At 42.0% G+C, this 144179-nt stretch overlaps 3 protein-coding genes across 7 annotated transcripts in view; 1 reads left to right on the top strand and 2 right to left on the bottom strand.

The window, feature by feature from the left end:
* dnajb6 (DnaJ heat shock protein family (Hsp40) member B6) overlaps positions 1-35614 on the bottom strand; it is a 49490-nt gene extending 13876 nt beyond the window's left edge. For 2 of the 3 annotated variants that reach the window (XM_012964424.3, XM_012964423.1), the window contains exons 1-8: positions 35375-35614; positions 18615-18702; positions 18085-18194; positions 16846-16902; positions 16373-16483; positions 16116-16247; positions 15329-15476; positions 15132-15202 (exon numbers count right to left, since the gene is read on the bottom strand). In XM_012964424.3, the coding sequence (XP_012819878.1) occupies positions 15132-15202; positions 15329-15476; positions 16116-16247; positions 16373-16483; positions 16846-16902; positions 18085-18194; positions 18615-18679 (694 nt within the window). In that variant the 5' untranslated portion in view covers positions 18680-18702; positions 35375-35614. 3 annotated transcript variants of the gene reach the window in all.
* Positions 35615-44585: 8971 nt separating this feature from the next.
* Positions 44586-47753, top strand: LOC105947595. Its single transcript, XM_012965123.3, has 5 exons — positions 44586-44875; positions 45013-45390; positions 45571-45766; positions 46916-47002; positions 47556-47753. Exons 1-5 carry the CDS (start codon positions 44800-44802, stop codon positions 47662-47664), a joined length of 846 nt encoding a protein of 281 aa, XP_012820577.1. The 5' UTR covers positions 44586-44799; the 3' UTR covers positions 47665-47753.
* An 11404-nt stretch (positions 47754-59157) lies between these two features.
* ube3c (ubiquitin protein ligase E3C) lies at positions 59158-126727 on the bottom strand. Of its 3 annotated transcripts, none has more exons than XR_004223102.1 (25): positions 126602-126727; positions 120501-120606; positions 119260-119313; positions 118280-118354; positions 116928-117068; positions 115990-116105; positions 113603-113760; positions 112503-112656; positions 111410-111630; positions 109476-109630; positions 108352-108539; positions 93269-93355; positions 90870-91027; positions 89336-89568; positions 85704-85808; positions 85128-85215; positions 80928-81025; positions 80194-80326; positions 79855-80102; positions 70145-70357; positions 67940-68128; positions 66904-66970; positions 66618-66748; positions 60527-61209; positions 59158-60478 (listed from the first exon to the last, which is right to left on the bottom strand). XR_004223102.1 is itself a non-coding variant. In NM_001079050.1 (24 exon segments), coding segments are annotated over 23 exon segments (3249 nt in total). In that variant the 5' UTR covers positions 120567-120606; positions 126602-126655; the 3' UTR covers positions 60935-61038.
* Positions 126728-144179: the final 17452 nt, after the last annotated feature.

Raw genomic sequence — 144179 nt, 5'->3', positions numbered from 1 at the left:
AGAGGCGGGGCAATTACTTTTACTTTCCATTCAGCACTCACTTTCCCCCTCCCTCCTCACCATCTATTTGTGTAGCCAGTGTATAGGCATGGGCATCAGGCCCCCCCATTTCAGCACATAAACCAGATTTTGGCATGATGCAAAGCTTTCCTTAATAACAAAATGGCGCCTGCCTGCTTGCTGTAGTTGTATAATTCCAAGACTGAAGGAAACAAGATTTAAATCATTTACATAGTGTAAGTGAGGTTTCTTATGCTTGACTAAGAAATCTGAATTATTTCTCAGGGTGACAGGTCCCCTTTAAGGCTTCGCGGCATGTGATGTATAATGAATTATCATAAGCAAACAATCTGAAAGTAAATCAGTACAGAAGTAAATTTTTCCCCCATTACCGACCCTCTATTTAATAGTTTCTCATTATAATGTCAGCATGACCTGCTCTCTGTGGATTACACAGTGTTTCCATAACCGAATCTCATCCGCAACACTGCAGGGCTTTGTCAGGTTCTACATTGTATTTCTATAGCCTCTAATATCATATATCCCTATGCCTGAGGCCTGATATTTACTGGTTTACCAGGTTTCCCCTTGATAACAAGGCCATACCAATCCCAAACGTTCATCTCTATTAGGCAGAAAATCAGCAGAAAGGAGCCCCCACAGGCTCAATACAAGAGGCTATGAGAACAAATCTGAACAAGGAAAACAATTTTTCAGTCAAGATGAAATTAGTTTTTCTAGCCAGCGTGGAATTCTTGAAGATAGGCTTGCTTAAAGGGGAACCTAAGCTTTCAAGCAACTTTTCAATATACTTTGATTAAAAAATCTGCAGCCTTTTCATGATTTTAATGTAATAATATGGTTTGGAACAGTTCCCTAAGCCCCGCCCCCTGTTCCCCTGCTGATCTGGCTGGCTACTTTGTGACTCAAATAAAATGTAAGAGTAGTCGCCTGTCCTCAGCCTGCCTTCAGCCTGCATCCTCCCAATCCCACAATTCCCTGCACACGTGATGTCAATAAGGAAAGGAACATCATAGTGCAATGCATTGTGGGTTATGTAGTTCCTGCATGCTGTCTGTAAGCTGTGGAGAAGTTGTTACAATTTGTAACATCAGTGTTTTAGTCCCTCCTCCCCTGCCAGGGTTTCAAATGATACAGAAAGAGAAGAACTGTTTTGCAGCTGGATTTCAGCATATAAAAATGGTATTTGTTCATACTTTTTGATGGAACAGATTACAGTGATAGGTATATTAGGGGTTTCTGAATTGTGTGGGGCTATTTAACTGGTCCCACTCTTGGGTGGGGAATGGGCTTCTGTGGTTGGTTTTGTGGGGGGGACTGAGCTCGCCATTAACCTGATTAACCCAGCTGCTGGTGGCTGCAGTAGGTATAGGGGCCCAGTAGAGCACTGACTGATAAACAGTTAAATGACCTCAGAGGGACCTCAAGATGATCTTGCTGTCCAGTATCTTCTAGTTACACCCCTGAGGTCACTGTATGAGCCGATACAGAGTGCTCTAGCCGTGCACTGAATGTCCCAGAATGTCCTTTTTTCCAGTCTGCACAAAGGCTTTGAAATAAACCACCTTACACAGTAAAAATAAATATAGAAAATACAATGCTGAGGAAACAAAAGTCTGACCCACTCGTCTGACCTCTGCGCCTTTTCCATTTGTTAGCAGAACACTGTCCTGACCCTACATTAGTGCAAGTGCAAGGTGCACAAGGCCTTTGTGCACCTAAAATGGCTCTGGATGTTCTGACCTGAGTTGCAAATCTGAGAAATTTTAGGTTTTACAGAAAGTAAGAGTGAGGGTTATGATGTTAGAACGGATGTGTTGAAAAGACCAGTTTCCCTGACACTTAAATGAGAAGGAAAGGCCATAAGCACTAACAGAAATGAGTCCTCTTATCAAAAGAAACACAGGATTTCTCATCTCCTTTTTTGGTAACATTTTCTTTGGTATCAGACTTCCTCTCTTTTAGGGCAGTAAAGGCCTCATATTTCCATAGTGGAATCTGTTGAAATTGTTGACTTGCCAAGCAAATATGTTGGCAATGGTGTATGCTCATTGGAAAGATGAATGGATTACTGTACCAGCTGCTTGATCCAAACAGGTTGCTCAACTTTCCAGTGGCCAGAGGAGAACCTGCACTGGTCAAACAGGTACATAGCCAGATAACCAAAGTGCATTCAGCACTAATACTGTGGAGTCTTCCGTTGTCCACTCTGATAGACTCTCCAATACAAAAAACTTGTTTAGAAAAGTGCCATATACTAAGGTCCTATCAGAAAAGTTAGAGCAAGTGCAAGTGAGGGAATACAGGGTTATGGGCGACAGCACTTAGTTGATCCAGGGACTAGTCCGACTGCCAATTAAGGGTACTGCACCATAGTATCAGTTTTGTGCTTCCCTACAGAGATTTATTTACATAGCCAGATATGCCACTGGCCTGTGTGTCTCACTATTGGGTGGAAGCTTTGGCAGTCAATATATAAGTGAATTAGCCCCAACTACTAAACACTATCATTTATTTCCTATATCTTGGCAGAAGAAATACATATACAGATATAGTTTATTGTATCATCTTACAGACTATCAGCATCCCTGGATGCACCAAATCCAGGATTCAGTTCGGGATTTGGCCAAGATTCTCCCTTTGCCAGCAGGATTTGGATTTGGCGGAATCAACGTTCCTGGCCGAATTGAATCCAAATTCTCAACATCACTTGACTTTTTGTTGCATAAACATGGAAGTTAAACGTTTTTTGCCCTGTGCTGTGTGCACAGTTCTTTTTAACCCTTCAGATTCGATTCAGTATTCAGCCGAATCTTTCACGAAGGATTCGGGGTTCGGCCGAATCCGAAAATAGTGGATTTGGTGCATCCCTACAACATACTAGCTATGTCCATATAATACCATTGCTAGCCATGCCGCCTATCCTACTGGCTTCTTATCCATGTGACACAAAAAGGTAATATAGTCCATACTAAAGGTGGCCATACACTGGCCTGGAATTGGGCAGGTTAAAAAATTTAGTCGGATCGGGAACCACATCGGCTCGTTGATGCAGTCCCTGAACCGACTGTGCCTATTACTATCGTTCTAATTTGATTGTTTGGCCCCAGGGCCAAGTGACCGAATTAGCCTGAATTTGCCCGATATCGCCCACCTGTAGGTGGGGATATCGGGAGAAGATCCGCTCGCTTGCCGTCCTCGTCAAGCGAGTGGATCTTAACATGTATGGCCACCTTAAGCCCACAGGGCTGGTACGTAAGGGATAGAGCTGAAACCATTAGATAACAACATCCCACACAAGCCCTTAAGCTCCAAAGCAGACTCTCCAGTTCCTTATATCACATTTCCTAGACTTGAAACAGCCCTATATATCTATATATAAAAGCATATTTATGAGTGTATATATAACAGTCAGTTGTTGCTTAGCAGAGAGCTAAACATGAAGTTATATGTTGGAAACCCTGCTCTGTGTTTAGGCAGAGACGCCTCACAGGATTCCTGCTAAGTGTGCAACACATACCCCGTGTTTTAACCCCTCTAACTTTTTAAAGCCTCGTAAAAATAGATAAGAAAAATATTTTTTCAATATGCCAATATTCCCCTTAGCATTAAGCTCTCCATGCTTAGCACTCAATTCTTCGAGCAGCCATGAAAAATCTGTGGCCAGGTAAGGATATATTATATATATATATATATATATATATATATATATATATATATATATATATATATATATATATATATATATATATATATATATATATATATATATATATATATATATATATATATATATGCTCTAGAATGGGTTGGGCAGGACTCAGCTAGGCTATTCATTGATCTACATTAGCAGTATGTAAACATATGAAATTCCACACTCTAGTAAAACATGTAGAGGCAGAAGACCCAGCAATATTTGAAGTAAGGATTGTGGGTTGTTTAAGGAAACAGACATCTTTTCGTGTAAGATTTGTGTGTGGATAAGGAGATGCGGTATGTAGAAAAAGCAGTTGTGTTAGAACATGCATTACATTCTAATCAAGAAATCAAGGTCACTACAAGTAAAACCCACCCTGCCTTTATAGCGCACTGTTTTGTAATATATAAAGGCTAATATAAAGGGGTTGTTTACCTTAGAATTAACTTTTAGTATGATGTAGAGAGTGTTATTCTGAGACAGTTTGCAATTGGTCTTCATTTATTATTATTTGTGGTTTTGAAATGATTTCGCTTTTTGTTCAGCAGCTCTCCAGTTTGGAATTTCAGCAACTATCTGGTTGGTAGGGTCCAAATTTCCTTAGCAACCGGGGAGCGGTTTAAATGAGAGACTGATATATGAATAGGAGAGAACCAGAACAGAAAAATAAGTAGTAAAAAGTAACAATAACAATAAAAGTGTAACCTCACAGAGCAATTAGTTTTCTTGCTGCCAGGGGACCCCCCCCCCCCCATTTGAAAGCTGCAAATAGAAGGCGGTGGCAAATAACAAAATAAATAATGAAGACCAACTGAAAAGGTGGTTAGAATTGGTCATTCTATAACATAGTAAAAGTTAACCAAAAGGTGAATTTAAGAGAAACTGTACAGAATAAGCAGTGGCCTACTGACATGACCAAAATTATACTTAATTGGATTCAATTCCATACTTGAGTCATTGATAATGTGCTGAAAGCTGGCCACACATGCCCAGATCTGGTTGGACAGTCTGGTCAGTTTCACCCATACTGTCCAACCATTTGGACATTGTACATAAGACATGTTACCTGTTATGTTAACTGAAGGTAATATTACTATACAATCATATTCCAGTAATCAGCTTTTCTCATTTCATCTTAATAACAGATTCTCTCATCTATCTAGTTGGAATTCTGATCCTCTCCTGAAGCCCCTATCCCCCCCCCCTCTCCCTTTGTCCCAGTACAATAGAATGGCCCAAGGGTTATGGACTAGGAAATAAAGGTTACAACCTAGAGGTCGGTACATAGTCCCTTGCTAAGTAAGCTCATAGCATATACTGAATAAAAACACAATAAAAGGGCAGAAGGAGGCATCTTTGGTATTACAAAACTTATTTCCAATAACCCAGAACAGTTCCCCTAATGTGGAAAACCACAAGTCTATGCCTAATCTATTTACATGGGGTGTATTTTTATGGAAAGGGAAAGTAAAAGTAACATAAACACAACTGAAAAATACTATGGCTTTGTGTTTTCCCATGTCAGTAAATTTACCCCTTCCTGTGATACACAGACAGGGAATGAGAGGAATGCAGGTAAGTTACTGCTCCAGTTCTACAGAACAATGCAAGTGTCAAATGGCAGAGACGCGCTTGTCAATCAAATGGCTTTCCAATGGGCAAACCCAAGCGTAACATAGGGGGAGTTTGAGAGGAAATCCAATTGATCATTAGCATTAATAAATCCCTGTAGCTCTGGGCAGAATGGAGATGAATAGGAAGACACAGACACCCCTGAACATAAGAGTAAAGGCCCCCATAAAAGGGGCGATTCTAGCTGTCGATATCAGTCCCTTAGACCGGTTCAGCAGCTAATTGGCCCGTGTATGGGCACTCCCGACCGATATCTGGTCTGAAATCGGCCAGATATCGATCGGGCAGGTTAAAAAATCTAGTCGGATCGGGGACCGAATCGGCTCCTTGATGCAGTCCCCAGACCGACTTTACAGGCTTATACCCGTCCCCTGGGGCCAAACGATCGAATTAGCCTGGATGCGCTCGCTTGGCGACATCACCAAGCGAGCGGATCTGAAGGTGTATGGCCACCTTAACCTAAGCATTGCATTTCAGCACTTTCAGTTTTACTAAACACCTCATCAGCATGTTCTTTGCCCCGAGTCCCTTTATGTACTTTTCCCGCTTTAACTCTTTCAGCTGGTACAGGTTTAGTCGACTAACCCGACTTGCAAGATAACTTCTTTTTTTTTTTTTTACCCTGATTGGCCATGGTGAGTTCAACCATGCAAACAAGCCTTCCAGCAAAAACCGCTCATAGGAAAGGAACTTGCCGACGGCTTAAAGCACAAAAATGTAAGAGACAGGGATATCTGAGAATAGATGGGCTGTGTATCGGTTTATGCTGGTTGCTTCCCTTAACAATAATGGGCTATTTCACAGAGTACTAAGTTTCCACTTAGTAAAAAAGGCCCTATAGAAATATAGCAATTGATTTATAATATACAGTTTGGTCAATTCCCTATGGGAGCAAAATGTTAATTAAATCCTTAAAAATGGTGCTTAGTGATTTCATAAGTTATAATCGGAGCTTAGTGATGTAATTTTTGTCACATGACTCACTAAAACTTGTATATTATTATAAATAAAGTACCCCCTGTTGTATAATATGAAGATATTAGAAGTCACTGCTATATAGCCATGAAACTCCTCTGTGACTTATAATATCCCAATATTTTACAATAGGGGTATTTATTCACTATATAACGAATGTCTCTTTTATCCAAACAGATCAGAATTACAAGATGAATAAAGAGCACTAATTTTGGCCCGGAGCAGTAACCAATCAGCAGGTAGTATTTACTGGTCATCTGTTTAAAAGCAAGCAACTTATTGGTTGCTATGTGTTACTAAGTGAATTTCCATGACCATAACCTAGGTAACAACATCTAACCTGCAGTCGCTGTATATTGTCATGTAAATCCTCTTTAACTTCCTATATACTAATATTGAACTCTGGGGACACATGATTATCTATATAAATATATAAACATTTAAGGCAGTGGTAGTTGCTAATGAAAGTGGATGGCATTGCTACCCGTAGCTTCTTATTCAGTGGCAAATAACTGGGAATAAGCTGGAACATAATTAGTAACTTACCTCCATATGTAATAAAAGGTACTAAGTTTGCTCAGGATTAGTGTCCCATAGCAACCAATAAGATGCTTGCTTATAAACAGGTGACCAGTAAAAACTTAGTACCTTTTATTCTACCATTTAAAATGTTATTCTTGAACAAACAAATGTATTTTTTTCTAGTTGTAATATAGGTGTGTAGGCGCCATCTCAGTGCATTGTGCCTGAGTCTGAGCTTTCAGCCAGCGCTACACATTAGAACTGCTTTCAGCTAACCTATTGTTTCTCCTACTCCCATGTAACTGGGGGAGTTCCAAGCCGGACTTGGATTTCTTACTATTGAGTGCTATTCTGATACCTACTGGAAGCTGCTATCTTGCTACCTTCCCATTGTTCTGCTGATTGGCTGCTGAGATGGGAAGGGGGGGATATCACTCCAACTTGCAGCGTAGCAGTAAAGTGTGCCTGAGTCTGAGCTTTCAGAAGGAGCCAGCGCTACACTTTAGAACTGCTTTCAGCTAACCTATTGTTTCTCCTACTCCCATGTAACTGGAGGAGTCCCAAGCCGGACTTGGATTTTTTACTAATGAGTGCTATTCTGATACCTACTGGGAGCTGCTATTTTGCTCCCTTCCAATTGTTCTGCCGATTGGCTGCTGGGATGGGGGGTGGGTATCAGTCCAACTTGCAGTGCAGCAGTAAAGTGTGACTGAAGTTTATCAGAGCACAGGTCACATGGCTGTGGCACCCTGGGAAATGAAGCATATGGCTAGACCCATGTGATATTTCAAAACTAAATATAAAAAAAATCTGTGTTTTTGAAAAAGGGATTTCACTGCAGATTCTGCTGGAGAAGCTCTATTAACTGATGGGTTTTGGAAAAAAACATTTTCCCATGACAGTGTTCCTTTAAGATGTTTCAGTGTTTGCAAGCATTGTGCTTTCAGTATAACAAGCCTGCTTCTTGAGGATCATGAGGCATAAGCAGTTGCATAAAGTTGTGCTGGTCTTTTTAACTAACAGAGATCTCTATGAGATTTAGCAACAGCTGAAAACACCCACGTTGCTGCCCTTAGAAGGCCGTACTGAAAGAACAGGGAAATAAGTGAAAGCAAAGATATCACAAAGTGCCCCCGCCTACGGCTCACTGAAAGGGACAGAGCATAAAGATATCTCACTGCAATATGGAGGGCGGGGAAGGAAGTTAACGCACGCATTTTCAAGATTTTTTCTTTTCAAAGCCAGGCACAGAGGTGGGTGTCAAATGAGCCGCAGAGAACAGGCCAATGGGAGTAATTTAGCATACAGTCACAAGCGAGAAGGCTGTGATTAGAAAAGGTGGCAATGGGATTAATAACAAATGCGACAGCAATGAATCTGTGAGCAAGCAATAGATTGGCAGTGCTGAGAGAGTATGTGGGAGAGCGGAACGATGGGAGGCAGAGAGCAACAGCCTTATTGCAGGGGTCACACATTTAAACTGCTTAATTTTTCTTCTTGGAAATATTAAAGCAATACGGTCATGGGAAAACATGTACTTTTCAAAACACATCAGTTAAGCGAGCTTCTCCAGCAGAATCCTGCATTGGAATCTGTCTTTCAAAAACACAGATTTGTTTATATTTAATTTTGAAATTTTACATGGGGCTAGCCATATTCTTCATTTCCCAGGGTGCCGCAGCCATGTGACCTGTGCTCTGATAAACTTCAGGCACACTTTACTGCTGCGCTGCAAGTTTGTTGTGATATCCCCTCCCCCTCCCAGCAGAACAATGGGAAGGGAGCAAGATAGCAGCTCCCAGTAGGTATCAGAATAGCACTCAATAGTAAGAAATCCAAGTCCGGCTTGGGACTCCTCCAGTTACATGGGAGTAGGAGAAACAATAGGTTAGCTGAAAGCAGTTCTAATGTGTAGCGCTGGCTGAAAGCTCAGACTCAGGCACAATGCACTGAGATGGCGCCAAACACCAATATTACAGCTACAAATACATTTGTTGCTCCAAGAATAAAAGTTTAAATGGCAGAGTGAATTATTTGCTATGTCATTTAGAAATAAAAAGTACCCCCAAATCATGACAGAATCCCATTAAACGTTTATCATCTTTTTTGCCTTTTTTACACATGCTTTTATTATGGTGTCCATGGCTCAGACCTTGAGTCAAACTCAAGTTGAGAATGGCACCACTTCTGGCCCATGGTGTCAATAAAGGAATTTGTTTTCACTTTACAGGAGGCAAGTCAGTTGTGTCAGTACAACCTGTAAAGGGAAACCTGGAATGATGGAAAGCTCAAGGCTGGTGTTATTTCCAGGGCTCCTTTTTGTGCAATTGCTCACAATTCAATCAGAGGGAGCTGAATGGGTGCATTGGTGTGTAGCGTGTGTGTATGGGTAGGAAGCATTCCTCTTTCAGTCCTCATCCGCAAGGTTTGTACTTACCAAATAACCTATGCTGTACTATGGGAGGGGCAACCTGCCACTCCAACTTATGCTAAAATGAAAGAGTTAAAGGAACAATAACACCAAAAAGTGTATAAAAGTAATGTACTGTTGCCCTGCATGGATACAACTGGTGTGTTTGTCCTACTATAGTTTATATAAACAAAGCTGCTGTGTAGCCACAGGGGCAGCCATTCAAAGGAGAAAAGGCACAGGTTACTTAGCAGATTACAAACTCCATTGTATCCTACTGAGTTTACCATTTATCTGCTATGTACCCTGTGCCTTTTCTCCTTTCTCCAGCTTGAATGGCTGCCCCTGGGGCTACACAGCTGGGTATTTATATAAACTATAGTAGGGTTTCTGTAGCAAACACCCCAGCTGTACCAGTGCAGGAATGGCTGCCCCCGGGGCTACACAGCTGGGTATTTATATAAACTATAGTAGGGTTTCTGTAGCAAACACCCCAGCTGTACCAGTGCAGGAATGGCTGCCCCCGGGGCTACACAGCGGGGTATTTATATAAACTATAGTAGGGTTTCTGTAGCAAACACCCCAGCTGTGCCAGTGCAGGAATGGCTGCCCTAAAGGCTACACAGCAGGGTATTTATTTAAACTATAGTAGGGTTTCTGTAGCAAACACCCCAGCTGTACCAGTGCAGGAACGGCTGCCCCCGGGGCTACACAGCGGGGTATTTATATAAACTATAGTAGGGTTTCTGTAGCAAACACCCCAGCTGTACCAGTGCAGGAATGGCTGCCCCCGGGGCTACACAGCAGGGTAATTATATAAACTATAGTAGGGTTTCTGTAGCAAACACCCCAGCTGTACCAGTGCAGGAATGGCTGCCCCCGGGGCTACACAGCAGGGTAATTATATAAACTATAGTAGGGTTTCTGTAGCAAACACCCCAGCTGTACCAGTGCAGGAACGGCTGCCCCCGGGGCATTTATATAAACTATAGTAGGGTTTCTGTAGCAAACACCCCAGCTGTACCAGTGCAGGAACGGCTGCCCCCGGGGCTACACAGCGGGGTATTTATATAAACTATAGTAGGGTTTCTGTAGCAAACACCCCAGCTGTACCAGTGCAGGAACGGCTGCCCCCGGGGCTACACAGCGGGGTATTTATATAAACTATAGTAGGGTTTCTGTAGCAAACACCCCAGCTGTACCAGTGCAGGAATGGCTGCCCCCGGGGCTACACAGCGGGGTATTTATATAAACTATAGTAGGGTTTCTGTAGCAAACACCCCAGCTGTGCCAGTGCAGGAATGGCTGCCCTAAAGGCTACACAGCAGGGTATTTATTTAAACTATAGTAGGGTTTCTGTAGCAAACACCCCAGCTGTACCAGTGCAGGAACGGCTGCCCCCGGGGCTACACAGCGGGGTATTTATATAAACTATAGTAGGGTTTCTGTAGCAAACACCCCAGCTGTACCAGTGCAGGAATGGCTGCCCCCGGGGCTACACAGCAGGGTAATTATATAAACTATAGTAGGGTTTCTGTAGCAAACACCCCAGCTGTACCAGTGCAGGAACGGCTGCCCCCGGGGCTACACAGCGGGGTATTTATATAAACTATAGTAGGGTTTCTGTAGCAAACACCCCAGCTGTACCAGTGCAGGAATGGCTGCCCCCGGGGCTACACAGCAGGGTAATTATTTAAACTATAGTAGGGTTTCTGTAGCAAACGCACAACTTTTACCAAAACAGGGTAACGCTAGATTACATTATAATTACCTTACAACAATTTTTGGTGTTACTGTTCCTTTAATGCATAAGAGAGAACTAAAATATGAGGATGGAAGACAAGGGAGATTCTATACCTCCAAATCATAGACTGCAATTGGTAGAAGCCAACCCCCTAACAGTCTTACATTGGTATTTTGCATGTAACTATGTAGTAGCATATCTCGTTCCACGTGGATATTGGGTAATAGTATAAAGACAAGGGAAAGCATCAGAATAGACACCGATAGAGCCCCCTCCATCTACAAAATGGTTTACAAGCAAGATCAACAGGTAGAAATATCAGTAAAGAAATACTACTGCTTTAAAAGGCAAGCAGTCGCTGTCAGTATTCGGCAGTTCTTTAGGAAATGTCAAATTCCCTTGTAACCATTTTTAGAAATTAAAAAAAAGCAACCAGGAAAGAGAAGAGAGACCAGAAAAGTCCATAATTGCAGCCAAGCAATCACTTCTTTCTTAGCGCTATATGTTAGTAAGGAAAGTCAGTGATCAGCCCTTGAAAATTGTAATGAGAACTAAATAAATAAATGTCCCTAGAAAAACTAAAGGAGAAGTAAAGCTTTACAAAGAACTAGGCTAAAATGCTGCTTATCATGTTTGGGGGTTCTGTAACCCAACTGTATAGATCTGAGCCTCTGAAGACACCCCTAGTATCTCCTAGTATCTCCCCATCTTCTGCCGATTCCCGCACATACTCTGGGCTGCTCTGACCTGAGCTTAGGGAACTTTAATCAATATACAATACAAGGCTAATTAGCAAAATAAAGATTTACATTAAGTGGCAACTCAGAAACCAGAGCATTCTGCACCAGAAAATAATAATAATCCCTGTAGCATCAGCTTCTATGATAGAACAACCTAATTTCCTGCTCAGTGATTTCCGCTGACCCCTTTTCAACAGCAGCCTAGAGCACACTGAGCATGTGCAGTGCCACTGACATTCAAAGACGGTCTAACAAGAAGGCTGTGAGTCCTTAGGACAACTTTGTAAGTCTGAATCATTCCTGTTACGGGACTGCTGAATCTCTAAGTAAAGTTTAATATATAAAACAGAGCATTCTTGCCTTATTCATTTTCAGGCTTTAGATGTCCATTAAACATGACCTGCCTTGGGCAAATGATCTGGGCACACCCAAACTTATAATTCCTTTTCCGGTTTTCCATATGCAGCAGTTTTATACTTACATTTTGGCTTGTAGTACAGTGAATGGCTGCAAGACTCAGCCAATAAAATATGAAGGAGCTACGTTTTAAATTAGCCTGAAAAGAACAAGACGAATGCTTTCAAATAGCTGAACACGTTTCCATGGCATGGCAACCCTGGTTACTGAGGTGTTTAGTGTACGGCAAAACAAACAGTGTGTGAAAAAAAAACCAGTGGTGCAGACCATGCGTATATTAGCCCCAATCATGCATATTGGGGTTCCAGTGCGGCAAATTAAAATAAAAACCAACAAGACAACTTGTGAACTACAGTACTTTATTGTTATTTTTTAATGAATTTACTATTAGACCATAAATGTGAAAAGGTTAATGCTTAACCCCATTGGACTGATATGAACATGTTTGTAGAGAATTCATGGGGTTATGCTGTGACAAAATTGAGGGGTTTCATTTTTATTATTCTGCACTAGGCCAGTAAAAGCCAGCTTCTGACTGGTTGCTATGGGTTAATGGACCAGGGCAACAATCTATGGTCTATCTAAGGTTTGTTCTATTCCCAAGTTACACTGCCTACACCCGTGAGAACATGCATGTAGATCATCTACCAATTAAACCTGGATATTTCTATCTTAGTTAAAAGCTCCTCACTAATACTCTTCCTCCATTTCTCCCCACAGCAACTGATCACTGACTGACATGAGCAAATTAAAAACAAAATCATTTCAAAGGGGTAGTTCACTTTTAAATTAACTTTTAGTATGATGTAGACATTGCTATTCTAAGACAATTTGCAATTGTCTTCATTTTTTACAATTTTTCAGATATTTAGCTTTTGGTTTAGCACCTTTCCAGTTGGGTATTTCAACAGTTGTCTGGTTGCTAGGGTTTAATTTACTGTAGCAACAAGCCAGTGGTTTGAACAAGAGACAGGAATATGAATAGGAGAAGGCCTACATAAAAAGACAGTAAAAAGCAACAGTAACTATAAAATTGCAGCCTTACGAAGCAATAGTTTCTGGCTGCCGGGGTGTAGCTTACTCTGTCCCTAGCCCACCATTGGTAAGGCAATAGCACAATAAAAAACATGCAAGACAATATTTTCCTTTCCCTAACCAACTCGGTGCTGTTCAAGAGGATATTGTGCCAGCAGCGGAATCAATAATATAGGGCATTTTGGGTTACTGCCATGCAAGTACATTTGCTGCACAATGCGACACAAGTAGCTTGGAGGGGGGAGCAATAACTATTTAAACTCCATTTGGAGCTCACTTACAATTGTGGGCATAACCCTAGCGTCAGTTCTGATTCGGAAGAATGAAATTGATTGGCTGGTTTGCTAGACTGTCCCGACTGCATTGCAAGGTGCCACTAGCCAAAATCAGACAGACTGGCCAAATAAACCAAATCAGTGTAATGTGAAGACTCACAAATTTCAGTTTTCTTTGAATTTTACTGTGGATATGGCAATTTGTGGCATGCATTTTCCCTAAATGCTTTTAATAAAACTCCACACTTTGGAGAACAAGAGGGAGGTGCTGATTATGTCCCATATAACAGAAAGCCACCAAGTACTAATGAAGCAGATAGCAGGTGAATAGAGTGCGCCCCGGAAATGTGTAACACCATAACACACTTTGTGCAGGTCAAGAACTCAACCGGTGCAGCCCCGTGCAAGCTGGAGAAGCGTTATTTACCCAAATCACACACAGACACAAGAATGCTACAAATGCCATTAAGGAAAGGATGCACTACAAACATCAGCATTTATTTATATCCAACTTTTAGCAAATGACAAAAAAATAAAAATAAAAAAAAACTGTTTTGTCTGATGAATTTACATACTTAAACAACCATCAAAAACTACTTAAAGGTCGGCATTCATGCAAAAATACACGGGAAATCCGTTGCAATGGAAGCCAAAAAATGCTGTAACAATATGAAGGTTTGTTTCTGTGGGACAGAAACTTGGCCAATAAACCATAGAGAAGAGAATGGGGTTACCAAAGAACTGAGAGAAAAAAAAAGGGGGGGCTTCCACCAAAAATGTCTATCATAACATGGCGGCATGAAGCATTTTGCTTTGGCCTTTGATCCCAAACTCCTCAGTTTCCAGTGACTGCTATCCACTGGCCTCTACTGTGTGTGGGCCTGTATAAGCTATAGACTACTAACCACACAATGACACATAAACCATAGAGGTCCTGTGTCTCTGGGTCAGATTCTTACAATGGCTGCATGGAAGCTGCATAACGCAGTCCGCGGAAAGCTAGAAAAGTCTGATCAAACAGTAGCACATTTAATTAGAGCCATATAGGCCCTGATGGGTTTGTGCCGCAGAACACAATGTCGCTCATACACTCAGCAATCTTTACATCAAGAAGATCAAAAAAAAAATTAAGTCTAAGAGCTGAGATTTATAATGGTTTGCTTGGAAAGTTGGATTTCTAGCGGTTTGGCCGACTAACAATTTTGCGCACGTTTTTAACAAAATGGGAAGTCATGCTGTTAGTGAACCCTTTTGTTCAACCACTAATGAAATGTCACTGCTCACCTCTGGGTTTTAATCCTTTCACTGCCAGAGAAGTTTGCAATGCGTTGTGCTACAAGCACCCTCTGGCAAGTCGAGGGTTAATCTTTTTTTTTTTTTTTTTTAAAAGTGCATACAGAAAATTACGATATTTAAAAAAAAAAAAAATGAAAAAAAAATGGTCCTATGAGCATGGTCCCAAAATTGTCTATGACAAATATCAGGAACTCCAACGAGCTTCTTATAAATATGTCAGATAAGTACAGATAAAATCTGAGCAGTTCTTTTGAAATCTTCAAAAATGTTCCTGATACTCCACAAATGGTGCTTGTTTAAGTTAATAACTCTGATACATGCGTGCGTTGAATTTACTTGTTATCCAAGCGAAGCAGCTGCTCCTTACCATTTATTGTTAAGGACTTTAACTGCCCGTCTTCTTCTACTTCAATGCGCTCTTGTCCATTTTCAACAATTCTGTAGGGGCAAAGCAAAGAGTGAGATAGAAGATTTACAATGCTGACATTTTGTCCTGCAGTCTGGAGTTGGCCTTTTTCTGCTGTGAGAGCTGAACACATAACAGAGTTTACTACATTACTGTACCTCTTTGTTGTAACTCTTCTTCCGTTAACTACTTTAGTTGAGGTTGATACAGATCTGAAGTTACCCATTCCTGAACCGCCAAACGATGAAGAGGAAAATGAAGAGAAACCACCATGTCCACCAAAAGAACCAAATGAAGAACTGAAACCTGTATGAATGACAGATAAAAAGGGGAATGTCAGCTAAGAACAATTTTCTAAAATGTCTTCATTATCAGGAAAGCTCTCTGCTCTAGTTCCCAGGGAGGTTTCTGACCATATAATATGGCATAATAATAATATACCTTCAGAGAGCTCTCATAACGTTTATATACTATTAGTAGGAATATATTTTTATATACTATTAGTAGGAATATATTTCCTAAATTAACAGCCTGTCGGCAGTGGTTCCTAAACTGTGGGTCAGGTGACCAAGTGCAATGGATAGAAAGCCTTGTCTGAATAAAAATTTTGGATAAAAACTGGGGGCAAATGCTTATATGCTGCCTTAAGTATCTTGTGACTTGTTTAGAAGGGTCCAAACAAATGCTTGGCCAGATGGGGACATAAATCCAAGGTGGTCTGAAAAGCTCTGCCTTTTAGGGCTATGGTAGCCATGATGCAAATTTTAAAGATAAATAACGGTAATGGGTAATTTTTCGTTCTTGGAACCTTAAAAAAATGGCATCAGTAGCAGGAATGTTAAATCAAGACACACATAAAACATTTGCAGATGTCTGTGCATTCATTTATCCCTTCATTGGACAAAAACTTGAGTGTGCAGATAAAGGAGTATTGCATCTCTGTACCCGAGTCAAATGGAGAGAAGGTAGGACCAAAGGCAGGGAAACCTCCAAACGTAGAGAGAAAGGAACCCCCTGGCCTGCTTCTGTTTGCTCTGTGGCCTCTTCTGCCAAAGAAGTCATCAAATGGATCGTCAGCTGGAAGAGAAACAGGATATAAATTACTCCCTGACACCAGTAATATAATAATACCTGTAACATTACAATCCTTAACCCGGCAGAAACATCTAAGATTAAAGAAAATACAAATATGTGCACTATACCAAATAAATCAAATGAAAATGGGTCTCTTCCCCCAAAGAAATCCCTGAAAACATCGTCTGGGCTTCGGAATGTAAATCCAAACTCATATGGATTATCAAAGTGACTGCCGCCTAAAATAAAAATAAGAAAGAACCTAATTAGCTTGAAAGATAGAAAAACGGCATTAGTTGTTCTTAATATAAAAGGTAATCAAATACAATTAAGGTTGCACATAGTACAGGGATATAGAAGCATGGAATATTGTGGTCTCAAGGAATTTCTGTGGCAATCTGATAGAACTCTTCGCACTGTGTAATTAGGCTTGGACTGCAAGAAAAGGCTGCACACTGTAGCTGGGTCTCAAGTGGCAATTAAATAGAGCACATTAGGGTCTCTAGCCAACTAGACGGCCCTGAAATGGATCTAAGTTGCATGGAAGCATAAATGAGGTATAAATATAGCGTTAAAAGTTTAAAATGAAACTAGCACTTACCTCCACCACCTGTCAATCCTTCTTTTCCATATTTATCATAAATATCCCTCTTTTTAGCTATAAGGGAAAGAAACAAACAAATATAAATAAATAAAATACAAGCCGTTTAGTCTAAGTGGAGTTAGCAAATCATTTCAGGATACAATTTCACACAGTCTCTCTCTGAGGCAGAACATTGTTGTGATGTATTTGTGTGTCTCCCCAGCAGCTGGGGACAGACACGGCTATAAATAAGCAATGCATTCCAACACACGAGGGCCAGGCTCAAAAGTGCCTCGCCGCGTCCCACCAGCCTCAACCAAACAAAACAACAGATCAGTCTAACCTGCTTACTGGACTAAGACAAAGCAGGAAGTGGTGTACTTCTCCTTTAAATAGGCTGCAAAAGCCGCTCTGACACTTTCTCCAAGCAGTATGACGGCTTAGCTACTAACATGACGTTTGTTATCTAAGTTTTATACCAGTGGCCAGCACCTTATTATGAGTGTAATACCCACAACAATATAGAAAACAAATTAACAAAGGATCCTTCAATAATCTACTTTTACCGTAAACCCCTTTTCAGCAGAAAGGGCATAATGACCATTTTTTTTAAAGAAGAAATGTAGGATAAGTGAAATCCCCCCTCAATCTTTTAGGCAATTATGAATAATATATGGTGCTTAATTCTATCTGTGGCCCCTTTATTGGAGCTCCTTATAGATCCTCTCAGGTCCCTGCCGGTGTTTCAAATAAAAGGTGGGTGTGTCCTAATCGTCCCTGGAGGAAGCACAGCCAACCACAGCCCTGCAGTCACACAAGCAAAGGCAGGGTTTAATTCTGGTTCCTATCCTACAATGCAGTGTGCCGAGTGCCGCCGGCCCCCCTGCACAGCCTGGGAAAGGAGGCAGCAGGGAGTGGAACAGATGGGCGGGACTAGTGGGGTTTTTGGAGAAATTTTCAATAAATCCACCTGAAACACAACTTTTTAAAGTACATTCCTTCTGTATTTAGAGGAGCATAATGCACTACCACATTCTTGTTTTTTACACAATATGTCTCCTTTAAATTCATTAGCTCAGTCAGTGATTAGTATGCTTAAGCCAAGCCTAATTATAAATATTGATAGGATCTATCACTCGTGTCAGCTGAATAACGATCATGCCATATATGAAAACAAACTCCTTGGGCAAATCGGGCGCCTAGTAAGGAAACAATTACAAGCCAAGGAAGTTGGAAGAGTCTTGGGAAGATACTTACAATCTGACAGGACCTCATAAGCTTCAGCAACTTCTTTGAACCTCCTCTCGGCTTCATCTTTATTGTCGGGGTTCTTGTCTGGGTGCCACTTTAAGGCTAGCTTGCGGTATCTGGAATACAAGTTGATTGAGAATAGGGTTTAGTAATTGGTATTGAAATGCAACATTAAATGCAACTTTCAAACTGCAAATAAGGTTCCGCCACACAGGGTGTTCCATATCTTTCCTCTAATTAATCCTTTCCCAGCCATGTTCTCTCATGCCTTTTATGTGCCTCCTCATCATCGTCATCATCATCAATCCCTCCTGAGTGGAAACCCCCATCAGCCTGTGTATGGAGCTGTCACACAATGGCCCAGTCATATCCTCAGCGTCAATTTAGAGAAATGGAGGGCACTCCTGGCTAAAATATCCTTGCCAAAAAAAATTTTATATACAAAAAAAACAAAGTATAAAGTATCCAGGTGCTATGGTTTTAATAATCCCCCCATAAGAGTGGATATCCTCAGCGTCAAACCAGGGAATACTTACGCTTTCTTAATATCTTCTGGAGAGGCGTTCCTCTGGACTCCCAGGACATCGTAATACTCCACCATGGCTCAGTAATGTGATGTAAAGCCTGGAAAGAATTCATAATGGCATTGAGATGACAAATTCAAATGCAAGCGGAATATGATAAGAGGTAGGTAAATCAATTAGAGAGTCAGGAACACATTGCAAAGATAAAGGTACTATTAATGCAAGAGTATCACAACATTTCCATTTTTTATTATTCTGTTGAACCCAAGCCTAAGGCCAGTGGCACATGTATCGCTGAAATATGCCAGTCAAAAATGGCCAGATACATCTCTGTGCCACCTGTTATGTAGATGAATGGAAACGGTTTGTCCCCAGCAGTGACAGGTAGTTTCCATTCATCTAAATGGCATGACGTTTCTCCACCAGATAAAATACTTTGGCTAATACTTTCTAAAACTCGCCAAGCAAGCATATCTTCTCCCGATATCCCCACCTATGGGTGGGCAATATTGGGCCAATTTGGTCGTTTGGCCCTGGGGCCAATCGATCAAATTAGAACGGCAGGTATAGGCGCCATCGGATTGGGGACAGCATCAACGAGCTGATGCTGTCCCTGATCCAACGGAAAAATCAAACCTGCCCAAGCGAGATCTGCCCGATTTCAGGGCAGATATCGTTGGGGCAGGCCCATCGTTTGTGTCCACACATGGGCAGATAAGCTGCCGAACTGGTCTAAAGGGCCAATATTAAAGAAAGCAAAAAGTATCTCCACACTCAAAACCAATAAGTAAAAAATGAAATTTATTCAATACGAAAAACACATCATAGCAAGTATAGTCAAACGCATTTCAACCCATCAAGGGTCTTCATCAGGGGTAAAAATTTTAAAAAGATATTGGCAGCTAGAATCGGCCCGTGTATGGCCACCTTAAGTGTCCAAAGCTTACAAATGTTAACCTGAAAATCTGTTAACTGTTACTAGTTATCTTGTTTACCCTTTTAATTTGGCTCCCTAGGAGAGCCTCTCAGTCAAAGCACTGGAATATTACACCAGGTGCTAAATCGCAGGGAGCACAATGGAGGAGCAGTGGGCAGAGGGGCAGCCTGAGACATAATTATGGTGAGATTTAGGCTAATTGCCCATTAATTGTTCTGGACAGCCCAAGACATAGAACTAGTAAGCAAACTTGATTACGCTGTCAATTGTCATGACAATTTACAGAATGGAAATTTGGAAACAAAAATTGAATATATTAAAAATTTAAAAATCCTGTTTTTTTATAAGGTGTTCGGACAGTAGATGTCATAACTGTATGTAAAGCAAAGCAGCTGTAGAAAAGTAGAAACAATGGCTCTCTTAGCAGTGATGGTAAAAGCAAGCCCTCCAGCTGCTGATGAGATATAACTATCTATTCTTGTCCTAACCCATTTCTGAAAAATTTAAAGGGGAACTCCACCCAAGCACAATATAATTTCAAGCAACTTTGCAATATAGATCAATTAAAAATATGCAGTGTTTTCATGATTTGTTATGTAATAATGTTTTTAACAGTTCCCTAAGCCCCGCCTCCTGTTCCCCTGCTGATCTGACTGGCTACTTTGTGACTCAAATAAATGTAACAGTAGTCGCCTGTCCTCAGCCTGCCTTCAGCCTGCATCCTCCCAATCCCACAATTCCCTGCAAACGTGATGTCAATAAGGAACAGCATAGTGCAATGCATTGTGGGTTATGTAGTTCCTGCATGTTTTCTGTAAGCTGTGGCGAAGTTGTTACAATTTGTAACATCAATGTTTTAGTCCCTCCTCCCCTGCCAGGATTTCAAATGATGCAAAAAGAGAAGAACTGTTTTGCAGCCGAATTTCAGCATATAAAAACGGTATTTATTTATACTCTTTGAAGGAACAGATTACAGTGATAGGTATATTAGGGGTTTCTGTGTTGTGTGGGGCTCTTTAAAAGGGTTAAAATAACTTTTAGTATGATGTACAGAGACAGTTTGTAACTGGTCTTTATTTGTAATTATCTGTGGTTTTTGAGTTATTTAGCTTCTTATTCAGTAGCTTTCCAGTTTGCAATTTCAGCAATCCCGTTGCTAGGATCCAAATTACCCAAGGAACCAGGAACTGATCTGAATGAGAGACTGGAATATGAATAGGAGGGGGCCTGAATAGAAAAATGAGTAATAAAAAGTAGCAATAAACAACACATTTGTAGCTTTACAGTGCATTTTTTAGATGGGGTCAGTTATCTGAATGGTGAACCACCCCTTTAACTAATTATGGTCCGGAAGACAGAGTTCCCCTTTAAAAAAAAAAAAAAAAGTGCAGTGCAACCAAATATACCCAGCTATCAGCCTAGAGGCTCAAACTTGCTGCCAACCCCACTAAAACGCCCAGTTTCGCTGCTATTTCTCAGCATGCAACACCCTTAATAAAAAAACTTGTGATGACGGTGTGCATTTAATGTCAGAAAGCTGCAGTTGAACTTTCACTCCCAGTGATTCAGGTACCAAAACAATAGCAGTGTGTGTGTGTCGGTGCCATGAAGCCCGGCCGCTCGGCTTGGGTAGGAAGCCGTGTAACAGTCTGAAGGTCACGCATGCAGAACCCTGCGGCCCCCAGCACACCCACACAGGCTATATTTATAGCTCTTAGTTTGCAGATAATTAAAGCTGCGGCTCTTGTTGTGATAGGTTTCCCTTCATCTCAATTAAAGGGCTATCCCCTGGTGTCAGCGGGCAGCCAGAAATATTTCTGTTTCCAGGGAATTAAATAAACAATTCTGAAGCCCTGGCTTAGCTCTCACATCGGAACACTCAGACAGGAGGCTGTCATCGGGCCCCAACCATGCACAGGGCCGTACAGTAAGGGCGAAGCCATCGACTTTCCCGACATAGGTTAAAATATAAGTCTCTGCAACTAATCGCCTGCGCAGATTAGTCACAGCAAATTAGTCTACTAGTAGCAGCTACTTGTCGTGGCTACTAAAATAGACAATGCTGATCATTTACTGATAATTATCTCTAAATACAGGTATAGGATTCAGAAACCCGTTATTCAGAAAGTTCCGAATTATGGAAAGGCCCTCTCCCATTGACTCCATTTTAAACAAATGGTTCTAATTTTAAGAAATGATTCCTTTTTCTCTGTAATAATAAAACAGTACCTGTACTTGATCCCAAATAAGATATAATTACCCCTTATTGGGGCAGAACAGCCCTATTGGGTTTATTTAATGGTTAAATGATTAACTTTTCTCTGTAATAATAAAACAGTACCTGTACTTGATCCCAACTAAGATATAATTACCCCTTATTGGGGGCAGAACAGCCCTATTGGGTTTATTTAAGGGTTAAATGATTCCCTTTTCTCTGTAATAATAAAAGTACCTGTACTTGATCCCAACTAAGATATAATTACCCCTTATTGGGGGCAGAACAGCCCTATTGGGTTTATTTAATGGTTAAATGATTCCCTTTTCTCTGTAATAATAAAACAGTACCTGTACTTGATCCCAACTAAGATATAATTACCCCTTATTGGGGGCAGAACAGTCCTATTGGGTTTATTTAATGTTCAAATGATTTTTTTTGTAAACTTAAAGCGTAAAGATCCAAAATACAGATCCATTATCTGGAATACCACAGGTCCCAAGCATTCTGGATAACAGATCCCATACCTGTATTGTCTATGTCAGTATTGTCTATGGCAGGGTATTATCTGAAGTTTAGTAGCTGCTACTAAGTAGCTCAGAGTGTCTCCACCCTAAGGGCTCTGGCACACGACAAAACTCCCTGTTCGCGGGCGACTAATCTCCCCGAGTTGCCATCACCTGCCATCCCACCTCTGGCCTGTGCTATACATTAAAGGCAAACTATACCCCCAGAATGAATACTTAACCAACAGATAGTTTATTATATGTTAAGTGACCAATTAAAGAATCTCTTCAAACTGGAATATATATATATATATATATTAGTAAATAGTGCCCTTTTACATCCTTTCCCTTGAGCTGCCATTTAGTGATGGGCTGTGTGCCCCCTCAGAGATCAGCTGACAGGAAGTGATGCAGCTCTAACTGTAACAGGAAGTAGTGTGGGAGCAAAACGCAGAACTCTGCCCATTCATTGGCTGATGGGGCCTAGCATGTATATGTGCCTTGGCTTGTTTGTGTGCACTGTGAATCCTATGATCCCAGGGGGCGGCCCTTAATTCTTAAAATGGCAATTTTCTATTTAGGATTACCCAATAGCACATACTACTAAAAAAGTATATTTATAAAAAACGGTTTAATTACATGAAGCAGGGCTTTACATTATGAGCTGTTTATGCAATATATTTTTATAGAGACCTACACTGTTTGGGGGTATAGTTTTCCTTTAATCAGAGTGTCTGACTGTACCATTATACCTGGGGGTGCAGCTAACTGCTTTGAGCCTGGGGCAGGCTACATGTAATCGCTAATAATGACACTGGCACATGGAGCCAAAAATCACTTTGTATAAAGCGGTTTATTGTTCAGTGACAGTGACACAAGCAGCAGTGACAGGAACCACATTTCTGCCCCAGAGATAAACAAAAGCCACAGACACTCTTATTCTCTATACACTGCCAGAGACAAATAATACTGCATCTTTGCAGAAAGGATAGCCATAAGCTTAGGGGTTTAGAACTTGCAAAAAACAGATAAACAGCATGAATTATATATGAGAGTAAAATGGAGCAAACACCGTATCAGAAGCCACGCGCTCCACTAACCCACTTTCCCCGGAGCAGAACACTGGCTAACTGTGACCGTAACAAAAGGCCTATAGAAAGCAGCTGATCCGGCGCTCTATGTAGTCACATATCTTCTCTAAAAGGGGCACCGCTAAGGCCAGCCACCGCCCCTTTTCTTAACAGGGTATAAACCATGGCATTGTTACGTGGCATGCCTTAATGTATAGTGTGCCGATGTATGGGAGCCAAACTGCTAGATACAGGAGCAAGTATTTGTCTAGTAAAGCAAACAACCAATCCTTTTAACCCCTTCACTGCTGCACAGCAACACGAATACAGAGCCATAATGCCATGCTAAGCACTACAATCTTTATTAATATAACACCAACACAGAGATGGTACCTCACTTCCTGCACCAGTGAAGGTTACAATCTATGCCGCTATCACAATCACCGGCGTCAAGCAATGAACCTGCCTGTATGTTCTATGATTGTGACCGGAGCACCCTAAGAAAACCCATGCAAACACAAGCAGAACATACACACTTGCAGACAGGGCCCTGGCTGGAATCAAACTGAGGACCCCTGTGCCACAAGGCAGCAATGTACTGACCAGCTGCCAACGGGCAGCCCATTCATGGCCCAAACCCAACTTTTTTGGGCTGGTCCGAACATCACTCAAACACAGCATTTCTGAAGCTCTGCCCTGATTTTTTGAGGGTGAAGACACATGGAGCTACTTGTCGTGGCTACTAAAATAGACAATGCTGATCATTTACTGATAATTGTCTCTACGTGTGTTTTAGCAGAGGCAATTCTCAGTATTTTCTATGGCAGGGAATTTTCTGGCATTTAAAGTAGCTGCTTCTAGTAGCTCCGAGTAGCTCTAGAGCCCAAACAGGGAACCCCTGGGGTACCCAATACACTGCAGACAAGCCCCCCCCCCAAAAAAAGTACAAATGCCAGTTGAAATGGAATTGAAAATAGATTACAGCACTCAAGAACTGTATATGAAGGAACGTTTGGCCTGAAAGATATGTGCAAATATGTACTCAGAAACCCTAGCCTCTGTATAGTGTATCCATGGGCAAGAGCTAGAGTTCTCCACGAGTGTCACTGGGATTTATGCCGGCTCAAAGTGCAGCAAGAAGCAAAGGGTACAAAGCAGGGCTGCGGCGACTTTTTATCTGCGCTACAGTTTCACTGTGTATAGATAGAATCACGTTTGGGAAGAGGGTTCTCGTGAGTAACACAGGCCCTGTGCATACAGTGGGACTCATATGCATACAATCTGCAGGCAAAATGTTTGGTTTAAACATCTCTATGGCTGATGGTACACAGGGAACTTTCTCTGCCCCCTGAAACCACCCCTGCCAGCACCCATTCACTTGCATTTCAGCTCTACTCTGCCACCTGAAACCACACCTGCCAGCACCCATTCACTTGCATTTCAGCTCTACTCTGCCACCTGAAACCAACCCTGCCAGCACCCATTCACTTGCATTTCAGCTCTACTCTGCCACCTGAAACCACACCTGCCAGCACCCATTCACTTGCATTTCAGCTCTACTCTGCCACCTGAAACCAACCCTGCCAGCACCCATTCACTTGCATTTCAGCTCTACTCTGCCACCTGAAACCCCCCCTGCCAGCACCCATTCACTTGCATTTCAGCTCTACTCTGCCACCTGAAACCCCCCCCTGCCAGCACCCATTCACTTGCATTTCAGCTCTACTCTGCCACCTGAAACCCCCCCTGCCAGCAACCATTCACTTGCATTTCAGCTCTACTCTGCCACCTGAAACCCCCCCTGCCAGCAACCATTCACTTGCATTTCAGCTCTACTCTGCCACCTGAAACCACCCCTGCCAGCACCCATTTATTTGCATTTCAGCTCTACTCTGCCACCTGAAACCACCCCTGCCAGACCCACACTCACTTGCATTTCAGCTCTACTCTGCCACCTGAAACCACCCCTGCCAGCACCCATTCACTTGCATTTCAGCTCTACTCTGCCACCTGAAACCACCCCTGCCAGCACCCATTCACTTGCATTTTGTAGATTGTAAGCTCTTTTGGGCAGGGCTCTCTTCACTTCTTGTATCGCTTATTGATTGCTTTATATGTTACTCTGTATGTCCAATGTATGAAACCCACATATTGTACGGCGCTGCGGAATATGTTGGCGCTTTATAAATGAATGTTAATAATAATAATTTTGACTCTACTCTGCCAGCTGAAATATAGAGAACTGTTTCCATTTCCCCAAAGTGAAGCCAGCTTGCTGATAAATTGCAATATAATATATGGCTACCATCACTTCTGAGAATCCCATGCGGAACAGGTATTTTTAGCTTTCCAGTTTTTCCATTTTGCCTCCAGTCCTGTCCAGGAACAATAAAAGCACAGCTGTCCCAGTCTAGATCCCCAGGGAATACTCTGCCCCAGGATTTGCACTGAAATTAGCCTTAGTACAATGATAGGAGTCTTCTTTTTGGTTTCTGGAAGGGGCAACTACTAGATGAACAGGAGACAACAATAAGTTGGAAAGCCGATAAACACATGGAATAGCCTTCCAACAGATATTCTGGTGACTAAAGGTAGTCATACATTGGCCTATGAAAGTTGCCAACTTGAAAGCTTATCAGCCCATTTGTGGGAACTTCCTGCCAGATTTATCAGCAAGTTTACAAAATGCCACTGAGGCCTGCATGGGAAGTCCACTCCAGGCAGATCATTATGATCCAATGGTTAAAATATCCTTAATCACCTGCCTCGTTTTACTCGGAAAAGCATAGAACTTGTAGTCTCAGTTTTCAGACTTTAATAAATGCTGCCTGTCACTGAAACAAATGGGGCAAAGAGTATGTATTTGCAGGACAAAATCCGCCAGTTCCCCCAGTGACAGGAGGTTATCATTAAATTGAGGTTATCATTAAATTCACTGGCAGCCTGCTTGAGCGCTATCAGGTATTACTGGCACTGGGTGCAACATCAGCCTTAAACTAGAGATAAAGGAGGGCTGATCGCCCTGAAAATAACACCACGACTTCTGCTTCACAGAAAGACCTTTCCCATTTACAGTATAATAATAAATGGTACTAAACCAAATGAGTCACTCTTGTTTTCCTGGAACTTTAATACATTTACATGAAACCAACTTTTTCTTTTCTGCTGTCAAACTGTATTTTTCCTTGAGTGATTTACTTTTCTGTAATGCTTCCTGGTTGTTAGGGTCAGTGACCCCAGCAAGCAGAATGATTGTGAGGCTAGATCTGTAGTTTGGTTTCTTCCTTATTGCTGTTCAAGCCCTTATGTTCCTATTTAAAACTGGAATGTGTAGTAAGGAAAATGCAGCAAGGAAATGCAAAACTATCTGCTCCATGTGACTGCACGCAGGACAATAGTGCACATCGGCTTCAATCTATTTGAACCTATAAGTCTGTGTTACCTGCAGCAATTCACATAGGGAGCAAATTAAAGTTATTTCCAGCTATTCTGTTGCCTGCAGGGAGCAAGATATCTCATGGGTGACAAACACCCCTTGTGTCATATCCCTAAGGGCTACAGCACGTGGGGTGTGATTGCCGCCGCTATCAGGGAAAACCAGCGGTGCCTAAAACAGCCCTGTCTGCCCGTCACGGCTTCTGATAATATAAAAATTGGCTGTGACTGCCGCATACATAGAGGTGACAGGGGGAGTTCACTGCTCCATATAAGTTACCCCACATACTTTCACTTGATAATTAGGAGAATATAAGCTGCCCTGATTTCTAGGAGATAAAATGCCCTGTGTGCCACAGCCCTACAGGTTAACACTGCTAGTAAAGGGGTTATTAAAACACTCTAATGCCTGTTTTTGAGACAAGAACCTACCATACGCTATATATATATATATATATATATATATATATATATATATATATATATATATATATACACACATACATACATACATACATACACACATATTATGCACTTGTAGATAATGGTACAGTGACTTCCAAGAACAATGACTCCAAACCCTAAATACATTATACAGTGGGAGGCAGAGGCTAATGTCATCACAAATACATTAAATACAGTGAGACCATTAGCTGCTACTACGTTATACAGTCAGGGGCAATGGTTTCAGGCTGGAGAAGGTTTAAATAAACTCAGAAATCCTTTACCTTGCTGAATATGCTCTCTTAGTGGTAGATATAAGAATAAAACTCAATATTAAGGGCCGTGACAGACGGGGAGATTAGTCACCTGCAACAAATCTCCCTTGTCGCGGGCTATCTTCCCGAAACGCCATCCCACCGGCTAGAATGTAAATTGCTGGTGGGATAGCATACGCGGCACAGCGATTTGCCAAAGTTGCTTTGACAGGAAACTTCAACGATTTTGGCGCTGTGTATGCCATCCCACCGGCATCCCATCTAGCTGGTGGGATGGCATATCGGCCCTAAAACAGCCAAGTCTGGCCATGACTCCTCTAGTTACATACAGTAGAAGAAATAGCTTGTCAGAAAGCAGTTTCATTGTGGCTTTTCTTGAAAGCTCAGACTTGGGCATAAGATGGCGCCTACACACCAATATTACAAATCATGACTCCCAAACTAAAACCTGAATTCTATGCTCCCCTACTGGTAAGGCCAGCACACACATGGAGATTTTGGGTTTTCTTGCAGAGGTGGTACCAAATTGCTCCTCTTGCATACTCAGGCCAATAACATCATGCATGAAATGGTTGGGGGCCACGAACATACAAAATACTTGTGTATAGTTAGATAGATTCCTAGCTGGAATGAAACTTAGCACCCCCTATAGTTACATGAATCCTAATGCAGAAGAGAGCAGGCACTTCGTATATTATTATTTACTTTGATGCTGAGCAGTAAGGGTAATAGATCCTATAACCCATGATGGCACAGACAGGAAGCCCATTACGTCCATTGCATTCCTAAGAAAAAGCAAATTTCAGCTGCACAGCCAAATAAGTATTGTCGGCCCCAGCGCCAAGAATGATAACATATCTCACAGCTCATATGTTTGCATATCACATGCCCCAGCTGACTAACGATGGTCTGGCCCAAGTTTGCCTATAGAGGAATATAGTGTATCTATCTAATATATATATCTGACAGTGACATCCAGATACACAGTCCTGCTTTATGGACCCAAGAGACAGCCGTATCCCCTACATTCAGACTCCTATGCTCAATGTGACGTTTGTGGTATAAGCAAACCCTGTACTACTCCTTGCAAGGCGGAACTAAACAGCTGGGAAGAGACAGAGGCTACACACAGTACTATGAAAGTAAAAGAAAGGCTAACGTGAGTGCCGACAGTAACATTCTTGCTGCTGCTGTCAGTAATGAGAGCCATCTGCCTGTCCCCACAACATGGTGTGCCAAACTGAAGGCAGACTGATATGGAACAGCTGACGGGCGCCTCCCGCACAGGGAATAACAGAGCCCATCCACTAAGCCACACGAAAACACTCGGACAACTTAGGGGTATAGCTAAAAGCTCTATCCCACAACATGCTGGGCCCCAAATGTGTTACACAATAAGGGAAACTCCAGCCAAAAACTGCTTTGTAAGCAACTTTCTGACATGTATTCATTGTGCATATTCAAGTTATTTGTATATTTATCCCTTTCTATTCTCTGGTCCTGACCCCTTAAAGAAGAACTAAAGCTTAAAAGAATACTGTCATGGGAAAACATGTTTTTTTTTTTTTTTTTTCCCAAAACACATCAGTTAATAGAGCTTCTCCAGCAGAATCCTGCATTGGAATCTGTTTTTTTTTTTTTTACAAACACCGATTTCTTAATATTTAATTTTGAAATGTCACATGGGGCTAACCATATTCTTCATTTCCCAGGGTGCCACAGCCATATGACCTGTGCTCTGATAAACTTCAGTCACACTTTACTGCTGTGCTGCAAGTTGGAGTGATATCCCCCCCTCCCAGCAGCCGATCATCAGAACAATGGGAAGGGAGCAAGATAGCAGCTCCCAGTAGGTATCAGAATAGCACTCAATAGTAAGAAATCCAAGTCCGGCTTGGGACTCCTCCAGTTACATGGGAGTAGGAGAAAAATAGGTTACCTAAAAGCAGTTCTAATGTGTAGCGCTGGCTCCTTCTGAAAGCTCGGACTCAGGCACACTTTACTGCTGAGCTGCAAGTTGGAGTGATATCCCCCCTCCCAGCAGCCGATCAGCATAACAATGGAAAGGGAGCAAGATAGCAGCTCCCAGTAGGTATCAGAATAGCACTCAATAGTAAGAAATCCAAGTCCGGCTTGGGACCCCTCCAGTTACATGGGAGTAGGAGCTTAGGGACTTACTCACAATATACTTCATATATACAATATAAATGTCATGATATAAGGCTGATTTGTAATTTATTAGATTTACATTACATGACAGCTCTAAAACCACAGCATTAGAATATTAATCAGCCCAGCAGAATCAGTTTATATTACATACCAGCCTAATTTTCTGCTTAATAATTTGCGATGGCCCCTAAGCTTAGCTGCTCAGAGCGCACTGAGCATGTGAGTGTCGCAGACACTTTTCAAGATGGCGAGCTCCTGCGACAACTTTGAAGTCCTAGATCATTACTGTTCTAGACATGCTGAAATTTTCACCTGATGCAGTAAGATCAAAATATAAAATATGGAATTTCTAGCCATAATTATTTTGAGGCTTTAGCTCTCCTTTAAAAAAAGTTTCAGCTGGTGCCTGAGACACTGTTTCCAGCATCAGAACCAGCAGTGCAGAGAAAATAAACACACAGACACTGCTTTCAATTACATTTACAAATACTATTGAATATGGGTAATGAATATAACTGGGAAAGGCCTTTCATTATGGAAAAAATATTTTGGGTGCAGTTCCCCTTTAAACCCCAGAGATCAGGGAACTGGAGGAAGCAGCATACAGACAGCCCTTATAAGCTCTTTTCAGTGTAGTCAGTGATAAGCAACTGTATTGCGACTACTGAGTAAATAATACATATCCGATATACATGTTGTATATACAAGTCGCAGCTGGCTGCACTTTATAAGCCAGTGGGAGAGATTTTGTCTATCGGGTATTAAATGTCAATTTTAGGAGTAATCCTGGGCTTTCTTAACACAATTCCATCTGTTCTGCACAGGAATGAGGAGTGAATCTCCTCGCCCAAAATGCTTCTCTAACGTGTCGTAGCCCAAATGGTCCCTTATGTTTGAGGCTGCGGCAGACTGACGTAGATATGGCAGGGCTAACTCATCTACTGGCAACGCCCAATTCACCAAAGCTAGAAAAATTAAGATGGACATTTTCAGATATTAAAAGTATTGTTATAATTCTATGCTTGAAAATATGTAGTTATGGTGAAGTGAGAAAATTGCAGTGCTGGGGTGCTAAGTTCGATTCCAGCCAGGGTACTACCTGCAAGAATGGTGTATACTCTCCCTGCATCAGCAGGGGTGTCTTCCCTCACTCCAAAACATAAAAGCAGGTAAATTGGCTCCTGATAAAACTATCCCTAATGTGTGTGTGAGAGATAGGGACCTTAGATTGTAAGCTCCACTGGGGCAGGGACTGATAGGAATGTGATAGGGACCGTAGATTTTAAGCTCCACTGGGGCAGGGACTGATGGGAATGTGATAGGGACCTTAGATTGTAAGCTCCACTGGGGCCGGGACTGATGGGAATGTGATAGGGACCTTAGATTGTAAGCTCCACTGGGGCAGGGACTGATGGGAATGTGATAGGGACCTTAGATTGTAAGCTCCACTGAGGTAGGGGCTGATGGGAATGTGATAGGGACCTCGGATTTTAAGCTCCACTGGGGTAGGGGCTGATGGGAATGTGATAGGGACCTTAGATTGTAAGCTCCACTGGGGCAGGGACTGATGGGAATGGGATAGGGACCTTAGATTGTAAGCTCCACTGGGGTAGGGGCTGATGGGAATGTGATAGGGACCTTAGATTGTAAGCTCCACTGGGGTAGGGACTGATGGGAATGTGATAGGGATCTTAGATTGTAAGCTCCACTGGGGCAGGGACTGATGGGAATGTGATAGGGACCTCAGACTGTAAACTCCACTGGGGCAGGGACTGATGTATAATCCATGTAAAGTGCAGTGGAATGTCAGTGCCATATAAATAAAGTGTAATAATAAAGAGCGGTCTCTGTTAAGCTTTATGGCTGGCATTGTAATTGTCTCGGTACCGGAACACTAGTCCCACAAGTCTTGGAATTTCTATTTTAGCATGTCTAAGGCACGCAGGGTGTTTTGATTGGCATGACCAAGTACTGAAAGTCCAAACACTGCGGGCACTTCCCACAGATGGCAAAGGGGAAGAAATCTATGGCAAGCCACTGTGTTTATATTGCTGTGTTACTTGCACTCTGTGGGGCTTATTTATAAAGGTGTGCGACTGTTGGTGTAACAGGATAAAATAATTTGCTTATTTATAAAACTCTGATCATACATCTAACAGCTGACTGGCATTTTATCTATTATCGGGAATGACTGGGACCTGGGGCTGCCCAGATAAGGTTTTTTTTTCCAAAATTTGGATCAGCCTGCTAAAATGATTTAAACATTAAATAAACCCAATAGAATGGTTTTGCACCCAAAAGGGCTTAGTTACCATCAAGTAAAACCTACTGTTTTATTATTAGAGAAAAAAGAAATCATTTGCAAAATAGAATTATTTGCTTAAAAGGGGAGTATCTGGAAGATGCCTGTTATTCTGAGCTTTCTGGAAAACAGGTTTCCTAATAAGGGATCCTATTCCACATTTAAAAAGAAGCAATATTGTGGCTTATATAAGAATGTTTGTCTCCCCTATGGAGAGGAGGGACACCAGGAAACAAGTCAGTACTCGCTCAGTCTCAGCAATGTAAGCAACGCAATGTCCCAGTCATACTTTCAGTTTCAGAGCTCATACCCACAGGAGGGTGCCTTGGGTACGTTAAGGGTAAGAAACCACGGGATGTTTGTCACTAAAAGTGGTGACTAAATGTCAGAAAATATCTTGCTAATATGATAAAATGGCAGGTATTTTTGGATGTTTTGTCATCCGTGCTTAAACTGATTTAGAGTGGGCGACAAAAAGGCCCAGGTACTACCCTAAGGGTGAAGACACACAGAGCTACTAGTAGCAGCTACTTTTTCTCAGCTACTAAACGCCAGAAAATACCCTGCCATAGACAATACTGAGAATTGCCTCTGCTAAAACACACGTAGAGACAATTATCAGTAAATGTCTTTGTCTTTTTTAGTAGCAGCTACTAGTAGCTCTGTGTGTCTTCACCCTAAATGTGTTTCAGGGCACCCCCCTGATTAACCCAAGAGGTCTGCCACCTCTGCTCTTCCGTATGCCACTTGTGCTGGCAATTCCTTAGCAACAGGGTAATCAAAGTACTGCGACTAACCCAGTGATCTTTCAGCCGCAACAGACTATAGAGGGCAATTACAGGAGTTTTGAGTCTGCACTGTGGGAAATTAAGCACCCACAATTGCCCCTTGGGCCACTGCACAAGGGCAGTCAATTTGTCAAAAACGGAAAACTAACCAACTGTGGTAAATGTATGTATATCTTTGTTTATAAAGTGCTACTTATGTACGCAGCGCTGCAAATAGCAAAGAGAGGCTTCAGATTATACTGAGTTTCTGGATACACTACCCATAGTCTAATGGTTGGGAGGAGTAGATTTCCGGGCTAGTACAGCAATGGCTCACCTGCACCTACCCATACACCTTCTAAAAATACACGGGTAAGTGAGTGTTTAGTTGTTGCCGTGGCATAGACAAAGAGGCGTGGAACCCTATTAGCAATATTATACACTGCTATCCAAGATATTGTTTAACTACATCTCCTTTCACCCTACAGGCTGCCAGAGAATGCTGGGAGTTGTAACGCAGAAAAAGCTACACGTTGCACATTGAACAGTATCTATTGTTTGCAACATCTTTCCCTACTATGCACCAAATCACAGTTGCAGCTTCTGTAACAATGTTGCTAATCTACAACTACTAGCAGCTACTTAGACAATGCTGAGAATTGCCTCTGCTAAAACACACCTACAGACAATTATCAGTAAATGATCAGCATTGTCTAATTTGGTAGCCACGACAAGTAGCTGCTACTAGTAGCTCCGTGTGTCTTCACCCCAATGTTTAAGGGGAGATGTAGTTAATATCTAGGTACCTGAGTCTAAGGGCTCTGGCACACGGGGAGATTAGTCGCCCGTGGCAAATCTCCCTGTTCGCGGGCGACTAATCTCCCCGAAATGCCATTCCACTGGCGAAAAATGTAAATCGCGGGTGGGATGGCATATGCGGCGGAGCGATTTCAGTGAAATCGCGGAAGTTGCCTTGAGAAAAAACTTCCGCGATTTCACTGAAATTGCGCCGCCACGTATGCCACCCCACTGGCAATTGACATTTTCACCGGTGGGATGGCATTTTGGGAAGATTAGTCCCCCGCGAACAGGGAGATTTGTCGCGGGCAACTAATCTCCCTGTGTGCCAGAGCCCTAAGAAACAGGGCCTTGGGCAGCCTGACCCCCTCTTCTCTAATTCTTTCATTCTTACCACATATACACTGGATGCCCTATGCCCCTGACCACATCTTGCTTTACTATACACACTATCCAACAGCTCCAGCCTCATTTCCCTCTTGTCATGTTGGGTTACTATGCACTCAGTCCCACAGTTACACCATCATTCTACTGCTGTCATTTTAACTTACTATAGTAGCCACTATTTCATATTTAAAGCCCCACAGCTCCTTCCCCTGACACAATCTTACCTTACTACACACACACAATTTTGCCTTACTACACCGTCTTGCATTACAACACACACACACACCATCTTGCCTTACGACACACACACCATCTTGCCTTACGACACACACACCATCTTGCCTTACGACACACACACACACACACACACCATCTTGCCTTACGACACACACACACACACCATCTTGCCTTACGACACACACACACACACCATCTTGCCTTATGACACACACACACACACACACCATCTTGCCTTACGACACACACACACACCATCTTGCCTTACGACACACACACACACCATCTTGCCTTATGACACACACACACACACACCATCTTGCCTTATGACACACACACACACACCATCTTGCCTTATGACACACACACACACACCATCTTGCCTTATGACACACACACCATCTTGCCTTATGACACGCACACACCATCTTGCCTTACGACACACACACACCATCTTGCCTTACGACACACACACACACACACACACCATCTTGCCTTACGACACACACACACACACACACACACCATCTTGCCTTATGACACACACACACACACACCATCTTGCCTTATGACACGCACACACCATCTTGCCTTACGACACACACACACTATCTTGCCTTACGACACACACACACCATCTCACTGCTGCAGCCCCTTCAGTGAATAGATAAATATGGGGGATCATAGACCATAGAGAGGTTTGTGCACCCCTATATATATATATATATATATACAACTATACTTGCATACACAGCTCTGTACATTATTAATAATACAGTAACAGTGCAAACAATGAGGGCAAACGTTGCAATAATCCCACAGTAGCACAGTAACAATGTATGCCCTATGCTAAATGGAGGCTCCAAATACAAATAGTAGGATAATAAGAGCTGCTTTCCTATAGGTTGAGCCACTGGGCCTTTAGGTGGAAAGACTGGCCCATAAGTCAGTTGTGACGATATCAGGCTGAATCCCAAAGAACAATAGTTCCATGCTGGGACCCCAGGGCACTGTCTCTATGGTAGCACCATTACACTCTGGGCTAAAGGGGAATGTCTCTATGGTACCCGGATCTCCCAGGGACACCCAGCGCGGTGCCTGCCTCCCAGCAGCAGTATGGGGCTTCCTATACAGTATGGGGCTCCGCATACAAAGGCAACCCCTCCGCTAAACCTTCCGTTACACGCCGGCGGGCCCCCACCCTCCCAGGATACCGCCCGGCACTCTCACCTTGTGCGCTCTTCCCTCTCTGGTGCCCGGAGCCCTCTCACTCGGGATCTTTTCCGCAGCCGCAGCAGCCTCAGACGCAGTGGCAGGCAGACGGAGCGGAAGTCAGCGTTACTAACAGCACGTCACTTCCTGCCCTCCTCTGTTGCCCTGGGAGACGGACTGGAAGATTCCAGAATAGACAGGAGGGTTGTCTTGTGAGCTTAGCGGGGGAACAGTATGGCCTGGGGCAGAACAATGGGGATTAGAGGAGCAGAAGGGTCCCTAGAGTGCCCTGGGCTGAGAATATATTATACACACTGCATAGGGCCCAGTTATCATCTCTTTTATACACATATTTACCCCAGCTAGGTTCAGTATTAATATAAGGACAGGCAGGGCTGTCAGCCCCCCCTCAGTTTTGGGGAGTTACTCCTCCATTTTGGCTTCTCTCCCCCTGACTCCCATCATCCAATAGCATTCTCCTGATTTTTTTTAAATGCGCCAAAGTTTGCAAACATTTGCAGCTATACCGCAAAGTGACGCTGTCAACCCCCCATTTCTTTGGGCGTTACTTGAATTTGGTGGCTCTCCCCCATTTTCCCGTCCCCCAGCGGCATTCTCATGATTTTTCCCAACTTGTACAAATTCCAGCAGTGACGTCATTCTTCAGCATCAGCGGCGATTCGCGCATACGTGTGATGTCACTTCCGGAAGTGTGTGTGACGCTTGTGATGTCATGAGCCTGATGTCACTGCTGGAAGAGCGTGCCAGAGTGTGACATCACTTCCTGGTATAGGCGCAAATTTTCAGAGGCACTGTCCCCTGGTCAGTGCCGGACTGGCCCCCCAGAATACCAGGAAAACTCCCGGGGGGCCCAGGTGTCAGTGGGCCCTCCTGCTCCTGACCATTTGGCCTGTTTCATGGTCATTCCCTATTTCTGAATGGGAACAAAGAGGAGAAATAGATGGAAGAATAGATGCGAGCATGTAAATAAAAGAGACTGGGAGAATAAAGAGGAAAGGTGGACCAGGGTCGGACTGGGGGGTGGAGGGCCCACCGGGGCTCCCGCCCCAGGGGCCCTGCAGGTGCCCCAGCCGCGTCCCCTAACCCCCCCAAGGGCCCCCCTAACCCCCCCGAAGGGCCCCCGCCTGACGTCCTCCCCGAGCGCCTATAAATTGAACGCGTCGGGGAGGAACAGTCAGTAGCTGGGAGCGCCGGCAAAGGTCGGACTGGGCCGCTGGGGCCCACTAGGGCCGGGGCCCACCGGGATTTTTCCCGGTGTCCCGGCGGCCCAGTCCGACCCTGAGGTGGACAAATAGTTTGGAGAGTGGGCCTAGGGTCTAAGGTTTTCTGGTGGCCCCTGGGGTCCCAGTCCGACACTGCCCCTGGCCATCAATGCTGAGAAGTTGACAGCTCTAGGATAGGGCCCCTTGAGAGAAAACTGGCTGTGCGACAGGTGTTACATATAGGAATTGTATACATTAGGGATGGGTAACCTGTGGCCTTCAGATGTTTCTGAACTGCAACACTCACTTTGGAGCTAAAGGCTGTTGGGGCTGCAGGTCGGATATAACTGAACTTCATTATTTTTATTCCTTCTCATTGGGTTTATGACCTTCCTGCAATGCCTGGGGGTCCCTCCAGCTTTAAAGGTGGTCATATTGTGTGAAAAACAATATTGTGCCAATGAATTGTACTCATCTAAATGTAGGGACCCATAGGGTTAACATGCCCCTGTGGCTTTAAACCCTACTACAACTTCCTAGTTTATGCTGTTACTGGGCAAAGACCCATGTATTGGTTTAGAGTTATGCACTTATACCTATTGGTTTACAGGTTGACTCCACCCTTTGCACTCCAATATAGTGTTTAGCAAAGGGATGGGTCTTTCTCTTTGGCTGCCTCTGTGTCTCAGGTGACGGTCCACTGAGCCTGGGATCAACAGGGCCCCAGTAAAGCCATAATTTACACTACAGTCATCACCTACTCTAGTGAAGTCAGGGACAGGGATCCCGTGAACGAGGACCAGTTAGATAGTTACTCTTGTGGAGCACTTTCTAGGAAAGTGAGATAGAGAGGGAAGGAAGCAAGAGCAGCTTTTGGCTCCGCCAAGGAAATAGCTGGAAGTATCCTTCCATACAGGCACTGTTGCCTCAGCATAGGGCCATGGTTAAGACATAGGAGACAGGCAGTATCTCAACCCTAAACCCTGATCCACCGTCGTATAGAGGTATTCAACCTGAGGACGAAGTATTCATCCAGACTGCTTCCATAGTGGTGCCAAGCTGACCGGGTGCATTTGCCCTGCCCAGCCTCCCAAAGAGGTAGGATAAACCGGTGTGCATCCTCTTTTGTTGTCCTCAGAGAGTACCACTATCCTATAACATCTGTCTTGTGAGCATTATTACCCTGCATCTTGATTTGATTGTCTCAGTTTTTATTTGTTCAACTGCAAGAACCTTCTGGCGTCCATTATTTGCTATTTTACTCTGCACACAGCTACAGTGAGTTGTAGTTGCACTACACCCCTGGTTACTTCCATATAGTGAAGGCCCATCCTGAAGGATTGAGTCGCATGTACCCCATGCTCTAAACCTATACTAGCCGTCCTTTGACTGTTTTACAGCCAAATAGGGGTAACATAAATATAGAAGAAATGTTCTTTAAAAAGTATTTTGGGATGATTAATTGCAAATTTCTCCAAAAATCCTGCTAGTCCCTGTTCCACTTTTTGCTGCCTCCTTTCCCGGGCTGTGCAGGGGAGCTGGTGGCACTCAGCACACTGCACTGGAGGATAGGAACCAATCAGCAGCTAGGCTGACCTAATAGGGAACTGAAGCCTGTCTTTGCTTGTGTGACTGCAGGGCTGTGATTGGCTATCTGGCAGGGACTGTTAGGACAAGCCCACCTTCATTTAAAACACAGACAGGGACCTGATAGGATCTATAGGGAGCTCCAATAAAGAAACTATTTTTACAGATAGAATTTTTATACCAAATTGAAACCAGCACCGTATATTATTTATAATAGGCTACAAGATTAGAGGTTATTTTTATTTATCCTACAGCCGATGGTGGATCAGGGTTTAGGGTTTAGATACTGCCTGTCTCCTATGTCTTAAACGTGGCCCTATGCTGAGGCAACAGTGCCTGTATGGAAGGGTACTTCCAGCTATATCCTTGGTGGGGCCAAAAGCTGCTCAGTAGCATTGGCCCATGTCTGGCTAGCTGAACTCCAGCTGCCCGTATGATTTAGAATAGACGGCTGCATGATATGCAATGGTTAGTACTGCTGCCTTGCACCACTGGGTCCTGGGTTTGATTCCAGAAAGGGCACTATGTGCAAGGAGCGTCTATGTTCTCCCAGTGTCTGCGTCAGTTTCCCCCAGGTACACCGGTTTTCTCCTGCACTCAAAATGCATACAGGCAGGTTAATTGGCTCCTAAAATGGATCCTATTGTGTGTGAATATGATAGGGCCCTTAGACTGTAAGCGCCACTGGGCCAGTGACTAATGGGAATGATGTATAATCTCTGTAAAGCGCTGCGGAATATGTCAGTGTTATATATATATATATATATGTCAGTTTTTAGGTTTGTAAAAACTAAACAAATTCCATCAAGTCTTGTGGTCATAGCCCCACCCACAATGTTACGGACTCCCCCACCTGAATGTCACTGGCCTGACCCACATAACATCTTCTCCCCATCCTTTTTTGTATCACCAGATTTAGAAAAGATGGCAAACCTGCACTGTGCCAAGGTCCAACTCAGTGCTGGAAACACTTTTCCTACTGCTGGTAGATTAAAGGGACATGGAAATAGTGTGACTGATTCACTTAGGTGCTACATTGCACTAGTGCAGTTACCCATAGCAACCAATGAGAGCTCTGCTTTTATTTCCTAACTCAAGCCATCCTGCCAATAAATATTTGCTAAACCTGGCAACAGAGCTGGGGAGGGGTCGGTACCTGGATTTGTGGTGACCATCACAGGATAACTGGGCCGGCTGCGCATGTGTCAACTGCCAGGAGAAGGAAATGGAATCTGGTTGTCGGGGTCACTGACCCTGCAACCAAAATATAGATTTCCTGTAAAGTTGGCCATACACTGTAAGATTTGCTTGTTTGGCTAGGTTGCCAAATGAGATAATCTTTTCCCTGATATGACCACCTTGGAAAAATCAAGCATGTCTGATTGACATCTGGCTGATTTTTGACCAAATATTGCTAAGCCAAATCAGCTGCCAAATTAGTCTGAAGGAACCAAATCTGCAGCTTAAGTCTGCCCATGTATGGCCACCTTAAAGGAGCAGAACAGTTTAAAAATTAAACTGGGTAAAATAGATTGCACAAAATAAAGATTTTTTCAATATAGATAGTAGGCAAAAATATAATCTATAAAGGCTGGAGTGGGCAGATGTCTAAAATAATAACCTGAACACCACTTCCTCTTTACAGCTCTCTAAGCTGTTAGCAGTCAGTAACCAATCAGTGACTAGAGGGGTGGGGCCATATGGGACATAACTGTTCAGTTGGTTTGCATTTGAATCTGTTATGGGTGCTCACAAACTAACTGAACAGTTATGTCCCATGTGTCCCCCCCCTAATGTCATCGACTGTCTAAGTGGTTAGAGAGCTGTAAAGCAGTAAGTAGTATTCAGGCTATTATGTTAGACATCTGCCCACTCCAGCCTTTATAGATTACATTTTTGTCTAATTAACTATATTACAAATATTTTGCGCAGTCTGTCTATTTTACCCAGTTTAATTTTTACACTGAAATGTTCCTTTTAAGTGTTCTATCTTACTGCTCTTTTTGTAATTGCTTATATACAGTTTTAGGGACCTCTACTGTTCATCTTTGCTTGTAAAAACTACTCCCTGGTTGCTCGGGTAATTAACCCCTAGCTACACCAGTAATAGTATTAATTTGCAAATGAAGAATTACAAATTGCCTTAGATTTCCCTTGTCTATACCATATAATAAGCTTATTTCAAGGTCAACTTCCCCTTTAATGCATTAGTTCTACTGCAGCAGCATAAATGTAAAATTAACCTGAGTCACCATATATCACGCGCAGCCCTATGTGACTCATTTCCCATATCCAAAGGGAAGGAAGGTAATGTCTGGCAGTGTACTAGGTGCAGGGAATTAGGGTGAGCACCCAACGGCTCTGGCACACCAGTTTCTTTTCAGGATTTAATCACTGTTTGTGGGAACCAATCCATCCAATTAACATAGATATTAATAGAGCTTAATTGTTCACCATTGTTCCCTTCATATATCCCTATCTTTCCATTCTTTTAGGGCTGTAATTCTACAGATAGACCCACAGCGACAGCACTGCTGCCTGACGAGACCTGTGATTGTTTAATACCAGAGCCATATGGGCATATACTGTATGTCACCTAACAATCTCCCCCTGTATGCACACATATTTTAAGCCATGCAGCAACAATGTGCAGAAAAGCAAAATACATCTACATTTACACTCCATTCAACTGGCAGACATTTTGGGTGTTGGCTCAGGGATATAGTGATAAGTTCTTAGGACTCTCCATCTAATGTTATATAAGGTCCAAATCTAATACATAAGCCTATGTATGCAGAAGGAAATGGAAGACCAATGGTATGGTTCCTCCTGTTATGCAATACTCACTGCGCCATCTTGTGGTGATAAGCTGATAACACAACCACACAGCATGTAATATCATATCAGACTTAGTAACAAAAATAAATACTTTCCATCTATTACAGTTCCCCATGCCAAATCTCCAACCCCACACCCCGAGCAAGGCCAACTGTATAGTGTGGCTACCACTGCCCTGTAACTTGGCATAAAGCATACTTTAGCCTATAGGCAGGAGCATAACTATAGACAAAGCACACCCTGCAGGCTCTGTATAATGACCAATATTAATGTACAGTATATTGGCGACAGTGGCTACTCTCTGGAGGACCCTAAAATTTATTTGATGTAGAGACTAGTAAAATCTAACCCTTAGGCTCTAGGGTAGTGAGTATAACTGATTACTTATAATCCCTTTTTCTGCAAGCTATAGAGCCCCTTAATGATTTCCATAGCCTGTGGAATAACTCCAATGGATGAATAAATATTTTGGGGACCAGATGTAAGCATAACATGTTCATGGTGACTTTTGCAGTGTGTGTGATTTCCAGGGACACTGCTGTGTCACTTTACACTACACATAAACAGCAAGCAAACTCGGCTTTATGGCCATCCTCTACCCTTATCTGTAATGATTAATGGTCATGGTTAAAGCAATATAATGGGTAATAAGCCTCCCTTTCAATAACTATAGGTTAGCGGTGGACAAGTGTCTCTGTCTGGAAACTATGGACAACCAGAAAAGGTGGCAATGTGGCAAGGTCACCAAGTGCGAGTATCTTTTCCCGATAAGTAAATCTACAGATGGACGATATTGGCCTAATTTGATCGTTTGGCCCTAGGGTCAGATGATTGAATTAAAGTGGCAGGCACAGGCACTGTCAGTTGGGGAACTGCATCAATGAACAGTTGTGGTCCACAATCTGACGGAAAAATCGGTTGGGGAGGCTGGACGTTGGTGCCCATACACAGGCAGATAAGCTGCTGAATTGGTCTAAAGGACTGATATCGGCAGCTAAAATCAGCCCTGCACCTTAACTATACATTTGGGCCAAACATATTCCTAACATATTCCTAGACCAGATTCTCATACGAAAGTAAATGAGCTGTTTTTATTTTTTTGCCAGAGGATGGTGCTGCTGGTGCTTCTTACAAAGCTGCATTCTACCATTTCTAATATATTTTTCTCTTCCCCCCTCTGCCCCCCAATCATGGCAAAGGTATGTATAAGTTGCACACGTGGGGGTGGGGCTGGCAGTAGGTGAGTGGTCAGTTGGTGGGGGTCCCAGAAGAGGTGTGGGGGCCCATGGGGTACACCCCAGTATGACTATGCTCTTAGTTTTACCCCTTGAGAAATATGCTCCTATATTAGCAAGCTGATGGTGTGTGCAGGGAAGGTCTTTATACTGTAATCACTGTAAAGTGCTGTGCAACATAGTATATATATATGCTATATAAATAAAGCATAATGATTAAAAAAATGAATTGTAATTGAAATTAATTCTGTGTTTGTTCTTCAACTTTTCTGTTTCAAATTTCCCTCCCCAGCTTGTTGCTATAGTAACTGACATTATGACATCATTGATGCAGCAGCTGTGATGCAGTGAGTTTGACCAACGAACATTACACACAGCTTGTTTACTGCTGAGGGCACAAACTGGTTGCTATAGTAACTGCCATTGTGACATCATCAACACAGCAGCTGTAATAGGGGAAGTTTCCCTTTCCCAGCTCATTTTGCTTTTAGCAACTTACAATGTTACAACTAGCAATCTTATTTTACCTATTTTCTATTATATTTCAACATATATTCAAAAATAATAAATGTACTATTTGTAAAAATGTGAAAAGCAAGAAAAGAACTGTAAGTATACAAACAATTTTACAATTGAGGGCATTTTTAAGTGGGTAACTCATATACTTAATTATAGTATAGAGCAGGGGAAGGAAATGAAACTCTTTTGATAACGGATATATATATAGATATACAGGTATGGGACCTATTATCTTTTTGGTTTATTGATATTTCCGTAATATGGATCTCCATACCTTAAGTCAGTGCTGTCCAACTTCTACATGGTGGAGGGCTGCTAATGGAACCCAGTTTTGACCACTCCCCTTTTTGAAACCACACCCACTTCAAACCACACCTATTTTATCACAGTGGTGGTAGCGCAGCAAAATCCCAAATGCTTGGTCCTTACTGTGGGGATATCAACCATCATTCATATGTGAAAGAATTATGTCATGTTAAGATATACCCTTAAATTCCATATGTCTCCTCCTCCCCTGTGGATAGCAGAGCAACCCCCAGTACATAATTACACACCTTAGGGACCATTAATGGCTATTTCCAACTGCTAACAAACTCCCACTACAAACCCCTGCCAGGTTCACCTCCCACAAGCAGCAAAGGGCAAGCAGAGTATGGCACACACAGGTAGCACTCTGCCTTCCCTACCCTGCCTGTGTGTGCCATACTCTGCCTGCCCTACCCTGACTGTGTGTGCCATACTCTGCCTGCCCTACCCTTCCTGTGTGTGCCATACCCTCCCTGACCTATGCTGCCTGTGTGTGCCATACTCTACCTGCCCTATGCTGGCTGTATGTGCCATACTCTGCCTACAGTACCTGTCTGAGGTGTGAAGAAGTGAACAATGGGAGTGATTACAGCCTGAGCCTGAGGTGTGAACACTGCAGGGGGTGAACAATGCAGGTATTAAAAGGTGTGAAAAACACAGGGGATTACATGTTTAAACAATACAGAGGGATTACAGCCTGAATCTGAGGTGAGAACCATGCAGGGGGGCCAGTTAATCTCAGTACTGATACCATTTAAAGCTTACTCAAAGGTAAGGCATCAAAGCAGCCAGACAGGTGGGGGGCCACACAGAGGGGGGCCCGCGGGCCGCCAGTTGGACAGCACTGCCTTAAGTCAATTAAAAAAACATTTAAACATTAATTAAACCCAATAGGGCTGTTCTGCCCCCAATAAGGGGTAATTATATCTTAGTTGGGATCAAGTACAGGTTCTGTTTTATTATTACAGAGAAAAGGGAATCATTTAACCATTAAATAAACCCAATAGGGCTGTTCTGCCCCCAATAAGGGGTAATTATATCTTAGTTGGGATCAAGTACAGGTACTGTTTTATTATTACAGAGATAATTCAGAGCTTTCTTGATAATGGATCCCATACCTGTACACATATATAACAGTATTGAAATGAATACATGATATACTATTATGAAGGGCAGCAGATTTTAGTATAACAGGTTTCCAGATAATGGATCCCATACCTGTATATCACAATACTAGATGTGTAGTGTGAGTAAAGGGGCCCGACTTCATTTGTCCCAATGATCATAAAATATAAGACCTATCGATTTTAAAGTAGTGGTTCACCTTCTATATTATAGAATGGCCTATTCTTAGCAACTTTTCAATTGGTCTTCATGTTAAATTTATTTGACTTTCTCTTTTGCCTCTTTTCAGCATTCAAATGGGGGTCACTGACCCCAGCAGTAAAAAAAAAACAAAACTATTGCTCTCTGAGGCTAAAATGTTATTGCTATTGTTACTCCTTATTACTTATCTTCCTATTTAGGCCCTCCTCTATTCATATTGCTGTCTCTCTTTTAAACTAATGACTGGTTGCTAGCTTTAATTGAACCCCAGCAACCAGATAACTTCTGGCCAATTGCAAATTGTTTAGGAATAGCACTGTTTCTAGGTGAATGTCCACTAATTCTTCTTTGTATCTTTGTGCAGCAGAAGAACCAAAAGAGCTTTGAGAGACCTTCCTGTGGATCAGCGATGGGTCCCAAGCGTCTTTTTATATTCTTGATGCTGATGGTTATTGGGCTTCTCCCTTGTTGTGAGACCACATCAGGTAATTATAGGATTCTATTATTTTGCACCGATGTGCCAGTATAAATTATTTCCCCATGTTTTTAATTCTTTATGTCTAATATAACCATATAGACTGTAGGTTAGATTTTTTAATTGTCTTTTTCTTATTTCTTTCAGCTATCAAACATGTCACATTATTCCAGCACAAACTGACATTTACGGCTCATACTCGGAACCTAATCCCATGTATGTTCTACCCTGAACATCCAATTAATCCAGCCGTACTTCGACTAGAATGGGGGAAAGTTCCTGAAGATGGGGGGAAGTACACCCCTTTAATCCATCTTTACAGTGACAGAGTAGAAACCTTTCCCGAGAACAGTGACAAGTACCAGCTGTTTGTATCTCTGGTGCCGAGTGGAAACTGTTCATTGATTATCGATCCCACCGAAACAACAGACAGTGGAACCTATGAATTCTGGATGTCGCTGAATGATAAAGTGTATAAACCCGCTGCCAAAATCAGAATTGAGGTTTTGGAGGAGAAGAAAACTTGTGAGTCTTTGAATCATGACTGTTTTTAGTATTTGGCTTAGAAAATTCTAATTTCTGTTAACAACTTCAGAGTTGTGGGCCCTACTCTTTCATGGGCAATAAAGATAAATGCCACGTTGCTCTTGCTTGTTATATCAGTCATTTTATGCCATTTTCACTCCCATTTTTGTTTTTTTACAGCTCAATCGCGGTCAATTGTGCAAAAGAAAGGCAAAAAAGAAGAAATGACAACTAAAACCGCTCCAACCACTACAACAACTGTAAAAACCAGTACCAAGCCGCCAACTACAAGCAGCAGTGATCCTAGCAAGGCGGCATTTATATCATTGATGGTTATCGGGCCGATTCTTATAATCGGCACAACCTTGTCAGGAGTGTAAGTCAAGCGCACATTTACTTATAACAATGGGAATATACTGTAGTCGGCACTTTTACTTGGTCTTTTTCAAGAGATATCACGATAAATGTCCTCCCCCTCTGTGAGGACTTAAGTTAATGTAGAAACTAAAAGGAAGCGCATATATATAAAAATAATGTACCCCCTGTTGTAAAATATAAGTCAACAAGAAGTTCCCTGACCATATAAAAGCACGGAGTCATGAAACTCCAAGGTGACTTCTAATATTCTTATATTTTACAACTGGGGGTACATTATTTTTTATAACACACAAGAGTCATGTGACAGAAATAACATCACTAAACACTGATTATAACTGATGACATCACTAAGCTGCTTTTATAAGTATATAATGACAAGATATTCATGGCTCTTGTGTATTATATTGTGAATAAAGTATACCTGTTGTAAAATATAGGGATATTATAAGTCACCGAGGAGTTCCATGGCCATATAAAAGCACAAGGCTGAAGGCACCTAGATAATAGAAGTCTCTATCACTGGAAAAGTGTGTCTTAATATCCCAGTATCACATTAATCACAATTAATTGTATCTTAGTTGGGATCAAGCAAAATGTTCTGTTTTATTATTACAGAGAAAAGGGAATCATTTAACCATTAAATAAACCCAATAGGGCTGTTCTGCCCCCAATAAGGGGTAATTATATCTTAGTTGGGATCAAGTACAGGTACTGTTTTATTATTACAGAGAAAAGGGAATCATTTAACCATTAAATAAACCCAATAGGGCTGTTCTGCCCCCAATAAGGGGTAATTATATCTTAGTTGGGATCAAGCAAAATGTTCTGTTTTATTATTACAGAGAAAAAGTTCAGCACTTTGACTATTTGATTACAGTGGAGTCTATGGGAGATGATCTTCCGTAATTCGGAATTACACATTACATTTACATATTACACTGTATTTGCCCATACGGCTTCCTTTCAGTTTCTACACCTTTACCTATAGATTGTTTTTTAAGAATATAGATGAATTACATTTCCACAATGCTCCTGTTTTATGAAACATTACACACTATTTATATGGTATTGATATAAAAATAATAATAATAATTAATAATAGCTCCCCATTAGGAAAGTCTAATTGTAAATTTGTTTATTCCTACAGTTTTCTGTATTGCAAACTGAAGCGCAAAATGGAATCTGGGGATGTAGAAAACCCAAAAGTGAGCACCCCAGCAGCTCAGTCTCAGAGGTAAGTAAGCCTGAAATGTCTTTTAGTCTCCTAAATCCATCCCTTTGTATTCACTTCCATCTAACAGGGATGCAAACAGAGGGTATTTAGTGCAATGGCTTGATCCAAAATGGCCAAAAAAAGCATCTAATGTTCAACATTAAATATAAGTGTTTGACAGCAGATCTTATTTTCATTAATGTGTCTATGACAGGCCCGGCCTGGCAATCTGTGGGTTCTGGCAAATGCCAGAGGGGCTGCTGTAAGACATAGACATAGACAGTTACTATTTATTGGGCTGCTGGGGGGCTGTTTGGGCCTCTGTATATTGAAATGCCAAGGACTATTTTGTGTCCCAGTCCGGGCCTGGTCTATGGAATCATGGAATCCCCTGTTTAACACTGCACTGATAAAGGTGGGAGATATGAATAAAATGTGGATCCTATAAATGATTATTTAGTCAAAGGCAGGGCTACCCTGGATACATTTATTATGCTTTTTTCTTTCATAGACTAATTGTTCACCAGAAAATGAGAGTTGATAATAAAACTATGTTGTGATTTTGCTTATGCAGTACATCTAATCTTCAAATAGAGAATGAAACCTCTACTGAAGAGGAGACTGATGAAGAAGAAAGTGAGGAAGAAGAGAGTGAGGAAGAAGAAAGTGAAATTAGCAAATAATTATGTCCATGTATTAAACCCGGGGACACAAAATGCTTTGTCCCTGAGGAAGAGCACTGTTTGTGCTCGAAACGTTGGCTCTTTTTATAATAAAACTTTTTTCTCTATATTAAGTCCCAGCGTGTGCGGTACTCTGTCTCTAGATTTAGTTTATTTTGACCTACATTTTTAGGGTTGTGCTCCTCTCTGCAACTATATATATGTTTATAGGTATATATATATATATATATAATAAGGAAGATATCTGATCTGGGTGTGCTGATTTGCTATTAGACTGCAGATCTGGGAGCAGGCCATAGCTGAGGGAGGCAGTCCATAAACAGTCAGAAAGTTTGGTTCTGGTCAAGTTATAGTAATTGTAATTAAAATTCAGAGCTGTCAATCATATCCTGCCTGCCCCGCCTCTATGCCTACAGCATAGAAGCGGTTCAGGCAATATATGATTGACAGCTCAGAATTTGAAATACAGTTACTATAACTTTCCATTCAGCACTTCCTAGATATCACCTAGAGGGCGAATGATTAAGATTTTGGGGTGATACAAAGCTTTGCCTTTAATAACAGTGCCCACAAAATGGTGCCGGCCTGCTGGCTGTGACTGTAAATTCCATGACTGAAGGGGAAAAAAATGAAATCATTTATATAGTACAGGTATAGGACCTGTTATCCAGAATGCTCGGGACCAAGGGTTTTCTGGATAAGGGGTCTTTCCGTAATTTGGATCTCCATAACTTAAATCTACTAAAAAATCAATAAAACATTAATTAAATCCAACAGGATTGTTCTGCCCCCAATAAGGGGTAATTATATCTTAGTTGGGATCAAGTACAGGTACTGTTTTATTATTACAGAGAAAAGGGAATCATTTAACCATTAAATAAACCCAATAGGGCTGTTCTGCCCCCAATAAGGGGTAATTATATCTTAGTTGGGATCAAGTACAGGTACTGTTTTATTATTACAGAGAAAAGGGAATCATTTAACCATTAAATAAACCCAATAGGGCTGTTCTGCCCCCAATAAGGGGTAATTATATCTTAGTTGGGATCAAGTACAGGTACTGTTTTATTATTACAGAGAAAAGGGAATCATTTAACCATTAAATAAACCCAATAGGGCTGTTCTGCCCCAATAAGGGGTAATTATATCTTAGTTAGGATCAAGTACAGGTACTGTTTTATTATTACAGAGAAAAGGGAATCATTTAACCATTAAATAAACCCAATAGGGCTGTTCTGCCCCCAATAAGGGGTAATTATATCTTAGTTGGGATCAAGTACAGGTACTGTTTTATTATTACAGAGAAAAGGGAATCATTTAACCATTAAATAAACCCAATAGGGCTGTTCTGCTCCCAATAAGGGGTAATTATATCTTAGTTGGGATCAAGTACAGGTACTGTTTTATTATTACAGAGAAAAAGAAAATCAGTTTTAAAATTCTGAATTATTTGATTAAAATGGAGTCTATGGGAGATGGGCTTTCTGTAATTTGGAGCTTTCTGGATGACGGGTTTCCAGATAAGGGATCCCATACCTGTATAAGGAAAGTTTATTTCGCTCAACTAACATGATAGAAAAGGATTTGGAATTATTTCTTATGCCTTAACCAAATTCCCCCCAGTGTATTTCCTATGTTAGGAGCATGGATCCCATCGATACCCCGGCTGCAAGAATTGTCTTACAATCTGTTTGGAAATAATTTCCTCTGAGCAGAATTAATGCCTGTCCCCGGGTCTCGTCTGTATCTCCCGAGCGGTTATTTGGGAGGAACTGACCTCACAGTGTAGAAATTGCTTCTACCGTAAAAGGGATTCATCTCCCATTTGCTCTCAAATTTCCAGTAATAATTTGCTGTTATGCGCAAAGGCTCGGCGAGAAGATAATGTCCAGTCAAGGTTCACACGTAAAACTCTTCATGGGGATCTTGCCCTTAAACACCTAAACCCAATCTGCATGAAATCTGTCTTGGAAGGGAACGGTAAACGCGCGGTTCTTTCTTGGCTACGGGTCTCATTATTGCGCAGTGATAAAGCAGCAGCACTTATCTGCTCAGCCGCACAATACTAATACTTACAGCAATCGGAAATGTGCAATGGGGGAAGATTTTGCAAATATTGGTGAAGATATCTCACCCATTTTCTTGTGCCAGGGAGAAAAGCTTTAAGGTTTTTTTCTCCTGTGTTTTTCTGCATTTTTTTTACCAGGCTTAACATTCGTGGTTATTAAGAACTTGCTATTACAGTTATGGGACCCATTATCCAGAATGCTTGGGACCTGGGGATTGTTTTGCCCCAAATAAGGGGTAATTATATCTTAGTTGGGATCAAGTACAGGTACTGTTTTATTATTACAGAGAAAAGGGAATCATTTAACCATGAAATAAACCCAATAGGGCTGTTCTGCCCCCAATAAGGGGTAATTATATCTTAGTTGGGATCAAGTACAGGTACTGTTTTATTATTACAGAGAAAAGGGAATCATTTAACCATGAAATAAACCCAATAGGGCTGTTCTGCCCCAATAAGGGGTAATTATATCTTAGTTGGGATCAAGTACAGGTACTGTTTTATTATTACAGAGAAAAGGGAATCATTTAACCATTAAATAAACCCAATAGGGCTGTTCTGCCCCCAATAAGGGGTAATTATATCTTAGTTGGGATCAAGTACAGGTACTGTTTTATTATTACAGAGAAAAGGGAATCATTTAACCATTAAATAAACCCAATAGGGCTGTTCTGCCCCCAATAAGGGGTAATTATATCTTAGTTGGGATCAAGTACAGGTACTGTTTTATTATTACAGAGAAAAGGGAATCATTTAACCATTAAATAAACCCAATAGGGCTGTTCTGCCCCCAATAAGGGGTAATTATATCTTAGTTGGGATCAAGTACAGGTACTGTTTTATTATTACAGAGAAAAGGGAATCATTTAACCATGAAATAAACCCAATAGGGCTGTTCTGCCCCCAATAAGGGGTAATTATATCTTAGTTGGGATCAAGTACAGGTACTGTTTTATTATTACAGAGAAAAGGGAATCATTTAACCATTAAATAAACCCAATAGGGCTGTTCTGCCCCAATAAGGGGTAATTATATCTTAGTTGGGATCAAGTACAGGTACTGTTTTATTATTACAGAGAAAAGGGAATCATTTAACCATTAAATAAACCCAATAGGGCTGTTCTGCCCCCAATAAGGGGTAATTATATCTTAGTTGGGATCAAGTACAGGTACTGTTTTATTATTACAGAGAAAAGGGAATCATTTAACCATTAAATAAACCCAATAGGGCTGTTCTGCCCCCTATAAGGGGTAATTATATCTTAGTTGGGATCAAGTACAGGTACTGTTTTATTATTACAGAGAAAAGGGAATCATTTAACCATTAAATAAACCCAATAGGGCTGTTCTGCCCCCAATAAGGGGTAATTATATCTTAGTTGGGATCAAGTACAGGTACTGATTTATTATTACAGAGAAAAGGGAATCATTTAACCATGAAATAAACCCAATAGGGCTGTTCTGCCCCCAATAAGGGGTAATTATATCTTAGTTGGGATCAAGTACAGGTACTGTTTTATTATTACAGAGAAAAGGGAATCATTTAACCATTAAATAAACCCAATAGGGCTGTTCTGCCCCAATAAGGGGTAATTATATCTTAGTTGGGATCAAGTACAGGTACTGTTTTATTATTACAGGGAAAATAGAATAGAATTAAATAGAATAGAATTATTTGATTAAAATGGAGTCTATGGGAGATGGGCCTTCCGTAATTCGGAGCTTTCTGGATAATGGGTTTCTGGATAAGGGATCCCATACCTGTAACATAGTATGTTAGGTTGAAAAAAGACATACGTCCATCAAGTTCAAACTTGATGGACTGTATTTCAGTATAGAAATACAGTCCCCTGCTTCCAGCCTTCAGATTTAGCTTCTAAAACAAGAAGCATGTAGGTATTAACCCATTGAATACTTAAAAAAAATTAATTTGGTTTTATCCTCCGATCATCCGGTTTCATTAATTTCCCCCCTTCTAGCATAACGGGCTGAAATACCCGCGGATCTAACCCTATTTCATATAAAGGAAAGGTCGCACTTTCGAATGACGGACAGGAAATTAGGTGCGCGGTTTCCATTACCGACGCGACGCATTCGCCAGCAGATTTATCTCGCTCGTTTTACTGCCAAATTTTTTTTTTCTTTGTGATGTTGTTCATTAAAAATTGGAGATGATCCAATATCAGTGTTGTGATAATAAATGAAGATTTGCCCGAATCACACACTATTTCATACATTATTGCTGCCTTTACCATTGGGAGACAATTTTTTCGTCATTTATTTTTTATAGGCCGGTCGGTGTATTCTGCGCCGCGCATAGAGAGCGAGCGTTTAGTCATAACATTCTCTCACTGTGATTTAGTAGAAAAAGGATAAATTATCGTTAAAGTGGAAAAACACATTGGAGTCCTCGCTGCGCGACACCAATCTCTCGTGCTTTGTACAGGTATGGGATCCCTTATCCGGAAAGCCGTTATCCAGAAAGCTCTGAATTACGGAAAGCCTGTCTCACATAGACTCCATTTTAATCAAATAATTCAGAATTTTTAAACTGATTCCCTTTTCTCTGTAATAATAAAACAGTACCTGTACTTGATCCCAACTAAGATATAATGACCCCTTATTGGGGGCAGAACAGCCCTATTGGGTTTATTTAATGGTTAAATGATTCCCTTTTCTCTGTAATAATAAAACAGTACCTGTACTTGATCCCAACTAAGATATAATTACCCCTTATTGGGGGCAGAACAGCCCTATTGGGTTTATTTAATGGTTAAATGATTCCCTTTTCTCTGTAATAATAAAACAGTACCTGTACTTGATCCCAACTAAGATATAATTACCCCTTATTGGGGGCAGAACAGCCCTATTGGGTTTATTTAATGGTTAAATGATTCCCTTTTCTCTGTAATAATAAAACAGTACCTGTACTTGATCCCAACTAAGATATAATTACCCCTTATTGGGGGCAGAACAGCCCTATTGGGTTTATTTAATGGTTAAATGATTCCCTTTTCTCTGTAATAATAAAACAGTACCTGTACTTGATCCCAACTAAGATATAATTACCCCTTATTGGGGGCAGAACAGCCCTATTGGGTTTATTTAATGGTTAAATGATTCCCTTTTCTCTGTAATAATAAAACAGTACCTGTACTTGATCCCAACTAAGATATAATTACCCCTTATTGGGGGCAGAACAGCCCTATTGGGTTTATTTAATGGTTAAATGATTCCCTTTTCTCTGTAATAATAAAACAGTACCTGTACTTGATCCCAACTAAGATATAATTACCCCTTATTGGGGGCAGAACAGCCCTATTGGGTTTATTTAATGGTTAAATGATTCCCTTTTCTCTGTAATAATAAAACAGTACCTGTACTTGATCCCAACTAAGATATAATTACCCCTTATTGGGGGCAGAACAGCCCTATTGGGTTTATTTAATGGTTAAATGATTCCCTTTTCTCTGTAATAATAAAACAGTACCTGTACTTGATCCCAACTAAGATATAATTACCCCTTATTGGGGGCAGAACAATCCCATAGGATTTAATTAATGTTTTATTGATTCTTTAGTAGACTTAAGGTATGGAGATCCTAATTATGGAAAGACCCCTTATTCAGAATATCCTTGGTCCCGAGCATTCTGGATAACGGGTCCTATACCTGTACTATGTATATTCTTCTTAGTAGCAGGGTTGGACTGGGCCCGTGGGACACTGGGAGAAATCCCCCCAGCCCCGTTCCAGACCCCTTTGTATAAGGGATGCACTGAATCCAGGAATCAGTTTGGGATTCGCAAAGATTCGGCCAAAGCCAAGTGCCTGGCAGAAACCGAATCCGAAAATCGTATGAATTTTTCTCACATGAACACGGAAGTTGAACATTTTTAACCCCGTGCAAGGCATGCAGTTCTCTTTAACCCTTCCATAGCCTAATTTTGCTAATCTGTGGGGTGTGTGAAGTCTGTGGCGAGGGCCCATTGGGGGAGCAGGGACCCCTGAGGCAGTAGCCCCGGTAGGCCCCACACCCCCCAGTCCAACCCTGTTTCAAGATATCAGTTTTACACTGCTAATATAATGAATATGATACAACAGCACCACCTTCTGCTCATTTCGGCCAACTGATTAAAGTCAGCTGAAAACTGATTTAGTGAGAAAAGTAACGCCATATGATGTTGCTCTGCTTAGAAAATGAAGTGAATGAGCAGAACAGAGTCATCCTGATGTTTCCCTTGACTTCTCATCCCATTCCCTGACACCTTGTGAGAAAAGTGCTATATAAATCATTTCCTTTCCCTTACTACAAACAATGCCTTCTTCTAGTGGTAGGATACTAGCCGTCTGTATAGTAAACAATTACGGTGAAGACACACAGAGCTACTAGTAGCAGCTAGTTGTCACGGCTATAGAAACAGACAATGCTGATGTGTGTTTTAGCAGAGGCAATTCTCAGTATTGTCTATGGCAGGGGATTTTCTGGTGTCTAGTAGCCGTGACAAGTAGCTGCTACTAAGTAGCTCAGTGTGTCTTCACCCGATTCCGTGGTCTTTAGCAAAATGAAATGATTAACGACTGCTTTAAAGCTTAGAAAGAATAGGAAAAATAGTCATGTGACTATTTTCTCGTCTACTTAATTTCCAGTGTAGACGACCAGTCGCCCCACAGTCTCTCCAAGCAAAATGTCAGATATCCCACAACCAGACACAACGTTACAAAATAAATATACCTGTGAGCCAATTAACAGTCTTTCACTTTAGGACTATTGCCCTCTTCTACTCTATATACTATATTTTTCATTCACTCCGACATAGGCTGAGAGGCCGCTGCCCCCCCAACATGCCGTAGGTAAAGCCGGGTTAGTCGGCCTTCTAGCCTACACTTAGCCAGGCCCAGCACCCCGCTGCCCCCCCAACATGCCGTAGGTAAAGCCGGGTTAGTCGACCTTCTAGCCTACACTTAGCCAGGCCCAGCACCCCGCTGCCCCCCCAACATGCCGTAGCTAAAGCCGGGTTAGTCGCCCTTATAGCCTACACTTAGCCAGGCCCAGCACCCCGCTGCCCCCCCCAACATGCCGTAGCTAAAGCCGGGTTAGTCGCCCTTCTAGCCTACACTTAGCCAGGCCCAGCACCCCGCTGCCCCCCCCAACATGCCGTAGCTAAAGCCGGGTTAGTCGCCCTTCTAGCCTACACTTAGCCAGGCCCAGCACCCCGCTGCCCCCCCAACATGCCGTAGCTAAAGCCGGGTTAGTCGCCCTTCTAGCCTACACTTAGCCAGGCCCAGCACCCCGCTGCCCCCCCAACATGCCGTAGCTAAAGCCGGGTTAGTCGCCCTTCTAGCCTACACTTAGTCGGGCCCAGCACCCCGCTGCCCCCCCCAACATGCCGTAGCTAAAGACGGGTTAGTCGCCCTTCTAGCCTACACTTAGCCAGGCCCAGCACCCCGCTGCCCCCTCCAACATGCCGTAGCTAAAGCCGGGTTAGTCGCCCTTCTAGCCTACACTTAGCCAGGCCCAGCACCCCGCTGCCCCCCAACATGCCGCAGCTAAAGCCGGGTTAGTCGCCCCGCTGCCCCCCCAACATGCCGTAGCTAAAGCCGGGTTAGTCGCCCCCGCTGCCCCCCCAACATGCCGTAGCTAAAGCCGGGTTAGTCGCCCCCGCTGCCCCCCCAACATGCCGTAGCTAAATCCGGGTTAGTCGCCCCCGCTGCCCCCCCAACATGCCGTAGCTAAATCCGGGTTAGTCGCCCCCGCTGCCCCCCCAACATGCCGTAGCTAAAGCCGGGTTAGTCGCCCCCGCTGCCCCCCCAACATGCCGTAGCTAAATCCGGGTTAGTCGCCCTTCTAGCCTACACTTAGCCAGGCCCAGCACCCCGCTGCCCCCCCAACATGCCGCAGCTAAAGCCGGGTTAGTCGCCCCGCTGCCCCCCCAACATGCCGTAGCTAAAGCCGGGTTAATCGCCCCCGCTGCCCCCCCAACATGCCGCAGCTAAAGCCGGGTTAGTCGCCCCGCTGCCCGCGCTTTATTGCGCTTTACTTAAGCTCCCAGGAAATGATCCCTTGATGATGACTTAAGGTGGAAACTTGTTGATAAGTTATAACGCTTTGTGTACGGCAGATCAGCGCAGTCTGTATATTAATGGGAATCTGGGCTTTTCTCTGTTTATGACAGTGTTTAACACTTTGAACCGGTGGATATTTTATCTGCCGTAATGGATGATAATGTACTTCCAACAACGCAGTCGTCCTCTCGGAATACATTACGGCCCTTCCTCGCAATGAATTCACATACTTTAGGTGTCCAGGAACACATTATGGATTTATTGTGCTATGAACTGAATAAGTAAGTACGTGGAGCGGCGAGAGGCTGGCCAATTATTTGTGAAAGCCTTGATGGAGATTAATGGAAATTGAACACTTAAGCCTCGTCAGTGTTAAAGATTCCACTAAACAACTGGAACACTTAGGGGCGCGGAATGACTGGGTGCCGGCGGCACGGTAAGAGCGACGTGGGTTAAACTCTGAGCCGTCAAACACGCAAATTGGCCCCCTGTATTGCCCATTGGATCCATTTAGATTGGGCTGCACCAAAAGGGGTATCACATGACTAGTGACCATTCCAATGGCAGCTCAGATTGGGGGCAGTGGCTGAAATCCCTGCAATGTCAGCTTCTATTTAAGGAGACGTATTTGAATTTTTTTTTATTTTAACTGCAATTCCAGTAATTTCTATCCTGTATATGTATAGGCAACAACAAGAGCCCCTCTGCACTCGCCCAGTATCAGTATATATAGGGCATTGAGCCATTCTGTGCATTAAGCTACCAAGCAATGCCCTCCCCTTTAGGCAAAACCCCCAGTCTGGCCCCTCCTACACTCACTCACCCCCGGTCTGGCCCGTCCTACACTCACTCACCCCCGGTCTGGCCCGTCCTACACTCACTCACCCCCGGTCTGGCCCGTCCTACACTCACTCACCCCCGGTCTGGCCCGTCCTACACTCACTCACCCCCGGTCTGGCCCGTCCTACACTCACTCACCCCCGGTCTGGCCCGTCCTACACTCACTCACCCCCGGTCTGGCCCGTCCTACACTCACTCACCCCCGGTCTGGCCTGTCCTACACTCACTCACCCCCGGTCTGGCCAGTCCTACACTCACTCACCCCCGGTCTGACCTGTCCTACACTCACTCAACCCCAGTCTGGCCTGTCCTACACTCACTCACCCCCGGTCTGGCCAGTCCTACACTCACTCACCCCCGGTCTGGCCCCTCCTACACTCACTCACCCCCGGTCTGGCCCGTCCTACACTCACTCACCCCCGGTCTGGCCTGTCCTACACTCACTCACCCCCGGTCTGGCCAGTCCTACACTCACTCACCCCCGGTCTGGCCCCTCCTACACTCACTCACCCCCGGTCTGGCCCGTCCTACACTCACTCACCCCCGGTCTGACCTGTCCTACACTCACTCACCCCCGGTCTGGCCAGTCCTACACTCACTCACTCCCGGTCTGGCCAGTCCTACACTCACTTACCCCCGGTCTGGCCTGTCCTACACTCACTCACCCCCGGTCTGGCCTGTCCTACACTCACTCACCCCCGGTCTGGCCTGTCCTACACTCACTCACCCCCGGTCTGGCCAGTCCTACACTCACTCACCCCCGGTCTGGCCAGTCCTACACTCACTCACCCCCGGTCTGGCCTGTCCTACACTCACTCACCCCCGGTCTGGCCTGTCCTACACTCACTCACTCCCGGTCTGGCCAGTCCTACACTCACTCACCCCCAGGCTGGCCTGTCCTACACTCACTCACCCCTGGTCTGGCCTGTCATACACTCACTCACCCCCGGTCTGGCCAGTCCTACACTCACCCCCGGGTCTAGCCGGTCCTACACTCACTCCCGGTCTGGCCTGTCCTACACTCACTCACCCCCGGTCTGGCCAGTCCTACACTCACTCCCGGTCTGGCCAGTCCTACACTCACTCCCGGTCTGGCCAGTCCTACACTCACCCCCGGTCTGGCCAGTCCTACACTCACTCACCCCCGGTCTGGCCTGTCCTACACTCACTTTCATCTGATTCAGTAAGAATTCTACTGCTTCTATATACGTTCAACAAAGGGACTGAGTTTTATCTGAAACTTGCTTGCTTAGTTGTAGTTGGCCAACTTGAATATATTGCAATATACGGACAAACAATCCCTGTTTTGATTAAAGGGAGGGCATTGCTTGGCAGATTAATGCACAGAATGTCTTAATGTCCTATATATATTGATAATGGGTGAGTGCAGAGGACCAGTTGTCTCCGTCTGTATGAATTTTGTGGTCACAGTCTCATTGCACCTCCGCCTAATGGCTGGGTACAGAATTGCACCCCATTTAGTATTTTGTGTGCAATTGCACCCTTGGCAGAATGGGCCAGTAACAGCTTTGCCCATGTTATAATTCGAGGCCTATAATATCCTTCTGATATAAAGAGTAAAACAAGAGTAGTGGATGAAATCTAAGGCAATAATAATATTGTATTTCTGATGGTACCACTGATTTTGAAGATTTTGATGGAGGTGACCCCTGGCTTGGCACTACTTACTTACCATTAGTACCTACAAGAAAATGCATGACCTGCCATGTAAAGGGTAACTATTAATAAGTCTTTTTCTTTCCCAGCATTAGTGAACTCAAACCACAGGATACGAGAAAGTCCTATATAACCTGTGCCCATCTATCCTGTTTATTACACAAACATATCAAGGGCATAGCAATAAAGACACTCAAGCTACGTCCCAAAGGCCAAGACCATGTTTCTCCTTGGGCTAGATCCCTATAAAGCTGGCCATAGACTGTGTGTTGATCGCTTTTGACTTGGCTTCTCTAATAGGAGTTGGTAGCTGGGTAAGTAGGTCTTGGCAAGGGGCTAAGATGACAGTCTCCACAATAATTTCTGATCAGGGATTGGTCAGATACCCATTGGACTGGCTTGAAATTCCCATTGGACAAATAATGTGTTGGTCCGTTGATATAGTCCTGATGTTGGGTCTACACAGCTTCATGTGATCTTACTGTCCCCGATGGCTGAATAAGGCACCAATCGAGAGTCGATCTCTCTGGTACGGCCATCTTAGGCTCTTAATCTGTTTATATAGGCTGTCCAACTTTATCAACGGACTTGGCCAAATATCTCGAGGCTCTAACTATATTAAAATGTTGATGTTCTCACACAAAAAATAGTCTATGGACCTTCTCAGCAGGGTGGGGTGCAATAACATTTCCATTTTGAGTGGTGCATCAGCCCGCTGACCCCCTGTGGAAACTGTGTTACAGCCACTGAAGGATCACAGGTCCCAGATCTACAGAAAATATGGCTGCCTGCTGGGTAATATTCACACGGGTAAGTACTGTAGGATGCAGAGAAGCACAAAAGGCCTTGTTTGAAACAATATTTAATCGGTGTTTATGTATAACCATCTCCATAGCATTGACTGTACTACATGACCCCAAAAAAAAAAATTACAAAAAATTTTGTACAGAAATGGAAAGCAAACATTGAGCTTGTTTATATTAACAACTGTTTATATACCAATCATGATGTACATTGTACAGAATCACTTAAAATGTATAATCCCACCTGGCGCTTCTGTTGTTGCTTCAATACAAAGGGCAAATAAAATACTATAAAGGACACATTTCATGGCTACCGTCCTGCGCAGAAGGTAGTGAACGCAATAAACTTTAGTGGAAACAGTTAAAATTCTGTTTTTTTTATATATATATTTATAAATATTTCAGGTGCAGGAGAGAAGAAATCGGTTGGCTGCAGCAAAGCTTTCCCACGATTCCCTCTGTTCTAGTTGGATATTATAGATTCGGAACCCTGTTTCAAGCCGTTGAGGAACCAGGCGCTTTCTGGGTGTGATGTTGTTGTGATGTTCTTCTTTGGTTGGTATCACCGACAGGGCTGGATTTAGGGAACGGCAGAAAGAGTATGGACTGTCATGGTGGTAAAATGTGTATTCTAAATTATGTGATGCTGTCATGATGGGCGTCCAACCTGCAGTCATGATGGGCGTCCAACCTGCAGTCATGATGGGCGTCCAACCTGCAGTCATGATGGGCGTCCAAACTGCAGACATGATGGGCGTCCAACCTGCAGTCATGATGGGCGTCCAACCTGCAGACATGATGGGCGTCCAAACTGCAGACATGATGGGCGTCCAAACTGCAGACATGATGGGCGTCCAACCTGAAGTCATGATGGGCGTCCAACCTGAAGTCATGATGGGCGTCCAACCTGCAGTCATGATGGGCGTCCAAACTGCAGTCATGATGGGCGTCCAAACTGCAGTCATGATGGGCGTCCAAACTGCAGTCATGATGGGCGTCCAAACTGCAGTCATGATGGGCGTCCAAACTGCAGTCATGATGGGCGTCCAAACTGCAGTCATGATGGGCGTCCAAACTGCAGTCATGATGGGCGTCCAAACTGCAGTCATGATGGGCGTCCAAACTGCAGTCATGATGGGCGTCCAAACTGCAGTCATGATGGGCGTCCAAACTGCAGTCATGATGGGCGTCCAACCTGAAGTCATGATGGGCGTCCAACCTGAAGTCATGGTGGGCGTCCAACCTGAAGTCATGGTGGGCGTCCAACCTGAAGTCATGGTGGGCGTCCAACCTGAAGTCATGGTGGGCGTCCAACCTGAAGTCATGGTGGGCGTCCAACCTGAAGTCATGGTGGGCGTCCAACCTGCAGTCATGGTGGGCGTCCAACCTGCAGTTGGGGTGGGCGTCCAACCTGCAGTCATGGTGGGCGTCCAACCTGCAGTCATGGTGGGCGTCCAACCTGCAGTCATGGTGGGCGTCCAACCTGCAGTCACGGTGGGCGTCCAACCTGCAGTCACGATGGGCGTCCAACCTGCAGTCACGATGGGCGTCCAACCTGCAGTCACGATGGGCGTCCAACCTGCAGTCACGATGGGCGTCCAACCTGCAGTCCACTGCCTGTTGCTCAAATAGCCCAACCACAGCCAGTGTGTCCCAGAATGAACATCTAATACTTATGTTTTCTTTTTTGAACAGCCTTCCCATAGCACCTTAGGCTTTCCCAACGCTTATCCCCAGCCATGTTTGCAAACAGATAAACCTAACAAGCGGTATCGGTGAGAGGTTAAACTTATAACAGCCATGAATCAAGGCAGGTTTGTTTTTTTTTTCATACAATGAAGCCTTTCACTTATCCAGAAACAGCTACAACGGACATTGTTATTAAAAGTAGGCACTAGTTTCTAGTCCCTCTTCCGTAGCCACTCAACTCAGCTCAAAGCCGGCGGCACACTCAATCGCGTACAGAAGCTTGCTTTTCATGAGATGCTCATCGTAGAACTCGGGAAGCTTTAGGAGGTTCATACAGGTACTTGCAGTAGGCAGCCGTTCCAGATCCGAGCCTCCGTTGTGGATGCAGAAGGCAGGATACAGCTCCTACGGGGCAGAGGGGAAGGAAAGTGTTAATATTAAAGCATTTATACCCATTGGCTACTGTACAGCATCACCTGACCAGGCAATTACACTTGGAGCTAAGCCGCCTGTTCTCATTACAGCAGGCTGTTACTGTCATACAAAAATACACACTTTAGTGCATGTATAATACATTTCTGTGATTGAATCATGTTTCATGACTTCTCCTCTCAACCAAACACTTGTTTCACGTAACAACTTGCTGTGAGTCCCAGACTGGTATCAGGAGCAACTGAATGTTACATGTAAAAGTAATATACTTTATTTCTCTACAAATATTGAGCAAAATATATAGGGATTTCTTCAATGTATTTATTTCCTGTTATTTATATATAGTGCCATTTCCGTAGCACTTTACAGTCACAGAGGGGCTTACAATCTAAGGACCCTATCGCATTCACACACACTATGGTCAATTAAGTCAAATTTAGCCAATTAACCTGCCTGTATGTTTTTGGAGTGGAGAAAACCCACGCAGACTCAGGGAGAACATACAAACGCTTAGGAGATAGTGCCCTGACTGGGATTGAACTCAGGACCCTAGTGCTAAAGTGCTACTCACTGAGCCACGGTGCTGCCTGCAAAATACAGACCTTATCCTCTTAAATGTTTATTCATCAAAATGTGCAGTAGCGGCCATACTATCTACTGAAGTAAAAGCCAGACTTCAAATTAATTAGAGCCCAACTCATTAAAATCAGTGCAAGGTGATGGTGATCCAATTAGCACAGTGTAGCTGCCAATCTTGCCACACAGGGCAACAACAAGTCAACTAGAAAGAAGCCATGACAGATGACAGAACTCAGACGCACCCATGCTCAGCTCTGAGACATTACTGATGTAACCCACAAAAGGGCAGAAACATTTCCATAGGAAAACATGTTACACCCATTAGTCATCAACGTACCTTGAGCCCATTGAAAGGAAAACTATACCCTCAAACAGTGTAGGTTTCTATAGAAATATATTGTATAAACAGCTCATATGTAAAACCCTGCTTCATCTAAATAAACCATTTTCATAAAAATATACTTTTTTAGTAGTATGTGCCATTGGGTAATCCTAAATAGGAAACTGCCATTTTAACTACTAAGGGCCACCCCCTGGGATCATAGGATTCACAATGCACACCAACAAGCCAAGGCACACATACATGCTAGGCCCCATCAGCCAATGAATGGGCAGAGTTCTGCCTTTTGCTCCCACACTACTTCCTGTTACAGTTAGAGCTGCATTATTTCCTGTCAGCTGATCTATAAAGCTGCCCATACACCTTCAGATCCGCTCGCTTGGCGATGTCGCCAAGCGAGCGGATCTTCTCCCAATATCCCCCATGTACGGGTGGGTAATATCGGGAGAATCCAGGCTAATTCGATCGTTTGGTCCTGGGGCCAAACGATTGAATTATAACGATGGGTATAGGCAAAGTCGGTTTAGGGACCACATCAACAAGCCGATGCTGACCCCGATCAAACTAGATTTTTTAACCTGTCCAATTGAGATCTGGCTGATTTCAGGCCAGATATCGGTCGGACAGGCCCGTCGGTAGTGCCCATATACGGGCTTATTAGCTGCCGAAACGGTCTAAGGGATCAATATCGGCAGCTGGAATCCGCCCGTGTGTGGGGACCTTAAGGTGATACACAGCCCATCACTAAATGGCGGCTCAAGGGAAAGGCTTAAAAGGGCAATATTTACTGATATATATATTCCAGTTTGGCGAGATTCTTTAATAGGTCACTTAACATAATATAAATGATCTGTTGGTTACGTATTCATTCTGGGGGGATAGTTTTGCCCTGTAGCAAGTCTGTAGAAAGCAGAATCCCATGTGGGACAGACATTGAGAGAGAAATAGAAGGTTCCGAGGGAGTTCCTTTCCCGCCATTCCCATAATGAGACTGTAGGCACGACCATCAATAACCTGCTCAGCTTTGTGATAGGGAAAAGGTCCTTCGTCAGGGTCGCAGTGAGAGCGCTTAAGCTACTTTCCAAATGCATTTTACTGCCAAACTGCTGTATTTCAGAGGTATCTCCGCTCGGATTATTGGCTTTCGCTACTTTGGAGTTTTTTTTTGTCGTGTAAAAAATGGAGCTCCAGTCACATCCAGCGGCGCGAGCACTGCATAATGAGGCGCTCTGCAAGTGGGAGATGCACCAGCGCACAAGAGAAATGGATCAATTTATTATTCTGACCTGACTGGAACTTTGCGTTTTTACCCACTTACACAATTTCAATTTTTTTCTCCTCAAACTCTACGGCGGCCTCATTTATTAAAGTTATTAAGCTTTAATTAGTTATAGAAAATGCTACTGCGCAACGTTTAATCTGGCTCCAAATGGGCTCTTAATTTGTTAATGGTGTAACCTTATGATAGGGGAAAGTCTACAAACTGTAAATAATGTCGGAGCGCTCGGAGGAGGGAAGCGCCATAAAGACTCGGAGGCCATTTTCAGCTGCTTTCCTACTGGATTTAATATTCAGAGAAGATTCAGGAGTCGGGAGAGGAAAAAAATACCGAGTGCATTGCTGGGAGGAACATGGCTTTGTGCCCCATAAAGGGAGAAGGAAAGGTTAAAACTAAGTAAGCTTTATCAGAAAGGTCTATGTAAATACAGCCATAAGCACTCAGAGTCCTCTGAAAAAAGATTTCTTGTGTCTGTAATTCCTGTGCCAGAGACACGCAGCTCTCTGCAGTCTCCCCTCTCCCTAAAGAATGCTAAGAACCCCCCCTTTAGGAATGTGGATCTGAGCCAATCAGCAGGAAGCTGACTCATAACTAACTGTCTAACTAACTGAGCATGTTCACTTGGTCTTGGTGTCTGTGCAGGAGTGAGGCATTATGGGAACTTTCTTTACACAGCTCAGCGTTTTTTTCTTCCTGTTTGGCTTCTGATCATCTGAATGGGAGAAATATGGGGAGACTTAAGGGCACTATTGAGAGAACTGAAGGTATGCCTGCAGCTTGAGATTAACTCTTTATTAGCCTTTCCTTCTACTTTAACAGAGCTACTTCCATATTTATCCATAGAATATGCTACATAGGGATTACATCACTACCCAAGGCATCTCTACTTTACCCAACTGAATATCCAATCGTGGCACAAATGGTGGGAATACCCAATCACTGCAGACCTATGGATCAACACGAAGGACCTTTGTCTTCTTCTATCACCGATATGCCCCCATTGGGATCAAGCTGATCCCTATCATTCAGCTCTTGGGCCAATGATTGGACCTTAATTGGAGGTATGCAGGCTGTTGGGACTAAAGGTCCCCATACACCTTCAGATCCACTGGCTTGGCAATATCGCCAAGTGAGCGGATTTTCTCCCGATATCCCCCCCACCTACAGGTGGGCGATATCGGGAGAATCCAGGGTAATTCGATCATTTGGGGCTGGGGCCAAACCATCGAATTATAACAACGGGTATAGGCAAAGTCGTTTCAGGGACCAGCTGCCAACTTCAGAAGAACTGAGCCAGCAGCTTTTATGGGCCAGTGTATGGCTACCTTTACTCTCTACATGGTGGTATTAACAGTCACAGGGTTTACACCAAGTCTAGTGACCCATACCAACCTCTATATCTATCAATCTCAAATAGGCAGAATAAGCCCTACTTCCTTCTGCTTGATCTGGATTCATGTATGGAAGACAAATGGCACTACGATTAGGAGTGTTTGGCCAATCTTTTACTTATAAAGGCTGCCATGCTGCTCGGAATTTGATGGATAATGTTTTGGCATTGGCGGTGCGGGAAGCAAAATAAAGTCGGCATTAATCAGAATTTATTTGAAACTATTTAGACAAATGAATGTTTGATAAGGTATTTAGGCAGAGCAAACAATCCCCCCCCCCCCCCCGGCTATTGAGAGAGAGCATAAGAAAAGGTAAATGGTACCCACACACCTTTCATTGAAAGAAAAAGGTATAATGACTTAGTAATCTAATACTAACAAGTCTGCCCTTTCATGTACAGTCCCAGCACTTCCTATAGACCTCATGTGTTTGCTCTAGGTTTATGCACTTAATTTGTCCTGGGCTAATGTCAAGTACACACCCTGTTTCCACTTCAGTTCAACTCCAAATTGTCTTTTAATGTAAAAGGTCATGATGTATCATTGTCAACATATAGGAACACTGGGTGGCAAGTAGGTGCCGAGAGACAACGTGGTGGCAACAGGTCAAGAGCAAAGCAAATCTGATCACAGCCAGGGCAAAAAGATCAGGTGTTGGAAGTCCTGTGGCACTTTTGTATTTGTGGACCACTGAGATTCCATCCCATAGTGAAAAGTGGAGCAGTTAAGCACAGTTAAGGTGGCCTTATATGAGCAGATTTAAGCTGTTTATGTGCCTGTGTATGGGGAACCCTGTACGGGCCTTCCCAACCCATTTCTGACCTAAAATTCGGCAGATGTTGATTGGGCAGGTTTGATTTTTCTGTCGGATCAGGGACTGCATTGGCTAATTGATGTGGTCCTCACTCTGACAGTTCCAAATTCAGATATAAATGACCCAGAGAGTACACATTTTCTCAGTGGATTTGCGTAATTTTATTGAGACATCACAGCACTGCATGTTTCGGCTAACAGCCTTCCTCAGGTGAATGAAAATGTGTACTCTCCAGGTCATTTATACCTGAATTTGGAAATGTTGTACAGCCAGCATGGGGTCTGTAACCTGTTGAGGAGTACCTAAAGATAACACTGGAGGCTACTGCAGGACTTTTACTTATATTGAGGATACCTCACTCTGACAGGTCCTATTCCAGTCATTGTAATTCGATTGTCTGGCCTGAGAGCCAAGTGTTTGGATTACTCCAATATCGCTCACCTTAGGTGGTCATATCAGTGGATAAGATCTGCTCATTTGGTGATGCCACCAAACGAGTGGCTCTTGTAGTTTGTGGCCACCTTTACTGCACTTCGGCCATGTCCATTTATCACAGCAAATGGCCCAAAGCATTACAGCTTCAATAGGTGGGACGTTTGGGAAACCACCCAAACCCTCTGTGCCACAGTACCCAGACCTTTATTAGAACAATCTATGGGGTATGTGCTAATTACATTCTGTCAGTGTGTATCTTGGGTGTCCTTACACAAGAGAATAGAAACAATGATACACACAGTTTTTCAAGCCCAATATGACCCAGGGGGTGACTATAGCCCAGGGGAAGGGCAGCACACTACATACGTCTCCCATTTTGACCAAACATATCCCGCCCCCAAAGCGGAAGGCCTGATTCAATGGCAGCCCTTTACTACTACTGACCAGTGGGATGCCTGTTCCACACATACACACAAGGCACTACTCAGGTTAATCTGACAGCTACACTCACTCCTGAGTTCACTCACAACAAGAGTTCCTTACTTTGAAGCCTAACAATGGCGGCCGGGAGCAGCTGGTGACAAATTTCAGCAGTTTGCGCTTTTCTTCATCCGTGAAATTTTCCACAACTCTCCAAAAGATTTTAATGACGGCATGGTCAGCAGAGTATCCTCCTAAAGTGTAGCCACAGAAACAGGCTGTTATTTATATAACATTACAACTTAGGGCTTGGGCCCCTTTACACAATTACCTCTAACTGACAAACATATACCTGGCAATATCACCCATATGCACTGATGCTTCCCCCCCAAGCCAGTTTAATACATACCTGAATAATTTGTAAAGGACTTCAGGTCATCCAGGCAGATAGGAACTTGTGCTCCAGAAATCAAGACCTAAAGCAACAACAGAAAGAAATTACAGTGCAATCCAACAGTTTATCTTATATGAAGGTATTGCTGCCATTAGTTTGCCATAGTATTCCCTAACAACTCCCACAGCCCCCCTACTGTGTTATACTTCCCCATTAAAGGGGTTGTTAACCTTGAGACAATCTTAATTTTTATTATTTTATTTTAGAATTATTTAGGTTTTTTTTTTAAGCAACTCTCTCGTTTGGAATTGTAGCATTATCTGGTTGCTAGGCTCTAGATTACCCTAGCAACCAGGCAGTTGAACAGAAGATGGCTGGAATAGAAAGATGCGTAATAAAAAGTAACAATAACAATACAATTTTTGCACTACAGAACAGTCATTTTTTTTTGACTGCCGAGGCCAGTGACCCCCATTTGAAAGCTGGAAGGAGGAGGAAGGCAAATAACTTAAAGACTATACAAAATGAAAAAATTAAGACCAAGTGAAAAGTTGCTAAGAATTGGCCATGCCAGTTAAATGTTAACTGCCAATAAAGGGGTAGTTAAAGTTGCTGGTGTGGGCGGCCTAATGCTGGCGGGCGGGGGCTGTTTACTTATTTATTTTTTTTAATAATTGTTTCCCCCAACCAAAGTATGGGATACATTAGCCCGCACCTCTGGTGGGGGAAGTAGTTCCATGGTAAATAGGTGCCCTTTAAGGGTGCAGCCAGCCAAACAAGCTGTATAAGGAAATCAGAGCAAAGACAATGCCCTTGGGTTTCCATATCCTATATTATACATGCCAGCATAGCTATTGCTCTAGTAAGCACCATTCTGCAGGATAAATCTTTATATACATTGCCATTTCAGTATATTTTCCTGCATACAGTATTTTCTATTATAGAAATAATTGAAGAAAACTGACCAAGAAAAGGTCCTATTTTTCTTTAATAAACCCAATGCAGACTGGCTACTACAGGAATAAGCGAAATAGAATGAGGGCAGTCAGACCTGGAGCTCTTGCTGATCAAACATCCGGAGCCATTCAAGGTTGACCACATTGGCCAGACCCTGTCTGAAGGCGAGGCAGTGCGGCCGGATCTGCTTGTTGAGCCTATAGTCAGCGACCAGGTGGATGTAGGCGATTCTGTTGGCGCTGGTCACTGGAATATCCTTCCCTCCCGCTTTCAGCTCCACCACCTGAAAATTAAGAAAGAGTCAGGCTAAAGCTGGCACAGAAAGATGGAAGAATGAAATAGCGAAGGTGATTTGAGCTACCAGTGCATTAATGAAGGCTACTCTTGGCAGGGTATCTCGCCACAATCATCCATCTTTGTATATATAATATATTAAATGCTCACAATTCCACCTTGGCATTCCGCTCATTAATAAGGAAAAACTGCCTGCAAAATTATATCAACCTCATTGTACCAGGGATGTCCAACGTGAGCCCATAATCTGAATGATATGTTTGGTACATGCCACTAGATGGCGCAGTTGTGCTGCAGTATTTGCAATGTATAGAGCAGGAATTTGCCTAAATGCAGAGTGAAAATACATTGTACAAACAGCAGAAGTGTCCGAGACATGAGAGTTCCCATTTGTGCATAATATATATATACATTTAGCTATGGAATGTCCTGAGCGCATTATAAGGGACGCTCCCTAAAAATGCCAAATTGCCCCACGTTTCTGTCTATGTATGCTGAATACTAGAAGATAACAAACCCCAAAGCAAAAATGTTTTGCTCCCTCACTTGGCTCTTTCCATGGACTCTCCAGGGGCCAGTGTGAGTCGTCTGTGACCCACAGGTATCTCACTGAGGTTGCCACATATGGGTAGGCAGTAAGGTTGCATTCATTTTGCTGGGGTAGGAAGAACCTAGAATCTCTCCTGGTTCTCAAAGAACTCCCTTTGTGCTGTGAGTGCAACAGAATTATGGGAGGAAGAGAAGGATGAGCCACATTCAAATGGAAAAAGTGTTGGGGAGCAACGCAAGCATGGAAGAAGTTCCTGGGAGTGCAAATAAGAGCTATAATTGGTTATTTGGTAGCCCCTATGTGGACTGGAAGCCTATAGAAGGCTCTGTTTGGCATTACACTGGGTTTTATGCAACCAAAATTTGCCTCCAAGCCAAAAATTAAAAAATGGGCACCTACTTTGAGGCCCCTGGGAGCAACATCCATGGGGCTGGAGAGCAACATGTTGCTCACAAACCTCTGGTTGGGGATCACTGTCATAGAGAATAGCCATAACCTACCCTGGGCACAGGATAGCATTCCTCTCAGCGCCTGGGGAAAGTTCTAACTGTCCCTTAATGTCCTTAGCATTTGGCATTATTGCTCCGTAATTACCCAGCTAAATACAAATTAAAAACAGACAGGGGCGATTCTGTGCCAAGAGCAATTGAACGATAATGTCTCATCTTTATTGTCTGTTTTAGAAGTTGCTGGAAGGTTTGGGCTGTCTCAAAAACCTAAGAAAAAGGGAGAGAATTCAGTGTTTGGTATTGGGAGACCCTTATCAGTAGGCGGAGATTCTCTATGAATTATCCATCCACTGTAGAAACCTAATATTACTTCTTTTCTAATACTGGAGCTTAGTGTTTAATGCCCAGGAGTGATTTGGAGTCTTCCCTTTCATTATTCTGTGTATTTTGCTTATGGATAAATGTCTTATTCCCAACCTTTTGGGTGCCCTATATGATCTTGTTGTAGGAGCCCTATTTACGCCTCTGCTTACTCTTCCTCAACCCCAAGTTCCACAACACACAGTGGGGATGATTTATCAACACTGGGCAAATTAAATCACTGATATGCTTTTTTTCAGCCAGCTGCTGGTAGAACAATGAATGCAACAATTTAATTGGCTGCCATGCGTTACTGCCCATGGGCAAATTTGCCTGGTGTTGATAAATGACCACTGGGTGGCAAGAAGACCTATGTGCAGCAAGTAGGCATTTTTTGGTTAATTGTTTAGTAACCTACCACCAATCAGCAGGTAGCATTCACTGGTCACTAGTTGGAAAGCAAATATCTGATTGGTTGCCATGGATTGCTAGACCTGGGCAGACCTTTCTTCTTTTATGACATCACCCCATATAACCGTTAAGGTTTACAGCCAATCATAGGCTCGTAATGTTAGTACCATTCATAAGATGGCACACAGAGGAATTCTTGGTTGGCCATGGTTCAGGCCCAAAATGGCGTGCTCACCTGCGCTTCTCCCAGGTCGTTATTAACCACGGTAAAGTTCAAGCCCAGTTCCTCCACGTCGTCTTCATAGCTCTTTAGGAAAAGCAGATTTCTGTACATTTCAGGATCCAATGACGCCAAGTGGTGAATGTCAACGTCGGCCGAGGTACCCAGCAGCTTGGACAGGAAGAAACTGGCGAAAGGCAGTTCCACCAACATGTTCTCATACAGCGCCTGCATAAGGGAAAGCATGCCCTTTATTCCCCTGTTATAATATATAAATACTACACTCATTAATATAAAGCTTATATGCAGGGGGGAGTGCTTCTTTCGTTGCATCTTCCAGCCCTGAGTTTGATTCTAGCCGGGGCCCTATCTGCAAGGAATTGGTATGATCTCCCCGTGTCCGTCATGGGTTTCCTCTGGGTCCCCTACACACTCCCGTAACATACAGGCAGGGTAATACAATGCATTCAGGAACTTGAAGCTAAAGGGGTGGTTCATAGAATGGCCAGTTCTGAGCAACTTTTCAACTGGTCTTCATATTTATTTTTTTATAGTTTTTCAATTATTTGCCTTTTTCTTCTGACCCTTTCCAGCCTTCAAATGGGGGTCACTGACCCCAGTAGCCAATTTTTATTGCTCTCTGAGACTGCAATTTTAATGTTATTGTAAGTTTATGTTTAGGCCCTCTCCTATAAACATATGAGGGAATACAGGGGTAGGGGAGATAGCTCTCAGTACAAGTGAGGGAATACTGGGGTAGGGGAGATAGCTCTCAGTACAAGTGAGGGAATACAGGGTTATGGGAGATAGCTCTCAGTACAAGTGAGGGAATACAGGGGTAGGGGGGATAGCTCTCAGTACAAGTGAGGGAATACAGGGGTAGGGGAGATAGCTCTCAGTACAAGTGAGGGAATACTGGGGTAGGGGAGATAGCTCTCAGTACAAGTGAGGGAATACTGGGGTAGGGGAGATAGCTCTCAGTACAAGTGAGGGAATACAGGGGTAGGGGGATAGCTCTCAGTACAAGTGAGGGAATACAGGGGTAGGGGGGATAGCTCTCAGTACAAGTGAGGGAATACAGGGGTATGGGAGATAGCTCTCAGTACAAGTGAGGGAATACAGGGGTATGGGAGATAGCTCTCAGTACAAGTGAGGGAATACAGGGGTATGGGAGATAGCTCTCAGTACAAGTGAGGGAATACAGGGGTATGGGAGATAGCTCTCAGTACAAGTGAGGTAATACAGGGGTAGGGGGGATAGCTCTCAGTACAAGTGAGGGAATACAGGGGTAGGGGAGATAGCTCTCGGTACAAGTGAGGGAATACAGGGGTAGGGGAGATAGCTCTCAGTACAAGTGAGGGAATACAGGGGTAGGGGAGATAGCTCTCAGTACAAGTGAGGGAATACAGGGGTAGGGGAGATAGCTCTCGGTACAAGTGAGGGAATACAGGGGTATGGGAGATAGCTCTCAGTACAAGTGAGGGAATACAGGGGTATGGGAGATAGCTCTCAGTACAAGTGAGGGAATACAGGGGTAGGGGAGATAGCTCTCAGTACAAGTGAGGGAATACAGGGGTAGGGGAGATAGCTCTCAGTACAAGTGAGGGAATACTGGGGTAGGGGAGATAGCTCTCAGTACAAGTGAGGGAATACTGGGGTAGGGGAGATAGCTCTCAGTACAAGTGAGGGAATACAGGGGTATGGGGGATAGCTCTCAGTACAAGTGAGGGAATACAGGGGTAGGGGAGATAGCTCTCAGTACAAGTGAGGGAATACAGGGTTATGGGAGATAGCTCTCAGTACAAGTGAGGGAATACAGGGTTATGGGAGATAGCTCTCAGTACAAGTGAGGGAATACAGGGTTATGGGAGATAGCTCTTAGTACAAGTTGATCCAGGGACTGGTCCGATTGCCATCTTGGAGTCAGGAAGGAATTTTTTTTCCCTCTGCGGCAAATTAGAGGCTTCAGATGGGGTTTTTTTTTGCCTTCCTCTGGATCAACTAGCAGTTAGGCAGGTTATATATAGGCATTATGGTTGAACGTGATGGACGTACGTCTTTTTTCAACCTAACTTACTATGTTACTATATCAGTCTCTCATTCAAACCAGTGCCTGGTCCCTATGGGTTCAATATTCCTGGTTCTACTGCAGATAAAAGATAATAGCTGGTCCCTATGGTGGGATAGAAAAGCTTATACCAGTCAATGCTAGTAAATATAATAAGCCTCTAAGCCCCAAGAACACAAGCCTTATAAGCCAAGCTTATCCGGGCATTGTATAGGGCGGCAGGCAGCAGCCAAGTAATGAAGCCCATGTAGGCCCTTGTTTGTGGACAAGCTCTATCTGATCAGATTATCTTGTTAGTGACAGATAAAGTGCTTTCACGCTTCTCCATTGTGGTTTACTTTACACATTCAATCCAAGGTGGGCTCGTGAAGGATCTCGGAGGAAAGCAATTTGAAGACTTTAATGACTCTACTTAACAGCAATGCTGCAATTTGAGCCCCATTCAAAGACCAAGGTCTCCAAACTCCCAATGACCCTGCTGTGTTTGCACACTGGAAGCTTCCCATAGAAAACCGTAAGTTAATAAAGCCAAACACCTGTTAGGAAGTCTTAAACCAATGGAGGCCGAGGGCTGTAAAGCTAAATAGTGGGTAAATAATGACCATACAAGGCCCACTGACTGCCTGTATATTCTGCGCACCTTTCCAAGCATTATTCTTTCTGGAACAACAACTGCTTATCACATGAAACGACCAGGTAATTCACTATTTCACTGTTTGTGTTTCACACCTGTCACAATCCAGATTGTCTCTAAAGGTGGCAACACATTGGCCTGTTCCAAAGTGATCTCATTATTGAGGGACAAATTAAAGTGGCCACACACACAGCACTGATTCCCAAACCATATAATCTGTGTGTGTCTCGCCCCTTACAATGATTAGTTTGGCCAATATATGGTGCCATTGCAATAAAGTTGATCATCGAGAACATAAACCAGGGAGTCAGATGACTTTCATGGACTCACATTCCAAGAGCCTCAGTCAAGTCAACTCTATACTAGTACAACTGGGCCACAATACATTAGCATCTGGCTGACTGGTGTGGCCACCATTAACTTAATAGGGTAAGAGAGCAGAGAGAACATCAACCAAAGAGAAAATAACCTGTGATCAGATATTAGGAAAGTTTTTGGAAGACCATCTTGTTATTCTCAAATAACCATATCAAATTCTGTAGTTATGGTTTGCAGAAGTCCTCTATGGCATAACTATGGGCAGGCTGGTTGTGATTGGCTGCCTTTACTTCTTGAAGGGCTTGTGTTGCCTTCCCTCTAGAACAGAGGTTGTGAGACTTTTTCAGTTAAAGCCTCCCTTGGAGGTCCAACTTTTGGTCAAGGGTCAGCTTAGCTTACACATAGGATAAGGATACAGATATGGGCAAACCACTGCTGGATAATCAGAACAAACAAGAGTTCACCCTAACTGGCTAAGGACAAAAAACAGGCATTTAGCCTAGATTTTAATTGCTTTAGGGTAATCCCCCCTCTGCATGTCCCTCTAGTTGGCCAGCTCCAACATTTCCGAATCATTGCTCATTTCAACAAAGAATTGATAAAGTTCATATTACTACTTAACCCTGATCACCATGTTATCCCGTCTTCTTGTTAGACGTACTGGGACCACATCATGGGGTGATGGAAGAGGGTGACAAATTAATCCATATAAACTTTATTTAGTCCATTTAAAAAAAAAGTGCAGGAGGGCAGTGAGAATGGCTTTTTAAATGGACTAAATAAAGTTTATGGATGAACTTGCCGTCCTCCACCATCACCTCATGATGTGGTCCCAGTACGCCTAAATGGAGCTTGCAGTATTTCTGTTTTTGTGGCCAGAGTGAATATTTTGTATCATTGGGCAGAGAATCTTTTTTCACCCCCCCTATTATGATTGTGCTATTCTGTTTTCTTCCAGTTCTAGTGTGGATGGTACCAGATTATCATTACCGATCTCCCTATTGATCCTCCCTCTAACAGCACTGAAGTACCTGAATGTCTTCTTCTGTTTGGCCATACCCCATAGGAATATACTGGTCATTTAATTTTATGATATAAAAATGCTATTACTTTTTCAGAGTATGGCTTTAACCCTGCTTATTGTGATTGAGCACAACAGACAACTGCCAAACGGTTGTATGCAAAACTTTGCTGTAAGCCTTGAACATGAGATCCAACTCCTGCTGCAGTCATTCAATGCTAACTGGAACATCCAGGCATCAAGAGAATTTCACTCAATGGCTGTTCCCTTCATTTGTAATCAATTGTAAGAAAAACCAACTGATCCATCTGAGACTGAAGTGTGAAAAAGTCAGCTATTATTGGAAGACCACCCTGTTATTCTGCTGCAGCGTCACCTGGCTCATTTACCTTTTCTCCTTTCAATCCGCGGCCCTATAGCACAATGGCATGAAATGCGTAGAAATAATGGTTTCAAAGCAAAGCGTGGCCGGCTATATGACTGCAGCGTTTATCCAAGGTGTGTATCTTCAATGTCCTGTTTGTGCAGTTGGCTCTAATAGCAAACTAGAGGTGTAAATAATTACTTTTCAGCAGGAATCCAATGGAAGGTCACTGTTTGCCCGAACAAAACTCCATTGTTATTCAGCGTTAACATCAAAGCTACCCGATGTGGAACTATAAATTCCTTTTATGACTCATGGTATGGAAATGTAGAATATATCCTCTTTTCGCTTCCCCCCTCCACCTCTTGTACGGCAGGTTTAAACCTTTAAGACGTCCACTATTGAAACGTGTATAAATGATGGTGCTCAGAAACCATGACCACATCAGCTAAATGGATTATAAATTAAATTTCCATAATGTATGCAACTGAAATCAAGGTGGACATAAATCAAGGTATTTTCTAAACACGGGTTAATTGCGCAACTCCGCAAACTGTCTATTTTTTATGCAAAATAATCCACTCAGTGTTTGTCACGTTGGTCCTTGCATCATATGCCCCTTCCCTACTATCAATTACCAGGTCGAGAGAAAAAAAAAACCCCCAGCACTAGGTATATTGAAGAAAGGCGCGGGTTATTTTTCACGTGTCTGTCTCCGACGAGTGTTTATAGGCAGAAATTGTGCCAAAATGATTTGAAATGAAATGAATTAATTATGGTAGAAGCCTTTTAATATAAGTGAGTGAGCTCCAAATGTGATTAATGCAAATTGTGTTGCTATCAGGAGAATAAATGGGAAACAACATTGAGGGCCGCTGCTGTTTGCTGCCAAATAACTTTAGTAATTTACTGCATTAAGAATCAATAAAAAAAATAATGCTTTTCAAATGCAGCGCTATTAATCTCTTTCCGGCACCAAAGAGAACGTTTATATTTTAATCTAAAAACTATACAATGAGAGGCCGGCGGATTTAAAGAGGCCAGACTAGGGGGCGAAGGCCGGGCTCCTCCCTATATAATGATCCATTATGTGCAGGGCTAAAAGTGGGCTGGACCCAGTTATGATCAGTTCAGCATATATATATAACAATACTAATCTAGGCCTTTAACATCTGTGGGAACTCCCTATCTTGAGTATCAGAAAGTATGGAGCACCAAAGATGAGCTGTATATGTAAAAGTCACTTGTATTCAATCATATCAAAACTACAGGTGCATACAAAATAATGGACCATATGCTTTATGCGTTTCATGGCGTCCCGCTACTTCTTCAGAAGCAAACTACAGCCCGCACACCCAAAGCCTGTATATGTAGTCCATAATTCCACCCGATAAAACATGCACCGATAATATCGTACAAAACGAGGTTCGGTGCATGTATGGCGGCTCGATGAGGCAACCATAGTAACATAGTAAGTTGGGTTGAAAAAAGACGTACGTCCATCACGTTCAACCATAATGCCTATATATAACCTGCCTAACTACTAGTTGATCCAGAGGAAGGCAAAAAACCCCATCTGAAGCCTCTCTAATTTGCTGCAGAGGGGAACCACATCGCAAAAGGCTGCGGATATCGGTCGGCTCGTCGATTGGCCAAAAGATTTTGAACAAAATCTACGTTCAGAGCTGAATCGGCAGAGGGAGGTAGAATTCCTATTATTTCTACCTTAATATCTGACGATTCAGCCCTGAACATGCTGAAAAAACATCTTAAGTGAAGTAATGCACTTGGGTTGACACAATCTCAACCCTTTCTGGGATTTGGAACACAAATATCCAACACTAGATAAGTTCAGATCTATCACTGGCAACCACCCTGTCATTTGCAGCTCTAATACTAATAAAACTATATCCTCTTCCTATAAAACGATCCAACAACTGCTGTTGAAAAGCTTCCCAAGTTGAGCAAATCCATCTTATATACGAAGGGATTGTCCAACAGGGATGCCTCTCTAACAGCCGGCTGTATGGGCACTATGAGAGTGCAACCATGTATTACAGGTTATAGATTTGCTATAAAGATCCATGTGTATATACTCAGCTAACACATTTATTTGGGAACATGCATGAAACCTCCATGATACAGTAGACACACGGACCTATCCTATAACCTGTTGTGCCCGTCTAATCTTTGCTGGACACGGACCTATCTGCCATTGGCCCGCACAAAATTCTAAAACCTTCTATTACGGACAGCCTTGTGCTACCATGGTGCTATTTTATCTGCCCCTAACAAAGTGCCTTTGAGGCTTGCTGTTGCCCCCCAAACCTTAGAAATCATATCCACTCTCTGGCCAACCCAACTGCCAAATGGCTGCATCTGTAGACAAGTTGTATACAATGAGGAAAGGCCATATTGGCCATTAAAGACACTGGCCTGCTCTTCTGGCAGCCAGATTACGGGGGACCACAAAGACAGATGCCACCATAACACGCTGCTTTGCTTTTGCCCAAACCGAGGGCTCGGATGGAAATAAAACTGCTGATGTGGCCTTAACCAACAGGCAAGCAGCTTTTGATTGAACTCCCTCGCTCAGGATAACAGCTCGTTCCCATGAGCAGATTTAAAACGGGGCTATTAAATCACACAAAGCAAAGGTTGAAGAAGAATAAATGTATTTAACTTAACAGAAAGACGGCCTCTTCAAGGGATCAAGTTATTACTGAACGCCATACTTTAACTGTTTATTTATTCCCTGTCCAAAAACCTGATTTAAAGGCAATAAAATGCAATCACTACACAGCCCAAAAGCAGGAATCATCGGCTAATGGAACTTTTAACTGAAAAGTGCCCATTGACATGAGGTAATTCTCCTAATGCAGACTCGCGGCGGGGACCTGCTTCTACTTTATCACAGTAAACAATCATGAACATATGCATTAAGGAAAATTTAAATACATTATGACCCCATAAATATCCCTATCAATCAATACGCTATTTAGTGTTAAAAGTCCACACGGAAATCATTTCAGTGGTGGAACAGTCCGACCATTTGTTACGGAACTGATGAGTTTAATCGCGCTGGATGTGATATACTCGGCCACAGAACAGTGAATTTTAATAGTTCTGATACTTTCGCGACAAGGTGGGGTTTAATGTGCTTAAAGGGACGTGCAGCAGCGGGAATTATCCAGAATTCCATTGGCTTGTATTTATAACCGAATCCCATCACATATTCAATGAGTTACTGCCTAATAACTGATCTCTGTTTAACAGGCACATCATGAAATGGTCATGGTTGGATGCAAAAGGCCATTTAAAGGGAAAGTAACATTTATTTCAGGTTAATAATGATGAAGAATTTTCTATAAGTTTACTATATGTTTATGTGACAATCCAGGATATGCCCCATAATTGTCCTGTTACAACCAGATAAACCCCAATCTGCCTGAAGGCCCATGCCGTTTTAGGTAAGATCTGTTCTTTTTTGGGTTCCCCCAACTAAATCAAGACTTAAGAGGTATGCATTTGCACCAGGTGTAGTAACCCATAGCTACCAATCAACATTTTCATAGTTAAATTATTCATGATGATTGGTTGCTATGGGTTACTAGCCCTGGTGCAAATTCTGCTTTGAGTTTAAGCCTAGGTTAAGCATTATTAGCTGGCCACACTGTGCCATGGGAGACAGTTGCTGAACATCTGATTGGCCCAGCACCGGGCTGACCAAACCAAGCAAAGATCTGTCCGTGTAGAGACCTTTTCTGTGTATCTTACAAAGCACATTTCTGTAGAAGTCAAGATTCTGAGTACAAATGTTTCTTTTGTTCCTATCCATAATATTCTATGGCAAAATAAAGATGTTCATTTTGTACTTGGGATTATAATGAAGGCGTAAATTATAATTCCTTCAGATGCGATTCCACCTAATATACCCGCAGTTCCAAGCGATAACCATTAGCGCCGCACTATATCAAAGCTGACTAGATCTGGCTGAGCAGAAATTCATATTTCTGAACTCATTTTAATTATCTTTTGGTTCTACTGTTTGAATCTATTTCCCATAGATATTTGGCACAACGATGCCTTAACTCATATATAATGCCCAGGAGCCCACTTATGGATTAAATGTAGATTCTAAAATCAAATCAATTCAAACACAATTCTTTCGACTATTAAATCTTGCTAAACTATTTATCATTGCGACTGCATTAAAATTATGATCTCATCTGCAGCAGAATTAGATGTTTCTGCCTATGTTCTTTTGGGGACTTTTATAAGTCCAATTGCCTATAAAAGGAACTAATAAAGAACTCGGGCTCAAACCATTGTATAAAAATCAAGCAATTTCTCTCATTCTATATCGATTAAAGGGAAGAGTTTATAGGGCTTCGAAAGTCTGCCAGACACGATAAGAAATGGTCCAATTGTAAGGTTAGTCTTGTTAAGCCCTATATAGTGCTGGGGATCAGGCCTGGACTGGCAATCTGTGGATTTTGACAAATGCCAGAGGGGCTACTGCTATAGGATGATAATAGTGTGATTACTAAAGGTGTGCTGGTTTGGTGAGGTTGCCAAATGAGAAGACCTTTGTCTGATTTGGCCACTCATGGGGCCAAAGATAAAATTACACAGTGGACCTGCAGCCCTACCTGATTTTTAAACCTGGCTAATGTTTGGACATATATCAGTCGTGCAGGGTGTCAGGATACTCCCATACGCTGGTCAATAATCCGCTCGATCAAATCCGCAGCTCTTATTGGCCAATGTATGATAGCCAAACCAAGCGGATCTTTAATAATTTGGCCCTAGGGCAAATTACGACAACAGGTATAGAAGCCGTTGGACTGAGGGCCACATCAATGAGCCAAGGTGGTCCCCGATCTGATGAGAAAATCAACACCTGGCTGATTTTTGGGAAGATATCGATCAGGGAGGCTTAAATCTGCCTGTGTATGGCCACCTTTACTCATACTAAGCAAGACTTCTTGTTTATTGCTGCACTGAGGGGGGTGGGCTGATCTGCCCTAAACAGAGCTTAGTCTGAAATGACTAAACCTTTACAGAGGCAAGGAAGAATGTGAATGCCCTAGGACAGCTGAAGTTCGCACAGGGCTGTGGGCTCTTTGGACCCCTCAACAGCTGTCTCATAATTAATGTACAATAACAATTATTCTATTTCTAGTATATGAAATTAAATGTGGTGCGGTTCATTTATGAGTTGATTACAGGGGCAACTGCACCTGCAAGGCGATTATTATTAGCGCTGTGTAGTTCTATAAAATAAACCACATTTGAATTTATACTGTACTATCCTTACCTTCCCCAGCATTCTCCCCAGGAAGTAGTAGTGTCTCGCAAAGGAGTCACCGACAAGCATCTGAGCAGCGGGATTGGGGTACAGAAGCCCTTCGTTGGTGGTCTTGAAAAAGCCTTGGTTAGGGTTAAACCCAGATTTAAGCAGCTCATTCAAGAACTCCCGAAATATTCCTCCTCCGTCAATCCCAGCCTCATCCAGGCCATGAGTGTTCAGTAAATGAACGCGGATGCGCTTTTTGAGATCAGGCTCTAAAAAGGAACAGAAGATCTTAGGAGATATACAAGTACATACGTACATATGTAGCAGTGTGCTGGAAACACCAGTGAATGTAATGCTGACCATTCTCAGGAGACAGCTTGTCATAAGCATCTTCATAGATGTAATTTCTTCTGATGGTGACATTGATTCCATCTATAAACGGGCCATCCCCCTGGACTTCCTGTTTGTCAGCGTAGATGAGTCTTTGGAAGATCTAGAAAACAGATTGAAACAGTCCTTCTAAATACACAAGGCAGACTGGGGGAGCAAGAGTGCATATTAAAAGGGTGGTTCACCTTTAAGCTAACTTTTAGTATGTTATAGAAAGGTCAATTCTAAGCAACTTTTCGATTTGCCTTCTTCTTCCAACTCTTTGCAGTTTTTAAATGGGGGTTGCTGACCCCAGCAGCCAAAAAAATTATTGTGAAGCTACAATTTTATTGTTATTGTTACTTTTTGCAACTTTCTTTTCTATTTAGGCCTCTCCAATTCATATAGCAGTCTCTCATCCAAACCACCTTGCTATGGTAACTTGGACCCTAGCAACCATATAGCTGCCAAAACTCCATACTAGTGAGCTCCTGAACTGGAAATAAAATAACTAAAAAACTACAAATAATAAAAAATGAAGAAGTTGCAAATTGTCTCAGAATATCCTTCTCTACATCATAATAAAAGTTAACTCAAAGCTGAACAACCCCTTAATACTCATTCAGGCAGCCCTTCTTCCCCCGTCAAGCTGTGATTTGCACCTTGGATTGGATAAAAAAAATTCTGATAGACCATAGCATTAGTCCGTACCGGCTGCCACTTACCTTTACTCTTTCTTCGAAGGGAACCACAAAGGGGAGTTCTGTCAATATTGCCAACTGCCTCTCTTCAGACACAGACAACGGGGCAGGCTCCAGGCCAACTACAATAAAGAAAAGACATCAGTTAATACAGTTCCACTTCTAAGGCGGGCGACTAATCCCCTAGTTTAGCCAAACTTGGTTGGTTTTGAGGGACACCAGCATAGAGAGACCTCAAAGATACACTGCATTTTTCACAGAGTCAAACAAATGCAGAGGAAAAGTGGTTCCAAGCAATCCTGGTTCGGCGGCATCATCTGCCATTGACGGTGCACTTTGCACTCAAATGAACACCTAGTAGCTGCTGACAGATAAAGGAATTTCGACTTTCATCATGGTTTTTCTACCAAGGTCAAAACACTCTATCACCCACCCGTGCTTAATTCTAGGATTATCCCACGGATCCCCAACCTTTCTTACTTGTGAGCCACAGTCAAATGCAAAAAGACTTGGAGAGCAACACAAGCACCATAAAAGTTCATGGAGGTGCCAAATAAGGGCTGCGATTGGCTATTAGGCAGACTCTATGCACCCTATCAGCTTACAGGGGCTTTATTTGGTAGGAAATCTTGTTTTTATTCAACCAAAACTTGCCCCCAAGTCAGGAATTCAAAAATAACTCCCTGGTTTGGGGGCACTGAGAGCAACATCCAAGGGGTTGGTGAGCAGCATGTTGCCCCTGGTTGGGAATCACTGGATTATCCAGAACATGAGCATGTACCTCCGATCCCCATCCTAAGGCTGAGACCCCCATTCACCTTCAGCCACACTTTGGGAATATCTTGCTTAATAACTATGTACCAATTTACAGATGTAATACCATTCAGAGTTATTAATGGGAGCTTGCCAAACCCATCAGATAAATATACGTTTGCGGTGACATCTAATTAGTTCTAAAACTTGCATTAAAAATATGTAAGTATCCTGAATTTAATGTCCTCGGTCCCAGTTTATAATTCTTATCCATGAGATTTTACATCCAAGAGGAAGAATGGAGCCCTGCAGATATATTGGGGTGATAGAAATAACCTGTGAGGAGAGGCACCTCCATGGGAGGCTGACACTGCAGTCTCAGGCGCCATATGCGGACGTATGCATCCCAATGGCTCCAAATAAAGCAAAATAGCAGAAGGCAGCAGTCTGCTTGTCTCAAGGTGACAGGACATAGCGAGTCTCTGCTGACAACTGCACCATCAGCCTCTACATCCCTGTGCCAATCACTATGCCGGCTCCCGTGGGAATACACATAAAGGGGATCGATCTTAAAGAGGCTGTTAAACTTTGAGTTAACATTAAGTATGATGTAGAGAGTAGTATTCTGAGACAATGTCCAATTGGTCTTCATTTTTTATTATCTGTAGTTTCTTAATTATTTCAATTTCTGTTCAGCATCTCTCCAATTTGGAGTTTCAGCAGCTATCCGGTTGCTAGGGTCCACATTACCTTAGCAACCAGAGAGTGGTTTGAAGGAGAATCTGGTATACGAATAGGAGATGACTTGAATAGAAAAACAAGTTATAAAAAGTAACAATAACAATGAAATTGTAGCCTCACAGAGGAAAAGTTTTTTTTGGCTGCCGGGGTCAGTGACCCACGTTTGAAACCTGCAAAGAGTTAGAAGAAGAAAGCAAATAATGTAAAAACTATAAAAAAAAATAAACAATGAAGACCAATTGAAAAGATGCTTAGAACTGTCCATTTTACAACATCTGAAAAGTTAACCTAAAAGTAAACCACCCCTTTTAAGTTAGACTATAGCAAAAGGCATATCCATTAAAAGTGAGGGATTCTCCCCATTCTCCTGATGAGAGAATAATGGGTGTTGTTTTGAATATACCCCGGGGCAGCGAAGTCTGCAGCAATGGGGCATACCAGCTGGGGTAAAAAATCCGCAGTTGTAATCTCTGGGCACAACAAGTGATTTTCCCTATCCATTTATTTCTAAATATAATTGCTGCCTGCCCCCTTCTATTCTCTGCGCCGCTGGTTCTGACTTTTGAAAGAATGTAGAGAAGAAAAGCGCAGGGCTGACAACAGCAGCGCAGAAAGGGCCGGGCACATACTGGAAGGGAAATGCCTGCCTTACATTTTCTTCAATTACAGCTTTATTTATAGGCAATCTTATCTTGTAGACACTTTCCATTACGATGTCAATGTAAGCAGCCTTAATGTAAGGGTTAAAAGCCGGTTAATCGAAAACTGCGTGTACAGCAAAGGTAAAACGCTATTCAAGTACTAAAGCTCAATTATTCTGCCCAATTAGTCACGTTTATCTACGTTTCACTATCAGGATTTCAGTTTGTGGGGAGAATTATGGGCCGAGGATGTCAATACGCGCAGCATTTAGAGCCAGAGCGATGCTATTTCGGGTGAATGAGGGATCCCAAACAAATAAAGGCAGATGCGATGCTTTCCTCCTAATTGGCTCTATCCATCCCAGCTAATCACCGAGGTGGCTGCTGGCTTGCAGAGAAATGATGAGCTTTTGGTTTATTTTAACTACTGACACATATGGAGCTGTTAACAGAAAGTTCTTAAATATTCATTAAAAGTAATGTGGTTTGTACGGCCAATGAATTTAGAAAATGCGGTGTGTGTATTGCAGTGTTAATGCTTCTATTAAAGCTTGGCTAAGGGAAAATATATCTACATAAATATATACATATACATTGTAGCTCCTACCTAAGTCCCCTTTAGTTGTGCAGAGCTCATTGGGTGCAATGAACATTGTGGCTCTGCAGATCTGTGTATATATATACTGTATATATATGTATTATATATACATACATAGGAGCACACAGCTCATGGGGAATCCTATAAAGGAACATTGCTGTCTATTTGTATTCAGTAGGGATGATATTGCATTAAAGTCTAGGGCAGTGGTTCTCAACCTTCGTAAAGCCGCAACCCTTTAATACAGTTCCGCATGTTGTGGTGACCCCCAACCATAGAATTATTCCCAAGACCATTGCAAATATGTGTTTTCCGATGGTCTAAGGCAACCCCTGTGAAAGGGTCGACCCACAGGTTGAGAACCGCTGGTCTAGGGGGAACAGCCTGACAATAAGGCACAAAAAGTGATTATCCATTTATTTCTAAAACAACTCCCATTAACTCTATAGAAACTTGAGAGCTTTCAGATGGCAATTTTTTACATTCGAGTTGAAGGGTTTCTAAAGGGACTCTGTCGTGATTTTTATGGTACTTTATGGTACTTTTTATTTCTAAATGACACTGTTTACATAGCAAATAATTCACTCTACCACTTGAAATTTTATTCTTGAACCAACAAATGTATTTTTAGCTGTAATACTGGTGTGTAGGCGCCATCTCAGTGCATTGTGCCTGAGTCTGAGCTTTCAGAAGGAGCCAGCGCTACACATTAGAACTGCTTTCAGCTAACCTATTGTTTCTCCTACCCCCATGTAACTGGAGGAGTCCCAAGCCGGACTTGGATTTCTTACTATTGAGTGCTATTCTGATACCTACTGGGAGCTGCTATCTTGCTCCCTTCCCATTGTTCTGCTGATCGGCTGCTGGGAGGGGGGGGTATATTACTCCTATTTGCAGCTCAGCAGTAAAGTGTGACTGCAGTTTATCAGAACACAGGTCACATGGCTGTGGCACCCTGGGAAATGAAATATATGGGAAAAACAAAAGATTACAATGCAGGATTCTGCTGGAGAAGCTCTATTAAACATGTTTTCCCATGACAGTATTCCTTTAAGTTTGCACAGATGCGGTGCCATGGACACTCCTAACAAAATCCAAGATGGGGAGCTCCTGTGACAACTTACAATGGATCATTACTTCTATAGAAATGCTAAACCTTTAAGCTGGTGCAGTAACCAGGTATATAACATTTGGCATTTCTAGCAATATTATTTTTTAGGGTTTAGTTCTTCTTTAAAACTAAAATGAAGTTCTCATTTGTTCACTGCTCACACCAAACCTCAAACACTTCATGCTAACTAGCATGTTATGGTATAACACTGGTATGGTTTCAATCATAGAATAGCTGCCAATCAGAATATTTCCTGTGCATAATGCATTCAAGCAATCACTATACAGTAACATTAATCCTTTCTTCCCATACAATAGCGCATATAAAGGAATTATTTGCCAAACAAGTAAAATACACTGTGCAACTGAAGCAAATCTTACCATCTAATGTAGACTGTAACGGCCCTATTCTGCCCATTCTCCTTACTCTCCACACGTGTCTGGCTGACGGAACATAAAGTTGGGTAACCTAGAACAAAAAGACCGTCTTGTAATGTGTTCTGCCTAGGGGTGCATCATAGAACAGCTGTCATAATTCTGGAAACAACACGCTTAAGGGGAACTGCACCCAAATAATGAAGAAAAAGACACATAATGAACAAAAATGTAATTTTAAGCCACTTTCCAGTATACATTAATTAATAATTTTAGTCACTTTTAAAGTAATTTCTAAATGCAACTGCTACTGTGTACAACGTAGCAAAAGCCAGCTTTCTTTCGGCCCCAAGACTGCAGTCCTCACAATACCTTGCTGGTATGTTAATCACACAACATGCAAGATGTTGTGATAATTAAAACCTTGGCTTGAGAAAATGGCTTCTGCTACATTGCCTGCCACTGCACTGCTGGTTCTGGCTCAACAAACACTGCTTCCAAAAGTGTGAACATTTACAAATATCTGTACAATCACTGAAAATACATGTTTATTGCACTAAGGTGTTTGAGCTGAAGACCTACCTTATCAGCTTTAATATTCTCTTGTTCGGACAACCAGTGATTGAAAGGACAGAAGTTTCTCCTTGCGTCCCGTGACTTCAGCATTTTGACCAGATTGGTGATCACCTATAAAAAAAGGTGATAAATGAGGGTCGGCAGGAAGAGAAATATGCTACAATATTAAATTCTACTCCTTCCCCAAACTTGTATCTACACCATCTCCATAAGTTCTGTACGCAACCCTGCGAGTGTAGATAACCCCTAACTAACCCTTACTAACTAATAACATGGCAACCTACACCCAAAAGGTGGGATGCTTTACTGGCAATACAGGCCTATGAAGAAAGGATTTCCAGACATAAAATCTTCTTTTTCCTGTTCAGCCCTACTGGTCAATTTAGGACAAGATAATTTCCAAATCTCTCCTACAAAATGGGGTGGGACAATGAAAACCAAGGAATTTTCCTGTTGACTATATCTATGAAATATAAAAATGAAAGCAGAAATCGTCCATCTTCATCCTCTAATGATGGTAGCCTACTTTACCTTTCAGATTATATCCCTGGTATGCTTCATTTCTGAATCATTACAGTCTATCTAGAAATATAGAATTTACAAGCTGATTAATCTACCTTATGCCTACCAAACAGGATACAGGTAATCTAACCCAACCATCACAGTACAGTACATTTTGAGAGCCATAACTACATCCGTTTGTGCCATTTTTCTTCTTTAGTACTGAGATGTGGTAGGTGTAATGAAGGAAAGACAATCTCGTTGGTTATTATGGAAGGATGACACCAAGTAAAGCAGGTATAAAGTTCTCAAAACTACTTTGTCATGATGGAAGATTGACCACACAACAAGGCCACCATATGCAAGACACTTTTTGTTGAAGATATGGCAAAAGATCACTGTGGAAAACGTAGGGAACTTAATTCCTGAAGACTGTAAGAACTCTAAAGAATTATCAGAACTCTCATTATCAGAATTGCTTCACTACAAGAAGAGCCCACTGTTATTGAAAGAACTCAGGTAACATCCCAGCCAACATTTGACCAATGAAAGCTTGCAGCCCTTGCACCAGTTACTGATTGTAAGAACTCTAAAGAAGGTCTATGGATCTAGACTGAGGTCCCATCATAGTATCTGGTCTTGGACTGGAGGTTGGATTCTCAGAATTGCTTCACTATGAGAAGTAGAGCCCACTGGTATTGAAAGAACTCAGGTTCCTCCCAGCCAATGTTGGACTAATGGAAGCCTGCAGGCCTTGCACGAGTCAAGGTAGAGTAGAGAGGAGAGATGGATACAACAACCTTTCACCCTGAGCAGGAAAAACCAAAACCTGAAGAAGAGGGTAAAGACGTGAGCTCGAAAGTAAATGCAGGAAGGAGAGATTTTCCTGTGAGTTCGTGGAGGAGGAACTGAACCAACTGAAGTCATCTTGCACTGGCTTCTCAAATAATACCGTGCAATTAGATGCGGTACAAACACTGCATCCATTCCCTGGATATCTGGAAGGTACAACATTGCTTGCCTCCGCTGAGGCATTCTCTATAGACATCAATAGACCACTAGGTCAATATCTATGACTACAGAATCAGCAGAGGCAGATTCCACCCCGATATATAAATCCAAATAAACAAAGCAGGGATGGTCAGGGAACACTGTAAATGACCGTATGCCCTTACACCCATCTATGGAAGAATAAATGCAGGGAATCTACTTGATAATGTGACCTTTTTACACGTGACAAAGTTGTTTTGCAACAGTATTATTTCTTTGCCGTGACAAATCTCTGTGCGAGTGAATTAAGAATCCTGCACCCTGCTCCCCTTCTTTTCTCCCTTAAGTAGATGCATTAACAAAGTGATTTGCTACTTTATAAGAATTTTAAATGAAACCCGAGTGAACAGGCAGCCGGAAAGCTCAGCTTATTAGACCACATTAGTGCTGCATTTGCCACTATCAAAACATTATCATTTAGTCTCCCTTCTGCTAATGTTCGTGAAGCCTGGGCTCGTAAGTGAAATGTGTTGTAAAATCAGACAGAATGGGTTGGATAGAGGCTATTGTAGACTTGTAGAATGAATAAGCATTGCTTAATTAGCCCATCAGGTTAAGTGCAGGCATTAATGGGTCCTTCCCAAAGTCTAGCATGACATCTTTCTCCAAACATGGCCAAGAAGAAAGTTCCATTAGCAATATTAATACAAGCTTAGTTGATCATTTTCATTCAATTAACTTCTTTCAATTAAATAGATAGCTTGACAAAAGCAGTGATAAAAGACCCGAAGGGACAGCTGATGACTCGAACTGAACATTACCGAGCGAGAGGTCGCTGGTATTAAACGGACTGTAAATCTAGCATTCAATTTGGAAAATGCATTTCTCCTGCACCTACTTCTTTAATGAGCGATTTTAGCTGACTGGATCTGTTTGCTTGGGGTGGGGGGGACTTAGCAAGTCAAGTGGTTCCCTTCCTGCAACGGATAGGACCTTGGTTCCCTTTGTTATTTCCCAGCTGCCAATGCTGACATTGGGAAAACGAGAAAGAGATTTATTTTTCCTATGTTGTCACCGGCAACTGATTTTGTTTTCTTGCCGGACCATTAATCACGTCATTGAGCAGACCAGGATGTGCTGCTAATTAGGCCTGACGTCAAGCGTGAGGAATGAGCAGACCCCATCAAATAAGGCAAAAAGCACCGCTTGATAGCCTGCCCAGAGGACAAAAAAAAGGGTATACATCGTAACCTTACCCCCACCCCTCGAATCCTATGCAATAGTTGAGGAACATTAGAAAGTTGCAACCATAGTACCATTTTATCATCATCATGATCTCAGCTTTATAAACAGGCTTTGATATCATAGTCATCATTCCCATCAGCCCCGGCCTCTATGGAGCTCACAATCTAACGTTCCTATCACATTTACACACACTAAGGACAATGTAATTAGAAGCCAGGTGACCTGCCTGTATGTATTTGGGAAAGGACCCAAAGGAAACCCACGTAGACACAGGAAGAACAGGATGTACCAAGTACTGGTATATTATTGCAGAGAAAAAGGAACTCATTTTTAAAAATTAGAATTATTAATACGTGTCTATGGAACATGGCCTTCCTGTAAGTCGTAACCTTCTGGATAACAGATCCCGAATCTGTACTAGCTCACAAAGCACTGCTGTCTGGCATAGCACCGGCTCTTTTTGGTTTGCAAAAGCTGAAGGTTGGATACCCTTTATGTATATAATGGAAATATACAGGTACGGGATCTGTTATCCAGAATGCTTCGAACCTGGGGTTTTCCAGATTTGGGGTCTTTCCATAATTTAGATCTCCATACCTTAAGTCTACTAAAAATAATGAAAACATTAATTAAACCCCAAAAAAATAAAAAATTTGAATTATTTGCTTATAATGGAGTCTATGGATGATGGCCTTTCCGTAACTTGGAACTTTCTGGATAACAGGTTTCCAGATAACTGATCCCCTACCTGTATAACAATAATTAAGATTCCTATAGGTAAATACACCTTTTTACACCCAAATGGCCCCTTATGATTCAGTGGCACCCTCTTTATCATTCCCTACCCTAAAACAGTCCCTGTAAGCAGGTATAAAACACTATGATGGATATCAATGGGTTACTTTAAAAAGCTGGATCCATCGCTTCTGCTCAGCCTGTATCTGTTTCTGCATTTCAGCGTTTGTGGTTACTCCGATGCTTCTGAACGCCGCCATGTACTCTTCTCGTACCTCAGGCTTCGTTTCGGGATAAGCTAACTTGATGATTCCCAAGCAGGCATCTCGTAGGCATCGGGATAATACTATTAACTGATCTAATGTGAAAGGCATCATCGATGATGGTCTCTGGCCTGCAACTGGGCAAAAGAGGAAAGGTAAATGTTGGCTTCTAATTACTAATGATAAAAACTACTAAAAAGAGTAAAGCGCTACATTTTAGTTAAAGAAGGTAAAAGACTCATCTATCATCTGTAGAATCTCCTACAACCTGGTTACCCCCAAAATTGTTTAAGTTAATATTGCAGTGTAGAAGAGCACTGGCAATGCATCAATGTCGCGGGCAAAGGGAACTTGTTTTGAAATACTCTGCTCTAGATAAATCAGTTATGAATTTAGCTACAGCTACCAACTAATGACTTAAACAAATTAAACCCTACAAATGAATATGGCTAAAATTATATACTGAACTTAATGCACCTGTCTACAGGTTCAGCATTTCTACAGCAGCAATGATCCAGACCTTCAAAGTTGAATTGTGTTAGGAGTGTCAGTGGCACTGCACATGCTCAGTGGAGCTCTGGGCAGCTGTTGAGAAGCTTAGCTTAGGGGCTGAGTTTGCCTAGTAATATAAATTGATGCTACAGGGTTAGTTGCACTGGCTTCAGAGCTGCCATGTAGTAATTACCTGTATTAATTAGTAATTAGCCTTATCCTGTGACATTCATATTAAATATATTTTTTATTTTAAGTCTGTCCCAGAGCTTGGATGTGCAGTGAATCAGCAGAAGATGGGGGATCTACTGGGGGTATCTATGGAGGAATACATCTTCCCTGCTAAAAGGCTATGGTTGCCTTGGGCTAGTACCAAAGCCCAAAATATAATGTACAACATGTCTGCCCTACTTCTTTAGTTAAGCTTTAGTTCTGCTTTAACCTCAACCCCCACTGGGCAATTCTAACAGAACTGTGTTCTTGGAAGAAGAGCAGGGAATAACATTGCAGAGAGATCCCAATATACCAATAATGATGTTACTTGTTGTTTGTTTAGCGTGCAACTAGGTGCACAGAGTACGTTTACCTACAATAAGGGGTATATTCATCAAAATGTGAGTTTAGCTGACACTACCCACATTCTATTCATTCCTATGGGATTTTAGAAGTGTATTTATCAATGGGTGAAGTCTAAGTTTCACCCATTGATAAATACGCTTCTAAAAATCCCATAGGAATGAATAGAATGTGGGTGAGTTTTTATGTATTAAGCTCCAAATTCACATTTTGATAAATCTGCCCCTAAGAAGCCAGTTCCTCTGATGGAGACAAAACATCACTAGCAGAGTTTCATCTATAGCTATTGAGTGTCACTCCTCACAGCCACTCATAAACATACTCTGTTGTAAGTACATTGTTTAAACAAGCATTTTAATTGGTTGCTTACCTTCTCTGGGATCTCCGAAGAATTCGTTATCATGTACTGAAATAAGGGAATGGCTAAATAAAGAGCTGAAGAGATAAAACAGGGGGATAATCCGGTTGGAATCTTCCAGTGACATTGGGGAACCTCTTGATATAACCTGGAGAAGCGGCACCCTAGACCTGTTCCAGAAATAAAAAAACCTCCATCAAATTAGCACTCAATTAAAGGGGAAGTTCACTTTTAGGGTGAAGACACACTGAGCTACTAGTAGCAGCTACTTTTTCAAGGCTACTAGACTCCAGAAAATCCCCTGCCATAGACAATACTGAGAATTGCCTCTGCTAAAACACACGTAGAGACAGTTATTGGTAAATGATCAGCATTGTCTTTTTTTAGTAGCCACAAGAAGTAGCTGCTACTAGTTGCTCAGTGTGTCTTCACTCTAAAGTTTTAGTATGTTATGGTATGTCCTATTCTTTTAATTACTATTCAAGCCCTCGCCTATTGATCTTACAGTCTCTCATTCAAACCACCGCCTGGTTGCTGGGTTCAATCTGTATGTTCAGTGTATAAACCCATATATTGTACAGAGCTGCGGAATATGTTGGCACTTTATAAATACACGTAAATAAATAATATTGCAATGCATGTGTTGGCCAAGAAATACAATCAGCTTTAAATCAAAACTCAACAATACTGGAAAGTCTTAAATTGTATTCCCTAGTAAAGATGGCAGTACACGGGCCAATAAAAGCTGCCGAGAAGCAGATCAATGTGGCCTTTCTGTCCAATATCTCACAGAAAAATAGATATCACTGGGGCACGTTTAAAAATGTGAAGTTTACAAATCAACTTGCATATGCAGTCCTTGCCCCGACAGCATGCATTCCTATCGTTACAGTGTATGGCCAGCTTAACAACACTAAAATGCTAGCCCAAGCACACAATCCAATAACTAAAGGTAGCCAATAAAGTTACCAATTTGGTCTCTCCGGATTGAGTTGTTAGCTTTTTGTACATGTATGGAGCGTTCTGCCGAGCTTGTCCAGATATCAGTCAGTCAGTGTTAGGACCTCATTGGCTTGTTGATATATGTATGTATATTTTTATTTATATTTATGTACAGAGCACTGTTCAGCAGAACAATACGTTAAAGGAAATGTAACACTACATTTTTTTAAGTAAAAAAGCTATTCTACCCTGCACCAATAACTGCCCTATCCTACAAACCACTTAGTATTTTAAATGCTTTAATAGAAAATACCTGCTAAAACTTGGCTTCCTGTCAATTGAACTACGGCAATAAGGCGAAGGAAGGAGCTGCATCCACTATGCGACGATCAATTGATCAAGCCTAGCCTGACTCCTTACAGAAAGAAGGCTAGGCTCGATCAATTGATCGTTGCATAGTGGATGCAGCTTCTTCCTTCACCATAGTTCAATTGACAGGAAGCCAAGTTTTAGCAGGTATTTTCTATTAAAGCATTTAAAATACTAAGTGGTTTGCAGGATAGGGCAGTTATTGGTGCAGGGTAAAATAGCTTTTTTACTTAAAACATTTTAGTGTTACTTTTCCTTTAATATAGCAAACAGGGGGCAATACAATAATGAATACAAAGTACAGTTATATTACAGATTAAGTTCATAGTGTCAAAGAGACAAGAGGAATATGTCCCTGTCTTACAATCTAAGTGTAGATGCGGTCCTAAAGGTGGCCACACACGGCGATTTTCGATCTTTCATGCGACCATCGGTCGCACAAAAGATCGTTCAAATCCGCCACTAACGTTCATGGCTGAAACGAGGTTTCGTACAATATTATCGGTGCGTGTATGGCCAGCTTTACCCTGCAGCCTGCATTTACCATTGATTCAGCCTTAGGCAAGCCATCACATCAGCCCGATACTGCCCACCTCAAGGAGGACATATATTGGGAAAGATTCACTCATTGGTCAACGTCGCCAAACGAGCAGATCTCTAAGTGTATGATCAGCTTAAGCCCATGTACAATGTTATGTTGCCGCTAGTGTGGGCAAAGGCTATCTGTTAACCTTAATCCTTTCTGACTCCATACTCAATAACGGCACAATGTGTTACCTTGTATTAATAGCAGTAACTTAGTCTCATCCAAGCTGCTAAAAATGCTTTAAACTCCTACCTACTGTATCAGTACAACGATAATCAGAAAAGGTTGTTTTGTTCCCTACAAAAACAGTATCCTTACCCCTGCAATGGATCAAACAAGGTTAGATAGCCATTAAGAGCATTAAACTCCTGACAATGCCAAACCTTACACTTTTATACAAAACAAATTATATAAATATTTAATCATTTTCAACCCCAAGTGATATAAAATGCTTTTTTTAACCACATAGGATGTAGTTATAATTTTATATGTAATAAAAAGGTGCTATACATACCCTGTAATCATTTTTGTTGTCATTGAAGAAATTAAATACCACAGATGTCTTAAAAATCTGGCATTGAAAGCTAGACTGTACAGCAACCTAGAAGAAAGTAGAAATCAAGTCTTAGTAATAAGCATGTAAGGGACCACCGCTCTCACATTTATAGCTTACATTTTACATGGCACAACATCAGAATACATGGTAAATTGATTGCTTTTCACTGTTTAGACTGTGTGCTAGGATTTTTATAGACAGATATATATTAATGTGGCCTGGCACTCTAGTCATTCTTTTGGCAATTACAGGAAAACCTAAGCCCCTGCAAGAAGCCCACACTGAAAAAGGCAAATATTGCCCTGCTCAGACATTCACACAGGTTTTGTGGGTCATAGGAAGGTTCAGGCTCAATTCTCCATTCCGCCCTCCCTGCCCAGCTTCAGCAGCCTCTATTAATAAGAGCGCGCCTGCCCCAGAGATGGGGCGGATTGGGCGCAGGTCTATAAATATAGTTGCTTTGTTGGGTCAGGTGCAGGTTGACTTTCTTCTTGACCCGCACGTCACTACTTACCCTTGTGCTGCCCTAAATAACAAAAAAAACATACAAACTCCTTCCAGACAGATAGGTTTGCAGGGGAACCTAAGTCTCCCCAAACCAACATCAATGAATTTCCCTAATGAATGAGGGAATGTCTGCCATGTGTTCTAGGGTATTATACATGGAATTGGCACTGTATTTATTCTGCCATGTGTTCTGGGGTATTATACATGGAATTGGCACTGTATTTATCCTGCCATGTGTTCTGGGGTATAGTACATTGAATTGGCACTGTATTTATCCTGCCATGTGTTCTGGGGTATTATACATGGAATTGGCACTGTATTTATCCTGCTGTGTGTTCTGGGGTATTATACATGGAATTGGCACTGTATTTATCCTGCTGTGTGTTCTGGGGTATTATACATGGAATTGGCACTGTATTTATCCTGCTGTGTGTTCTGGGGTATTATACATGGAATTGGCACTGTATTTATCCTGCCTTATGCTGTGGGGTATTATACATGGAATTGGCACTGTATTTATCCTGCTGTGTGTTCTGGGGTATTATACATGGAATTGGCACTGTATTTATCCTGCCATGTATTCTGGGGTATAATACATGGAATTGGCACTGTATTTATCCTGCCTTATGCTCTGGGGTATTATACATGGCATTGGCACTGTATTTATCCTGCCATGTGTTCTGGGGTATTATACATGGAATTGGCACTGTATTTATCCTGCTGTGGGTTCTGGGGTATTATACATGGAATTGGCACTGTATTTATCCTGCCTTATGCTCTGGGGTATTATACATGGAATTGGCACTGTATTTATCCTGCTGTGTGTTCTGGGGTATTATACATGGAATTGGCACTGTATTTATCCTGCCATGTGTTCTGGGGTATGCTATGAGTTGTGGGTGCACTCATTGGAAACACCAACTGCTGCATTTCTGAACATCTATAGCTGCTCACATGGGACACCAGTTGACTTGACATTCAAATCAATGACCAGTGGCTATGAAAGCTCTATGTCCACCCAGGTGTCAAACCCCAGTAAAACATTACTTGAGCCTTATTAAGGGAGCAAGGGTGGCTAGCATATGAACAGCCTTAGTGCCCAATGATTCACAGCACGTTGTACAGAGATGGACATGTTTAACAACTATGAACAAAGGCGACGGAGCCCATGTTTGCTAAAGGCTTACGGTGCCTATTTTTGTTTGGCAACCCACAGTGAAGGAGAAGTATAAAGCATACACAAAGAACAAGAGGCTATTTTCACACTGCGTTCAATTACAGACCAGCATTTCAGAGGAAAAAAAAACCCCAAAGAGTAGAATTTTAACAAGCAGCTATTAAATGTGGGAGAAAGTAACTCTGTGCTGCAATTCCCAGAAACAGGTTAAAATCCAAATGTTCAGAGTTACTAGTGTTTAAATAAGCCCACACATTCATTATAATATTGGCATTATCATATGTCTAGAGGTTTAATACCCATTTACATATTTATTACTAGGAAGAAATCATTGGGATAAACATGGTTTACCTGGATGAACAGCCAAGGGAACACATGGCTGGCTTCTGTTTGCTCAAGGATTATAGAGCCTTGTAAAATAAAGTGTGAAATTCCACCATTGCAAGGATTAAATGACCCATTAGGCTGCGTGTAGAAGAAACTGCACTAAAACTTAATTTGTTGTACTTAAGTTTTATTTATCCCCCGCCATAAACAAGGACCGGTCACCCACAGAGATCATTTGCACTAATGAACAGCATACAATGGCCGGGCTCGCACCACTGGATAACTGTAGCCAAAAGATGGCAGTCAGTGTTCCCTAGCTCTGAGAGAGACAAGCCTTTGTATTCTCCCCAGGGGTCACTGCAAACATATCCCTCTCGCATCAGCAGGATAGCATTTCACCAGTAAAAATTAAAATACAATGGTCTCATTTTGGGCAATGAAAGGCAATGAAAGGGCAATTACAAGGACTGAATCCTAAATATGTTTGGGCCTCTGCACATCACAGGGGAAGCCAGGGATGCACTGTTGACTTGGGAAAATTCCAAGGAGGAATGGAAGGCCTTCACATAATATAGTCTGAGCTATGTTCAACATTGCACCCTGGTGTCACTTTTCCCAGACTGTCTCGCATCTTATCTATTAGATTAGCAGGGAATAAAAGGACACTATCTAATATGTGTGAAATGGTCTGACGCAGCAATTAGTGTGGAACATCTGCTGGGCAGGACCTGCAGCCTGCCATATGGAAGTGTAATATTCACATGTAGGGCCTTACATATTGTGCCAGCCTGAAATGTCCCATACGGGTTTTGTTCTTGATAGATGACAATCACACAGGTTGGGCCATGCTCACATCAATTCCCACAGGCCACTGTCTGGGACTCTTAATTACTGCTAATTTAGGGTAATGTATGTGATTTTTTTTAAGGCAAAAAGATGAAAAAAATATCCCTCTATAGACTATCATGGTAAATGTGTTGACCCCTGTGTTAGCAGTTGTGACAGACATGCAAAACAGACATTAGCCTTGTAAAGCTGCCCATACACTAAGATATACTTGGTTGGCAAGGTCAACAAACGAGTAGCAATTTCGTCAATATGCCTACCTTGATTTGGGCAATATCAGGCAGGCCATTGGGGAAGGGCCGCATAAAAAAGCTGATGATGTCCTCACCCCGAGGGGATTTCTAAACCTGCCTGATTAATATCTGGCTGATATTCGGTAAGATATCGGTTGGGCAGGCCTGTTGGAGGGCCCCATACGTGCGCCAATAAGCTACTGGTCTGGAAGGACGAATCAGCAGCTTTTATTAGCCCATGTATGGCCACCTAAACAATAAAGCAGAAGCCAGCTGATCAACAGATGTGTGAAGAAGCATGCAAGGCTGTACACTGTACCAGGAACAGAACAAAACTGCTTTCTAGTGATGCACAGCTCGACAAATCATCAACCATTTCCAACCATGTCCCACCCTCTCCCTGCCCAGCACAATATGCCACAATTATTTATATACCCATCCTCTCCCAACCCCAAATCCAACCTGGCCTGTTGTGCTGCAATTATTTATATACCCATCCTCTCCCAACCCCAAATCCAACCTGGCCTGTTGTGCTGCAATTATTTATATACCCATCCTCTCCCAACCCCAAATCCAACCTGGCCTGTTGTGCTTATTTATATAATAGTACCCAACCTGCCCACCTCTGACTGGAAGGGGGCAGATCGGAGCCCTATTTCTAAGTTTCAATCCCCTTTAACAGAGAAACAAATGGCTTTATTTAACATTCTGAATTAAACCCTTTCTATTTTAACAACATCGTCCCTTTAATTATTGGGAACGTTACAAGTATGCCGAAGAGATATACAGTGGTGTGAAAAACTATTTGCCCCCTTCCTGATTTCTTATTCTTTTTCATGTTTGTCACACAAAATGTTTCTGATCATCAAACACATTTAACTATTAGTCAAAGATAACACAAGTAAACACAAAATGCAGTTTTTAAATGAGGGTTTTTATTATTTAGGGAGAAAAAAAATCCAAACCTACATGGCCCTGTGTGAAAAAGTAATTGCCCCCTGAACCTAATAACTGGTTGGGCCACCCTTAGCAGCAATAACTGCAATCAAGCGTTTGCGATAACTTGCAACGAGTCTTTTACAGCGCTCTGGAGGAATTTTGGCCCACTCATCTTTGCAGAATTGTTGTAATTCAGCTTTATTTGAGGGTTTTCTAGCATGAACCGCCTTTTTAAGGTCATGCCACAACATCTCAATAGGATTCAGGTCAGGACTTTGACTAGGCCACTCCAAAGTCTTCATTTTGTTTTTCTTCAGCCATTCAGAGGTGGATTTGCTGGTGTGTTTTGGGTCATTGTCCTGCTGCAGCACCCAAGATCGCTTCAGCTTGAGTTGACGAACAGATGGCCGGACATTCTCCTTCAGGATTTTTTGGTAGACAGTAGAATTCATGGTTCCATGTATCACAGCAAGCCTTCCAGGACCTGAAGCAGCAAAACAACCCCAGACCATCACACTACCGCCACCATATTTTACTGTTGGTATGATGTTCTTTTTCTGAAATGCTGTGTTACTTTTACGCCAGATGTAACGGGACACGCACCTTCCAAAAAGTTCAACTTTTGTCTCGTCGGTCCACAAGGTATTTTCCCAAAAGTCTTGGCAATCATTGAGATGTTTTTTAGCAAAATTGAGACGAGCCATAATGTTCTTTTTGCTTAAAAGTGGTTTGTGCCTTGGAAATCTGCCATGCAGGCCGTTTTTGCCCAGTCTCTTTCTTATGATGGAGTTGTGAACACTGACCTTAATTGAGGCAAGTGAGGCCTGCAGTTCTTTAGATGTTGTCCTGGGGTCTTTTGTGGCCTCTCGGATGAGTTGTCTCTGCGCTCTTGGGGTCATTTTGGTCGGCCGGCCACTCCTGGGAAGGTTCACCACTGTTCCATGTTTTTGCCATTTGTGGATAATGGCTCTCACTGTGGTTCGCTGGAGTCCCAAAGCTTTAGAAATGGCTTTATAACCTTTACCAGACTGATAGATCTCAATTACTTTTGTTCTCATTTGTTCCTGAATTTCTTTGGATCTTGGCATGATGTCTAGCTTTTGAGGTGCTTTTGGTCTACTTCTCTGTGTCAGGTAGCTCCTATTTAAGTGATTTCTTGATTGAAACAGGTGTGGCAGTAATCAGGCCTGGGGGTGACTACAGAAATTGAACTCAGGTGTGATAAACCACAGTTAAGTTATTTTTTAACAAGGGGGGCAATCACTTTTTCACACAGGGCCATGTAGATTTTGAGGTTTTTTTCTCCCTTAATAACGTAAACCTTCATTTAAAAACTGCATTTTGTGTTCAATTATGTTATCTTTGACTAATAGTTAATGGTTTTTGATGATCAGAAACATTTAAGTGTGACAAACATGCAAAAGAATAAGAAATCAGGAAGGGGGCAAATAGTTTTTCACACCACTGTATCTTCTTCGAGAAGCAGAAGGAATGCTGGAAGCTTTTCCTAGACTCCCATTACTAATACTTGTCTCCCAATAAAGCCGCAGATTAATAGAACGGCTAAGTACAGTTAGACTTGTAATGCACTTTAAAGATCTGTGGGATCAATACGGCCAATCTGACATGCCCAGGGGAGCCACAAACAAATAGTGCTTGTTTGCAGCAATGCACAACCAAGGTTATTTTAACAGCAAAATGAAATCAAACACTAAATCTTGATACTGGCGGGCTAAATGCTGGTAGTCTATTCTAGTATTCTTCTAGCCACACTAGCCCAGGAAATACAATTATGGACACCTATGATCTTTAAATGACCTGCAAACATGGGGTTTTTATTCTTTCCTTCACTCACTATAAAAATCAATAGTGCCTAAGTAGAAATAGATGGGATGGGAGCAATAACTTCCATTTTTTTTAACTAAAGGGCTGAAAGTAGTAAATTCCAGGCAAATAACCTTGAAACATTCTCCTGTCGAAAACAATAATATTGATTATGTACGATCCAGAAAGGTAACGAGGATGACTAAATTCCCAAAGGCATTACTTAACAAGACAGGAATGTATTATTACATTGCTTGCCACTGTCATTTCCATCAGATATTTTAGGGCTTATTTACTAAAAGTGGGGCGTGGTGCAAAGCACAAAAAAAAAGCATTATCTTCTGCTCAATTTGCATGCTGTCCCTCAGTTAGCACTAGATGAATACAGTGCTGCCTGTTTTTTGGGCTGTTTTCATAAGGGGGGCACATAGGCATTGGTCTGCACCATTATTATTACATATTTCTAAACAGCCAATGTACTGCACAGCTCTGTGTATCCATCTAAGGGTGTATCTATCAGCCGTACAGATTACATACAAATATTGACCGCTACAGGAGCTAAGGAGGACCCTGCTCAATAGAGTTTATAATCTAGCTAAATAACATACTTAAGTGAAAATCAATTATCAGCCCTTACAGAAACACCCCCTTGAAATTAAATAGAGTCGTAACCATTATATTTACAGATTAAAATAGTACCTGCCTGGCTTCATTTCCACTGCTATGATGTTATTTTTTTCCATTGCTTTGTACTCCCACCTTGTTGTATTCTCTAATGAAAACGCCCAAAAAATGCCAAAATCTATACAGGAATATTTAGCAACTTAATTATATGAGCCTGGCTGTCAATAGCCATCTAAAGGAGACTGATAGCTGTACCATAGACTCACTGTGCCATTATTGCTGAACATGTTAAATGATAAGAAGAATATTTTAGGGAAGCCTGGCCTCAGTTAAGCAGGCCATAAAAGATAGAATGATGAAAAGGTACGTGTATGCTGCCTGGATAATCTCAACACATATCTATGTACCATGCATACTGGTTGGCCAGGTTTGAAAAATGTATTTGCAAATGCACTATACAGTGGGCAACATGTTGGCAGATAAGGCAGCAAAGAGGGGGCACAGGTCCTCCTCATTCCCTGCTGTTTTAGCTGTCAGACAAATGAAAGGAACAGCAGAAAGTTGGCTGTGCATGTATCCACAGTATCAATCCATATGGCCATATTGGTATGACAATGATAACCAGCCAACTCTTGTGGAGTGGTGCATGGACTTTCTATTATTGATGCTACTCTAACCTACCCCACCCTAAGAAATTACATCCTGTCCGTCCCCCCCACTGATACATTAGAGATGGGCCGAGCATAGAAGAAATCTGGCCTGTGACCTGCTCCTTCATGTAGGTTGTTGGCCCAAACCTGTCCGACCTCTTCCTTATGAACTAGAGGAGACCTTTCCAGAAGAGTAGAGAGTAAAGGCTGTTGTATGAGCAAAGAGAATACTAACCTTATTAATAAACATTTTTGTAAACATTATTAGCTATTTGCATGCACTTATGTGCTTTTTTCCGGACCCCATTATACAGAAAGCTCCAAATTTCGAGAAGGCCATCTCCCATAGGCTCCACTTTAATCAAACAATTCATATTTTTAATAAAACAGTGGTTTTTGTTTGATCCCAACTTAGATATAATTAATCCTTGTTGATGGCAAAACAATCCTATTGGTATTAAAATTATATTTTTTAGTAGACTTTAGTAGGCGAAGACACACTGATTAGTCGCTGCGACTTCTAATTAACTCAGTCGCGGTGAGTAATCGCGGCGACTTTCCATCCATAGACTACAACTGCGTTGCTGCGACAAATCGATTCTGTATTTGAGAGCAGTAAATCCAGCCCTCATCTTTGGGTCCCATTACAAGCTTTCATGCAATAGTGTCAGAATTAGTTTACAGGTTACATACAGCCAACCACTAATGATATTATAGGTCAGTGATAAGAATAATACACACTGATTATCAGTCTGATGTTTGGCAGCAGACTGTGTTGCACAGAGGACCCATTCCAAGATGTTCCTAATATGATGAGTTCTAATTAAACATCATTATGTGCATTAGTGTTCATTGAGATAGTGCTCCAGTGCTGCCCACCATAAAATGCAGAGGGACGGCCAAATACAAATTATGCCTACACCAGACTATAATAAAGTGCTTAATAGAACAGAGATGGCGAATGAACTCCCTGCAGCTGAACACTCAGGCATTAATCTTAGGGTTAACCTATAATTTTCTAGGACATACAGATCTTAGCATCTATAACATGGATGTATTTAGTGCTGGTTGGAGCTGAAAAAGACAGCAGAGGGTATTGGAAATTTACTTCAACAACTAGAAGACCTGAAGTTGGGAAGCCTTCACCCTTAAAATTAAGTGCCTTTAGAACACTTGACTAAAGCAATTGATGATTTCCCTGATTTGGTTTGTTGTTTGGCTGAATCCTTGATGGAAGATTAGGTATTTGGCCAAATCTTCAAAGTGGATTCAATGGATCCCTAATGTACAGAAGTGAACATTTGGTGGACGCCTGGCCATCCCATGTCGTCTACCAAAGGATATTAATATAGTTGGTTCTCTTTTTTGCTGGTATAACAACCTCTACTCTCCTGGAAAGGTTTCTACTAGATGCTGGAACACTGATGAAGGATTTGCTTGGATTCATACATAACACATTGGCCACTGATGTTGGGGACCAGACCTGACTCGAATTGGTGTTCCTGTTTATCCCACAGGCATTGAGTTGGGTTGAGGTTAGGACTCTTTGAGCACAGGTTTATTTTCCTGGTAAAACACAAAAGGGCCTTCACCAAAATGCTGCCATAAAGATTATTATTATATGATGTAGTGCCACCTGTGTTGGCAATTATGGCTGGGGTTTACATAGCCAATTTCAGTATTTATAGGGGTATCAGCATACATTTGGCCATATAGTGCTTGTATATAGCATTAAGATTCTTGCTACCCACAGCAGTGGATCTTTTGGGCCCCACAATGTGCTGGACCAAGGGAAGTCACCCCTAGGTTTAAGAAAAAAAAACCCTAGTGGCATCTAGTGAGATACAGGCTGTATCCCTGCCTTATTACAATTTCCACCCAAGGACCTCCAATTGCTCTGCAAAGTACTGAGCAATTTACGACAATAAAGGCAAGACGCAGCTTCTGCTATGATCTGGCATCTCACATCCTGCTATAATGCCATTACTCCACAGAGAAGCTAATAACCCTAATCGAGGGATGACAGTTTCACTGGCGTTTTGCTTCCTCAGACTGCAATAAAGTCTAGTGGGGCGAGACAGAACCTAATGAGCTGGTTGCAATGCTATTTACACTGCAGCCCAGAATGATCAGAAAGAATGCCTCCTAAAACTGCCCCTGGAGGTACTTTGCCCCCTTCCTATAGCTAATCAAGACTCTACCAACACAACCTGACTTGTAAGGTGGGAGGGTTTCTCATTATACTCTTTATACCCTTTATAAACCTTTTATTAAATAGCAACGAATTTCTAAACTAACTGCATATTCCATTCACTGCATAGGACCACTTTTAAATATGCAGCAGCCCTAAGCCCCTCCTTCATTTCCCAGTTCTCCTTCCAAGCCGTCTCTGCAGTGGCTGCCTCCATGTTGGTAATACTGCACATACACAGAGCAGCCCCTAGTGTTTGTGTGCACACATGACAAAATGGCAATCAAATACAATGGCACAACAGAAGGGGACCTTGGGGAGCGCCACATAATAATGGGGAGTCATGCCAGCAAGTTGTGTGTAATGGGGCACCCATTGCTAAAATCTCTGTAGTTAAGTATCCTAACATTTACTTAGGGGCTGGATACTTGGGTTTTATTTAAATCTAGCAGCCAGGCAGTGATGAATAGGAGTGGGTGTGGGCAGAAAAAGAAATAACTTATTATATAAATAGTAATTTAGCCTTAGACCTCATCTGCATTCAAAATACAAAGCTAATTAGTAATTCACATCACATTGCCTGTGAAACCAGTGCAGTCTGCATCAAAATGTAATAAGCCCTGTAGCATCAGCTTCTACGACAGATGAAGCTAATTTTTACGACAACCCCCAAGGTTATTTTCTCAACAGTAGCACAAAGCACACTGAGCATGTGCAGTGCCACTGACACTCAAAAGATGGCCTAACAAGATCCAAGATGGCAAGTTCCTGTGGAGAGCTTGGAATGCCTGGATAATTACTTTTATAGGGGGTGCAGAACCTCTGGGCTGATACACTAAGTTCAGCAACAAAAGGACAGAATTTCTAGCAGAAATCACTTTAGCTCTATTTAAACACTAAATAAACCCAATAGGCCTGTGCCACCACAATGGATTTATGCCGCTTACATTCTATCACAGAGAAATAGTAAATTAGGCAAAATCAGGGTTTGCGTAAACAGTCCTCCATGGAAATAGCATTCTTATGATTAAGTAAAAACTAAGTAAGCTTTACCAGAAAGGTCTTTGTAAATACAGCCATAAGCACTCATAGAAAAGCTGCTCTGTGTCCTCAGTCAAAAGAAACACTGCATTTCTTTCATTCTATTCTTTACACATGATCTTCTGTGTCAGACTTTAGGCTCTCAGAAAAATCTTTTACGGTACGACACACGTCTTTTCAGTTTGCTCCTCTCTCCCCCTCCCCTCTCTGCTGTAATCTAAGCTGAGAGCTGTTCCCTGCCTGCACGTTGCTGCCTGGAAGTTAATTCAGACCGAGCTAAAATGGCTGCTGCTATCTTAAACAAACAGAGGGGGCTTCTAGGGCTGTTTACTCAGGTATGGTAAAGCATTCTGCAGAATAAATTCAACTTTCTAGCTTGCACTATTATGTCTGATCTATTGGCAATAAAATGCCTGAGTAACTTTCTTTCTCTTTTATGGTAGACTGCTATCCTAAAAAAAAAAAATAACTTTTAAGAGTTTGTTTCTAGGATGCTTTTAGGGGGGAAAAATATTCTCCATTCACTGGGAGCAGGAGGCTGTGCCTGAATTCCTCTGCAAAGGCTACTATAAAAAAAAAGAGGAGGACATACAACTGATGGAGCTATACCCGCTTCCAAATTTTTGCAATCACTTTTGCAATCATCTGGATGAACTGTGCATTAACAACCACGATTGATCCCGGTTCTTTAATTAAAATTGGCTCGTTATCAGCGTCCCTGTATTTGGCTAGGTGAAGTTAATGGAAGGGTTTGGTGAAAGGAAAGACTTGTTGTCAGTTATAAATGGTGTCCCAGGAGCATGGACAGAACCATCAATTTTAACAAGGTTTAAAGGTTTAAATAAGGGGAATTTTTTCTGTGTCTAAATCAGCTGAGAGCTACACAGGGAGAAACCCTCTGACAAAAAGAGCCCAGTTAATAAACTGCTCTTTTTTTTGCTCTGAATTATGGGAAGATCATCTCTTCCATAGACTCAATTTTTATCAAATAATTCAACATTTTTAAAAATTATTTCCTTTTTTCTCTCTGTAATAATTTAATAGTACCTTGTACTTGATCCCAACTAAGATATAATTACCCCTTTTTGGGGGCAGAACAGTCCTATTGGGTTTATTTAATGGTTAAATGATTCCCTTTTCTCTGTAATAATAAAACAGTACCTGTACTTGATCCCAACTAAGATATAATAACCCCTTATTGGGGCACAACAGCCCTATTGGGTTTATTTAATGGTTAAATGATTCCCTTTTCTCTGTAATAATAAAACAGTACTTGTACTTGATCCCAACTAAGATATAATTACCCCTTATTGGGGGCAGAACAGCCCTATTGGGTTTATTTCATGGTTAAATGATTCCCTTTTCTCTGTAATAATAAAACAGTACCTGTACTTGATCCCAAGATATAATTACCCCTTATTGGGGGCAGAACAGTCCTATTGGGTTTATTTAATGGTTAAATGATTCCCTTTTCGCTGTAATAATAAAACAGTACCTGTATTTGATCCCAAGATATAATTACCCCTTACTGGGGGCAGAACAGCCCTATTGGGTTTAATTAATGGTTAGATGATTCCCTTTTCTCTGTAATAATAAAACAGTACCTGTACTTGATCCCAACTAAGATATAATTACCCCTTATTGGGGGCAGAACAGCCCTATTGGGTTTAATTAATGGTTAGATGATTCCCTTTTCTCTGTAATAATAAAACAGTACCTGTACTTGATCCCAATTAAGATATAATTACCCCTTATTGGGGGCAGAACAGCCCTATTGGGTTTATTTAATGGTTAAATGATTCCCTTTTCTCTGTATTAATAAAACAGTACCTGTACTTGATCCCAACTAAGATATAATTACTCCTTATTGGGGGCAGAACAGCCCTATTGGGTTTAATTAATGGTTAAATGATTCCCCTTTCTCTGTAATAATAAAAAAATACCTGTACTTGATCCCAACTAAGATATAATTACCACTTATTGGGGGCAGAACAGCCCTATTGGGTTTATTTAATGGTTAAATGATTCCCTTTTCTCTGTAATAATAAAACAGTACCTGTACTTGATCCCAACTAAGGTATAATTAATCCTTACTGGAGGCAAAACAATATTATTGAGTTTAATTAACGCACCAAGGCATGGTTCACCTTCAGGTTACCTTCTAGTATGTTATAGTTTTCAATTGGTCTTCAGTTTTTATTTGCTATAGTTTTTTTTAAATAATTTGCCTTCCCCTTCTGACTCTTCCCAGCTTTCATATGGGGGTCACTGACCCTGGCAGTCGCAAAAAGATATTGCTCTATTGAGCTACAATATTTTATTGCTACTGTTACTTTTTGTTATTACTTATCTTTCTATTTAGGGCCTCCTCTATCCTTATTCCTGTCTCTCTTTCAAGCCACTGCCTGGTTGCTAGGTTAAATTGGAAACTAGCAATCAGATGGCCGCTGAAATTCCAAACTGGAAAGCTGCTGAACAAAAAGTTAAATAATTTAAAAAATACAAAATAAAGACCAATTGCAAACTGTCTCAGAATAGCACTCTCTACATTTGACTAAAAGGTAATTTAAAGGTCAAATAAGCAATTTTTTTTAGTAGGCTTAACGTATGGAAATCCAAATTAGGGAAAGATCCCCCTTCTCGTCGGAAGCCGTCTCTGAAATACACTATTGATAATCCTTTAAGGAAAGAATTGAAGGCCCAGCTCATCTATTAAGAAGTGAGACGCAAGTCTCATCTCTCTATTGATCTGTGCTGTGTTTAGCCAGCAGAAACGAGTTGCATAAATAACACAACTTGCTAATTTAATTAGCCAAACGCTCTTCTAAAATGATTATTTCATATTGCCAAGGTTACAGAACGCTGGATTGTGTTTAAAATGGGCTCTATCAATGGCTCTGAAATGGGCTCTATCAATTACCCAGTAGGTCAAACATGTTGGAGGAACCGAGCCAGATGTTGCTGAATCAGTGACCTCTTCCATTATAACTACAGGCAATGTCAGGTCTTAACAAGTGGCAGAGGAATGGAGACCAGATCAGTAAATTAGTGCTGACCTGAGAATTCTCCGATATGAACCCCCGACACGAGATAGGTCTGATTATGTGTATTTACTGGCAGCCCCATCTTCCGTACCACTTTAAGTTGAAAAGTATGTCCTCTCAAGGTGGGTTTCCAGTATCTATCAGTAGGAAACAGCAACCTTCATCTCAGAAATTCACAGTAACACATTAGCTGCTGCATGGAAGTAGCAATGTAATGGGATATATCTCACTTTTGCATCCCAATGACCAAGGCTGCCATGACCTCCCCAGCAATATAAATCTAATACCCTCTACAAAATATTTCTGTACGAATTCTGTTTCTGCCCTTTTCCGCAGGTACAAGCATTCCGCTGGCGATACACAAAATAATTCACTCCTTGGCCAGTTTTACAGATGTTAATTGCCGAGGCCCCCAAGTGAACGTATTCCATTATATAGTTCAACAATTAAAGGGGTTGTTCACCTTTACATTAACTTTTAGTTGGTTGTAGTTAATGCTATTATGAATTCAGGAATATTAAGGAATATGAACAGAGGGCATAATTAGTAGGATAAGTAATAGAACGTTACAATAACAGTAAAATTGTAGCCTCACAGAGCAATAATTTTTTGGCTGCTGGGGTCAGTGACCACCATTTGAATGCTGGAAAGAGTCATGAGAGGAAGGAACATAATTTAAAAACTTTAAAAAACAAATATAAAGTGTAAATGAAGACCAACTTAAGAGTTGCTAAGAATCCACACGTTTGAAAATTTCCTATCTAAGTGTGATCCTCAGCCTGGAAAATGTAAAATATTTGCTTATAAATGATGCATAGTGCTTTCTGTACCAACCTAGAGGTAAAGCAGTCCTAAAACAGTGAAGATTAGTACCAAAAATGTGCCCTCTATAGCTGCAATGCAGAAGCTGAAGATGCTCTGGGCCGCTATAAGGGTTAATGGCCTTGCACAATTTAGGCATGTCCCCTGATTTCCCCACATGGCAGGGAACACTGTGTCCATGGATATGAAGCTATGGGAGGAAAATTCACATGTAATGTTATTGTCAGAAGGACTCCGAACCCCCAGGGTGCCAAATCAGTTCTATTATGGGTTGATAATAGTTGCCTTTTAAAGAAAAAGTTAATTGTAGACTGTGCAAAATAAGGCTGGAGTAGGCAGATGTCTAACATAATAGCCAGAAAACTACTTCCTGCTTTCAGCTCTCTAACCTCTTAGTCGGTCAGTGACTTTAGGGGGGCCACACAGGACATAACTGTTCAGTTAGGTCAGATTCAAAAGCAAACTAACTGAAGAGTTATGGCCCATATGCCCCCCCTTCAAGTCACTGATTGGCTACTGACTGCTAACAGCTTAGAGAGCTGAAAGCAAGAAGTAGTGTTCTGGCTATTATGTTAGACATGTGCTCACTCCAGCCTTTATAGATTACATTTTTGTCTAACTAACTATATTGAGAACATTTTTTATTGTGTGCAGTCTGTCTATTTTACCTAGTTTCATTTTTACACTGAACTATTCCTTTAAAAATTCAGAAACAAGGCATGAAGCTGGTAATCTAGAGGCACCTGTCTCTGTTGTGCTTTCAGACCAACCAGTATATAAAATACATCTGCATACGGTCATGAGGTATACACTTGCCTGACTTTCGGCACCATCATCCTGTGCTGCACCATTAACGTATGGCAAATAGATGCCATCAGGGTGAATACTTCTTCATTGGCCGAGTCTCTCCACACCATGTTGAGTAACAGGTTGGTCTGCTGTTTGGTGTCCAGTTTCTTTAGGCACTCTTCTGTCATATATTGCACTGAGATTTTACCATCACCCTACAAAACAGGCACAAAACCATAGCAGCACGTTCATAATACTGTCACCAGTAGTTTACTTAAGAAGAAAATGAAGAATACTGAAATAAAATGCACTGGAATCTCTTTAGAGATAACATGAGAGCTGAAACCCAGATACAAAGCACTCACATCCTTTATAAATAGGGTGTAGGTTCACTTTAATTGAACTGTAAGAAGTGTTATGGGATCGTCTTAAAGGGGAACTCCACCCAAACACAATCCCAACAAGTAAACATAATATCAAGCAATTTAGCAATATACATCAATTAAAAAATATGCAGCCTTTTCATGATTTTTAATGTAATAATATGGTTTGGAACAGTTCCCTAAGCCCCACCCCCTGTTCCCCTGCTGATCTGGCTGGCTACTTTGTGACTATATACTATGAGAAATAAAATGTAACAGTAGTCGCCTGTCCCCAACCTGCCTTCAGCCTGCATCCTCCCAATCCCACAATTCCCTGCACATGTGATGTCAATAAGGAAAGGAACATCACAGTGCAATGCATTGTGGGTTATATAGTTCCTGCATGCTGGCTGTAAGCTGTTTTGAAGTTCTTACTATTTGTAACATCAATGTTTTACTCCCTCCTCCCCTGCCAGGATTTTAAATGATACAGAAAGAGAAGAACTGTTTTGCAGCTGGATTTCAGCATTTCACAATGGTATTTATTCATACTTTTTGAAGGAACAGATAACAGAGAGGGTTTCTGTGGGCTCTTTAACAAAAGTTAAAAAAAAATATTAATATATATGAGAATGAACCCACGGTGTATATAGTGAGAATACAAATATAGGAAATAATAGAAATTATGGCTTTTTTTTTAGAAAATAAATTGACTATTGCTGTGACATTTACATTACTAGTTACACGCATACAAAAAAACATCTAGCAGCTAAATGAAAATAATCTTACGGCTGTGGTAAGCATCTTTGTGATATCGTCATCATCATCTTCAGAATCACTATTGAGCTCTTGATGGTTTGTGCCAGAAGACGATACCGGTAACTGAGACAGAAAGATCTGAAGCACTCTCAGGTATTTCAGCATCCCCTCTTCCGACAGGTTACCTGGAACAGAAGACCCCATGAGAGATAAATGTAAAAAGGATATTGTGATTCACCAAAAAAATAATATAAATAAAATAAGCAGCTTTTAGCTGCACCTCACTGATGATCTTAAAATAAACTACTTCATGGATCCAAAGCTCTGCTTTTGAACATGTGACTTTATAATTCTTTTATAACCTCATCCTATTTAATTGTAAATATACTGTATTACAAAAAGTATCTGGACATCTGCCCATCCAACATCCCATTTGGAAACCAGTGGTATCATTACAAAGTTGGTCCTGTCCTTGTTGGTATGGAAGGTATGGCATTAATGTTGGGCTATTAGACATGTTCAGTTGGGTTGAAGTCATGCCAGTTAAGTTCTTCCACTCTTATAACAGCGAACCTATTCTGTAAGGCTCTTACTTTGGGCTTGGAGGTATTATCAAGCTGAAACAGGAAAGAGCCGTCCCTAAACTGTTGCCACAAAGTAAGAAACAGAACGTCAGATAACACTGTAGAGCAGTGATCCCCAATCAGTGGTTCCTAAGCAACATGTTGCTCACCAACCCCTTGGATGTTGCTCCCACTGGCCCCAAAGTAGGTGCTCATTTTTTAATTTCTGGCTTGGAGGCAAGCGATGATTGCATACAACCCAGTGTAAAGCCAGAGTCTTCTATAGGCTACCAGTCTACATAGGGGCTTCCAAATAGCCAATTATAGCTCTTATTTGCACCTCCAAGAACTTTTTTGTTGCTCCCCAACACTTTTTCCAATTAAATGTGGCTTACAGGTATAAAAGGTTGGGGATCCCTGCTGTAGAGCATTAAGGTCTGAACAGCACAAGACCCCTACTAGACCCCTAGACTCCTACTCTGCCAATCGTTTCAGTAGGCATTTGCCAGGTACTTTTGGCCATACAGTGTATCTCTCACATCTGTTGAGAAAACTCCTTGGCATTACCCATTAGACTCCTCACGTCATTACAAATGCTGCCTGAAGACCCAACCCTTCAAGATACCTATTTGAATCCCTGCATTGTCTAAAACAGTGGTTCTCAACCTTCCTAATGCCGCGAACCCTTTAATACAGTTCCTCACATTGTGGTGACCCACAACCATAAAATTATTACTAAGACCATCAGAAATATGTGTTTTCCAATGGTCTTAGGCGACCCCTCTGAAAGGGTCGTTCGACCCCCAAAGGGGTCCCGACCCACAGGTTGAGAACCGCTGGTCTAAAACAAATATACCATAAAGCAATGATCCCTAACAAGTGGCTTAGGGGCAACATGTTGCTCGCCACCCTCGTTGATGTTGCTCCCAGTGGCCTCAAAGTAGATGCCCATCTTTAAATCCCTGGCTTGGAGGCATGTTTGGAAGCACAGAGACAAAGTTTTACTCCAAGAGCCTCCTGCATGCCAGCAGGCCACATGGGGCTACCAAATAGCCAATCACAGCCCTAAAAGAACTTTTTTCATGCTTGTATGGCTCACCAACATTTTTTACATCTGAGAGTGGCTACTGAGTATAAAACGTCCATAAAGGATATTTACTACTTCATTCCAATGATCTGAAAATATTAGTACCCCCTATTAATACATTAGGATACTAAAAATGACTTTGTATCTTTATATAGCCATAGAGCTCCTTGGTGACTTCTAATACCTTAACGTTAATAGCAGGTGGCATCTCATTCTCAATATAATGCCTGTGGCTAAGGCAATAGCCATTTTTTCTTTTTCTAAAGTGCAACTAAAGAAAGTGAAAGAGAGGGAGAACCCATCTTCCTCCATACCCAAGTAGGTTTCACCCACTGTCAGCACAAAGTAGAAGAGCCATGGAGCGGTGTTGCTTGTCCGTGAGTGCTGCTGTCCTTCCTTTAGAAGTGCTTTGAGGAAAGTCTCATAAGGAAAAGCAGTCTGCAGATCTGCCAGCGCTGGAATGATGAAATGGAATATTTGATCTGTATAAGGTGCCGCCAGAAACTCCTCCGTAAAGGCCGTGAAAACTTGCTGCCTGGAGAACAGTATGGGTATATTTATAGCTTTAGCATCAGCATCGTCCCATTTGGATAACTCCTCATAAAAAGGCAAAAGCTATCTCTGGAAAGCAGGTGTATGATGTGCCCCCAGTGCCAGCACTAGGCCACTGACAGCACTTTAGACTTCAAAGATGACATCATCACTTTGGTGCAAAATTCAAATATAAAAAGCCTGCTTATGCCAACAACTATGCTCCTGTGTGTAACTTATTGCACTTCTGCTCCCTTGCTAAACACTTTTCGTCTGGTTTGCTACCTGCACTGTCCCATGTCTAAAATTGGACTTGTTATCCACTTCAATGCCTTTTTGTGGACTACCTGTTTCTAGTACTCTCATTGTCTGTTACAGTGCCTGTAACCTGTAACTACGTAACCTGTTCCACTACCTACCTTGGCCTTTAAAGGAGAAGTAAAGTTAAAAATCACTGCCTGTAACTACATAACCTGTTCTGACAACAGATAACTGTGAAAAGGTCCCCTTGTGGGCCCCCAGCAACTGTTCTGCAAACAATGTAGAAAGGGTTAAAGAGAATAGTCACATATCAAACTGCATTCTAATGCATTGTTTGAATTTTTTCTAAATACTGTTAATTTTCCAAAATGGGATATATATTTTGATTCCCAGGTTTAAGTTGCAAAATTTGAAGGGGGACAGACATGGTAGCCGAGACTCAAAATTAGAAAGATGAGTACAGTAACACAGTTACTATGTGTTTGCAGGTAAGATCCATGCTACCATTCTGTAAATAGGACCCCCATCGGTGCATGTAGGAACATACCACCCCTTAAGCACCTATAAGTACATACCCTTGCTGTGAAATTTGTGACTGATAAAATGATTTCTTACCTGGCACCTTCAGGGCAGGAGTTATATGTAAAGTGCAATGGTTTCATAACATTTTCTAAAAGAACTTTAGCAATATGGACTCTGGAGACATCTGAATAGTCAATGCTAGGAGGGAGTTTGTTATTGATTAGCAAGTAGAGAGACCTGTAGTATCCTGCCATGAACAAAGAGAAAAAAAGAAAATATCTAATTTAGACAATATTTTATGACTAAATGGAAGAACCGACTGTTTACAGTCAGCTTTCACTAGGCTGCACCACAGCATTTTACTACTGGTTTTCTGGCCCAGACTGAGCCTGTAAAGTGCTAATGTTAAGTGATTTTCCAAATGCACATAGATGATTTGGTTGTTGGTAAGCGGGACTCATGTTAACTCCCTCACAGCCAGAACAGTGAATACAATAAAGAGAGAAATCTCTCTAACATTCCTTTAAGGAGTGGTTCATCTTTAAGTTAATGTTTCGTATGTTATATAATGACCGGTTATTCATCACTTTTTAATTATTTGCTATGCGGTCAACTGACCCCAGCAGCTAAAAAAAACTGTTGCTCTTTGAGGCTACAATTTCATAGTTATTGTTACTTTTAATTGCTTATCTTTCTATTCAGGCCCATTTCTATTCATATTCCAATTTCTCATTCATACCACTGCCTGGTTGGTAGGCTAATTTGCACAGCCTTACAACCATATAGCTGCTAAAACTCCAAACTGGAGAGTTGCTGAATAAAAAGCTAATTGCTTCAAAAGCTGCAAAAATAATAAAGAGCAATTGCAAGTTGTTTCAAAACAGCAGTCTCTTCAACATACTAAAAGATAATTTAAAGGTGAAAAACCCCCGTTAAGCATAATGGGGTTAGTTTCCATTGTTACAATTTTACAAGGAATTAAAGGTGAATGTTTAGACCTGCCTGTGTCCATCAGTCAAATAAAGCTGTATAGTTCAGGTGTTACTGGCAGAGACCAAGGAGCTATGGAGGAAGCTATTGTGGGTCTACATGGACCGCATTATAAGCCCAAACGTTATAGCACATAGGGCCTTCTGATCTGTCTGTGGTGCTTCCCAATGATGGAGGCTCAATTCTTCAATACATACACTGACCTTTCTGAATCATGTAGTGCAAAATTTGTTCGACTAGTGAGGCAACATATTCTGTATCTTGTAAAACAGCCAAATATGTTACTTCTGACGAAAACACTTCAAGCATTCTCATAGGTAGTGCAACATTCAAGCCGTCATCTTGGCATTGCTGTAATAACCTAGGGCGAAAGGAAAAACAAAATATGGAGTTTAGGGCAATTACTAAAACTTATAGCTTAGACTGTTTGTAGCAGTGGAGAACTGGCAAGCTGGTGAGATGAAGAACAGTTTGATATTCTCAATAACAGAAAAGAAATTAGAATTTAGCTTTGCTGGGTGGTAAAGGCCTGTTCTCCAGAAAGCTCAGAATTACGGGATGGCCATCTCACAAAGACTCCATTGTAATAACAAAACAGTACCTTGTATTTGATCCCAACTAAAATATAATTAATCCTTACTGGAATAATTAATCCTTACTGGGTTCATTTAATGTTTTAATGATTTTTAGTAGACTTAAGGCATGGTGATACAAATTACAGAATGATCCCTTATCTGGAAAACCCCCCCGGTCCCAAACATTCTGGATAACAGGTCCCATACCCGATGTAAGTACGGCTTTGTTGTTGTTTGCAATGAAAAGACTCCAGCATGATGCTGTACAGGGCATTCTGTGATGCCTTGTTAGATGAAGAGGGGGCAAAGGAAGCTGATGTCCCTGGGACACCATAGAGACACTGGTAAATGCTAGCACATTATTAGGGATAAGAGACGCACTTTTCTCAGAAAAATGTTGAAATAATTATTAATGTGCCTAATGGTGGATACCTTCTTCTTTTCTTTGAAAAGTTTCCTGTAATCCAACATATTTGTTTCTTAAAATGGACCTGTCACCCTTAGAAATAATTCCAATTTCTTTTCTATTGTGTTTGTTAAGCAAAATTAACTTCAAATACTATATAAATGTTATAAACCTTGTTTCCTTCAGTCTTGGAAATATGCAATCACAGCCAGGAGGCAGCTGCCATTTTGTGGGCACTGTTACTAAGGCAAGCTTGCCAAAATGCCAAAATGTTGTTTATTTGCTAGGGGCCAGATGCCCAGGCCCATGCACCGGCTACACAATTAGATGGTGAGAAGGTAGGGAGAATGTGAGTGCTGAATGGAAAGTTTAAGTAACTGTCTGCCCCACCTCGATGCCTGAGATTGACAGCTGGGATTTTTAAATGCATTTTTATAGGGTTTTTAGATGAAGTATATGTATATTACACATCACCAATGACTAATGCTTTGATTGTCTCAAGCATTTTTGTCCAATGCACAGAACATGACATGGAATCATATGACTTAGCTATTTTCTATGCAATGCCAAATTTGCATGGCTGATTGCAGCAAATCCACTGTTTCTGAGTTTGCTTTGGATCCCTCAAATGTTCATGTAGCAAGCAAGATTGCCTGCAAACCATTTTATAAAAGGTTATATTGGATTGCTAGGCTTCTATTTTAAGTGCCATGAAATCTATGCCTGTTTCTGATCCAGAGAAGCCTTTGACAGCCAAATATGACAAAGTTAAATGTGACAAAGCCAGAGAAGCCCAGATTACGGCACATGATCCCAGCACTTGCTTTTTGTCTCATGATTAGCTAGGCATATAGTATAGTTGGACTCAGGTCTCAGGAAAATCTATGGAACTCTGTGTGTCATTCTTAGTGGCAGATTTATCAAATTGTGAGATTAGAGCTCAGCACAGAAAAATTCCCCCACCCTTTTTTCATTTCTATAGGATTTTTAGAGGTGTCTTTATCAAATGGCGAACTCTGACTTTCAGTCACAGAAATATATATGCTTCTAAAAAAACAAATACCAATGAATTGTTCTGTGGTGAGCGCTACTCTTAAATTCTAATACACCTGCCCCTAAGTGGCTACTTTCTCTCGCATTTCAATGTGTTTTCTTAAGAATGATCAAACCACAGCACTTTTGTTGCTCCAGACAAGGAGTGTGTATGATCTCCCTTTGGGTGGCTTTCCTAAGGGTAATCTGGTTTCATCCCAGACTCCAAAATCAGGTTAACTGGCTTCAAATAAAACTGACCCTAGTGTGTAAAAGGGACACAGCCTGATATGATAATATGATGATGATATGATCAGGCCCGGACTGGCAAACTGTGGATTCTGCCAAAAGTGGGGCTGCTGTAAGATGCCATAGACAGTCACTATTTATTGGGCTGGTGAGGGGCTGTTTGGGCCCCTGTGCAATTGATATACCAGGGACTATTTTGTATCCCAGTCCACACCTGTGAAAGACTGATGTGAAGGATGTATAATCCTGAGACACTCTGTGTACATGTGTCGGTGCAAGATAAATATAATAAAATAATACATATGGATGAACAATGGTAAAGCTATACCTGCAACATAACCCTAAAAGCCGCTTGATTTGATACAGGCAAGTCAGCCTGTCAGGGCCCATCAGCTGTTTGACAAACTGGGAATTCTGTTTGATCAAATTCTGGCATATCCATATCTGTAAGGAAATACAGCAAAACACAATAATGAGAAACATCAAATATCAAGAGAACTTACGCATAAAGAGCAAGTGGGAGGTTTGAATTTCATTTAATACAGAGATGCATTTAACACAGAGAGTTTTTGGGTTTGTACTAATTCTACTGCAGTTAAATATGTTAAAATAAAACTGACACCAGTATGGAGGTGGCTAAATCTATTTAACAATAATTCCCATTTGGTGTTATAAGTTCTGCATAGATAATTAATATACACTCACTACAAGACACCCTGTCTGCTCTCCTCCGAAGGGCATTGATGAGTATGGTTATTAGAATCAGAATATCCTCCTTCAGAGGGTATAGGTAAACCATGTGACCTGTCTGGGGTAACTAGTTGCAACCAATGAGTTTGCACCCAAATAAGTGCCAAGTAAAATAGTACTTGCTGATCAGTTGCTACATGTCACTAGACTAGGCAACAGTTTCATACCCCTTCGTATTATTCAGTGAAATAAAATCACATAGACAAGAATTCAGATTTGGGCAAATAGCAGAGCAATCATTTTTTTTTTTGACGGCCGGGGTCAGTGACCCTCCAACAATCAGATTTTAAAACTGCAAGCTGGGAAGAGGCTGAGAGCAAATAATTAAAAAATGATAAAATATAAAAAACAAAGACCAATGGAAAAGTTGCTGAAAATAGGCCATTCTATAACATACTAAAAGCTAACCTAAGGGTGAAAATCCTTGGAATGTGGTTCACTAAACTACAAAAATATTGAAAAAAAATATTCAATGTTGTTCTCCTTAGAAGAACAGCAGGACCAAAGGAAACTCACCAAGCGCTTAGAGTCCTCATTTTGTCTGTAGAAAAACAGGAGTTTGCGCACTAAGAGCACCAGATTGCTTCCATTCGTAGCACCCCCATTTGCAGCGGCTGAGCTGGCGCAGGAATCAAACTCACTTCTTTGGATGGTGTACTGAAAAGAGAAATCACAAAAATAAATACTAAAATCTGTTTTAATGTGTTGTAGAGAGTGCTATTCTGAAACAATTTGCAATTGCTATTCTTTTTTTTTATTACTTGTTTTTGAATTATTTCAGCAACTCTCCCGTTTGAAATATTAGCAGCTATATGGTTGCTAGGGTCCAAATTACCCTAACTGATCCAGAAAACTCTGTGCCATCTGGGACAAGAGAAATTGACTAGGCACCCTAGCAACCATATAACTGCTTGTTCCACTTCACTTCAAGAACACCTTCTATTGTTTCTCTCATTACAAATTCATGATTTTTTTTTTTAAAGGAGTAGTTCACCTTTAATCTAACATTTAGAATAATGTAGAGCAGGGATCCCCAACCTTTTATACCCGTGAGCCACATTTCAATGGAAAAAGTTTTGGGGAGCAACACAAGCATGAAAAAAGGTTCCTGGGGGTGCTGATAAGAGCTATAATTGGCTACTTAATAGCCCCTATGTGGATGGCAGCCTACAGAAGACTCTGTTTGTCAGTACACCTGTTTTTTATGCAACTAAAACTTGCCTCCTTACTACCAGAAATTCAAAAATGAGCAACTGCTTTGAGGCCACTGGGAGCAACATCCAAGGGGTTGGTGAGCAACATGTTGCCCCTGAGCCACTGATTGGGGAACACTGATGTAGAGAGTGCTATTCTGAGACTATTTGCAATTGGTCTTTATTTTTTATTTGTAGTTTTTAAATTATTTAGCTTTTTATCAGCTATCCAGTTTGGGATTTCAGCAGCTATTTGGTTGCTAGGATCCAATTTAACTTAGCACCCAGGCAGTGGTTTAAAAGAGAGACATGAATATGAATACAGAAAGGCCTAAATAGAAAAATAGAGTAAAAATAAAATTGCAGCCTCACAGAGCAATAGTTTTTTGGCTGCCGGGGTCAGTGAGCCCCCATTTGAAAGCTGGAAAGAGTCAGAAGAGGAAAAGCAAATTATTCAAAAACAATAAAAAATAAAGGCCAATTAAAAATTTGCTAAGGATAGACCATTCTATAGCATGCTAAAAATTAACCTGAAGGTGAACCACCCCTTTAAAGCATTTTATACAAGTTCCTCTTATATAAAAATAAAGTGACGGCAAGTGGCCGCAGCCTCAGAAAGCACTAGACAGATGAAAGCGCTGTGCTCCTAATTTGCCATTCAATAAAAACACATACTTGCTGTTTTCTGTCCTTGTAACCTCGTACAAAGGACTGGATGATTATTGCATTTTTCAGCCTCCTCCTCTCTTCCTGTAAAAGATAAATCGTGGCAATTTATTTTAAAGTGATAATCAATCCCAGCATCAAAATGTTTACATGCCAGGGAAAGAGGCAACTCAACTGACATGTCCAATTAAATAGTAAATTTAAATGTAAAACGTCAGAAGTACACATTCAAGGGAATTTTGATGGTGCTGTTATGTGCTAACCACAAGTTTAAAGGGGAACTCCATTTTCCAGAGCAAAATTTGTTATAGACCCCCACACAACACGGAAAACCCTAATATCACTGTAATCTGTTCCTGTATGAATAAATACCATTTGTATATGCTAAAATCCAGCTGCAAAACAGTTCTTCTCTTTCTGTATCATTTGAAACCCTGGCAGGGGAGGAGGGACTAAAACATTGATGTTCAAATTGTAACAACTTCTCCACAGCTTACACACAACATGCAGTAACTACATAACCCACAATGCATTGCACTATGATGTTCTTTTCCTTATTAACATCACGTGTGCAGGGAATTGTGGGATTTGGAGGATGTAGGCTGAAGGCAGGCTGAAGACTTGTCGACTACGGTTAGATTTTTTTTTGAGTCACAAAGTAGCCAGCCAGATCAGCAGAAGAACAGGGGGCCGGGGCTTAGGGAACTGTTCCAAACCATATTATTAAATCAAAAATCATGAAAAGTCTGAAATATGTCACTATCAAGAATAAGATATGTTTTACAGAAGCTGTAAATTTAGTTTCTCTGATTAGCACAGCGTTCATAAACGATCAAATGTTTTGAAAAGGACACAACATGCAGTCTAAAGAAAATGGATGCATTCGGTGCAGTCTAACAGACTTTGCTCACACAGCACCTTATCTTTAGCTGGTGGGGTAGCAATGGCTGCAGTATATTTCATGTACTAAGGTGTATAATAAGCCTTACCTCTCGTTTGCGCCTCTCTTCCTGGGTACGATGCAAAAGGGAAGCTTTATCTTCCTAGAGAAAAAAAAAACATATTTCATGGGATGAAATGCTAACAACAAACTTTAGCAAATATTACACTGCTTTATCAACCATATTCTAAACAGATCATCTTTTGTGCAAAGATGGGAGCTGACAGTTGACCGTGAATGGCAGGCTACACAGTAGCTAAATTGTATATAAACTATATATAAACATGCAAATCCTACCTGTGCAGGGTAACATTATATTTACAGAGCCCTGTAATATTTTCTGGTGTTCCTTTCCTTTTAAGCTAAACATAAGCTCACAGGGCACTATCACTGACTTTCCATCAGGCTCACTTGCATCAGACAATGTGGCTTTCTTTCCTTGGGATGAGAATGAACCAATGCTGCTTTGCAATGCAAGGTCACAAACTTGGAATAGAATCATACAGCGATTTTTATGATCACTACATTCAGAATTCATAATATATTGCTATAATGACCCATTAAAAAAGCAGCATATGAGTACTTCAGAAAGGACTTTCTGTAGGAGATCCAAAGACATGTCAGGCTTCAGACACCTGCTGATCGCTGTTATAGCCAGCTTCTATATTTGTGTTCCTCCCTCTCCTGTGTATAATGGTAAAATGCCATGAAGGACACAGTGAAATAAGATCAGCAGTATCTTTGTTGCTGTGATTTTTACAGAGTAAAGTAAAGAAAATAAGTGTTTCACTGTGGTAACAGCACGTCTATAGGGTAGCAGAAAGGAAGGTAGGAAGCTGTGTAGGTTTGCATTCAACTCAGCAGAATTATCCCTGCCATTAAACTCTCAGACCCTCAGCTATACCTTAGGAAATACTGAAGCTGCAGTACCTACCCAGTATATATATATGGTATATATGTATAAGTAGGAACCAAACAAAAAGTCGGTGGCCTTCTGTGAGTTTTGGATAAAGTTAAATGAGGGTGGTGGTGATGTAGGCATAAGTAGGAAAATTCCCCATTCACACATTTCAGACATGTCTGAAAATATAGGGCCCTTGCACTGATTGCAATGGGGAATTGCTGGCTTGTGTAGGTTAGCAGCCATGATATACAGCACATTTGTGCTGTACATACAATGCACTCAGTTGCACAACAGTGCACGCCATCCATGATGTACCAATGTAATATCAATATTGAGAAGTAGAAATATTTTTACGTTATTCTGTAAACAATTTAAAGAGTATTTACTTTTTTGCTCGCTCCTCTGAGTGAAACCTTCGGCCTTGTTTTGAAATCTCCCTCAAAGCTGAACATGGTTGCAGTTTATCCCATCTAGATGATGTGACGAGGGAACCTAAAAAACAGATACAGAAATTGGGAGATCTCCATTCAAACATCTGTGCTCAGGATTATTTTTCTTCATTCTGAGAAAGGCATAGCAGAACAATCTCAATTAGCATCAGTCCACAACAAAAGATAGTAGTAAAGTTTCAGGGCAGTCGGTGCCTGATCCACGATGAAGTCCCATATCGGCATATATTTGCCACGAGCTGAAGCCTTCACTGATAACATCCTTTCCGTGCTCATTTCTCTTAGCATTTACATTTCTCTCTCTTGATTTAAAAGACTTGAAAACTGGAGGAAAAAGTCAGAGACCTCTAGATGGATTTGGCACTGATTCCATTTATAAATGGACATATATAGCAAAGGCTGCATCGCGCTTGTTTTAGTCTTAGACTCAACTGGATCTGACTATGTAAGAGTCACACTCAGGAAGATAAAATGTATGGTAAAAGCCACAGGATCAAGTGCAAAAAAAAATTGGTAAGAATGACATGCAAAAATATAATTTTCTGAATTCTTACCCTTTTGTCTGGAGTACATGAATACATAAAGCGTAGGGCAGTCCAGTCAGCCCCCATTCAGTCAACTACCCACAAGTATTATTCTGTGTATACTATAAGGGCTTGTGTTGCCCTTTAGGCTAAAATATCAGACAGACTTAATATAGGGTTAAATGGAATGAACCAGGCCCAGACCGGCAATCTCTGGATTCTGGCAAATGCCAGAGGGGCTGCTGTAAGACGCCACAGACAGTCACTATTTATTGGGCTGGTGGGGGATATTTGGGACTCTGTGTACTGAAATGATAATGTTGCATCCCAGTGCAGGCCTGGTATGAGCTAAGGCAAATCAGCAAAGTAGAGGGATTAAGAATAATAGCAAGGTAAACTTCAAATAAATAAAGCCTTGTGGTACCAAGGTCCCCCTTTCACAGCTTGATGTGTCCCCACCAGGGGGCTTTACATTTACAGAACTATGGGTAGGTGGGAAGGGGTCTTTTGACATCCACAGACAAATGCCCTATGAACCAATAGCCTTAGTGAATTCATCAAACCAGGGTCTTTCACCTTAAAGGAACAGTAACACCAAAAAATGAAAGTGTATAAAAGTAACTAAAATATAATGTGCTGCTGCCCTGCACTGGTAAAAGTTGTGTGTTTACTTCAGAAAGTCTACTATAATTTATATAAATAAGCTGCTATGTAGCCACGGAGGCACCCATTCAAAGGAGAAAAGGCACAGGCACAAAGCAGATAACAGATAAAACACTATTGTATTCTACAGAACTACAGTCTGTTATCTGCTATGTAACCTGTGCCTTTTCTCCTTTTTTCCAGCTTGAATGGCTGCCCCTGTGGCTACACAGCAGCTTATTATATAAATTATAGTAGTGTTACTGTAGAAAACACACCAGTTTTACCAGTGCAGGGCAACAGTGCATTATATTTTTAATACTTTAAAGCTCTTTAATTTTTTGGTGTTACTGTTCCTTTAAGGGGCGAAGACACACGGTGCAATTAGTCATCACGGTGACTTTTCTGCCACAGGATAGAATAGCGGTCGCTGCGACTAATCAGTCGCGAGTTTTCACTATGCAGGTTAGTTGCCCCGACTTTTAAAAAGTTGTGGCGACTAATCGCCCTAAAGGTTAGACTGCCATATTAAATATAATTACAGGTATGGGACCCGTTATCCAGAATAAGGGGTCTTTCTGTCATTTGGATCTCCTACCTTAAGTCTGCTAAATAAATTATTTAAACAGTAATTAAACCCAACAGGATTATTTAGGCTCCAATAAGGATTAATTATATCTTAGTTGGGATCAAGTATAAGGTACTGTTTTATTATTACAGAGAAAAGGGAATCATTTAACCATTAAATAAACCCAATAGGGTTGTTCTGCCCCCAATAAGGGGTAATTATATCTTAGTTGGGATCAAGTACAGGTACTGTTTTATTATTACAGAGAAAAGGGAATCATTTAACCATTAAATAAACCCAATAGGACTGTTCTGCCCCCAATAAGGGGTAATTATATCTTAGTTGGGATCAAGTACAGGTACTGTTTTATTATTACAGAGAAAAGGGAATCATTTAACCATTAAATAAACCCAATAGGGTTGTTCTGCCCCCAATAAGGGGTAATTATATCTTAGTTGGGATCAAGTACAGGTACTGTTTTATTATTACAGAGAAAAGGGAATCATTTAACCATTAAATAAACCCAATAGGACTGTTCTGCCCCCAATAAGGGGTAATTATATCTTAGTTGGGATCAAGTACAGGTACTGTTTTATTATTACAGAGAAAAGGGAATAATTTAACCATTAAATAAACCCAATAGGGCTGTTCTGCCCCCAATAAGGGGTAATTATATCTTAGTTGGGATCAAGTACAGGTACTGTTTTATTATTACAGAGAAAAGGGAATCATTTAACCATTAAATAAACCCAAATAGGGCTGTTCTGCTCCCAATAAGGGGTAATTATATCTTAGTTGGGATCAAGTATAAGGTGCTGTTTTATTATTACAGAGAAAAAGGAAACCATTTTTAAAAATGTAAATTATTTCATTAAAATGGAGTCTATGAGAGATGACCTTTCTGTAATTTGGAACTTTCCGATTTCCGGATAAGGGGTCCGATACCTGTACAAATGTACATAAAATAAATATAATTACACCCAACAAACTGGCCAAACCACAGTAATTAAGTCTTCCTGTGTCCATTAAATGTTTGCTAATTAAAAATAAAACAGCACCAAGGAAAAAAAAACAAAGCAAGTTGTAACTAGGTGAAACTTTAAATAAATCTGACAGTAGCTGCCAGGCAGGCTGTATGTGCCAAGTCATTGCCCTCTGCTGCCACATTTAGTTTCACTTTCCCAGATAAGAAACCATTTGAGCTGGAAGTAATCACCAAACGAAGGCTCACCCATAACTTGTCTGAATGGCAAAGCTATTAGAAATGGGACCCACCAACCATTCTAAGAATACTAAGAACAAGCTAACAAGAGCTGACAGATTCTGTTTCTACGTAGATACTGAATTACTTCAAGGTGGAGGTCCTTTAGTTCTTCTCAATATAAAGGAGGTTGGAACACATTCTGTATTCCAGAATCTCCCCTTCAGGTTCTGGAAGTCCATGGAAGGTTCCTGGCTTCATTCTGGTGTTCAAGGAACAACATTTGAATCTGTTTATTAGCTTGCATGGGGGCATTTTGGGTATATGTAAAGATCCTCGAAAAAACTTGGTTGCCATGCTGAGATGTAAAAGGACCTACGCACAACTGTGCAATGTCTATCCCTAACATGGCAGATTGCAGGTCAGGTTTAAAGGGTAACCACTGCTCTTTCTAGAGCTGGGCGGTATGACCAAAAATTTATATCACGGTATTTTTCAAAATTATATCGGTGTCACAGTATTTGACGGTATTTTTTTTTTCCATGCATGATTAGGTGTTAACCCCATTTCCTAATAAATTAGAGAATAATTACTGCAGTATTGAAAATCAGAGTCAGGCAAGCGAAGGATCGGCAACAGAAAGTCGTAAGGTAAATCAGGCAGGCTTAGTTTCCCAGGCAAGGCCGCAGACAACATAGCACAGGAGGAGGCGTTTGATAGCTTTAAATACCCCCCACGCATGCGCAGAACCGGCGCCGTCAGCGTGTCACGGACATGCACACTTTGACATGTACGTGCACACCTGGACGTGCGTGTGTAACGTCCCGCGGACAACGGAACGCGCATGCATGCAAGGAGGCGTGCGAGACCGGGCCGCACGGGTGAGTACCCTGACACCCCGGTATTGCGGTATCTGAAAAATTAATATGGTTTTAAAAAAAAAAACACCGGTATTCGGTATTAAACAGTATATCGCCCAGCCCTAGCTCTTTCCCAATAATTCTTTGAACCCACATTTAATTGCAGTGGTGGCAAGCACTGTCCTGCAAATGTGCAACCTATAGGCTGGCCTAGCTTCCATGTTCCAATACATATTGTCCATTATTCCACTAGGCTTAATGGTCTAGCCCAGTGCAGCATCAACACACGTTCAGTGGGCACATTCAATGCCTTCTGGTACCTGCACAGCACAGAAATACATTTTTTAAATAATAGTGCCCTAAGTAGATTTGATTCTGGGGCAAGTGATGCATTCTCTTTCCAGAACCAATGGATCTCTAATGTTCACAAACATAGCGAAGGTGGAACCTTCCCAGGGACCTGGCCAACAGGAGCTGAATGAGGGTGAATATGATAGGGCCCTAAGATTCTAAATTCCACTGGAGCAGGGACTGATGTATAATATCTGTAAAGCCCTGTGGAATATGGATATAATTAGGATATCATAACATATTGTCACTTTATGATACAAGGCCCAGTCATGACAGCATGCTGAAATGAAGGTAGGAGGGGCATCAGGAATTTATTTACCACATTACAATTAAACCTAATATTTAAAAATACAAGTTCTTATGAGCCTTAAGGAGGCCAGACATGGGCCTATCCTGTACAGCACAAGACTGCTTGCCAAATAGGTTTACAGAAACCCACAACTAATCAGAAATCTACTTATTATGCTAGCTTTACTTTGCCAAGCTCATCCCCGATTGGTTATTGTGCAATACGGCACTTGTATTAATAAACTGACTATAATCAAGTCCTTGTACTAAGTCCTAAGGGTGAAGACACATGGAGCTACTTAGCAGCAGCTACTTGTCACCGCTACTAAACACCAGGAAATATCCTGCCATAGATAATACTAAGAATTGCCTCTGCTAAAACGCATGTAGAGACAACTATTAGTAAATGATCAGCATTGTTTATTTTAGTAGCCACGACAAGTAGCTGCTACTAGTAGCTCTGTGTGTCTTCTCACTAATACTTACCGGTTATTTAATGTGTAAATGCCAACATTTGCCTTCAATTAAAATTGCTAACTACAAATAGCCCAATATTAGGCATATTTTATAAGGCTAATTAAAGGCTAATATTGGCTAGTAAAATAGTGCATCACCGCAAGTCCCTACAAGCTTCAAATGTCCTAACGAGGTCCAATACAGTTTTTACAATATTTCACAAGCAGAGTGCCATGCCTTCTTCTAATCAGTTCTGAATGATATAATGATGTCACTAAATACTGATGATGAAGTCAGATCACTAATTTGCCCCTATGAGCTTCACGTAAATATAGAAAAGCAAGAAACAAGTACAGCCCCTCATCAATTCCTTCTGGTGTATTTACAGCTGCCTGGGGGTCTATATAAAATTGTAGGTCACATGATGATTACATCACTGGAAGGGAATGATGATGCGCTAAATATTTATAACGTGACATCATCGCCGGTGCCAGTGATGACATGATGAACCTGAGCTCCTATAGAAACAATAATGTGGTGATGTTACTTAACACAATGGCCCAGGACAAAGGCAGCTGTGTTTCAAGCATGGAATCTCCCTTGTACATGACTCAGCACCACAGAAAGGGAAACAAGCAGGCTTCTTGCTGAGATCATCAAGGGGGGAAATCCCCTGAACTACAAATCCCAAGATCCTTCACATAGCAGTGGAGCAGAGGGGGATTCTGGGAGTTGTAGTTTTAACATGACTTGACCTGAGGCCAGTTGGAAGGGTGAATATGGGGAGACAGGGGAGATGGGTGGCATTTTTGTTTTGTTTCTTTCTATAGCAATTGGTGCAGGCTTAGGCTTCCACAAAGCTGTAAGGCTCCCTAAATCATCAGGCAATTGCATGTTTCCTCCATGGGGCCCCTGACGTACTGAGGGACCAGGGCAAATTAGCTGTGAGGGCCCTGGGAGTTATAGCTGGGGAAGAGCAGCAGTGCCTGGGGTCCCTGCTATAGGACACAGCACAATACAGCGGTGCACATAACATACAGATAGAGGCACATACTTCCGACCAGCCACACGCTTGCCCTAAGCTGTACCCACTCCCTACCCAAAGGCAGCTCTGACCCCTGACAGGTGCCCACCGGAAGACTGGTTACCTGCCGAAATCTCACACTGGGCGCCGCACAGCAACAACAGGAGCCGCTCCGGACATTTGCCCTGACAACGGAAGTCCCACCCCTAGCAACGGACTCTGTAAAAGCTCCGAGATTAGCCGCAGTCGGCAAGCGGCATTTCTCTTTGCTGGTTGGGGGATGGAAATGTCAGTCATAAAATGGTACTGGGCGGGGTTATCCGTGACAGAAGGAGAAGGCGGAGCTGTTCAAGACCTGCGGTTGTGAGGACGGCAGACGCAGTGATGGTGGGGGGGTCTCTAATTAGAAAAAAGCTAAAGTAAAGTACGACCCATAGTTGTTAAAATAGGTCCTGGCATTTCAAGTGCAAAGAAGGCGCAATAGTGACTGGCATATTAAAGCAGCCCCTCTTCCATTTGCACATTGGCTGTGCTCACATACAATTTGCAGGAGCACTTACACCAAAATATGAAGGCGCTATTGCAAGCAGTTATAATATAATGTATTATTGCCCTGTGATGGTACAACTGGTGTGCTTCCTTCAGAAACACTACTATAGTAAGGCAGTTCTCACCCCAGAGCCCCCATGATGCTTTGCCTGCAATGTTGCCCCCAATGCTCTTTCCTACACCACAGGGGGCTACGTCGCTAGTGCAGAAGGCGTTCTCTGCCCTAGAAGAACTACATTTCTGGTTTAAAAAAATCGAAGTTTGGCTTTCAGGGTTGGACTGGGACACCGGGAAAAATCCCAGTGGTCCCCAGCGGCCCAGACCCGACCCTTGCCGGCGCTCCCTCTGCCTGACCGTACCTCCCATGACGTTAAATTTATGTGCTATGGGGAGGACGTCGGGTGGGGGACGCGGCCAGCGGGGGTACCTGCAGGGCCCCTGGGGTGGGAGCCCCGGTGGGCCCTGCACCCCCCAGTCCGACCCTGTTGGCTTTTAAAGTTACCAGGAGTGGCTTTTTTTCTTCCTCTGGTAACTTGGGGGGCTCTGCTGCCTGAGGTGAGTTTCATGCAGGCCCGGATTTGTGGAAAGGCCCGGGCCTAGGGCAGCACAAATTGGGGGGCGGCATGCCGCCCCGCCGCACCAAAATATTAAAGTTTTTTGTTGTATATGGAGCAATGGGGACCCACTGCTCCGTATGCGACTGAAATGACTGCGCATGCGCAATTGCGTTCGCCGGTTGCGCTGGCGCACATGCGGGGGGCCGGGACGCCAACGGACGGGGCGGCCTCGGGGCGCCCGGCTTATAAATCCGGCCCTGGTTTCATGGCAGCAGTGCCCCTGACTATAGTTATATAGAAGTAAATAAATAAGCTGCTTTGTACCTTGGGGGCAGCCATTCAAGGGAGAAAAGGCTCAGGTTACATAGCAAATTAGCTCTATAGAATATAATAGTGTTCTGCAGAGCTTATCTGCCATTTCCCCTGTCTACTTTAGCCCTATTTCAATTGCCTATAACGCTACACAACAACTTTTTTATATACACAACAGTAGTGTTTTTGAAGCAACCAGATCGGTTTTACCAGCCCATTGCAACAGTACAGACTATTCTAATTACAACACTTTTTAATGTTACTGTTTCTTTAATAGCTGTGCTACTGTACTGACCTAGCAAAGGTGTGACAGATTTACCCAATAGGGGTGTAAGTACCAGACCCCAACTGCAAGCTGGCATGAAGGGGGGGGGTCCACTGCTAATTTTTTCCCTTAAGCCTTCAGTTATGCCACTGTTACTGACCCAGTCCTTTTTCCCATAACAGCCCCCTTTCCCCAAACTGTTGGACCCATGCAATCACTTTCTTTATTACCCAATGCCCAGAGCCTGCTAAAAGGCAGCCATAAACATGATGCAACTACCACCATGCATCTGTACTAATGCCATCTAATATGTGGCACTGTATAATAATTCCAAACTTATACACAGCACTTAGAAACTTTAGATGATTTGCCTCATCAAAGTTAAGTTTTGGAACATTTTGGAATTCATTAAAGCTTTGGTTAAAGTTTCTTCAGGACTTTTTCACCAGGTTGAAACTGTCGAGTGCCATTGAGTCCTATGGAAGGCTTCCAAAACCAGACATTGAAGGCTTCAAAGCCAGAAAGGTTTTCGTGGTTTAACGAACTTTTCGGTACGAAAATATTGTAACTTTCAGAACGCAATTACGATATTGCAATCTGTGGCAAATGCCAGAGGGGCTGCTGTAAGATGCCATAGACAGTCACTATTTATTGGGCTGGTGGGGGGGGGGCTGTTTGGGCTGCTGTGAGCTTAAAATACCAGGGCCTGTTTGGAATCCCAGTCCAGACCTGAACTCGTGGCAAAAAATATATCATATATGAGGCCTCATTTACCATTGGCACAGGTGCAGGCGCAAAACTAAGGGGCACATTTATCAAAGTACGATTGTTTCCGAATACAAAATTTTTTTATTTTTTCTAAGTTTTTGTACTGTGCGTATTTTTGCGAGTTTTTTGTTAATTTGTGCAACTTTTTCGTACTTTGCAACAATTTGTGCAACAAAATTGTATTTGTCACGACTTTCCTTGGGCCAGGTTGGAGCTGCAGAGTGCCATTGAGCCCTATGGGAGACTTTCCTTGGGCCGGGTTGGAGCTGCAGAGTGCCATTGAGTCATATGGGAGACTTTCCTTGGTCCGGGTTGGAGCTGCAGAGTGCCATTGAGCCCTATGGGAGGCTTTCCTTGGTCCAGGTTGGAGCTGCAGAGTGCCATTGAGCCCTATGGGAGGCTTTCCTTGGGCCGGGTTGGAGCTGCAGAGTGCCATTGAGCCCTATGGGAGGCTTTCCTTGGGCCGGGTTGGAGCTGCAGAGTGCCATTGAGCCCTATGGGAAGCTTTCTTTGGGCCGGGTTGGAGCTGCAGAGTGCCATTGAGCCCTATGGGAGGCTTTCCTTGGGCCGGGTTGGAGCTGCAGAGTGCCATTGAGCCCTATGGGAGACTTTCCTTGGGCCGGGTTGGAGCTGCAGAGTGCCATTGAGCCCTATGGGAGACTTTCCTTGGGCCGGGTTGGAGCTGCAGAGTGCCATTGAGCCCTATGGGAGGCTTTCCTTGGGCCGGGTTGGAGCTGCAGAGTGCCATTGAGCCCTGTGGGAGGCTTTCCTTGGGCCGGGTTGGAGCTGCAGAGTGCCATTGAGCCCTATGGGAGACTTTCCTTGGGCCGGGTTGGAGCTGCAGAGTGCCATTGAGCCCTATGGGAGGCTTTCCTTGGGCCGGGTTGGAGCTGCAGAGTGCCATTGAGCCCTATGGGAGACTTTCTTTGGGCCAGGTTGGAGCTGCAGAGTGCCATTGAGCCCTATGGGAGACTTTCTTTGGGCCGGGTTGGAGCTGCAGAGTACCATTGAGCCCTATGGGAGGTTTTCCTTGGGCCCGGGTTGGAGCTGCAGAGTGCCATTGAGCCCTATGGGAGGCTTTCCTTGGTCCGGGTTGGAGCTGCAGAGTGCCATTGAGCCCTATGGGAGGCTTTCCTTGGTCCAGGTTGGAGCTGCAGAGTGCCATTGAGCCCTATGGGAGGCTTTCCTTGGTCCGGGTTGGAGCTGCAGAGTGCCATTGAGCCCTATGGGAGGCTTTCCTTGGTCCGGGTTGGAGCTGCAGAGTGCCATTGAGCCCTATGGGAGACTTTCCTTGGGCCGGGTTGGAGCTGCAGAGTGCCATTGAGCCCTATGGGAGACTTTCCTTGGGCCGGGTTGGAGCTGCAGAGTGCCATTGAGCCCTATGGGAGGCTTTCCTTGGGCCGGGTTGGAGCTGCAGAGTGCCATTGAGCCCTATGGGAGGCTTTCCTTGGGCCGGGTTGGAGCTGCAGAGTGCCATTGAGCCCTATGGGAGGCTTTCCTTGGCCGGGTTGGAGCTGCAGAGTGCCATTGAGCCCTATGGGAGGCTTTCCTTGGGCCGGGTTGGAGCTGCAGAGTGCCATTGAGCCCTATGGGAGGCTTTCCTTGGGCCGGGTTGGAGCTGCAGAGTGCCATTGAGCCCTATGGGAGACTTTCCTTGGGCCGGGTTGGAGCTGCAGAGTGCCAATGAGCCCTATGGGAGGCTTTCCTTGGGCCGGGTTGGAGCTGCAGAGTGCCATTGAGCCCTATGGGAGGCTTTCCTTGGGCCGGGTTGGAGCTGCAGAGTGCCATTGAGCCCTATGGGAGGCTTTCCTTGGGCCGGGTTGGAGCTGCAGAGTGCCATTGAGCCCTATGGGAGGCTTTCCTTGGGCCGGGTTGGAGCTGCAGAGTGCCATTGAGCCCTATGGGAGGCTTTCCTTGGTCCGGGTTGGAGCTGCAGAGTGCCATTGAGCCCTATGGGAGGCTTTCCTTGGTCCGGGTTGGAGCTGCAGAGTGCCATTGAGCCCTATGGGAGACTTTCCTTGGGCTGGGTTGGAGCTGCAGAGTGCCATTGAGCCCTATGGGAGGCTTTCCTTGGGCCGGGTTGGAGCTGCAGAGTGCCATTGAGCCCTATGGGAGACTTTCCTTGGGCCGGGTTGGAGCTGCAGAGTGCCATTGAGCCCTATGGGAGGCTTTCCTTGGGCCGGGTTGGAGCTGCAGAGTGCCATTGAGTCCTATGGAAGGCTTCCAAAAACATGCAATACGATATTATTGTGACTATTACGATTATTTTGTAAGCATTTTCGTGACATTTCCGATCATCAGAAATAATCGCATCTAATCCGAATTTTACCCATTTCGGGATTCAAACTCGTACTTTGATGGATCTGCCCATAAGGGGTGCTTATATGGGCTGGTTACAGTCCATGCACTTACCTGCTGCTCCTGGGGCAATTGCAGCATGCACTCTGTATCATGCATCAGATTAGGTTCAGTACATTTACTTTCAGGAAAGTTTATATTTACAATTCTCCTAATGCAATGGCAAAATACCAGTAATAAAAATCTTGCGAGGATTTAGATGTGATTCGCAAAATCACAAGTCGGAAATTAATAAATATCTGAATTTTGCTGCAGACACGTTACAGCATTTCTTAATAATAAATACTTAATGTTCTCTGGTGCAGGTATGGGATCCATTATCTGGAAACCTGTTAAACAAAAAGCTTTGAATTATGGTAAGGCCATTTCCCATAGACTCCATTTTAATCAAATAATTGACATTTTTTAAAATGTTTTCCCTTTTCTCTGTAATAATAAAACAGCACCTTTTACTTGATCCTAACAAAGATATAATGAATCCTTATTGGAGGCAAAACTGTCCTATTAAGTTTAATGTTTAAATTATTTTGTAGTAGACTTAAGTTATGGAGATCCAAATTATTAAAGCATATTTATAAAGCACCAACATATTCCACGCCCTGTAGATCTTTGAGTTGGATATCACTTTGCTCTGTCTGCTTAGTGTTTCTCTTTTTTGGCCATTATATGGTATAACCCACAAAAAAAGCAGTCTTAGCCTGAAGTTACTGTATTTCTACTGGAGGATGCTTAGAGTCCTGGGCAGAGCCTATACAAGGTAGAATCTGCAAGCGGATGTCAGGGAATCAAGGAATACTTCATAAAGAATATGGAATTATTAAATGTCTTCATATTTCCATTATACAAACACAGGGAGTAATTTTAAAAATTAAACTTTTTGCCCCCTTTATCCTCCTTTTGGCTAGGTTCGGAGACTAAGGTCCTTCTTTCACCATTCTATTATAATATATCTGTCTATTGCACAGTCTCAAGGAACCAAGACTGCTCATTGGTCATCGATCACCCTGATATTATCGCCTGTCCAAATTTCCATTCAATAATGGCTAAAGCTAATGTAAGCACTGTCAATCGGATCAGTCCATAGACTAATTATGAAAATGAGTAATAGTTCTTCAGTAGGAGCAATTCTCTACAATGTGACAACACTACTGGGACACTGAAATAACCAGTTGATGATTGCTGTCTCCCTTCTGCTTCAAATAAATTGTAATACTCCTTTCTACACACCATTACTCTACAGACCCACTGGTTCAACCTTGTGAAGGCTTTGTATTTTAAAACATTTAGAATTTTGTCATGTCAGAAGCTTGAGACTTTGTGGTTGTTTGTTTCAGGTAAAAGCTTTTAAAAGAATCCTAAGAGGAATGACGAGTGAAAAGTGAACAAGAGTGTCCAACAAAACGGGATATATTGATGATTCCATCTGCTGTCAGTTCAGGTTAATATCAAACCAATGTTGTGGTTTTAATGTTTGTAGATAGTTTTACAAAAGTAGGTAGAGATGGCTCTTTAAAAGTAATTTATATGGTTATTGTATACAATTATTAAAAATTATATGGTTAATGTATAAAATTATTTGGTAAAATTATAAGGAAGTGATCAAAACAACAACAAATAAGGCAGTATGTCTGAAAAACTAACACCCTGTGTGTGTCCCTAGTTGTAAAGGATATAAAACCACTTTCTACCCAGCATGGGTCACTTCTGACACAAATGGTAAGGGTGACCAAGGCCTGCATTTGTTGCCTTATGCAATTTTAAGAAATAACTGCCCGTGCAGGGTAACTAGCAACACCTCTCATTCTTGGGAACAATCTGGGGCCAGTAGAGCATGTTTAATCACCTTAACAATATATACAATAGCCCTTAAGGAAATATATTATATAAAATGTTATTTAGACCACCAGTCTGTTCTACAAAAGTTCTACACCTCTTCTATAGGTGATAGAAAAATCCTGCCTAATCTTTGGTCAAGAACCCCCTTTGTCTATACCAAGGTTGCAGATGTAGGAAACCCCTAGTGTATCAGACAATTTTTTCAATAGCAAATACAAAATCTACAGACTGGGCTTTTGAATGTATCTAGGGTAGCAAATATGCTTTCTACCTAAATCTCAAACTAAAAAGCCTGAGCCCCCTTTGCCACAGCCCCTCAGTTTTGGAACCACTGCATTATACTGAATTCCATGATTGTACATATTGACTTCTACTGGAGTTAGCTGGGTTTCTAAAAAGACTCTAGTAGGACTAGGGGTTGTTATATGTAGAGACTAGTAAGAAAGACTGGGTACCATGGTGTGGGCTCTAAGATTGTGCATTGAAAAATTGCATTAAATCATTGGCACACCAGCTGGATTTGCAGCAATTCAAGGAATTTTTATGGCCCCAAGACTACCATTATTTAAATACATTTAACATTCTGTTTCAACATTTATCTTGTCATCATTTTTCTCTGAAAAAAGAGATACACAAATCATCAACCCCTAACCATAGGCAAAGTACAAAATGTAGTCTTCGCTTCCCAGATTCGGCAGTAAATTCCCAAGGTGAGTGAGAACCCTGTGGATAGTTCATACACAAGGATATATAGAATGGAAAAAACGAACACAGAGTGGCAGCAAAAGTTTCAGCCCAAATATCTCCTGGCTTAAGTCTCATAATGACTTTTGAGCATTCTCATCCTAATAAATGCAATATGTTGGCAAAGACCTTGCAAATAGTACCCTGGCTGGAATCAAACCTAGGACCCCAGCACTGCACTTTAGCAATAAGTCTAACATGGGTTAAATTTCCCACAGCAGCCAATCAAGTTTTTTTTAATTAATGCACATTGGGGTCCATTTTGTAGCAGTGGACAAACTTGATGATAACTATAGTGGTACCAGTGCAGGAGATAATTCAAATAGAGCAGGGGTTACCAACCTTGTGTACCCTCAAGCCACTTGTAGAAAGTGATGAGGATCCACCTACATAAGTATAAAAAATGTTTATACAAGTAAGTGCTGGGCTTGGCTGTTAGATTTATCTGTTGGGACTACCAGGCTGGAGGCTGTAGACTTGTGTTTTTCAGCAACAAGATGCTCTGCTCATGGCACTTTAAAAGGAAGCAATTGGACTTTATACACCAACATGAGCCAAAAACTTCCCCCCACACACAAGATAAGGCCTTACTAGAGTGGCAAAATTATGTATTCATCCCTTGAGTCAATGCCCATGACTCCACATGATGGCAAATGCCTTTAATTCATTTATTGCAGAAAGATGTGGCACAAGCTTTCAGGTTAGCAACCCCTACCTTCCTCAGGTGCAGTGCTCCCCAAAGTTTGTGCCACATATTTTTGCAATAAATGAATTAAAGGCATTTGCCATCATGTGGAGTCATGGGCATTGACTCAAGGGATGAATACATAATTTTGCCACTCTAGTAAGGCCTTATCTTGTGTGTGGGGGGAAGTTTTTGGCTCCAGTCATTAAGAAAGATATTAATCAGCTGGAGAGAGTGCAGAGACTGCAACTAAACTGGAACAGGGGATGGAAGATTTAAACTATGAGGTTAGACTGTCAGGGTTGGAGTTGTTTTCTCTGGAAAAAAGGCGCTTGGGGGGGGACATGATTACTCTGTACAAGTACATTAGAGGGGATTATAGGCAGATAGGCGGGGTTCATTTTTCCTATAAAAATGATTGGCGCACCAGAGGCCCCCCCTTTAGATTGGAGGAATGGAACTTTAATTTGCAGCAGCGTAGGGGGTTCCTAACAGTGAGGGCAGTGAGGTTGGGGAATGCTCTTCCTAGTAATGTTGTGATGGCAGATTCTGTTAATGTCTTTAAAGGAAAACTATATCCCCAGAATAAATACTTAACCAACAGATCATTTATATTATGTTAAGTGACCTATTAAAGAATCTTGCCAAACTAGAATATATATATATCAGTAAATATTGCACTTTTACATAGTGCTGGGCGGTATGACCAAAAATTTATATCACGATATTTTTCAAAATTATATCGGTATCACGGTATTTGACGGTATTTTTTTTTCCCCATGCATGATTAGGTGACCACCCCAAACACCCGCCACCCGCACCCCCCCCCGCCACCCCAAACACCCCCCATCCACATGCAGCCCCCCCACCCCCACATCCGCACGCACCCCCCCCACGCACCCCCCCCCCACCCCCCATCCGCACGCACCCCCCCCACCCCCCCATCCGCACACACACCCCCCACCCCACCCCAAACACCCCCCCATCCGCACACACCCCCCCACCCCAAACACCCCCCCATCCGCACACACCCCCCCCCACCCCAAACACCCCTCCATCCCCTTCACATAAATATAACCCCCCACCCCCCCCAAACACAACCCCATCCCCTTCACATAAGTATAAACCACCCACCCCCACCCCAAACAACCCCCCATCCCCTTCACATAAATATAACCCTCCACCCCATCCCCTTCACATAAAATATAATTACTGGCCAGGCACCCCCCGACAGCTCACATTGGTATCCGACTCTGAATGCGTCCTAGCGATGGCGCTTTTGTAGAGTGTGCGCGCTGACGTCACGTGCGCGCTGACGTCACGTGCGCGCTGACGTCACGTGCGCGCTGACGTCACGTGCGCACCCGGAAGTATTCAGCACACCGGTATGGGGGTATGTAGAAAATTCATATCGGTTTCAAAAAAAAAACCGGTGATCGGTTTTTACCGGTATACCGCCCAGCACTACTTTTACATACTTTCCCTTAATCCACCATTTAGTGATGGGCAGTGTGCTCCCTCAGAGATCAGCTGACAGGAAGTGATGCAGCTCTAACTGTAACAGGAAGCAGTGTGGGAGCAAAAGGCAGAACTCTGCCCATTCATTGGCTGATGGGGCCTAGCATGTATGTGTGCCTTGGCTTGTTTGTGTGCACTGTGAATCCTATGATCCCAGGAGGCAGCCCTTAATTCTTTAGTAGTATGGCACATACTAATAAAAACGTATATTTATATGAAAATGGTTTTAGATTGGATTTAGACGAAGCAAGGCTTTACATATGAGCTTGTTTATGCAATATAATTTTATAGAGACCTACATTGTTTGGGGGGTAGTTTTTCTTTAAGAGGGGCTTGGATGAGTTCTTGAACAAGCAACAATTTATGTATGTGAGTGTATAAATAGGTAAGTATGAACCTATGGTCTTTTTTCAACCCTATGTAACTATGTTGGTGTGCTTCTTCCCTGTAGGTTTGTTGGCTTGGGAATGGCCTGGGAATTGAATGCAGACTACAAGAACGAGTAAGTGGTGTACCAAAGAAAATAATATTGTTGGACTCTAAATGGAAGCACTTGGCACAAAGCTTTTGACAGCAGCATGAAATATGGTGGTGAGCTACATGCTACTCATGGGTCACTGGTTGGGGATCACTGAGCTTGAGGCAGGTGTATTTCCTTGTAGTTGTCCAGACAAATGACTGAAAAATAGTTGGTAAAAAGAGCAACAAGTCAAGAAAACCAATGGAGGGCAGATGAACATCAATCAGGTGGTCAACTCCAGCTGATTTCAATGAAATCCTCCTCCATCAATTCCATGGTACATATAGTCACGATGAGCAGTGCAGCGAATATCCAAGGTCAGATAGATGCTGCTTTTAACAGCAATTACTCTGAAAAAAATCATTGTTTTAACTGTTGCATATAATTAAATTATACAGCATTTTATATTTGAGATTAGCTCCTCTTTAAATTATGAGCATTATTTTATATAGTATTCTAACCTTATTGTGCCAGAGTGACATTGAGTAGTAAAATGATGTTAAAATGCCAGGAGCATCGCCTGATACATTAAAGCAAAATACGCTCTAAATTGTTTCTCTCTATCGTGTTATTGCTTGCAAATGAAGTATTAATAAAAACAGGGTGAGAAGGAAAATAGGGTTAATTGAACAATTGTGTTTGTGCGCATCCAGCTTTTAAAGTCATTATTCAAATCCAGCTCCCTGACAAAATCATAATTGGTCATTAAGATTAAAGTGGTATCTCACCAGACATTGCAATAATACTGATTAACCACAGATCAAAAAAAATTGTCTGCTGCGGCTCCCTCGCTTTATTTTCTTTTTTAATTTAATTATTGCCAGTTTGACAGCCCACCGTGTTCATCGAGTAGATCTTTAACTAGCTGTTATTCCGGTGACTGCTTCCTTAATTGTGCTGTTGTCAAGATCAATAATTCATGATCATCTGTTGAAGCTAATGAGTTTGTCCAATTACAGTATTTGAGCCCTGGTAGGTTTAAGCACTGTGCGAAGGGCTGAAGTAATTTAGATGATTGCGGGGCAAAGGTGTGGCTGGAATCTATAAGCTAATTCAATAAACTCTTTTGCTAATGAAGGCTCTCGGAGGCATTGTAACACAGCTAAACTAGTGCCTCCCACTGTATAAAGGTTAATTTTCTGCCTCGGATTCCAATGGGATTTATGTTAGATATACAGTAAATTGGTACACAGAATTTCACAATACTGGGAATAAATCACATGGCATCACTTTGACTCCAGGGAGTAATCGGAATACATCACACCAACAAAAAAAAAAGGATTCACATTGAATCCCACAGTACAACATATTACAACATATTTGTTATCCTAATTTACTTTCTTAATTGAAATAACATAACAAAGGAATAGCTGCTGGAGTTTTGGTGGGCCACCTTATATGCTCCAGGTACCCCTGGCAACAGTAAATGAAAACAGTTCTCTGACCCATTATCCAGAAAATTCTAAATTACGGGAATGCCATCTTCCATAGACTCCATTTTAATGATATATTTTTCATTTTTAACAATGAGTTCCTATTTCTCTGTAATAATAAAATAGTACAGGTATGGGACCTGTTATCCAGAATGCTCGGGACCTGGGGTTTTCTGGATAAGGGATCTTCCGTAATTTGGATCTTCATAACAAGTCTGTTAAAAAACATTTAAATATTGAATAAACCCAATAGGTTTGTTTTGCCCCCAATAAGGGGTAATTATATCTTAGTTGGGATCAAGTACAGGTACTGTTTTATTAATACAGAGAAAAGGGAATCATTTAACCATTAAATAAACCCAATAGGATTGTTCTGCCCCCATTAAGGGGTAATTATATCTTAGTTGGGATCAAGTACAGGTACTGTTTTATTATTACAGAGAAAAGGGAATCATTTAACCATTAAATAAATCCAATAGGGCTGTTCTGCCCCCAATAAGGGGTAATTATATCTTAGTTGGGATCAAGTACAGGTACTGTTTTATTATTACAGAAAAGAGGGAATCATTTAACCATTAAATAAACCCAATAGGGCTGTTCTGCCCCAAATAAGGGGTAATTATATCTTAGTTGGGATCAAGTACAGGTACTGTTTTATTATTACAGAGAAAAGGGAATCATTTAACCATTAAATAAACCCAATAGGGCTGTTCTGCCCCCAATAAGGGGTAATTATATCTTAGTTGGGATCAAGTACAGGTACTGTTTTATTATTACAGAGAAAAGGGAATCATTTAACCATTAAATAAACCCAATAGGGCTGTTCTGCCCCCAATAAGGGGTAATTATATCTTAGTTGGGATCAAGTACAGGTACTGTTTTATTATTACAGAGAAAAGGGAATCATTTAACCATTAAATAAACCCAATAGGGCTGTTCTGCCCCCAATAAGGGGTAATTATATCTTAGTTGGGATCAAGTACAGGTACTGTTTTATTATTACAGAGAAAAGGGAATCATTTAACCATTAAATAAACCCAATAGGGCTGTTCTGCCCCCAATAAGGGGTAATTATATCTTAGTTGGGATCAAGTACAGGTACTGTTTTATTATTACAGAAAAGAGGGAATCATTTAACCATTAAATAAACCCAATAGGGCTGTTCTGCCCCCAATAAGGGGTAATTATATCTTAGTTGGGATCAAGTACAAGGTACCGTTTTATTATTAGAGAGAAAAAGGAAATCATTTTTAAAAACTAGAATTACTTGCTTATACTGGTGTCTATAGGAGATGGGCTTTCCATAATTCCGTAATTTCTGGATAACGGGTTTCCTGATAAGGGATCCCATACCTGTACCTTTTGGGTTTCATTACTGTAAATAATTGTTTAGTAGAGTAAAGATATGAAGATCCAAATCATGAAAAGATATCCACAAAACCCTGTGTCCCAAATCATGAAAAGATATCCACAAAACCCTGTGTATTGGCTTTGATACTCTAAAATTATATAGCATAGACCCATTTACAAAGCACTTAGAGATTGTTCGTCAACCATGTTCCTTGCCCCAGTGGAAATAGTAGTCTAAAGCCAAATTTATGTAACCATCCCATTTAATTATTAGTATTGGCTATTTAAGCCATCATCCCCAACACAGGTGCCACTTCATCATACTGTTACATTCTTGACAATTTTGTGCTTGTGGCAACAGTTAGGGCAAGGTCTTTCCAGTTTCAGATTGACAGTGCTCCCATTCACAGAGTGAGGTCCATACAGAATAGGTTGAGATAAAAGTAGAAGTCTTTGATTGACCAACACAGAGCCTCAACCCAACTGAACATCTGTGGAATGAATCGAAATGCTATCACTAGTCATGCCTGATCCCCACCAGTTCCCAACCTCTTCCCTTATGATTGGAAGCTGTTTCCACCAATGTTGTAAATCTGAATGAGGGAAAGGACCAACTCTTTGGTTTGGTAATGGGACATACCTTAGGCCGTATAGTACACTAGAAATATGGCAAAAGGAACAGTTAAGGAAACCAATGAAAATCCAGTTGCCGCGGGTTTCTTTGAAGACTAGAAAACATCTTTTGGTAGAACACTGTTTAATGATTAGTTCCTTTGTATTAGCACATTTCTTTAAATTCTGTAGACCAAGAGTTGCTGGGCCCATTAACTGTATGGGCTGAGATATAAGTTCAAAATCTTTCTTTTATCATTTCTTTAATTTGCTTTGAAAAGCCATTAAAATGGTAGTTAAAGTACCATCTTGGCTTGGTGAGTGCTGTTTCTGCCAAACTCTACATTTCTCTGCTAAATTATTGAATTTTCCCTTTCGATACATTCAGTTGCAAAGAAATCTAAATGGCTTTGCTGTATATTTATTACTAAATGTAGATCACAAGTATGGACAAAATAATTGACTTCAATATACACCTTTTTTTAGAGCATTATAAAGAAAAAGCCTCATTAATTTAACACAGGTCTTAATTTGGGATGCTTCACTATTTTGAGGTTTCTTGCCCCACCCTGGGAAGGGAGTGTGGTTGCTGTGTAGTCAGGGTCATTGTGAGACCTAGCAAATGTAAGACTGGGGAGAAGACCAACTGTAAGACTTTGGGCTAGATTGTTAGAAGTTTCGTGTTTCAAGAATCAATGCCAGAGGTTATAAAATCAGGAAACTATAGTAGGGGTCCATGTTACGTAAAAAAAAAGGACTGTGCTGGTCCATTGGGTACATGTGTTTGGAAAAGGCAGTCCCAGTAGCAGTATGAGGACCACATGATCCATCCCAGGAATTAAAGGGCAGCAGAAAAGTGAGGCTAAAAAAATGCATCAAAACTTGAGAAAGAAAACCACCCTGGAGGTTAAATATACTGACACTAGAAATGAACCCTCTTTTACATCTTTCATAAAATTATCTTTGTATGCTATTTACATAGTAACATAGTAAGTTAGATTGAAAAAAGACATATGTCCATCATGTTCAACCATAATGCCTATACTGTATATAACCTGCCTAACTGCTAGTTGATCCAGAGGAAGGCAAAAAATGAAACCTCATCTGAAACCTCTCTAATTTGCCGCAGAGGGGAAATAATTCCTTCCTGACTCCAAGATGGCAATCGGACCAGTCCCTGGATCAACTTGTACTAAGAGCTATCTCCCATAACCCTGTATTCCCTCACTTGTACTGAGAGCTATCCCCCCTACCCCTGTATTCCCTCACTTGTACTGAGAGCTATCCCCCCTACCCCTGTATTCCCTCACTTGTACTGAGAGCTATCCCCCCTACCCCTGTATTCCCTCACTTGTACTGAGAGCTATCTCCCCTACCCCTGTATTCCCTCACTTGTACTGAGAGCTATCTCCCATACCCCTGTATTCCCTCACTTGTACTGAGAGCTATCTCCCCTACCCCTGTATTCCCTCACTTGTACTGAGAGCTATCCCCCTACCCTTGTATTCCCTCACTTGTACTGAGAGCTATCTCCCCTACCCCTGTATTCCCTCACTTGTACTGAGAGCTATCCCCCCTACCCCTGTATTCCCTCACTTGTACTGAGAGCTATCTCCCCTACCCCTGTATTCCCTCACTTGTACTGAGAGCTATCCCCCCTACCCCTGTATTCCCTCACTTGTACTGAGAGCTATCTCCCCTACCCCTGTATTCCCTCACTTGTACTGAGAGCTATCCCCCCTACCCCTGTATTCCCTCACTTGTACTGAGAGCTATCCCCCCTACCCCTGTATTCCCTCACTTGTACTGAGAGCTATCCCCCCTACCCCTGTATTACCTCACTTGTACTGAGAGCTATCCCCCCTACCCCTGTATTCCCTCACTTGTACTAAGAGCTATCTCCCCTACCCCTGTATTCCCTCACTTGTACTGAGAGCTATCCCCCCTACCCCTGTATTCCCTCACTTGTACTGAGAGCTATCCCCCCTACCCCTGTATTCCCTCACTTGTACTGAGGGCTATCCCCCATACCCCTGTATTCCCTCACTTGTACTGAGGGCTATCTCCCATACCCCTGTATTCCCTCACTTGTACTGAGAGCTATCTCCCATAACCCTGTATTCCCTCACTTGTACTGAGGACTATCTCTCATACCCCTGTATTCCCTCACTTGCTAAAAATAAATGTATTATTTTGCCTTAAAAGTATTTGCCCAATGCTTTTACATCTGATGTTCCTCTATGAGGGGGCGGCCATATTTGTGCAGCAGGAGTCCATAAGCATTAGAAGCTATAACTGACAGGCTGCGAAGTGACAGTCAGGTTGGCAAAACAGTCAGATTTAGGGACTTCAAGTGACAATTACTTACAAAAGCAGTGCGATCAGCAAAAAAAGGTCAATTTGATCAGGTAACTTTTAATGCATTTTAATATTTTGAAGAGTAGTTTTTTAGTGTCAGTATCACTTTAAATAGGATGCCAGGGTCCTACAATTCCACACTAAGATAAAAGGCCCAGTCCTGTTCAACTGATCTGATTTGAACATCCAGTTATACCATCTTGGAACTATTAAATGCATATAAAGAGAAGAATGCAAAGCTGAACTGGCAGTATTTCTAATTATTAAGCAGTTTATCACTGTGGTGGTCAAGTTAAAAAAAAAAAAGAATAATTTATTGGCAGTGATATGAAAATTAGCCTTCTGCCAATGAATCAATCCCCCCAGAGCAATCAATGTGCAGTGCTAACAATTAGTTGACATTTACTCCCAGTATGGCAAATGCATCTGATTTCAGGGTTAAGTGTGAAATAAAGTGCCTTTCGGTGAGTGCTTTTCATCCCGCTAATGATGAAAGACTAAATAAGATGAAAATAAAAATGGCTTTGACCCGGAGTCCTAAAGTGAGCCGATGTGATAAAACAATGGCACATTATAGTGCTTCAATTGCCTTAATTATTTTAATAAGTTTAATTAACTTTTTTTAATATACATTTCAGGATAAGGAAAGGGTCATGAATAATTCGTTTTGGAAATTCTTCAAACCTAAGAAAAGATAAGCGTTTCATCTGAAATATTGTACATCATTTTTAATACATTTGCTTCTTATGGACAGAATTAGGACGCTGGCCTCTCTTCTAGCCATGGTAATTGCTTATGTGATAAAATGACAGAGACGGCGATAGGTTCTTTTAGAGATCAAGCAATGATTGTTATTGTTCACTATGTATCTACCACAAAGGAGTTTGGGGTACTCGTGGGCTCTTCTTGCAAGTGATACAACTATCACTGGCAACCAATAGCTAATTCCATTCTTTGCTGTGTTGGATCGAAGCTGCAAAGCAGATAGCCCTGATTTTACTTATTGCTGTTGTTGATAGTGCTAGTGTTATGTAAAGGAATATTAAAGCCTGAAAATCAATATGTCTAGTATTTGCTGTATTTTATATACTGAACTTACTGTACCAGCAGAGAGCTTGAGTAGCTATGTAATAGGAATGATTATCTTGGATCTTGTTAGGCCTCCTTATGAGTGTCAGTGGCACCGCACATGCTCAGTGCGCTATAGGCTGCTGTTGAGAAGCCAAGCTTAGGAGTTGCAACTTCTAATCAATCTTGTATTGTGATTCTAATACTGTATATGAAGACAAAAAGGAACACCAAGAGCCCCAATAGTGTAATATGTTTTTACAAGGAGTAATGGTAGAATAAACAAATTAATACTCACAAGCCAGGGTTACCAATAGGCAACCACTGTATAGGCAGGTGGGGAGATTATCCTGACCCCACTCAGGAATAAGAAGTCGCTCTCTGTAGAAGGAAGAAAAATGGGGATAACACCCCTCCACTCGGGGTGGACTCGGTATAGTGATAAGACAAAACAGAGGCGCCAAAAGGATAAAATTAGCTAAAAACACTTAAAAACCCAATGGGTAATTCACAATATTGCAACGCGTTTCGCAGGCATTTCCTGCCTGCGAAACGCGTTTCAATATTGTTGTGAATAAACTATTACTGAAAATTACCACTTTTGTTGGTATCTGCCTGGAGGAGGTAAGTTCACTACTACCTCCTCTGAATTACCCATTGGGTTTTTAAGTGTTTTTAGCTAATTTTATCCTTTTGGCGCCTCTTTTGTCTTATCACTAATACTGTATATATACAGCTCAAGTAAGTGATGGCAGCACAGAGTGTGTGC

The sequence above is a fragment of the Xenopus tropicalis genome, chromosome 6 (assembly GCF_000004195.4).
Source record: "Xenopus tropicalis strain Nigerian chromosome 6, UCB_Xtro_10.0, whole genome shotgun sequence".
NCBI lineage: Eukaryota > Metazoa > Chordata > Amphibia > Anura > Pipidae > Xenopus > Xenopus tropicalis.
This window is presented reverse-complemented; position numbering and strand designations above follow the sequence as displayed.

What these genes read in the sequence shown, in the direction of transcription:
- LOC105947595 (XM_012965123.3), top strand. Translation starts at nt 44,800, where the DNA reads ATGGGTCCCAAGCGTCTTTTTATATTCTTGATGCTGATGGTTATTGGG. An exon ending in TTTGGAGGAGAAGAAAACTT is followed by an intron (nt 45,391 to 45,570) that starts GTGAGTCTTTGA and finishes GTTTTTTTACAG; the next exon opens with CTCAATCGCGGTCAATTGTG. An exon ending in CCAGCAGCTCAGTCTCAGAG is followed by an intron (nt 47,003 to 47,555) that starts GTAAGTAAGCCT and finishes TTGCTTATGCAG; the next exon opens with TACATCTAATCTTCAAATAG.